The 142,470-nt window shown below is 43.6% G+C and overlaps 6 protein-coding genes, 1 long non-coding RNA gene, 1 other non-coding gene and 3 pseudogenes across 19 annotated transcripts; 6 read left to right on the top strand and 5 right to left on the bottom strand.

Moving 5' to 3' along the window:
• The first annotated feature begins 2,121 nt into the window (after positions 1 to 2,121).
• Positions 2,122 to 8,048, top strand: LOC113927978 (annotated as a pseudogene).
• Positions 8,049 to 14,008: 5,960 nt separating this feature from the next.
• On the bottom strand, positions 14,009 to 24,097 carry LOC113927977 (HLA class II histocompatibility antigen, DP beta 1 chain). Its single transcript, XM_027604082.2, is given in 6 exon segments — positions 14,009 to 14,022; positions 14,077 to 14,187; positions 14,707 to 14,988; positions 15,958 to 16,011; positions 16,014 to 16,220; positions 23,998 to 24,097. Coding segments are annotated over 6 exon segments (768 nt in total).
• Positions 24,098 to 26,948: 2,851 nt separating this feature from the next.
• Positions 26,949 to 37,966, top strand: LOC113927976 (HLA class II histocompatibility antigen, DP alpha 1 chain). The gene is given in 6 exon segments (XM_035728344.1): positions 26,949 to 27,048; positions 30,504 to 30,749; positions 31,131 to 31,412; positions 31,633 to 31,754; positions 31,757 to 31,832; positions 37,950 to 37,966. Coding segments are annotated over 6 exon segments (843 nt in total).
• Positions 37,967 to 40,728: 2,762 nt separating this feature from the next.
• Positions 40,729 to 55,449, bottom strand: LOC113926222. 3 transcript variants are annotated; one of them, XR_003521233.2, is made up of 4 exons: positions 54,948 to 55,449; positions 45,700 to 45,830; positions 44,732 to 44,828; positions 40,729 to 41,561 (listed from the first exon to the last, which is right to left on the bottom strand). It is a non-coding gene; the product is annotated as an uncharacterized LOC113926222 (long non-coding RNA). The 3 variants fall into 3 exon arrangements; XR_003521232.2 differs by lacking the exon at positions 40,729 to 41,561 and adding an exon at positions 42,530 to 43,149 and having other exon boundaries at positions 54,948 to 55,446; XR_003521231.2 differs by lacking the exons at positions 40,729 to 41,561; positions 44,732 to 44,828 and having other exon boundaries at positions 45,539 to 45,830; positions 54,948 to 55,444.
• LOC113928181 lies at positions 51,552 to 51,679 on the bottom strand. The gene has a single exon (XR_003521857.1).
• Positions 55,450 to 59,505: 4,056 nt separating the features above from the next.
• LOC113927975 lies at positions 59,506 to 69,767 on the top strand (annotated as a pseudogene).
• Positions 69,768 to 69,980: 213 nt separating this feature from the next.
• On the top strand, positions 69,981 to 74,885 carry LOC113926241 (HLA class II histocompatibility antigen, DO alpha chain). The gene is made up of 5 exons (XM_027600899.2): positions 69,981 to 70,115; positions 71,311 to 71,559; positions 72,000 to 72,281; positions 72,365 to 72,500; positions 72,740 to 74,885. Exons 1-5 carry the CDS (start codon positions 70,034 to 70,036, stop codon positions 72,741 to 72,743), a joined length of 753 nt encoding a protein of 250 aa, XP_027456700.1. The 5' UTR covers positions 69,981 to 70,033; the 3' UTR covers positions 72,744 to 74,885.
• A 2,824-nt stretch (positions 74,886 to 77,709) lies between these two features.
• LOC113927974 lies at positions 77,710 to 79,046 on the bottom strand (annotated as a pseudogene).
• Positions 79,047 to 93,992: 14,946 nt separating this feature from the next.
• On the bottom strand, positions 93,993 to 105,941 carry BRD2 (bromodomain containing 2). 10 transcript variants are annotated; one of them, XM_027601628.2, is made up of 14 exons: positions 104,931 to 105,062; positions 103,930 to 104,002; positions 101,635 to 102,957; positions 99,742 to 100,045; positions 98,992 to 99,129; positions 98,363 to 98,501; positions 98,065 to 98,279; positions 97,593 to 97,967; positions 96,958 to 97,086; positions 96,512 to 96,763; positions 96,128 to 96,393; positions 95,208 to 95,512; positions 94,858 to 94,980; positions 93,993 to 94,748 (listed from the first exon to the last, which is right to left on the bottom strand). In XM_027601628.2, exons 3-14 carry the CDS (start codon positions 101,661 to 101,663, stop codon positions 94,612 to 94,614), a joined length of 2,412 nt encoding a protein of 803 aa, XP_027457429.1. In that variant the 5' UTR covers positions 101,664 to 102,957; positions 103,930 to 104,002; positions 104,931 to 105,062; the 3' UTR covers positions 93,993 to 94,611. The 10 variants fall into 10 exon arrangements, with proteins under 10 accessions (XP_027457429.1, XP_027457430.1, XP_027457435.1 ...); XM_027601629.2 differs by lacking the exon at positions 104,931 to 105,062 and adding an exon at positions 104,134 to 104,831; XM_027601634.2 differs by lacking the exon at positions 103,930 to 104,002 and having other exon boundaries at positions 104,931 to 105,084.
• Positions 105,942 to 120,109: 14,168 nt separating this feature from the next.
• LOC113927833 (HLA class II histocompatibility antigen, DM alpha chain) lies at positions 120,110 to 123,957 on the top strand. Its single transcript, XM_027604013.1, has 5 exons — positions 120,110 to 120,280; positions 121,780 to 122,064; positions 122,686 to 122,964; positions 123,198 to 123,326; positions 123,689 to 123,957. Exons 1-5 carry the CDS (start codon positions 120,193 to 120,195, stop codon positions 123,691 to 123,693), a joined length of 786 nt encoding a protein of 261 aa, XP_027459814.1. The 5' UTR covers positions 120,110 to 120,192; the 3' UTR covers positions 123,694 to 123,957.
• A 2,191-nt stretch (positions 123,958 to 126,148) lies between these two features.
• LOC113927388 (HLA class II histocompatibility antigen, DM beta chain) lies at positions 126,149 to 133,890 on the top strand. Its single transcript, XM_027603198.2, has 6 exons — positions 126,149 to 128,976; positions 129,625 to 129,906; positions 131,176 to 131,460; positions 132,855 to 132,971; positions 133,131 to 133,166; positions 133,536 to 133,890. The coding sequence occupies exons 1-6, from the start codon at positions 128,922 to 128,924 to the stop codon at positions 133,550 to 133,552; spliced, it is 792 nt and encodes a 263-aa protein (XP_027458999.2). The 5' UTR covers positions 126,149 to 128,921; the 3' UTR covers positions 133,553 to 133,890.
• Positions 133,891 to 142,470: the final 8,580 nt, after the last annotated feature.

The raw sequence follows: 142,470 nt of genomic DNA on the forward strand, positions 1-142,470 counted from the left end.
TGTTAAAAAACCCTGCTTTTTCTCATTTGCTTTATCTGGTTTCTATGTGATGCCTATCATCTATTTTTAGAACTTTCTTTAATGGAAAATTTCAAATATACAAACAGAGAGAGAATGGTAAAATGAATCTTCTGCTATCCATCAGCCATGAGTTGATAAAAATTTTCAACTCATAGCCAATCTTGTTTCATTTCTACCTCACTGACTCCTTCCTCCTCATCTGGATTTTTAAAAAATATTTTATTTTATTATGTTAAGTTAGTCACCATACATTACATCATTAGTTTTTGATGTAGTGTTCCATGATTCATCGTTTGCGTATTATAACACCCAGTGCTCCATGCGGTACGTGCCCTCCTTAATACCCATCACCGTGCTAACCCGTCCCCCCACCCCCTCCCCTCTAAAACCCTCAGTTTGTTTCTCAGGGTCCATAGTCTCTCATGGTTCGTCTCCCCCTCCGATTCCCCCCCCGATTCCTCCCCTTCATTTTTCCCTTCCTACTATCTTCTTCTCCTTCCCTTATTTTTTTAAAACATATAATGTATTATTTATTTCAGAGGTACAGGTCTGTGATTCATCAGTCTTACACAATTCACAGCACTCACCATAGCACATACCCTCCCCAATGTCTCTCACCCAGCCACCCCCTCCCTCCCACCTCCTCCACTCCAGCAACCCTCAGTTTGTTTCCTGAGATTAAGAGTCTCTTATGGTTTGTCTCCCTCTCTGGTTTCATCTTGTTTCATTTTTCCCTCCCTTCCCCATGCTCCTCTGTCTTGTTTCTCGAATTCCTCATATCAGTGAGATCATATGATACTTGTCTTTCTCTGATTGACTTATTTCGCTTAGCATAATACCCTCTAGTTCCATCCACATCGTTGCAAATGGCAAGATTGCGGGGGTGTTTTTTGATGGCTGCATAATATTCCATTGTGTGTGTGTGTGTGTGTGTGTGTGTGTGTGTGTGTGTACGTGTACACACACACCACGTCTTCTTTAGTCATCTGGATTATTTTGAATCTGTCCCAGATATCTTATGATTCCATCTGTGAACTTTTCAGTAGGTAGCACTGTGATAAGGACTCACAAATATGAGCACGATTCTATTGTCACATCTAAAAATTAATAATCATTCCTATCATCGAATATCCACTCAGTGTTCAGATGTCCTAGATTGTGTGTATGTGTGTGTTTGTTCAAATCATGATCCAAATGGAGCAAATAAGACTCTTTGAAATCTTCAAAAACATATTTCCTGGGGCACCTGGGTGGCTCAACCGGTTAAGCATCTGACTCTTCATCTTAACGCAGGTCTTGATCTCAGGGTCATGAGTTCAAGCCCTGCACTGGGCTCCACGCTGCGCATGGAGCCTACTTAAAATAAAACCAAACCAAACCTTATTTCCTTAATTTTTGTTTACTTTTTTTATTATGGAAAAATTTAAACATATGAAGCAGCTTAGTTTTTTTCTGTTTTTAAAAGAATTAATAAGTATTACTTTTCTCAGTTTTCATTTTGAATACTATAAATATCCATAACATAAGACATACAAGGAAAGCCTTTTGGGTTCTCAATAATTGTTAAGAGTCAAGAGAGTCCTGAGTTGAGGGAGGAAACATTGCAAATCACTAATTTAAAAGAACTCTTAAAAATTATTCATGCCCTCTCCACACTCTCAGAGATGTGGATTCAGTTCATCTGGCATGGGGCCTAGACAAAGGTACTTTTATAGAAGTTCCCCGGGGTGATTTCAAAGTGCAACCTGGGTTGCGAACCTCTGCTCAGAGACCGTAGGAAATAAGAAGAGGGACAGAGTAAGAAAGGCAACCAAATGCCCTAGGTCTGAAAGGGCCTCCTGGGACCTGCTGCATCCAGGAGACCTGCTTGCAAGAGTCGGCGCAGAACACCCAAATACCAGTGGCTAAAAACAAGTAGGAATTAATTTTTCTCATATAACAAGAAATTTGAAGAAGACAGCGGGTGGTGTTGGTTTGACCCTTATCGATGTTATCGGAGCCCAGACTGTATCTTTGTACTCCACCATCTCACAACGTCACCCTTCTTTCCGTGTACGTGTCCCCTCGTGTCCCCAAAGTGGCTGCTACAAACTCGCTATCATGTCAACAGTCAAGATGGAAGAAGTAAGTCATAGTGACAGCCGCATCAGTTCCTTTAGCAAACAACAGCTTTTGGGCCACACAGCCGTCCTTACTCTCAAGGAAGTCTGGGAAAGGGAAAGAAGGGTCAGGATGAGTGTGGGGTAGGGTCAGCCAAACCACCGTGTCTGCCGCACACTAGCAGGACCGGTATGTGGGAAGTCAATATCCAGCTTCCTTCCCTGGGCAGGCCTTGTGCAGCTGAACAATGGTGTTAATTTTAGACGGAGTTAGCCATTAAGTCAGCAAAGTATGGCACCACGGGGTGAGTTCTGACATTTTCTTTGGCTAAACTACAAGCACATTATTATTATTATTATTATTATAGCTGCTGTTCTGTTTCTGTCACTGTCAAATGTGACATTCATCAACTAAGAAAAGTTGCGTTAGAAATATCTGACACCATTTAGCTGCAAACATGCCCAATACCGCATCGTTGTGTCTTTATTTATTTATTTTTTATTTTTTTAAGATTTTATTTATTTATTTGACAGAGACACAGCAAGAGAGGGAACACAAGCAGCGGGAGCAGGAGAGGAAGAAGCAGGCTTCCCCCCCCCCCCCCCCCCCCCCCCCCCCGAGCAGGGAGCCCGATGCGAGGCTTGATCCCAGGACCATGGGATCATGACCTGAAGACAGATGCCTAATGACTGAGCCACCCAGGCGCCCCTTGTTGTGTCTTTAAAGAGCAACTTTATGGTATTGCAAGTATTTTGGAGATACCAAGGCTCATATCTGGCCCGTGTTGATGCAACATGGGAAATTGAAAAGTGTAACTGCCACTGAGTTATGATATTGATTTATTACTACAAAGAAGTCTCTGTCAGGTCCTTTCTGAAATCATTAGAGATGGCCCCACACTCACCACGTGCCCAGTGCCTGGGGTCCTTCCCCATACTGTTTCTGGGGCTCACAGAACCTCACTTGCTCCTTACTGACAAGCACCATGGAGGTGTGTGATGTTGGACAAGGCACCATGAAAGGTGTGATTACCAAGAAGATAAACAGCTTGTGAGCCGAGCTGTTAGTGAAAGCCCTGTGCCAGGACTGGAAGAAACCAGTCCGTCATTTTACCGTGTCTGATGCTTGAGGGTGGTGCACACACTGGGAGCTCCATTTTATATTTTGGTGAGCCTACTCTTGCTACGTTTTGGCTGAGAAGCAGAGATGCCATCATATTACATAGGATTAGGTTGAGCTGGGAGAAGCAGAAAATCCTGAGAGCAACAGTGGCTTAACCAAGACAGACGTTTTTCTTTCTCATGTAGAACCCCAGGGCTGGTACGGTGTTTAACAGTCAGGGTTCAGTTTCCTTCTATCTTGTTCCACCAACCTCAACATGGCTCTTCCCGCTCAGCTCCAATATGACCTGCTTGAGTTCCAGCTTTCATGTCTCCATTCCAATCAGCAGAAAGGGGCAAGAGGGAAGAAGGACCCATCTCCCTTTTTATAAGGGCACTTTCTGGAAGTTGCACACAGCAGTTCTGCATACAGCTCATTGGACAGACTTTATGTGTGGCTGTATATAGCTGGAGAGGAAGATGGGAAACCAGTACTTATTCTGGAAATCCATGTGCCCTTGTGAAATGGAAAATCCTATTAAGGAATCAGGGATTATGGATATTGGGGAACAATTAATGTTTTCTGCCATGCCATGTCTCTAAACAATTTCTTGAGTAAGATCCAGAAGTGGGGGATTGTGCAGTGGCTTTTATCAATAAAACAGTCTCATAATTCCCATAAAAATCATTTGTTTAAAAACGTGTTTTTTGCCTTAATGGGGGGAGTAGTTCCAATGTAATCTACTCATCGGTGCTGGCCGAAAGGCCAACAGTTTGAGGCAAAGCATTAAGCAGAAGATTAAAAACAAATAGACTGTCTATTTTGTTTCGCTGACAAACCTCCCGCTAGGGATTTCTTGAAGTTTTTGGAGGCTGTTTTGGAGGCACCTAGAGCTGCACGCTTTCCTCCATGACTCCGCCATGAGTTACCTCTATTGATATGCCTGTCTCTGAGTATCTGAGAAGGTCATTGGCCTTATTGGAGTATCAGTAGAATAGCTACAATATGCATCCTTTCAAGATGATTTTAATTTGTTAGCAATGCCAGCCAGTTGAATTCTCAGGGACGTAGGCCATATAGTTATGTATGTCTTACTTAAATCATTAAACTCCAGTGATCTGTGTACCTTTTTGGCCTCTAAAACAGTATTATCCAATAGAACTTTCTGGAATGATGGAAATATTCTACATCTGCGCAATCCAATATGGTGGCCACTAGCCCCAGATGGCTACTGAGCACTTGAAATGTGGTTAGCGCCCCTAAGGAAATTTATTTTTAATTGTATTTAATTTTTATTAATCTAAATAGCCATATGTAACTAGTGGCTAATGTATTAGCACAGCTCACAGGCATCTTGCTGTTTAAGGACCGTCTAAATTTGGATCCATTTTTACTAATTGGTGAAGAGATCCAAGTTTTATATGGATGTGGGATATGCAGTTTTCAGAATTCAAAAATACTAGTTGATTTTTATTCCCCTTTCTTGGGTAGGGAGTTTGAAGGGCAAAGGCTTTTGCCTGATCTTGGGAAGAATTTTTCTTCCCAAAAGTTTACTGAAATTTTAATCATAAAATCAATAAGGGAAGACAGAGTTTTCGGGTGCAGTACTTTTTAAAAAACCAGTATTACTGAGATATAATTTACACACAGTAAAATTTATCCTCCTTAGCTGAATTGTTCTAGGAGTTTTGACAGACATGCATTGTGTAATCACCACAATGATCAAGATAGAGGATATCCCCTCCCCCCCAGAAAAAGTTCCTCACAGGCACAATTGTTTTCAAGTGACCCCTGGTTAATGTGTCATTAGTATAATGAACAATTTTAATACTTGAATTGGATTTAGGTCATCTGTTTATTTTATCTTTTTTTTAATTTAAATTTTAGTTAGTTAATATACAGTGCAATATTGGTTTCTGGAGTAGAATTCAGTGATTCATCACTTACATATAACACCCAGTGCCCAACACAATGAGTGCCCTCCTTAATACCCATCACCCATTAGGTCATCTGTTTAAATTCTTTTTTATTGGATTATGCCTCAGGGTGGAAGAATTTACTGTGGTGATATAGTCCATGTGGCTTGTTGGGGCAGCCGAGTGAAAGCAAACTGTGGCGGTGAACATAATTTATTAGTATTAAAAAGAATACACCAGCCAGACGGATTCATGTATGCTAATCAAGGATCGATTTAGTAAGATCTTTTACTCAGGAAATGATAATCAGGTACAGTGCTAACCACATTTTATATACATATTTTTTACAACTAGATGAGTTAAATATATGTACTTTAGACAGTCCCTGGCACTTAGTAAGCACTACTTAAGGATTAGCTAATCTTTCTAATCTTGCTGTAACTTCTAAGATCCACCTATATTTTTTTTAATTATTGTGTTTTTTTGGATTTTTTAAAATTAACATATAATGTATTATTTGTTTCAGTCCACCTACCTTTTGACTGTCAACGAGTTCTACTGGTGGGATGGGTATCTCCAAGTTCTCTGACTATTTTATCATAATCGTTATTTTACATATTCTCCTAGAGACTTGACACTTTCATATTATTATTATTATTATTGTTATTATTATTTTGTGGGGAAGTGGAATTCCAGAGGTTCAAAGTGGTAGCTTTTCCAATTTCCAGAATTGCATTAGTAAATTCAAATAACATACCCAGGGACAGGTGAAATCACCACTGAAACTTTTTTGGTTTTCTGTAAACTCCTTTAATGTCATCTCAACTGCTATCACCTTAGATACTTTCTCTTCCACATCCCCAATATTCAAAATAGCCCTCTTATTAGATTAGGTTTTCCTGATTAAAAGTTGCTGGTGATCCTGTACCCCAAGGTTCCTAGAATTCTGGGATATTTTCCTTGGTCCAAAGTGTTTTAATAGAGTCTAGGGTGTCTCCAGATAGGTCTACCGTTGCAACAGGTCCGGAAGGACAGACCTTGGGGCTATGTGTGCTGTTCTACGAGAGGATCTCGCTTGATCTTTAGGGCAAAACTCTTTAAACTCACATGGCGAATACAGGAGGTGTGCTGAAGTGCCCCCTTTCTGTATGTACCAGGAAAAATGTGTTCGTAAAGTTTATGAGCTCTTTGTCTTTGTGATTTCCTTTGGCTTGGTTCCCAGAACTTTTCAATTGCGCGAGTTGGAAGTTTGCCAAGATTATTTCTATGGTTGAAGGGTCTGTATGTGGTAGATTTGGACTGTTGGTGCTTCCTTAACTTCTTTTGTAATTTTATTAACTTGCTAGTGGGCCTGTTACGTTTCTGAGATTCGGATATCCTCAAATCTAATGAGCTGTGACCAGACAAGACACTTTATTTCCATCTTTCCTTGCTTGTCTAATTCTTTTTCACTTTTCAGTTCTCTAGCAGTTTCACCTGCAGATGGTTCTGCCTCCACTGAAAGCTACTAAGAGAGGGACTACATGTTTTTAGAGAAAGATTGTAAACTCTTCTCTGCCTGCCCAGTATGGTAGCTACTAGTTACAGGTGGCTATGATAACTTTAAATTTAAATAATTTAAAATTAAATGAAGATTTCAACTCCTTAGTTGCATGAGCCATTAGCATTTTCAATGCTCAAAAGTATATGTGGCTAGTGGCTACTTTATCCGACAGCTCAGACACAGAACATTTCCACCATAGCAGAAAGTTCTATTGGATAGCACTGCTCTAGATGTTTCCTGATGCTCACATTCACTTTCCAGGTACTAGCACTCTCTAGTTATGTAGGCCTTCTTTCCAAAGTTGATGTTGAAGGGTCTCTGCTGTCAGTATGTTTTCTTTATATTCAGCTATGTAAAAATATAATTAGGGTTTGTTTAGTGACAGAGCAATGAGTAGCATATTTTCCCGGCTGTTGCTGAAGGCATAGCCAAACCACAGAAGCCCTGGCGCTGCCAAAGCCTCTACATTTGTCCATATTTATTTTGGCTTTTGTATGCCTAACTCTTTCTCTAACTTTTTTTGTTAAAAATGTTGGAGTATTCCCAAACGGACAAATTGCCTCACTGCTTGTTCCAAGTGTAGATTCCACTCTTTGCCACAAGGTGGTGATGGGATCCTACTTAATATTCTTGACTTCAACGAAAATTTAAAATTCAGATCCTTGCAATACTGCTTCCTCAAAAAACTGAGAACGTTTCTCATGAGGATTAACAATACCCTACAATTTCAATTCCCACAGTTGTTCAATAACAAAGGAAAGGATAACCCCCCCGGAAGTGAGCGTAGCTGGGGCGACAAGGCGACTGTGGGGTGGGGGGCGGGTCTGCACCGAGCACCTGGATTCACCTCCTCCATTTCCAACCTGGAAGAAGCTTACACCGAGTCCCTGGAGACTGAAAAGCTGTTACAATGCCCCTGCGATATAAACCACCAGATCAGGGCCTGCAGGTTTCCTTATCATCTTATCGAGTACAGAAAGAATCATCCTGATGTCTCAAATTAGTTGCTTGTCCCTTCAGTGCTCGCCACCAGGGATCTTGGGCCGAAATCAGTCATCATATCCCAAGCTGTGATGATAAAAGTTGTACTGAGCAGGATGTTGTGAACCAAATCAGGAACCTTGGACAGGAGACTCTGGCGGAAGCACATGGCAGTGCATCCTTGCGATGAAGACTGGGATAAAGATCTGTGGGAACAGACCAGCACCCCATTTGTCTGGGCCACAGCCAACTACTGTGGCAACAACAGCCCTGCGGACAACAGAGTGACGGGTATGGAACAGGCGAGTAACCCGGCTTCAGGCATGCGCGTTCCCAAGGCTCTGCCATATACTCTGCCAAAGAAAAACAATGGAAATGCACAGTAACTGAGTATCTATCTCATCAAATGGCAGGCCCTTGAAGACTTTGCTTCTTCCTGCTACCAGTGGGTTCTTCATTTTTTTCCCTCTTAATTGTAGAAAGATAAACTGTGACTTTCAAACTGACAAGTACCTTTCTTTTTTCCGCCCCCCGCACCCCGCTTTGAGTTCTCACTCGTTTAATACAAGAAAGAACCTTTGGTGCCTGGCTGGCTCGGTTGGTAGTTCCTGGCTGGCTCAGCAGGTGGAGCACGGGACCCTTGATCTCAGGGTTGTGAGTTCAAGTCCCACGTTGGGTGTGGAGTCTGATAAAACAATTTTTTTCTTTCTTAAAGAGAGAACCCTTAAACTCAGAAGAACTGTTTCAAATAAAGCATCAATGTCGATTTAAAAAAAGAGGAAAGGATGAAGTACTAAGTAATTTATGTGTTATGAAAAAGAAATTTCCCTATTATGTTTCCACATGGCAATCCTCTACTCTCAAGAGGGCAAGCTTCAAAACGGGACTCAATGGTTAGAATTCTGAGTTAACTCACAGCTTTCTGACTGTCATCTGATGACACCATGTTAGGAGGAATTCTTGACCAAACAGAAAATCAGGGCGACCCTCTTCTCCTTATCAAACCCTAAATTAATGTATTGGTTCTGCTTTATAAGGATGCTAAGGTAACAGGCAAAATTTTTTTTAATCAAAAAACGTTTTAATTTGAATTTTATCTAGAAAAATTAAAGTAAGATTTTCTATTTAATGGTTTATATTATAACTGAAACTGAATACAAATTTTCACCACAAAGAGTTTAATAATAATTGGTGTGCAGTTGCAATTCTAACATAAATTATTGGGGGAAGAGGCATGTTTGATAAATTAGGTGACAGCAAAATATAACCTCTGTTACATTTCATTTAATTTTTGCAGAACAAGTACAAATAGGGTCATTTTTGCAAAAATATTAGGAAACTTCATCAGTGTTCCCAAGAGCCTCTCCTAATCCTTTGATACTCAAATAATAATCTTTGGAAGTACCCTCAGTATCATCATTCCTGAGTTTCTTTCAGATTCTAATTTGTCAGTGTCTTTGCCTGGTATCCTGGCAGTTCATCCATCACTTGAACTGACTTCAAGAAAGCCTAAATGTTTTGCAAGATTTCTATCCTTCTCCACCTAGCAACTGTTTTGCATGGTACTTGCATTGTACTGTAATATAAGTACCCAAAAATAATGGAAAGACTGACATCAACAGGTATTATTGAATGATGACGGGTGTCTGAATAGGGACTAATTTTATACACGGTCATTTAACAAGGAATTGTAAGACTTTATTTTTAAGTAATCTTTACACCCAACATGGGGCTCGAACTCACCACCCCGAGATCAAGAGTAGCAGGCTCCACTGACCGAGACAGCCGAGCACCCCAACAAAGAATATTTTTATTCCAGGACAGTTCTTGTTTCCTCACCAAATCTAGTAACTGCAGAACTCCTATCATAACTGCAAACCTCTACTGAGTGTGCTAGGCATTGTTCGAGTAATTTTAATGTATTAACTCATGTATTCCTCTCCACAACCCTCTGATATAGGTACAATGATTATCACCTCCTCTTAAAGACTGAGAAGCACACACAGAGCAGTGAGGGAACTTCCCCAAGGCCACACCACCTTGGGGTGTGATGGCAGATATGGAATATACGCCCAAGCACACTGTTCCAGAGCCCACCTTTCATTCAATAAACTGTCTCTCGGTAATATTATGAATTCCCCCAAAATAAGACCCCCCTGACCCGTATCTAGGACAGAAGTTCTCACACTTCAGGAAACGTTAAGAATCACCTGTGGCGCTTATGAAACATACAGGTTCAATGACACTCCTTTGGTTCTGATTCAATGGGTCTGGGAAACACCTGACCTCCCCACTGTTACCCCAAGGTCATCCTGACAGAAAAGGCCACACTCAAGGACTGATCTAAACTCCCTATTTCCTATCCTGCCTCTTCCTGCTCAAACAGAGCCAAAGCCAAGGGCTCTGGGTTTTCCTGTCCCAAGCAGTGGAAGAAGCAGTGGAAGACTGCCTCCCTCTCCTGCAGAGTTCCACACACCAGCTTTGACTTCAAATGGTAATTCCAGTTCTTTCAAGGCATCTTTCTTTAAGGGCAAGTTTTCCAACTCAACAGCACCTTTCAGAAGCGCAACAGACAGCTGATCAGTGTTCAGGTTATTGACGTATTTTCCCAGATAGGTATTGAGAACCCAGGCTACAAGACCTTCCAACATGACTATATCCTCAAGATAAGGTGTTTAAAATTCATGGATCATTCTTTACTTCTCTCTCTCGTGGTCATAGAAGAATCTGTCTGTGTCCCGGGTCGCCCGCCTAACCCGGCACTGTGCGACGCTTCCTCTCCAGGCAAAATGTTTTTAAACTAAGTTCCTTTTAATTATGACTCAAGATAATATTAAATGAACTCTTAGGCATATAAATGCTGGTTTATCAGTCCTCTGCCGACAAGGCTTGTTTGTTTCTTATCAAAATCCGAAATAGTGAAGTCTCTCTCATTTTAAGCAGTGCAGGCAATGAGAAGCTCATTCATAGTCAGACTTCTTGGATGTGAAATTCTTTGGGCACTAAGTGGATTGCCTCTCTCTTTTTTCCAAGGTGTTGGACAGTGGACATAGGAATTGCAACTTAACTTTCTCATTCGGGGCCCTGAAAAGGGGGCTACTATACTCTCTACTAGAAATATCACAGGCTAGAAAGCATGTGTAATTTCTCATGGCATTGAACAAAAACCAAAAACGTCAAAGAACAGAATACTTTCCTCTGCATCCTTTGTTTGTACTTCAGCTTTTCAAAAACTGTTAAATCCAAGGGCACCTGGCTGGCTCAGTCAGTGGAATGAGCAGCTCTTGGTCTCGGGGTTGTGAGTTCGAGTCCCCTGTTGGACATAGGGATTACTTTTAAAAAACCTGCTTAAATGCTAATAGGATTCATAAAACATTTGTAATAATAATTTCACATAATAATAATAATGAAACCTAATTATATGAATTTAGCTCTATGTCTTCTACAATAACCCATGTTTCCAGAAACCTAGGCTTTAAGGGTGTTTTCTGTATCAATATGTCTTTCTTTGATAAAAATGGATACTCATATTATTTTGAAAATTGTCAGCAAAATGGATGGTTTGCCCCTGTGTGGAAAAGAAGTAACAGCAAGTCTGACCACCACCTTTTTGGCCTGCTTACAAAGTTGGCCCCTGCCTGGCATCTGGGAGCTTGGATTTTGAAAGGGTTCCCACCATTCTCAGACCTGATAAGAATGTGCCTAAATTGTACCTAAACTGTACAAATATATGGTTTATGCTGAACACCTGCTTTCCTTCTGCAAGTCTGGAATTTTGGTATGTGCTAGACAGATGGTGCCTACGTGACCAGACCCCAGCAAAAATCCAGAGAGCTGAGCTTTCCTGGCAGACAATATTTCACACGTGTGATCAAAACTCAGGGCTGGAGGAATTAAGTGCGTCCTGTGGCTCCAATGGAGAGAGGACTTTGGGAAGCTTGCCCCTGGTTTTTCCAGGCTTTGCCCCATGTGCCTTTTCCCTTGACTGACTTTGCTTTGTAAACCTTTGCCATAATAAATCACAGCCGTGAATACAACTATATGAGTACAACTATATGATTCCTTCTAGTGAATCACCTAATCTTGGTGGTCTTGGAGACTTCCGACACAGCCCCTTATTTGATCACAAGATGGTTATCTTGTGGTATTTAAAATAACAAAAAACTAACTTAAAGTTATAGTTTATGATGATATTTGGTCAAATTGGTTTTAGGTAGTCACATGCAAGAAGGTCAGTTAAGAAAGGAAAGCTCTTGGGGCGCCTGGGTTGCTCAGTCATTAAGCATCTGCCTTCGGCTCAGGTCATGATCCCAGGGTCCTGGGATTGAGCCCCGCATCGGGCTCCCTGCTTGACGGGGGGCCAGCTTCTCCCTCTCCCTCTGCCCCTGCTTGTGTTCCCTCTCTCACTGTGTCTTTCTCTGTCAAATAAATAAATAAAATCTTAAAAAAAAAAAAAGAAAGGGAAGCTCTTTAAACTTGGTTAAGGCCCTGTCGTTTTTGAAAAATGATGCTAATCTATAAATGTTACAGGCATTAGAAGTTTTCCTGATTACTGTTATATGAAATTTGGGCTTAGGTGGCATGCCATACCATGCAATGATGGAAACAAATATGATTTCTGTCTTGGTCTGAAACATTAATTAAAAAGATTTATAAAGATTTATAAAAATCATAATAAATTGTATTCTAAAAGCAGACCCATGTCTGAAAATTCTGGTATACACATATCTTTGACCCTTTTGGAAATAGAGATATACTTCCGACTGAATGACTCAGAAGGGAAGGAATTTCGGGTGATCTGATAAACAGAGAGTCATGGGGTAAGTCTGTTTATATACCTTGATGTTAATAGTATAAAAAGAGAACTATAATATTAACATATTATACCTGTTATTTACAGTTCTGATCTTCTGTTGATTTTGATACTTGGAAACCATATTCTTAATGATTGACATGCTTTATCAGTCCTGTATGAATGCCAATGCCAAAATCCAGGCTCAGCATCTGTTCTACCATGGATTTCTAAGAGTAATGGTTCCCCCCTCACTGGTAAGAATGCAGCATGAACTTGGTCATCTATGATAAAGTAAAGCAAATTTTAGGACGTCCACTACCAGTTGGTTCAATAGGGAGAACTGATTACCATCAAGTTTATTTCTCCATGCCTGGGTAAAACAACAGTGACTTGGCCGGTGATCACCAAACCCTTCAAACATAAGCATGGCCACATGACCATCTCCTTCCTCCCAAAAAGAAAGAACAACAACATCTGATTTAGATGGTTTATGTTCCTCAGAAAAGGTCACTCTATAGACTGGAAGAACTTGAGAAAGAGGACGTACATTGAATTAAAATGCAGAGACTCAGAAACTGACATCAGGGGGCACAATTTAGCCGTAATGTCCTTTCTGGAAGTGGGAGGTTGCTGGACAACAGGCGTATCAGAACCACTTGTTCCAAGGCTATGTGTGATGTTTGAGATCAGTTCAGGAGCCCTGTGAAGAAGAAGAAGAATTTATTTATTTTTATCTATTTTTAAAGATTTTATTTATTTGAGAGAGAGAACATGAGCAGTTGGGGGGTGGGAGAGAAACAGAGGGAGAGGGAGAAGCAAGTTCCCCACTGAGCAGGGACCCCGATGTGGGGCTCGATCCCAGGACCTGAGCTGAAGGCAGACGCTTAACCTACTGAGCCACCCACGCACCCCAGGAGACAAAAACATTAGAGAGGCTGAACGTTGGCCTGATGAAAAATAGAAGAGAGTTTCTGGAGTTCCCTTCAGCAATGGGGCAAAGTCATGCTCTGTGGCCACACCCACTTAAAGAGGAAAACGGGATCAAGAGTTGGGGGCAATTGGCTCAACTTGAAAGAAAGGAGCAGCCTCTGAGAGTTTCTCCTATTCTCAGGACACTTCCTGTGATCTATCCTGAACACAGCATACTCATTGAATGCTCCCAATCTCATGTTGCAGTGAAATGAATTACATCCCGATAAGGAAGAAGGGAGCAGAAATACCACCTGTTGGCTGAGGTCCCTGTCATCCTGAAATGGAAGTAAAAAGGAAGATGGATTCAGTCATTGAGAGAGTAAGGAGCAACAACATCTTGGAAAATTATCAAACATTTCCACCGCAGTCCCATGTCACTGGGAATGAAAGCGAGGCCCACTCTGTAGGTCTGAGTTCCCAGGCTGAAAAGGACACCTTGCCAAAGAGGGTAACTAGCAGTCTGGGGTATCTTAATGGGCCAGATCTCGGGCTAGGCAACTTCCTGCCCACAGGGCTGTCTTTGCCTCATCAGAGTCTGATTTCAGTGGCCTCTTTTTGCTCTGTTGTTTTGCTTTTCTGTCACAACTTCATCCCTGAAAAATAGCGAGACAGTGGACAGTATCAACCACTTTCCAGAAGTTTCTTACCTCGCTGGCTTCTTCTACAAAGGAGAATGAAGCTTGCTCCAAGGGCGATGCCTAGCACAAAGCCTCCGACTCCAGCCAGCATCTTGCTCCAGGCAGAATCAGACTGTGCCTCTGGGAAGAACAGAAGTCAGGGTGAGTCTCCCCTCCCCCTGCCGCCACCCCAGGGCCCTGTCTGACAGGCACCTGATCTAATCTACCACAGAGAGAAAAGGAAGGGGATGGGGTCAAGCTTGGAACCACTATGGAGAAAGAGTAGATGTGAAAAGCACTCTAAAGTTTTGGGCCGCAGAGTGATGGCTTCCACAGGAGGCAAATGTTGGTTTTAGGTCAGCCCATTAGGTCCAAGCTTAAGGGACTGAAGGGAGACTGAAGGGAGAGGTGTTTCCATGTCTGAGGGCCAGTCATGAAGGTGATGGCATTTCTGAGGTTTTTTTTGACAAGGGGAGATTCTTTAGACTTCCCCCAGGGCAGGATAAATGTGTTCGAGGATTGCCAGACCGTCACTGCTCCCAGCCGAGACCACAGTTAGGTTGATGAGGAACATGGGGTAGTGTCATGTAGTGTCGTGTAGTGACACAAGACAAAATGAGCAGACCTCAGAGCCTGGAGGGTCATCAGGGAGTAACTCACTCCACTCCACGGTGACAGGAGTGTCTAGGCTGGGGTGCTCCACTTGGCAGGCGTAGACGTCTCCCTGCCGGGGAGTCATTTCCAGCATCACCAGGATCTAGAAGGTCCAGTCTCCATTATGCATCGAGTTGGTGGATAAAACCCCAGCTGTTTCCTCCTGTCCATTCAAGAACCAGCAGACTTGAATGTGGCCTGGGTAGAAATCTGACACATGGCAAACAAGCAGGTTGTGGTGCTGCAGGTGCCCCTTCTTGGAGGGAGAGACATGCACTTGAGGCTGGACTAGGAGGGGAAAAGACTCTTTGTTATGACAACTGAGACAGCCAAAGTAGTACATTTAGTGATTTTCTTACCAAACTGACTTCTCAGATGTTAAAGACAAATCCTATCACCTATTAAGCTATTTAGAGGCAGGAGATGGGGAACACAGTAGGAAAAACAGAATAAAACATTCAAATGTTCTAAGAATGACCTTGTCATACCCAATAATGAAAGAGCAAAGAACAGGAGAGGGTCAGAGTTGGTGCTCTAGAACACTTCTGCCACAAATGTAGGTGACAGTGACTAATATTCTTTGAGCAGAAGTGTTGGACCAGCTATGAACCTACCTGAATTTACATTTTCTCATCTTGTTTAAAAGGATGTATAATCCTGCCAGATATTATCTTGGAATCAGAATATAGTCAGCCAATAGATTTCCTTTGATCTAGCAGTCTGATATTCTCCTTTAAAAAAGAGGAGAAGATGGGATGCCTGGGTGGCTCAGTTGGTTAAGCATCCGCCCTAGGCTCAGGTCATGATCCCAGGGTCCTGGGATCCAGTCCCACATTGGACTCCTTGCTGGGTGGGGAGCCTGCTTCTCCCTCTGCCTGCCGCTCCCCCTGCTTATGACCGAACTCTTTCTCTCTGAGAAATAATAAATAAATAAATAGATAGATAGATAGATACATAAATAAATAAATAAATAAAATAATAAATAGGAGAAGAAATGAAGTAGCTTGATTTGTTCTTCATTTTAACCTATCTCCTGGCTTCCTCTACCGGGGCGGGGGCGGGGGGTGAAGTTTGTCGCCAGATCCAAAAACCCAATGCTCCTGGCTCTTTCCTGTTTGAGGAGCAGGGAGTCCAGCCCCTTGAGTCGCTGGTCTGGCCCCTGGGCTCCGCGCGGGCTCCAGGACCGGGCGGCCGCTCCCGCCTCTACTGCCCAAGTCCACCCGGTGCAGAGCGTCCGCTTTAGACCCGCCCTGTCACGTGGGCGCTTCAGCGTGAAACCCTCGTCGAGGTCGAAGTTGTGCTTGCACAGGAGTCCCCGGCGTTCCGTCTCAGAGCCAGGAACTCCCTCTGAATGTTCCAGTTCTTGGCCGTGATGCCGCCCAGCTCGGACACGGCGGCGAACAGCCCCACGGCGCTGTCGGACTGGACGAGCCGCTCTCGGTTGTAGGTGCATTGTTCCAGGAAGCGGTGCGTCCCGTTGAACTTGAGGCAGGTACTCCGCCTCTCGTAGACGTGAAGCTCTGTGGGGAGTAAACTAGGAGGTGAATATAAGAATGTATAGAAGTGGGGGGGCGGCCCTGGGTGGCTCAGTCGTTAAGCGTCTGCTTTTGGTTCAGGCCCTGATCCCAGGCTCCTGGGATCGAGCCCCGAATCACGCTCTTTGTTCACCAAGGAGTCGTCTTCTCCCTCTACCTCTAGCCTACCCCTCCCCCTGCTCATGTGCCTTCTCTCTCTCTCTCTCTCTGCCAACTAAATAAAATCTTAAAAAAAAATGTATAGGAGAACATAATAATGAGTATGGGGGTGAGGAAGCATTTCTTAAGCAAACATAAATCACAAGGCAAAAAGATAATGAATTACATTAGAATTCAGTGCTTCTGTTATGCAAAGGACACCACTAAGAATTAATAGACGGAATAGAAATACACTCACAATGTCTAAAATTGACATGGGATCAGTATCTAAAATATATAAGCAATTCCTAAAAAACAAGCAAAATAAAGGACAGTGATAGAGCAGTGGGTAAAGAGTGGGAATGGGAATTTATAGGAGAGGAAACTTGCAAGGCAGCGGGCAGCTCACCAGTGGAAAGAAAATTCAGAATGAAATGAGACTGAGATCTATTAGACTCAAGCATCATATGGAGTGTAGTGCCCCCACCCCCATTGTCAGAATAGCACCCAGAGGACACTTGGTCAAACTGAAGAGATGTATGCCATATGACCCAGCACTCCCACAACTTGTTAGACATCAAAAATGTTCACACTCAGGTCCATAAAGGGACAGGTAGGGGCTGCTGTTGACTGTGGCATTATTTGTGACACTAAAGAATTGGCGGGAATCAGTTGGTGTGATCATCCCTGGGACAGCAAACACCTAAAAACTGTTGTGGATGTACACCGTGGAATATTTTTTTAAAGATGTTATTTATTTATTTATTTAGAGAGAAAGCATGAACAGGGGGAAGGGCAGAGAGGGAAGGAGACAGAATCCCAAGCAGACTCCCCACTGAGCATGGAGCTGGCATGGGGCTCGATCTCAGTACCCTGAGATCATGACCTGAGCTGAACTCAAGAGTTGGATGCTCAACTGACTGAGCTACCCAGGTGCCCCTGGACCATGGAATATTATGTAACCATTAGATGAAACCAAATGGTTGTACACTTTATAACATTGTGTAGGAATGTTAAACATATAGGCACCGAGAAATACGTATCTTGAAAGAATGCATAGGAACAAAATTATTTAGGAAACCCATTACAAAAATGGGTGGGTGCATTTTCTGTGTGTTTTAGAATCTTATCACAATGGTCACATTAGGGACATGCAGACAATATGATTTTTCCCCATGTCCTGTTCTGTTTTTTACACTTGAGCATTTTAAGGCAAGTTACTCTTCTATTCATATTTGTATACAGGACCTAACCTAAGCCTTCCTAAATACTTTCTGGCTTTATTGACATATATTTGATAATAAAAAATCATATATATTTAAGGTGTAAAACCTGATGGTCTGATATACGTATACATTGTGAAATATTCACAAGCCAATTAACATATTCATCATCTCATATAGTTACCAATTGCCTTTTTTTATCTTTTTTTTGTGGTGAGAACACCTAAGATGTACCCTCTTAAATTTCAAGTACACAATACAATATTGTCAACTATGGTCACTTTGCTGTACACAGTTCTCCAGAATTTATCCATAACTGAACGTAGTACTCCTTGAAAAATGTCCCCCCGTTTTCATCTCCCTCAGCCCCTGGTAACCACTTCTATGAATTTAACTATTTTAGATTTCACATATAAGTAAGATCATGCAGTATTTGTCTTTCTACATCTGCCTCGTTTCACTGAACATAATGTCCTACAGGTTTATCCATGTTGCAAATGTCAGGATTTCCTTCTTTTTAAAGGCTGAAGAGTATTACATTGTGTATATATGCCATATTTTCTTTATTCATTCATCTGTCCTTGGACATTTAGGCTGTGTCCATATACTGGTTTTGAGAATAATACTGAAAAGAATATGGAAGTGGAGGTATCTCTTCAAAATCCAGATTTCATTTCTTTTGGATATATACCCAGAAGTGAGATTGCTGAATCATATGGTAGTCCTATTTTTAATTTTTTGAGGAACCTCCATACCGTTTTCCATAGAAGCTGCACCAACTTACATCCCCACAGCAGTGTATCGGGTTCTCTTTTCTCCATATCTTAGTATCATTAATCTTCCATCTTTTGATACTAGCCATTCTAATAGGTTAAGATGATATCTCATTGTGGTGTTAATTTGCATTAGTAAAGTTGATAATTAGTAAAGTTAATTAGTAAATTAATTAGTAAAGTTGAGCACTTTTTCATATACATATTGACCAACTGAGAAATGTCTATTCAGGTCCTTTGCTGTTTTTTTAATCAGGTTTTTTGTTTGTTTTTTCTATTGAGTTACATGAGCTCCTGTATTTTGAATATTAACCTCTTATCAGACACATCGTTTGCAAATATTTTCTCCCATTCCATAGGTTGCCTTTTCAGTATGTTAATTGTTTCCCAAAAACCTTTTATTTGTCAGTTTTTGCTTGTTGCCTGTGTTTTTGATGTCATATCCAAAAACATCATTGCTCAGACCAATGTCAAGAAAGTTTTCCTCTATGTTTTCTTCTAGGAGTTTTATAATTTCAGATTCTACATTTAAGTCTTTAATCAATTTTGAGTTGATTTTTATATACGGTATGAGATAAGGGCCCTATTTTATTATTCTGCATGTGGATATCCAGTTTTCTCAGTATCATCTATTGAAGACAATCTTTATGTTCTTGGCATACTCTTGTTGCATATAAGTTGAATGTAGATATGTGGATTTATTTCTGGGCCCTCTATTATATTCCACGGTTCTCTGTATGTCTGTATTTATGCCAGTATCATACTGTTTTGATCACTGTAGCGTTGTAATATATTTTGAAATTGGGAAATGTGATCCTTTGTTCTTCTTGCTCAAGACCATTTTGATCATTCAGGGTCTTTTCCATATGAATTTTAGAGTTGTCTTGTTCAATTTCTGTAAAGAATACCACTGGGGCTTTGTAAGGGATGGCATGGAAACTGTACGTAACTTTGGGTAGTATGAACATTCTTCTAGTCCATGAATGTGGATGTCTGTTTATTTATCTGTGTCTTCTTTGATTTCTTTAACAATGTTTTATAATTTCCAGAGTACAAGTCTTTGGTTAAGTTTATTCTTAAGTATTTTATATTTTTTGTTGCTATTGTGACTGTGATTGTTTTCTTAACTTCTATTTGGATAGTTCATTGTCTTTGTATAGAAGGGTGATTGATGTTTGTATTTTGATTTCATATCCTGCAACTTTACTGGATTTGTTGATAAGTTCTTACTTTATTTTATTTTTTTGCTGATAAGTTCTAAAAGTTTTTTTGTTGTTGTTGAGTCTTAAGGGTTTTCTGTCTATATGAGCATGTCATCCACAAACAGGGATAATTCTACTTCTTCTTTTCTGATTTGGATATCTTTTATGTCTTTTCCTTGTCTAATTGCTCTGGGTAGGACTTCCATAATTATGTTGAAAAGAAGAGGCAAGAGTGGGCATTCTTGGCTTGAACCAGATCTTGGAAAGCTCTCAGTTTTTCCCCATTGGTAAGATAGGCTGTGGTTTTTCATATATGACCTTTATTGTGTTGAGTTTAAGGTCCCTCTATACTTTTGTTGAGAGTTTAATCATGAATGGATGTCGAACTTTCTCAAGTGCCCTTTCTGTGTCTGTTGAGGTGATCAAGTATTGTTAATGTGGTGTATCACATTGATTGATTTGCTTATGTTCAAATATCCTTGCATCCCAGGGATAAATCCCACTTAGTCATGGTGTATAATTCCTTTTAATACACTGTTGAATTTGGTTTGCTTGTATTCTTTTGAGAATCTTGAATATATATTCACTATGGGTATTGGCCTGCAGTTTTCTTTTCTAGGGTTGTCTTTGTCTGGTTTTGTTGTCAGGGTAATGTTAGCCAACAAAGAATTGATTATAAATTACTGGCTGCCTGGAATCTAATTGGGGGTCCACAATTGTCTGTTGAAGGAGTCTTTAAATTGCAGCTTCTCTGTGTGACTTAAAGTTTATCAGAAATGGAAAATCCAGAATGAATTTATCACACGACTCCCCAGACCACAGAAATGAGGGCAGTGCTGCACAGTGGCAGAAATAAAGGATGTTTGAAGAATATGTCAACACAAGGCTCACCCTGTCATTTCAGGGTTGAGCTCAGGGAGCCCAAGCTCCAGCTGAAGCTCCTTCCCCTGCTCAGGAGCCTTTCTGAGTGGCTGTCAAGGGGCCTTAATGGACCATCCTAACAGTAGGAGGAGGGTGTGAGGGGATCTGACCATCATCTCTGTGACTGCAGAGATGACAAGAGTTGATTTGGGTGGTCTTGTCAGAGTCCTTGTCCTTTCTCAGGGCTCCACGTGCCCCAACTTGAAGTCGCTCAACTGGTTGCTCAGGCAGGGAGGGAGCCACCACACAAACCTCAGGGAGCCCTATACAACTTGTAGCTTGCAAGGGCTGTGCTGCAGCAGCACTTCATTTCTCTCCGATCTCCCAAGCCTGTCTTCTTGCTCCGTGCTCTGCCCCTCAGCCTCGGAGCCCCTGGCCCCATCCAGTTTGGAGTCTGTGCTATCTGTCTTCTACCAGCCCTGCCTATTCTACTCCCCCACATCCAACTCCATTTCCTGTTCCTCTAAGAGGTTTCTCCACCTGTTTTTCAATTAGGACACAGTTCTGTTAGTTCTGAATAGTGGTTTCAATTTTTTCCTCTTTTAAAATAGTTGACTTTTAAAAAAAATTTTGATGTAGTTCCAATAGTTTATTTTTGCTTTAATTTCCCTTGCCTCAGAAGACATCTAGAAAAACGTTGCTATGATTGTTGGTGGGAATGCAAACTGGTGCAGCCACTGTGGAAAACACTATGGAGGTTCCTCAAAAAGTTAAAAATAGAAATATCCTATGATCTAATAATCACACTACTGGCTATTTACCCAAAAAATATGAAAACACAAATTCAAAAGGATATATGCACCCCTGTGTTTAATGCAGCATTATTTATAGTAGCCAAATTATGGAAGCAGCCCAAATGTCCTTCAATAGATGAATGGATAAAGAAGATGTGATTTATATACGATGGAATGTTATTCGGTAATAAAAAAGAATGAAATATTGCCATTTGCAATAACATAGATGGAGCTAGAGAGTATAACGCTAAGAAAAATAAGTCAGTCAGACAAAGACAAATACCATATGATTTCACTCATATGTGGAATTTAAGAAATAAAACAAATGAACAAAGGATAAAAAGGGACAAACCAATAAACAAACTCTTATCTATAGAGAACAAAATGGTGGTTACCAGAGGGCAGGTGGGTGGGGGGGATGGGTGAAATAGGTGAAGAGGATTAAGAGTACATTTATCTTGATGAGCACTGAGTAATGTATAGAATTGTGGAGTCACTATATTGTACACCCAAAATAATATAACACTGCATGTTAACTACTGGGATTAAAAACTTAAAAACAAAAAGTAAAGTAATTGACTTTTTTTCATAATGAAATCTTATTTTCAAAGCAGACAAATGTCACACAAAGGTCTCTCAAAACTCTTTCTTATGTGCACTTGAGAAATATTACAGACTTTCTAAAACTCTTGAAAACATCTGAATTTTCTAGAGTAGAACTTGAAAACTTCAGGTGTAAAATACATCATCTTTCTAGACTAGGACATATTAAGAATGTGTAATTACCATTGGATATAGGGAAGGTAATGTGGACAGAGCAATAAGGATGTCCGCAGACCAGCTGTTTGGCTTTGGGCAAGTAAAGCAACTTGTTAGAGTCTCAACTTTTTCATCTGTAAAAAAGGATGTTATTATCATTATTATTTACCTTGAAGGACTACTGTTAAAATTAAATAAAATGATATAAGTAAAACCTAGAGCATAGTGTCTGGCCCTGGTCATTGGAGGTTAGAGCCCTTCCCCTTCTCAAGCTATGATGGCTTAGATTATGTGGAGACAAAGAGAAACACAAAGGACAGTGCCCTAGTTTGTTCAGAATGGCTCAAATGGAGCTGCCCTTTGAGGCACAACATTAATGCTTGAAAAGGAGCTTTTATTAACTTAATACTGATAATTTCTTTCTTTCCACCTCTTCTTTCACTTGGGAAAGGGAAATAGAAGAAGTGGAATAAACAAAAGATTAAATCCCCAGGTGTCTTCTGCCTCCCAGGTGTGTGATAGGATAGAGTCCCAGGGCTTAAATGCCAGAATGGTAAATGTCATGAACAAAGGGTGTTTCACGCGGCTGTTGGAGCTACAGTTCTGTTTCATCCATGAGTTGGATACTTCCTTTCTCCAGTTTTCTTCAAGGCTCAATAGTCTCTAGTATTTTCTCAACAACTTCAGCATCTCCCCTTTTGTCTCTTTTTATTTTTGCTCTGTTAAAAGTTGAAGAAATCCTGAGGAGTTGGAGGCATAAGAAGTTGGAGGAATGTGCCCAACCCATTGGGTCCAAGTTTTCAAGGACTCACATTTCACTCAGAACTCAGTAATGAGTTCCTCAGCATCAAAACTGTGCAGAGAGCTCCTGGTCCACCTGCTTGCTCCCTACAGTAGTCTCTCTCACAAGGCAATGAGACTCTATTCATGCCTCTTAAATCTGAACCCACTGGCTTCATCTCGCCCACCCCTCCCACCACCCACCACACTGCTCGCTATTCACCCCAAAGGAGACCCCAGCTCTGATTTCCAATGTACTCATATCAGCACCACTGCCCCTGGACCCCAGAACAGCATTGCTTCTCCTGTCACCTCCTGTGGGACACTATCCCATCTCACCAGCTACTTCCACAGTTCCTCTGGCTGTCTAGGACCATCACTCTCCATTTCTTCTCTCATGGCAGGCACGAGCACACGGCTGAGCTGCCCTGTCTAACTCTCTGCCCTTCTGAGGCAGAAATGTCTGAAATTTTCCCTTCCCCCTATCTGAGAAATGGGTACATTGGGATGGAGTTTGAGCAGATGAATTTGGGAGTTTCAAATGCTATTATCACTGGAAATTGAGGAAGGGACCTGAGAGTACCTGATCCTCAGGAGGAATTGGGGCTGGCCTTATGGATGGGGATGAGGAGGCTGGGAAATTTTAACGTAAACTAATTCACCATTCTATCACTAATGGTTTCTTGGTGGTGAACTGGAACTAGAAGAGGCCATTTCCTGTTTTTCACTTCTTCTCTGGTCCTGTCCCGATGTGCCCTGATCCGATTCCTAATGTGAGAGACAGTCAGCTGCAACTGGTATCCTGTCGGCCTTAACCACAGCTTGTCGTCACCCTCCTCTGCTGCTCTGGCCATCACTGGTCATGGAATGAGGGTTTCTGCCTGATTCTGTGGAAGGGACCCCTACCTGGAGCACTGATTCTACAGAGTGATCTTCAGATCTTGGACAATGCAGACTAACCATAATTTCCCCCTTTCTGATCTTTGATGTTAAAATGTCATTTTGATGACCCTTTTGTGAGAACTTTGCCCCTCCAAAATCACTCCAGGCCACAAAAGACCATTGTCCCCATCACACATACACCCTGATCTCTTTTTCTCTCTGCTGAGAATAGCAGCCCCTGCACGATGTCAGAGCCCTGAAGCCTTTCTCAGGGAGTGAACCCACATGGAAAGCCCCCTAAGGTCATTCCCCTGAGCTGGTTCCTCCAAGAGGGGCAGCTCTGCACTTACCTGGGGTGTCTCTGCTCTGAACCAAAGGGGAGCTTAGCATCACCAAGGACATCATGAGAGCGGCCATCCCTGGGACCCCAGTGATCCTCGGGACCACCATCCTGGAACCTGGGAAAGGATGGGGGCTGAGAGACTTGCAGTCAGAGGAGCTCTCACTCAATGGGCCCCAATCCTAAAATATCAGAGAAGATGAGCTTGGGCAGCCTTCCTTATCCCCGGATGTGACCAGATTCTGAAAAAGGAACCACTAAGCAGAAATTGTTACCAGACCGAAGTTTGGTGTAAAACATATGATTCTTTAAGGTGTAAGATTCACTGGACAGTATAAGGAAAGGGATCTTCATTTTGAGCAACTGGGTGAGTCATAAGTCTTGATTGTTTTATATACTTTCCTCCCTAGGAACAGATCCTAGGGAATGTCATTCCTTCTCCATGGTGAACGCCATCCCCCTTGCACAGACATGTTCTGGGACAGAGCAAGTCCTAAACAGTGTGTTAATGACTTGGGGGCATTAGACTGTCCATCCCAGAACTCAGAATTAGCCCTGGGAGCCGTACAAGCGGTCATGCAAAATATGCGGTGTATATCTTTTCCTCTCAGCGGTTCTGTAGCTCTTAGAAGAAGAAAGGATATGGACTAAGGGTCTCTGTGTTTCAATACCAGATAAGGCATGGAAGTAGGTGTACAACTTTACACAAATTACTTGTCTTTTCTGGGCCACCATTTCTTCATTTTTGAAATGGGGATGGTAGCACCTGCATATCAATAATTCTTGAGGGTGAAATGGGAGCACCCTGTAAAACGCTTTAGAAACTTACAGATCTGAGAGTTTTGAGTAGATCAATGAAGTTATCAGGGACCATCCTTTTTTTTTTTTTTTTTTTTTTTGCAATTCAACATACGTATATATTTTTGGTAACTTTTAAACACCAAATAGTCCCAACCACAATACAGATGGTTCCTGAAATGAGGTAAATATACTCCCCCAGAACACACAACCTAAGGAAGACAACAAAACAAATACAATTTACAACAAATATATTAAGTACTCATATAAAATGTTGATGAATTGAATAAAAACATATAAAAATATTTAATTTAGGTTTTCTATTAGGTATAAAGATGCATTATAGAGAAGTGGTCAGGCATAGGTTTAGAAAGCCCCTTTATACTACTTCCAGAATTTTTTTTTAAACCACTGTGGCTTATTTCCTTTCATGTAGAATGGAGATTATTATGTCATTGGTTTTGGGAAATCTAATTGGGATGATACTCAGAATTTGTGAATCTCTTAAAACAAAGCCTTGCACACAGTAAGGGATCAAGAAATGTTAATTATTATAATGCAGGACACTTTATCCAATACAATGTATTATTTAATCCAATAATATAAATTCTATAATTTTAACAATAAACACACACAGAGGAATTTCTGCAGTTCCCCATCCCTTTGGTGTAGTTCCAAACCCCTCTGTAATAAAATAGCATATCAGCAAAAGATCTACCATTAGACTTAATGTGAACTGATTAGGGAAATTGACCTTAACGGTAAGATTTAGAGGCGCCTGGCTGGCTCAGTTGATAGGGCATGTGACTCTTGATCTCAGGGTCCAGAGTTCAAGCCCCATGTCAGGCATGGAGCCTACTTAAAAAACAACAACAACAAACAGTGAGATGTAAATAAAGATACCTTATATCACCAAATTCTGTAGAAGAAGAAATAAAAGAACAATAATTAGAAATGAAACAATTAGGCATTTTTTGCCTTCTGTTTATCTGCCTGGGAACATCAAAGAATTCCTGTAAAATTATCAAAGGTATAAAATGGTAAATATAATATCATTTGATAACAAATGAATTACTATAGGATACTAAGAATCAACATGAAGGGGCCCCTGGGTGGCTCAGGCAGTTAAGGGTCTGACTCTTGATTTTGCCTCAGGTCGTGAGATTGAGCCCCAAGTCAGGCTCCACCCTCAGAGGGGAGTCTGCTTGAGTTTCTCTCCCTCTGCCCCTCCCTCCACTCAAGTGCACGTGCTCTCTCTCTCAAATAAAGAAATAAATAAATCTTTAAAAAAAGGAATCGATGCAGAGAAAGACAATTATCATATGGTTTCACTCATATGTGGAGTATAAGGAAGAGCACAGAGGACCATACGGGAAGGGAGAGAACATGAACGGTAAGAAATCAGAGAGGGAGACAAACCATGAGGGACTCTGGACTCTGGGAAACAAACTCAGGGTTGCAGAAGGGAGGGGGCGGGGGGATGTGGTAACTGGGTGATGGGCATTAAGGAGGGCACGTGTTGTGATGAGCACTCGGTGTTACACGCAACTAATGAATCACTGAACACTTCATCAAAAACTAAAGATGTACTATGTGTGGGGCTAATCGAACTTAATAAAAAAAAAAGGAGTCGACATGAAGTTTTGAAAAGTTATCCATTCATAAAGGTCACTACCCATAAAAAACACAAAATCAACTTCAATGACATATTTCAAAACAATCTCATTAAGAGGAAGATGATTTGATTTGATCTTTTTATTTTAAGTAGGCTCCACACCCAACATGGGGCTTGAACTCATGACTCTGAGATTAAGAGTTGCACACTCCACCTGACTGAACCAGACAGGAGAGGAGGAAGATGGTTATGATGTCTCTATTGTGGTTTTCTTCCTCTTATTCTCAGATCCCACATAGATTGGGACTTTCTGGGCCACCTTGGTCCTGACAGCTCTCCCACCCCCTCTCCCAGTGGTTCTATCAGTTTCTTTCCCAACCAGAGATACCCCTTCTGACATTTGCTGGTTGGCTGAGCCCCATTGAGCAGTTTCACCTCCACCCCTTCTCCTTCCGCCAGATAGGGAAATAAGTCCTGGACTCAGAGCTCCTCCCTGCCCTGCTCTGCCTCATTCTTTCCTCACTGTCCGCCTCCAGCGGCCACGGCAGATGCACCTGGAGGACATAAGGAGCCGGACTCAAGTCATGATCCTGGGAGCCATCGCCCTGGCTGCCCTGCTGAGCCCCCATGGAACTGGGGCCGTGAGGGGCGAGTGCTCGGGTGGGCCAGAGAAGGTGGGAACTATAAGGAGATTTGTAGCCCACAGGTTCTGTTTTCTCTTCCATTTCTCTTCTTTCTTCTTTTTCTCCCATGTGAGGTCTTTTGCTTTTTGTCTTTCTGACAACAGGAAAAAGCACTGTTTATCAAACACTGACCAAGTGCCAAATCTCATTTCATTTTCACAGCAGTCTTTTCAGAAGGGTGTTTATTACTCTCATTCTAGAAATGAAAAGACTGAGACCTGAAGCGATGTCTCCTGAACCCCATGTCACTGCGCCATGGCTCTGCCTCCTCTGGAGTGTGTCTCTCTCTGTCGCTCTTAAATTTCAGAAGTAAACTTCTTGAAATTGGAGTCTGAAATGCCTGTTTTTTACTTTCTTCTGCTTCATTCAGTCCTCAGCCCGCTGCGTTCTCCCTTTTGTCTCCTCACATCTCTGCTGATGCTCTCAGTGTGGCCACTAGCAGCCTCCTTACAACCAGAACCAGTGGTCACTTCTCTGTATATCTTACTTGTGTCACTAGTAATATTTGCAACGTGACCACTTCCTCCTTTCTGGAATTTTTCTCTTGTTCTTTGTCTTTGGGGAGCACACATCCTCCTTCTTTTCTTCCTACTCGTTAGTCCTCTCCTTTTCCGCCTCTTTCTCAAAAAATTTATTTAAGTGATGTTTACACCCAGCATGGGGCTCGAGCTCACAACCTGGAGATCAAGAGTCACCTGTTCTTCTGACTGAGCCAATCAGGTGCCCCCAGCATCCTTTCTTAAATGTCCGTGTTTGTCAGGATGCAGGACCACACACTCTGACCCTGCTACGATGACTTTGTACAGTTCTTGGGTGACCCAATCCAAGCTTATAACTTCGTGTACCATGTGGACTCCTAGTGTACATCACTAGCCCAGTCTAGCCTGAGATCCACCCATTATTTCAACTGCCCTCAAGTCAACTCCAATTTGTCCCCCAGAAATTCAAACTTGTTATGTCCTCAAAAGAACATTTTATTTTCTCTCACTTCCTTGTCCTTCATTACTTTTCCTGTCACTGACACCACAATTCTCCACGTTGCCTGGGTATTCTGGACTCCTTCATATCCCTACTTCCACCATGGCACTTAATGATTCCTGTGGCTTCTCATCTCTTCACTGCCATTCCAATCCATCCTCCCTTCTCCTTACCCTGTGTTATGGCCCCATCTACACCCTCATCACTTGCCACTTGCTTGCTGAAGAGTCCTACTGGTCTCGCTTGCAAATGAGCCGCTTCCAATCTATCTTCCCTACAGCTGCCACCTTCAAGTACAAATCTTATCCTCTTGATTAAGATCCTTCAATGATCTCCCTGGGGCTGTGGATCAAATTCAAACACTTGCAATTAGCACATAAGGCAGGTCCCAGTGTAGCCCCTCCACACCCTTTGAGCTTCAGTCGTATCCAAGGACTCTTGAGTCCTCCAAGAAGTCCCATGCCTCTCTGCTCCTGTGTCTCCTCTTAGAGACACCACTTCCCTCTATTTCTGCTTTTCTACCTCACATAGAGATGATCTCTAGGAAGCCTTACTTCAATCTCATTTTAATGCTCTCCTTTTGCTCCCAAATAGCATCTGAATACACCTTGTGATAACACAGCAGTGATGAAACCACATATATACTAATCGTCTTTTCTTTGTCTTTCTCGATTTCAAGTAGCTTGAGGATAAGGACCATGTCTTCTGAGTTACATCCTTAAGTGCCTGGAGAATGAAGGTTCACAATAAAGGCTTTTTTGACTGAATGAAAATGAACATCTGTAAGAGTGTAATTTGCTTCACAATGCATAGGCCTTTAGTTTTAAGAAATTGCAAAAACAATAAAAATGAGATGTCCTAAGGTGAACAAACGGTGTCCATGTAGCCAGGTCTGTACTGTTTTTTTTCTTTTTTTCTTTCATCTTTTTTTCTGTAGGTGAGTGATTTCCCCCAAGCATTCATGTGAGACAATGAATCCTGTCACTAGAAGTGTCCCAGGAGAGGATTAGTTCTCCACGCATTGGAGCTGCAGGGCGAATCTTTGATTCGGGAGTTGGACCAGTGGGCCCCAGAGTGTCACTTCCTCTTAGTTCCTTTCCTTTTCTCAGCCCCAAACTCTCATTTTTATTGTTTTACTGTAATACTAATAGCTTTTTTCTGTTGTCAATCTTTCTTTCTCTCTCTTTCTTTCTCTCTCTCCCCCCTCCCTTTCTTTCTTTCTTTCTCTCCTTCTTTCTTTTGGAAAAAGTAGACTTTTAATAACTGCTTTTATTACCAGGTTAAGTCATGCAGTTACAAAGTAGTTAGAAATTTCTGAAAGGATTTTTTAAAAATTTAATTTAATTTAATCTTTTTAAAAAGATTTTATTTATTTATTTGACAGAGAGAGACATACAGTGAGAGAGGGAACACAAGCAAGGGGAGTGGGAAAAGGAGAAGGAGGCTTCCACGGAGCAGGGAGCCCAATGCGGGGCTTGATCCCAGGACGCTGGGATCATGACCTAAGCTGAAGGGAGCAGCTTAACGACTGAGCCACCCAGGCACCCAGGATGGTTTTTTTTTTTTAAAGCTCATTCTTACATAAACAATATCTAGTACTTCATTGGGACACCGCTGTTCAAACTTTCGCTGCTTCTTACACATCAGGTAAAACTAAGATGCTATCCCATAGGTGTTTCAAATCCAACAACCTTTATTTCCAGGGGAAATTACCTTTAAAAGCATGAAGTCCACAAGAAAATTTGTGAATGTTGTGTAAATGATAACACTTCAAAATTTGATTTGCCTTAAATGAAGGTGTTGTGGACAAAATTACATAATCTACCATTTTTATTCTAAAGTTAAAAAAGTAACTAAAAGTCTATAAAATGGCACCAAGAATCACCTTTTCATTTCCTTCACAATTTAAAAGCTTTTCCACTCTGAAAGATTTTTATTCCATTCTCCCCTCTCCCCCACCTCACTCTGTGGCTTTATCACTAATTTTATATGTCTGGTCCTACAGGGATTCTGAGATATTATGTGTGTGGGTGGGGAGATGATTCAATCTTCCTTCTACCAGGAGCTGTGCTACCCTGGGCCAGTTACTTAACCTCTGTGGGCATGTCCCTAATATGCAAAAGAATGCTTTATGTGGGGGTGTGAAGATGCAAAGAATAAATTGAACACATAGTAAGTTCTCCATAAATATTACCTTATTATTGTGTTCAGTGTGATTGTTACTGTGCTGGAGTGATGGATGCTTAAGTTTTTAGGAACAAGGGAAACAAGCTGAATTCTCAGTAAGTCATTTCTTTCATAGTTTCTTCCCATTTCTCTTCTTTCATTTTGCATTTCTCATTTTCTATGTTATTCATTCATGTTATTACTGTTTGCTTCCTGTGTTCTGTTTACTTTCCTACATAATCACCTGTTCTCCAATCTCCCTTCTTCTTCATGCAGTGGGCCACGTGTCAATGTATGCCGAGTTTGTCCAGACACACAGACCCTCTGGGGAGTACATATTTGAGTTTGATGAGGATGAGCAGTTCTATGTGGACCTGGATAAGAAGGAGACTCTCTGGCATCTGCCAGAGTTTATTCATGCCTTTGACTATGATGCTTGGAGGGGTATTGCTGACATCGTCGTGGCAAAGAAGAACCTGAATACCCTGATCCAACGGTCGAACCACACCAGGGCCACAAATGGTACTGCTTGCTCTTGCTTATTTCTCTACCATCCAACTGTGGAGATGGGAGAGCCCCTCTGCTGCATAGAGAATGGGAGACTCAGATGTCCACTCATGAATGAACCTCTCCTCATGAGTGAGCAATATTCAGTCCACAGAGCTGGGTACTTAGGCCATCAAAAGAGTCATTCTCTTATTCAAGAACAAGGTTGGGCTGGGGGAGGCCAGTCAGGAGCATGACAAGCCATGACTTTGATCTAGAAGCCATGGGTGGGGGTGGGGGCAAAGTGTCAGCATGAGAGAGATGTCCCCTAACCTGGAGAATATAGGGGTTAGGATGGTGGAGACCTTTGAGATTCAGCCAAAGGTAGCAGACTTATCAGGTCCTGTCCCTTCTCAGAGCCACCTGAGGTGACTGTGTTTCCCAAGGAGCCTGTGGAGCTGGGACAGCCCAACACCCTCATCTGTCATGTGGACAAGTTCTTCCCACCTGTGCTCAATGTCACATGGCTGCGCAATGGGCAGATGGTCACCGAAGGTATAGCTGAGACCATCTTCCTGCCCAGCACAGAATTCAGATTCCACAAGTTCCACTACCTAACCTTCCTTCCCATGGCTGAAGGCGTCTATAACTGCAAGGTGGAGCACTGGGGCCTGGACCAGCCGCTCCTTCAGCACTGGGGTATGGAGCCCCGGCACTTTGCCAGCACTGTCCTGACACCATCTTTATTTCCAGGATCCATCTTTCTGCAGCACCTGCTTTCCTTAATCTCGTGTGTCTTATAGTCACTTTATCCAAACTTCACCGGTGATCTCACGCTTCCTAACTCTTCATACTCCTACACCTGAGGCCAGCTCCTGCTCTCTGTGCCTTCTAACTCTGTCTTTCCTTGGTGCCCCAGAGGCCCAGGAGCCAATCCAGGTGCCTGAGACGAAGGACGGTGTGGTCTGTGTCCTGGGCCTGGTGGCAGGTGTGGTGGGCATCATCACTGGCATCATTGTCCTGAAGACCAGGCGGCCCAACAGCATGCCTGGGTGCAGGGGCTCCTGAGTCATCCCAGAGCTGGTACCAGGGACATGGTACAAAAGAGGAGGCAGCCCGGTATGGGTGGCGGATGGGAAGGAGAAACACTTCAACAGGGGTTCTTTGAGCACTTTGTATTGCAGAATCACTGACTAGAGGAAAACAATACCATGATAAAGAACATCAGTTGAGTTGCTTACTACTTACCAGGCACTATTCTATATGCTTCATATGTATTCACTTACTTATGTCTGGAGGTTGGTACCATTGTTTCCCATCACACAGAGGGGGAAGCAGACATGAAGAGGGGTGAAGGAGCCTGTCCAAGGTCACACAGCCTGAAGGTACAGAGTCTGGATTTGAACTCAGGCCTTGGGGCTCCAGAGGCTCAGTCTTATCCAGTGTGTATATTATATATATCATCTGCAGTCATTTTATCTCTCCCTGACAATCTTCATAACCTTGATTTTCTTCTGTTGTCATAGTGATGTCTGTGAACCTCCAATACTGTGTTAAACATTTGTAATTATAAAGGACATCCTACCTTTTGCATAATCTCAAAGGGAATGCATTTAATTTCTCCATAAATATATTTTCTATAGATTTTTTGCTAATAATATTTACATGTGGTAAAACTGATCACATTGTTTATGCACTTATTGAGTTGAATTCAGTTGAAATTAATACGAATGTTCTTATTTGGTCTACTGATTTTTTTTTTTTATCATATTATTGATTTTCTGACTTTGTGACTTCACGGCATCCCTAGGTGTTTTGTGTGGTCTCAGCCTATCCATGGTGATGCGAACAGCTAGGAATGCCTGGGGGCACTCACCTGGGTCACTACTACTTGTGGGGAGTCCCTACAGACATTTCCCAGACAGGCCCTTGTGGTTCTTATGACTGCAAGACACTCCCCAGCAACAACCATCAGGGAACTTCGAAAAAACCAAGATTTATTAGCTTATTACTCACAAGTCCTGGAGGGTACATGGCCTGCCCAGAGCCACACAGTGAGGTTGTGGGGGGTGGGAGAGACCTGGGGATCTGCCATTATTGGGGTTGAGGAAGGGGTGCCTTCCTCTGCAGTCACAGGGTCACTCTTTATTGGTGAATTTAAAATGTAGGAACTGGAATTAAAGTGCAGGAAGGGAAAAGCAGGGTCACTCAAGCAGTCCGTTATTGTTATCTAGGTCACCCAGGGCTTTCTAAAAGGGGAATTTCATGGGGGGGGTGGGGGGAGGGCAGCTGGGCTCTTTATTCTTTATCTAGTTGTATATCAGGCAATATGTGTCTTTTCGATGGATATCTTTGAGATGGATGCCTTGGCAATCAAAAGCTTAATGTCAGGCACTTACATTACAATAAAATAAACTAATAGTCATGCACTTACACTATCCTAGTACAAATCTTATTTGATCGAAATGAATCATGCTTGTAATATATTGTTGGATTCAGTGACATGGCTGACATTAATCCATAATTTTCTTCTCCTGTACTATCCTTAGCTGGCTCTGAAGATAAAGATGCACCAGCCCTATAAGATGATTCAGAAAGCTTTTGTTCCTTTCTGTGTTCTAGAATGACATGTATAAGAGAAGAACGATTTGTTTTTGAAATGTCCTAGCTGCCATGTTAGGACAAGGGCTGTTGGGAAGGTGTTCTTTGCTTTCCCAAGCTGGTGTCTTTGATGCTCATGACTCTATTTCAGGTTTCTATTACTTCCTGTAGTTTTGACCTTTTAATCTTTCTAGAAACGTATCCATCTAATCTAAATTTTCAGATTTATTGGCATAGAGTTGATCATAACAAACTTTTTTTCATTTAAAAATGTCTATGTAGGGCGCCTGGGTGGCTCAGTTGGTTAAGCGACTGCCTTCGGCTCAGGTCATGATCCTGGAGTCCCGGGATTGAGTCCCACATCGGGCTCCCTGCTCAGCAGGGAGTCTGCTTCTCCCTCTGACCCTGTTCCCTCTTGTACTCTCTGTCTCTCATTCTCTCTCTCAAATAAATAAATAAATAAAAACTTAAAAAAAAATAAAAATGTCTGTGTATATAGCCCTTTTTCCCTTTCATTCTGAATCTCCTACATTTTCTTTAACGGTTTTGCCAGATGGGTCTGTCAGTCTTTTTAAACTTTCCATTGAATCAAACTTTCATTTTGTTTATCTTCCCTATTTTTTGTTCTCTAGTTCACTGAATTCTGTCCTTGTCTTTACTATTTACATTTTTTTCTTTTGCTGTTTTTCTACTTTTCCATTCTCTTAATGGAAATGATTAGCACATTTGTTTTCAGGCTTCCTTTCCTAATATATTTGTTTAAAAGCTAGACGTTTCTTTCTAGGCACTACTTTTGATATACAGGTTTTCACCGACTATGAAGTGTTCCGTCATTTATATTTTAATTCCTATGGTTATTTAATTGCATATTTGGGGTATATGGAGTTCATTTGTTTATTCTTTTTCATCAATTTAGAATTCAATTGCATTATGGCCAAAAGAACATATGTGATATTAATTTGAACACACTGAGGCTTTCTTTGTGGCTTAATAAATGTTGTTTTCAGAAATGTGCCATGTATGCTTGAAAACAATGTGCATGTTGTTGGTTGTGGAAATCTCTATGTAGTTATTTGAGCCTTTTACTTGTATTATTAAGATCTTCTATATCTTTGTTTATTTTCTTTTTGCTTCTGCTCTTAGTTTTTGAGGATATGTTAAAATCTGTAGTTAAATTTGAAGATTTTCAATTTTTAGAGTCTTTCTCCACTTATTTCTGTCATTTGTTGCTCTTGTATTTTGAGGTTTTATTTTCAGAAGAATATATGTTCATGTTCATTATAGTTTCTTGCTCTAGTTTTTTCACTCGCCTTTAATTCTCTTTTGGCAGATGTGAGATTTGTTATGTCAGTTATCTTTGTTTACCTGCCTGAAGTGCCTTTTTCCATTATTTGGTTTTTGACCTTTAGATATTCATTTATTCTGTGTGACTTTGTTAGACTGTGTTGAAGACACAATCTGAGCTTTTCTTCTTTTTAATTGGTTGTTTAGCTCATTCAATTTATTGCAGTTACTATTATATTAAAAATTTACTATCATATTATTAAAATGTTTATTTAATATACTTTATTCTTGTTCATTTTTCTCATCTCTCATTCCTAAAGGCTAGGCCAAATTCTGTTACTATAAAAGTTGTGGTTTCTAATTATACTCATAAAATGGCTTATCTTAATGCCCTTAATTACATTGATTAAAACACTGATAAATCCCTTTTTCTTCCTGCCTCACAAAAGAGACAAGCACTTTGCAGTATTTTTCATTTTTCCCTATTATCACTACCTAGCATCTTCTTTATGTTAATATTAACTACATTTTTAGTTTTTGTTTGTTTTAAACTTTTTTCTTACTTTTTAAAAAAAGATTTTATTTATTTATTTGTGTGTGTGAGAGAGAGAGAGCACAAGCAGGGGGAGCTACAGGTAGAGGGAGAAGCAGGCTCTCCTCTGAACAGGGAGCCCGAAGCGGGGCTCGATCCTGGGACCCTGGGATCATGACCTGAGCTGAACGCAGATGCTTAACTTACGGAGCCACCCAGGTGCCCCTTAGGGGTGCTTTTTAAAAAAGTATTTTAGGGCGCCTGGGTGGCTCAGTTGGTTAAGCGACTGCCTTCGGCTCAGGTCATGATCCTGGAGTTCCAGGATCAAGTCCCGCATCAGGCTCCATGCTCAGCAGGGAGTCTGCTTCTCCCTCTGACCCTCCCTCCTCTCATGTGCTCTCTCTCTCTCTCTCATTCTCTCTCTCAAATAAATAAATAAAATCTTCAAAAAAATAAAAAAGTATTTTAGGGGCTGCCTTCAGCTCAGGTCATGATCCTAGGGTCCTTAGATCAAGCCCTGCATCAGGCTCCCTGCTCAGTGGGGACCCTGCTTCTCCCTCTGCCCCTTCCCCCACTTGTGTGCACACACTCTCTCTCTGTCTCAGATAAATAAATAAAATCTCTTAAAAACTTTTAAAAGGCATTTCAAAAGTGGTTTTTTGAATAGCAAAGCATCTGAGGTTGAAATGTTTGAGAATATTCATGTTGTATTAAAATGACCATGTGTTATGGGTATACATTTTGGGATTGAAAGTTCTTTTTCTTCAATTCTATGCAAGTAACATCTCATTGTGTTCTGGCATTAAGTGCTGCTGTTGATAGGAATGATGTCTATTTGTTCTTTTCCAGATGGATCTGCTCTTGTTCTTTTACAGGTGGAACTGCTCTCTCTGCAAGTGTTGAGAATTTTTTTTTCTTTGAAGTTCTTACAGTCTTCTTATAATGTATCTAAATATGTGTGCTTTTTAAAGAGATGTGTTTTTAAAAAATCTATTTTTTGGGGCGCCTGGGTGGCTCAGTCAGTTAAGCGGCTGCCTTCGGCCCAGATCATGATCCCAGGGTCCTGGGATCGAGTCCCGCGTCGGGCTCCCTGCTGAGCGGGGAGCCTGCTTATCCCTCTCCCTCTACCTGCCGCTCCCCCTGCTTGTGCTCTCTCTCTCTCTAATAAAAAATAAAAAAATCTTAAAAAAAATCTATTTGTCATCAATGTACCATGTCAAACTAAGTTATATCATCTTCCTATAAAGCCTAGAAATCTGTTCTTTTTTTCAGACACTTCATCTCCGTTTACGATTTTCCCCACTTTCTAGGTGTCTGATTATCAAGATGTCAGGAAGTCAGTTTTGATCCTTCATGTCTCACAGCTTTTCTTTTATATTTCCTATTGTTTAATCTTTCACACTGCCCTTCAGAGCATTTCTTAGTCCAACCTCTTGTTTATTAATTATTCTTCAGTTGCAGAAGTCCCACCAGTTATTTCATCTAAATATTCTTTATTCCAACCATTATTAAAACTCAATATTTCTGCTTGATAATTGGTTTCTTGTTTTTTCCTCAAATTACCAATATCCTTCTTTACCTCTCTTTTTAAACCCTTTTACTGTGAACTAGCAGACATACGTAAAAATGCACAAAACATTAATGTACAGCCAGTGATTATCAAGAGAACACTCACGTAACTAGTACCTAGGTCAGGGAATAGAACATTGCCAACACCCCAGAGGCCCTCTTTAGGCCAGTAGATAATTTGTAAACCTTTTACGAGCTAGAAGCTTCTTTTATCCACAAGGCCTAGTATAGTTCCTTATACAAAATAAGTCCTCAATACATGTGTCTGGTCTGATATAAGTGAGTGATATATTATTTATTTAATGTCTACTTATTGATTACTTTCTACCTCCAAAGATTCCAACTCTTTTGAAGTTGGATACATCCATGTGATTTGCTTTGGATAATGAAGTGTAAGAAGTGACACATTATTTCCAGGAGGGATCATTTAGAGCCAGTGTATGATTCACTAGGGTCCTTCACTCTGCTTGGGAAATTATGGGAGCAGGTGTCAAAGAAGGTCTGTCATCCTGGCTCCCTGAAAAATTATAAGTAGCCGAGCTACCCTGCTGACACACTGGACATGCAGCATGAGTGAAAACTAGACATCACATGATTTGTACATCAGCACCTCCTATCTTATGTTTATTATATAAAATGCAAGGGGGCTCCTGGGTGGCTCAGTTGGTTGTGTCTGACTCTTGATCTCAGCTCAGGTCTTGATCTCTGGGTTGTGAATTCAAGCCTGCATTGGGCTCCATGCTGGGCATGGAGTCTACTTTAAAAAATGCAAGAAAGAGATGTGTTCTAAGAGACTTCAAAGAAACAGAGAGGCAGGAGAATTAGAAGAATATTTCATCACCTAAGGCATTTCAGGAACAAGGAAGTAATTAGTGATGTTAGATGTTTATAATCTGGCAACTAAGATAAATATCCAATGGGCCAGTATTGAAGGGTTATTGGCACCCCTTTAAAGAGCAGCTTCACATACTGTGCCCAAGTCCTACCTCCTTCAACTTTGATCATCGCGCTGCTGGGCCTCACTGTCTCAGGAGTTTCAGAGCACTGTGGAGAGCTGGAGAGTGAAATGACATCTCCCTAGGGTGCCCCTTGACTTCTCACTGATTCTCCTCTGGGGGCAACAACATTTGCTGGGAAGACTACCTCCCGAGGGGTCGGTGAGGAAAGAAAATGGAGGCAGGTGTGTAAAGGGATGGAGGATGCAAAGCTAAACCGGGAGTTCTAACCCCACCGTGTTTGTCCTACTGCAGGTGACAACACTTTGTGACAGAAGAGGACATAGAGGAATCCCCAGCATCAGATCTACTTCAAAGCTCCAATGCCTCTGAATTGTCTGTGCTCCTCAACACCAATGACTGATGTCCCCAAAGACCCCTCCAATTCCTGCCTGTCTGTGATCCTACTTGCACTTAGCACTCAATAAATGCTGGAATTTGATGTATGGTGACAATTTAGTCCCCACACTGGATGGTGTATAGGCCCTGGTTTCCTCTGAGACTCCTCCCTACAGAGCATTCTTTCTGAGTAATCCCAAGGATCAATAAATACTTGTGTGTGTTTGGCATTTCTGGTGCCTCCTTTGTGACTCCAGGGCCTTTCTTCGGTCTCTATATCTTCAGTTCCCTAGAAGCACATATCCTGGACCTGTAATGTGGATGTAGTTATTGCAGTTTCTGAGCCTACCAGGTGTAGAGAATGTTTGCTCTGCCCTGGGTACTTCCCTAACCTATAGCATGGGGTGGAGGGCACAAGGATTGTTGATGTCACTGTGGGGTTGATTTACTCTGAACTATTCATCTCATCTCCATCCTGCTGCTAACCTCCTTTGTTCACCCCCTTTTTATTTCACCCAGAATTCTGATCACTTCTGGACTCTGACCCCCAGGGCTCCTCTCCTCCTCCAGGCAGCAGAAAAGATCCATTTTCCAGTAGACACACTGTTTTGCAGGAGTTTCCCATGGTAAATTTGTTAAGCCTTTAGTAACTTAAGGTCTCTTTTATACCATGTCATACTGTACTCTATCCACTAGTCCTCTACCTGCCCCATCCTGCCAGGCTTTACTTTATTCCCCCTCCCCCACATCTTTTCAGGGGCATCTGCAACCATCTTTGCAGATCCCAGTATGTTAGCTGGCTTACTGATGTCTGAATCTCAATTGTCAATTAAGGTCATGTTTCCCACAGGGTCCCTGGGCCTGGAGCAAAGTGTAGGCATATGGATATGTATCTGTTTCCGATGGAGAATTTTAACATAAACTGCTCACCATTCTATTATACATGGTCTTGGTGGTAAATTGGAACTAGAAATTAAGAGGTGTTATGAGGCTTTGATACAGAAAACTAGAAGTTATAATATTAAATTACGCATAAGGGGCAGCTTAAGGAGATGCCTCTTCCTGTTTCTCACTTCCTCTCCGGCCCTATCCTAATGTGTTGGATGTGGGAGTTCTGGACATGGAGGATGTGGGGGTATGGTCAGCTGCCCCACAGGGCCTAGCATAGTTCCTTATAATCAGAATGCAAAAAATATTAACTATTTCACTTTTAATTATTATACTTTTTATTTCTTCTTGCAGTTTTTATCTTTTTATACAAGATTTCTCTAATATTTTACCTTAACCATAGCTTATCCTCATCACTCTCCTCTGCTACTCTGGCCATCACTGGTTCCTCACTGGTTCCAGTGAGGGCTCCTGCCTGGTTCTGTGGAAGGAGCCCCTACCTGGAGCACTGGCTCTACAGAGTGATCTTCAGATCTTGGACAATGCAGACTAACCATAATTTCCCCTTTCTGATCTTTGATGGATGTTAAAATGTCATTTTGATGACCCCTTTGTGAGAAACTGGTCCTTCCAAAATCATTCCAGACCACCAGGTACCATTGTTCCCATCACACGCACACCCTGATCTCCTCACTCTGCTGAGAATAGCAGCCCCCGCATGATGTCAGAGCCCCAAAGTCTTTCTCAGGGAGTAAGCCCACATGGAAAGCCCCCTAAGGTCATTCCCCTGAGCTGGATCCTCCAGGAGGAGCAGCTCTGCACTTACCTGGGGTGTCTCTGCTCTGAACCAAAGGGGAGCTTAGCATCAACCAAGGACATCATGAGAGCGGCCATCCCTGGGACCCCAGTGATCCTCGGGACCACCATCCTGGAGCCTGGGAAAGGATGGGGGCTGAGAGACTTGCAGTCAGAACAGCTCTCACTAAATGGGCCCCACTCCTAAAATATATTAATATATTATTAATATATTAATTTATATACTATATGCTATAATATTAAAATATTAGAGATGATGAACTTGGGCAGCCTTCCTTAACCCCTGGGTGTGGCCAGATTCTGAAAAAGGGAACCAATAAGCAGGAATTGTCATTCACTAGACAGAAGTTTGGTATAAAGCACATAATTCTTTAAGGTGTAAGATTCATTGAAGACAGTATAAGGGAAGGGATCCTCATTTTGAGCAACTGGGTGAGTCATAAGGTTTGATTGCTTATGTGTTTTCCTCCCTAGGAACAGATCCCAACGAATGTCATTCCCACTCCATGGTGAACGCCATCTCCCTTGCACAGGCATGTTCTGGGATAGAGCAGTCCTAAGCAGTGTGTTGAAGATCTAGGGGGATTAGACTCCCTACCTTTAAACTCTGGGGTCCATCCTTTCTTTGCATTTCAATATTTTGGCAGGGGGCAGAATTTGTAAACACCAAATGATCCCTTGCTAATTTATAGGTGGTTCTGATATGTGTTTCTGATTTTTTTTTTAACCCACTATGACTAGTTTCCTCTCATGTAGAATGGAGATTATTATGGAGCCTATGTCATTGGTTTATTGGGAAATCTAATTGGGATAATACTCAGTATTTGTAAGTCTCTTAAAACAGAGCTGGCGCATAGTAAGGAATCAAGAAATGTTCATTATTATACTGCAAGGCTAATTAAAAACAGAAAAACAGTTGAATAAATACAAAACACAATTAATTTTAACAATATAAGTTCTATCACTTTGTTAATAAGTATCAGGGGCTTTTACTACAGTTCTACACAAATTTATGAAAAGACATCAAATTTATATATAAAAAAAGAATTTATAAAGCAAAGTTAATTTTACACTAAGTGGTAAAATATTAGAGAAATCTCGTATAAAAAGATAAAAACTGCAAGAAGAAATAAAAAGAATAATTAGAAGTGAAATAGTTAATATTTTTTGCATTCTGATTATATGTCTGGAAATTTTTGATTAAATATTATCAGATTCCTCCAAAATTATCAAAGGAATGAAAGGGTAAAATATAACATTACTTAATAACAATCAAGGGAATTCTTATATGATACAAAAAATCAACATGAAATTATGAAGAAAATTATCCATTCACAAAAGTTACTACAAATAAAAAATGTTCCAGGATCAATTTCAAAGACGTATTTCCAATCAATCCCATTAAAAAGAAGGTGATTATCATGTCTCCATTTTTGTTCTCTTCCTCTTATCCCTGAACCCCACATAGGTTGGGACTTTCTCAGCCGCGTCGTTTCTCGCCTCTTTCCCAGACACTAAGATGCTCCTTCTGACATTTTCTGGTTGGCTGAGCCCCGCTGAGCTGTTTCACCTCCACCCCTTCTCCCTCCACCAGATAGGGAAATAAGTCCTGGATTCAGAGCTCCTCTGAATCCTGCTCTGCTCTGCCTCATTCTCTCCCCACTGTCTGCCTCATTCTCTCCTGCTCTGCCTCATTCTCTCCCCACTGTCTGCCTCATTCTCTCCTGCTCTGCCTCATTCTCTCCCCACTGTCTGCCTCATTGTCTCCTGCTCTGCCTCATTCTCTCCCCACTGTCTGCCTCACGGCAGCCACTGCAGATGTACCTGGAAGACATAAGGAAAAGAAAAAAAACCTTTGAGTTATGAGGGTTAAATGAAGCAATGCACACACATAACAGGTTATGGGAGTCACGGTTTATTCGCCATGCTCAGCGCCTCTCTTCCTGGGCTCCCTCACTTAATCATCCCATCCTTTCTGCAGACCCCAGCTATGCTTACTCCTGGCTTAGTAACACCCAAGTCTGCACCCTCAGCCTCTCTTGGAAACGAAGGCAGCTGGTCCCACGCAAGGCCAGATGGGAGGGGTGCAGTGGGCGGGGAGCAAGCAGAGGGAAGAACAGGGGGCGGGGCCGGGGGCGGGGCCAGGGGACGAACAAGATGCCGGGGCTGCTTGTAAGGAGAGAGGAGGCACCACCTCCGTGCGTCAGAGATCTTCTGAGCGCTCAGTATGTGACTCAGGAGGTAATAATTCATAGTTTATGCAAAAAGGACCACTTAGAACTTATCTCAACTTTCAGGATAATTTCATATGAAACAGAAAACCCAAAATCATTTTGGATTGTAAAAGCAGACCTAAGTTTAAAAAAGAGAACTGCATCTACTGCTTTGAGCATTTTAACACTGTGTGAATTACGAGGACAGGAGGCCTGGATGGTCTGATGACTACAGACTTAAAGGATAAACCTGTATCTTCTATAACTTGTTGCATTAAAAAGGCTAAGCCTTGTTTGGTCAAGGACTATTTATCATGGTATGCAAAACAAAGGGCTTAAGTTTATTACATTATATTTCCAATTTTAAATTCTGATCTTAACTTGATTTCTTTTTAAAAAAGATTTATTTATTTACTTTAGGGGGAGGGGCAGAGGGAGAAGGAGAGAGAGACTCCTCAAGCAGACATCCCACTGAGCGGGGAGCCTGATGCAGGGCTCCATCCCAGGACTGAGATTGTGACCTGAGCCAAAATCAAGAGTCAGACGCTCAATCAGCTGAGCCACCCAGGCACCCCTTAATTTGATTTCTTAACGGTAATGGTAAAACACGCTCTTTTTAAGTTATATGTTGAATCAGTGCTGTGTGAATATAGGTCATATAACACAAAATTCACCATCTGCTCATCCTTGAATAACTAAGAATGGTCCCAGACCTACAGGGATAAAAGTAGCAAACACAAATCACTATCTTTGGGACAGCCCAAAGATAGAGGGTGAATTCAGAGGAGGTCCATGTCCAATCTGCCACCTTTCCCAAGAGTTAGGATATCCCCTTTTCATGCTTTCCTTCTTGCCTGTGTATACACAACAATGAACCTCTTCATGAACTCCTATTGTTTACAAAAATCCTCAAACAAAAGCAATGGCAGAGATGACTTGGTGCATATTCTTAAGAGAAAACAGACAATAACATTGACCTTTTATTATTTATGGAACTATAAGAAGGGAACTTGGATAGGGGCCCTGAGAGAAAGTGTGCATGGAATCAAAGAACAACTATAGAAACTAGTTTCAGTTACTTAGTAGTAACATCCTCTTGGGAGGCTGAAGTCTGTCCCAGAACCAGCCTCTAGGACTGAGGAAAGATAGAAAAATGCTTGTTCCGGGGCACACGGAGGTCTTTGGGTCAGATCAGGAACCTGCAGAGGTAAAAGGAAAAGTTATCTCAGGTTGCTGATTTCTCTTCCTTTAAGGCTCAGGAAAGAAAAATTTGGTGACAGACTGAGTCTCAGCCTGATGAAAAATAAGAATTTTTCTGGGCTTCCTTCATCAGTGGAATAAAGTAACGCTCGTTTTCCACACTTGCTAACCGGCTGAAGTTTAAAGAGAGGCTCAGGCCTGAGACCCTCTCCCAGTAGATGATTTAGAGTCACGGTGCAATGAAAGGACTTTCTGCGGGGCACCTGGGTGGCTCAGTCGTTAAGCGTCTGCCTTTGGCTCAGGTCATGATCCCAGGGTCCTGGGATTGAGTCCCGCATCGGGCTCCCTCCTGAGGGGGGAGCTTGCTTCTCCCTCTCCCACTCCCCCTGCTTGTGTTCCTGCTCTTGCTATCTCTCTCTGTCAAATAAGTAAATAAAATCTTTAAAATAAATAAATAAGTAAATAAATAAATAAAATCTTAAAAAAAAAAGAAAGAAAGAAAGGACTTTCTGCAACCCACCCCCCAAGAAAAACAAAGCAGGAATATTACTTGGTTTTCAAGATTGTCGTTATGTGAAAATGAAAGGAGAAAAGGAATGTCTTCAGCCATTAAAAGCATCTTAGACAATTAGATAAACTTTCCAATCTCATTTCCATTGCCATGGTCTGATCCCTGGGAAGTAAGGCAGGGGCTGGTTGAAGACTAATCCATACTAAATGAACTCAGGCATGACCTGAGTATCTGCAGCCCCCATGCGTCTGGTTGAGATAAGATTCCAGCCTGGGAATTTCTCTCTCCCTCGAGGCTGTTTTTGCTCCCTGACAATCTGATTTCAGTGGCCTCCAGGATTCTCTGGCATTGCTTTTCTGTGTCAGTTCCTTATCATGGAAGATGGGTGAGTAAGGGGAAAGCAAACCTCAGCCACCTCTCAGGTTTTCTTACCTTTCTTGCTCCTCATTCGCACTAAGATGCCCACTACAAGGAAGATGAGCCCCAGCACAAAGCTTGAGATTCCAGCCAGCGTTCCTCTGGGCAGAATCAGTGTGCCTCCGGGAAACACAGACTGGAGTCAGTCTCACCTCTACCTGCTGCATCCCCCTCAGGTACTATCTGAGATTCTGGGACCTGATGTAGAACTCCAATATGAAGGCTATGACAGATACATACCTTGGAGAAGGAGGAAATTTAGAAAGGACCCCCAAGTTCTGGAAATTAGGCTGTGACTTCAAAAAGGACACACATGCTAATTCTGGTAGCTGCCTCTCAAAATAACTCACTAAGCTAAAAGACCGAAGGCAGAGAACAGTTCCCATGTGTGAGGGTAATTCGGGAAGGCATCTGAGTTTCCTAGGTTTTCTGACAAGAGCAGAGACCTATGAATCCTTAGCATCCCCTAGGTCAGGGTGGCCAAGTCTCTGCTGCCCCAGCTCTGAACTATTCTCAGGGACTTCTCTAGGAAAAAGATGGGGGTAGAAATGACCCCAGTGTATAGACACATGACAAGATGAGTGGACCCCAGAGCTAGAACATCCCCTGTTCTCAGAATTTGGAGTCTACATGGTTATCAGGGAATAACTCACTCCACTCCACAGTGACAGGACCATCCAGGCTGGGGTGCTCCACTTGGCAGGTCCAGCCATCTCCCTGCTGAAGGGTCATTGCCAGCATCACCAGGATCTGGAAGATCCAGTCTTTATTATGGATCAGGTTGGTGGACATAACCCTAGCTGTTTTCCTCCTGTCCACTCAGGAACCAGTGGGGTTGAATGTGGCCTGGATAGAAATCTGTCACATAGTATACAAGAAGGCTGAGGTGCTGTAGGGGCCATTCTTCAAAGGGGAGGTGTTCGCTTTAGGCTTGACTAAGAATTGTAAAAAGGAAAAAGAGCTAATGGCATATGAGATTATTATTTCTTAGACATTTTTGTTATAGAGTTGATTTCTAGATGTTTAAAATATAAATGATATAATTAGGCTAGGAGATATGGGTGGTACTGAACAGATGGAAATAAACCTTCAAATGGAATATTCATGACCTTGAATTATATAATAAGGATTGAGAAGAATGGGAGAGAGACAACGCAGTACTTTGTGGCACATTTAGCAGAAATTTTAACTGTAAAAAAAAAAGAAATTTTAACTGTAAGTCAGTGAGTAATAGCCTTTGGACAAAGAATATATAACCAGCTGTGAAATGACCTATGTTTTCAATGTTTATCTTGATTAAAAGGATGAAAAATTTGCTCAAATAATTTCTTAAAATTAAATATACAGACAATAGCATTCTCTTGTTATATGAATCTAATAACTTTTTTTTAAATGAAGGAAATTAAGCAAGTTTGATATGGCTTATTCTTTAAATAATTTAAATATTTTTTCTACAAAAGTCCAACAAAATCTTCATATTTATAGTGCTATCCCCAAACCCAGTATTCTGAGCCCCTACATGCTTCATCAGTAGGCATACTAGTCCTTTAAGTTCCTCTTCTGCAATATGTCTTCTCAGGCTCCTTGAAGAATCCCCAAAACAGTCAGATGTTATCTGTACCTCCACATTTCTCTGCTTGATGGCCCCTTTCCTTCTTCTTCATCTTCTGTGCTGCTCATAGGTCAATTTCCAAGTGCAGTTTCTTCTTTTGGATAGCTCCCTCCAGAGGGCAGAAAGTGTCCATTGTGTCCCTAGAGAAAATTCAGAGCAGTTTCCCAAAACAGCTTCTAGCTCCTTAATAATTTAGTTCTTCCTTTTCTACTTTGTGCACAAATACTCTAGGGTGCAGCTGGGTCAGGTAAAGGTACAGTAACTATACCCATGACCATTGTTCCCTGTTATATTTTTGCCTTGTGCATACCAGGAGAGTGAGAAAATATCACAAAAAACTAAACTGAATGGGTGTGCAAGCACTTCCTATAGCTCCTCTCCCTGGCTCAGCACAGAGTGAGCAGGTGATAAAACCCAGCTCCCAGCTTCTCCCTGGAAGGAATTAGACTGTGCATCTAGCACCCTGACTTTTCTAGCTGTTGACTGAGGGTCTGGCTTCTAACTAGCCTGTCCATAGGAGAGGGCCTGGAATTTGCTAGTCTCCTGGGGACAACAGAGAACAAGTGGTGGTTTTGAATAGGTTTATGGGTTCTTCTTATGGCTCCTTCTCCCTCAGTTCACTTCAGTGATAAAGCCCAGCATCCAGCTTCTCCCTGGAAGGAGTTGGACTACACATCTAGCCCCCCAACTTTTCCAGGTGCTACTGGAGAGACTGGCTTCCAATTCACCAGTCTTTGAGAACCGACAGGGATTGAAATTCACTAGGCCCCTGGGAACTACAGAGAGCAAAGCAATGGTCTAAAAGTATGTGGTCTGAACAAGAATGCAGGTATTTGTCACAGCTCTTCTCCTTGGCTCCCAGATTGTCCCTGAGGAAAGAAGGAATTGGATCACATATGCAGCACCCAACTTTTTCAGCTGCTACTCAAGGAGCTGGCTTCTATCTCACCTGTCTCGGGGCACTGACAGGACTTTCAGACTCTAGATTCCTGGTGGCTGCTAAGTACACAGACAATGGTTTGGAAACACATACAGAGATCTGAAAGACACCCATAATCTTTGGTTGGGATGATTGGTAAGGGTCTTCTCCTGTATGAGGCCAGTCCATGAAGACTAGGAGATGTGGCTGTTTTGTCTAATGCACAGACACCAACACAGAGTCAAGGAAAATGAAGAAGCAGGGAACTATGTTCCAAACAAAAAAATAACATAAATTTCTTAAAATCAATCCTAATGAAATAGAAATGTGATTTACCCAACAATCAAAATCAAAGTAAAATCTTGGGTAAAATCATTTACCCAAGAATTCAAAATAATTATCATTAAGATGCTCACTGAAGTTAGGAGAGCAATGCATGAACAAAGTGAGAATTTCAACAAAGAGTTAGAAAAATTTTAAAGTACCAAACAGAAATCATAAAGTTGAAGAATACAATAACTGAACTGAAAAATTCAACAGAGGTGTTCAACAGCAGACTAGATCAAGTAGAAGAAAGTATTAGTGAAATTGAAAACGAGTCACTGGAAGTCATCCAGTCAGAGGAACCAAAAGAAAAAAGAATGAAAAGAGTGAAGATAGCTTAAGGGACTGGGGACATCATCAAATTGACCAATATAAACATGATGGGAGTCTCAGAGGAAGAAGAGAGAGAGAGAGAAAGGGGCAGAATGCTTATTCAAAGAAATAATGTTGAAAACTTCTCAAATCTGGGGAAGCCTAAAGATCCAAGGAGCCTAAAGAATATTAAAGGAGATGTACCCAAAGAAACCCACACTGAAGCGCATTATAATTAAATTATCAAAGTCAAAGACAAAGGGAGAATTTTGAAAGCAGCAGGAAAAAAGCAACTTGTCACATACTAGGAAACCCCAATAAAACTATCAGTAGATTTTTCAGCAGAAACATTGCAGGCCAAAAGAGTGGGATGATATATATAAAGTGCTGAAAGAAAACAAATCCTGCCAACCAAGAATGCTATATTCAGCAAAAACTGTCCTTCAAAAATGAAGGGAAGATAAAGACTTTCTCAGACAAACTAAGGGAGTCCATCACCACTAAGACCTGCCTTATAGGAAATGTTAGAACGAGGTGAAATGAAAGGATGCTAACAGCAAAATGATAACTTAAGAAAGTAAGAAACACATTAGTAAAGGTGAAAATATAGACAAATATGGAATGCTGTATCACTGTAACATTGATGAGCAGATCATTTTTAAATCTAGTGAAAAAAAGACAAAAGCACTAAAGTAACTATAACTAAAATCATATTAATGGATATACAATATAAATAGATGTAAATTGTGACATCAGTAACATATATGGGGGTAGGGGAGAGGTAAAAGTGTAGAGTTCTTGTATGCAAGTCACGTTAAGTTGTTATCAGCTTAAAAGAGAGTGTTATAGCTAGAAGGTATTTATATAAGCCCCACTATAACTACAAAGAAAATACCTATAGAAGCTACACAAAAGAAAAAGAACTAAAGCCTATCAATACAAAAAAAAAAAAAAAAAACCCACACAAAGGAAGACAGAGAAAAAGAGGGACAAAGAACTATAAGACAAACAGAAAACGGTTAACAAAATGGTAATATTAAATCCTTCTCAATCAATAATTACTGTAGATGTAAATCGTTTAACTCCCCAATCAAAAGACATAGAGTGACTGAATGGATAAAAAATCCAAGATCCAACTATATGCTGTCTATTAGAAAATTACTTTATTACTTTTTCTTAAAATTTTAATTCAATTAGCCAACTTATAGTACATTTTCAGTTTCAGATATAGTGTTTAATAATTTATCAATTGCATATAACACCCAGTGCTCATCGTATCACATGCCCTCCTAAATGCTCATCACCCAATTACCCCATCTCCCCACCCACCTCCCCTCCAGCAACCCTCAGTTTGTTTCCTGGAGTTAAGAGTCTTTCATGTTGGGGTGCCTGGGTGGCTCAGATGGTTAAGCGTCTGCCTTCAGCTCAGGTCATGATCCCAGAGTCCTGGGATCGGGTCCCACATTGGGCTCCCTGCTCCTTGGGAGCCTGCTTCTCCCTCTGCCTCTCTCTCTCTCTCTCTCTCTCTCTGTCTCTCATAAATAAATAAATAAAATCTTTTAAAAAAAAAAGAGTCTCTCATATTTTTTCTCCCTCTGATGACTTCCCATTCTGTTTTCCCTCCCTTCCCCTACAGTCCTCTGCCCTGTTTCTTATATTTCACATGAGTGAAACCGTATGATAATTGTCTTTCTCTGATTGACTTATTTCACTCAGCATAATACCCTCCAGTTCTATCCACATCAAGAAACTTACTTTAGAGACGCCTGGGTGGCTCATTTGGTTAAGCGGCTGCCTTTGACTCAGGTCATGATCCCAGGGTCAGAATATACATTTGTGTTATACAGAAATGTATAACAAAATGGAATCAAGAAGAAATAGAAAGCCTGAACAGACCAATAACAAATAAGAAAATTGAAGGAATAATTAAAAACCTTCCAACAAAGAAAAGCCCAGGACCAGATGGCTTAATGGATGAATTCTACCAAACATTCAAAGAAGAATTAAAACCAATCCATCTAAAACTCTTCCAAAAAATAGAGGGAACACTTCCAAACCATTTATGAGTCCAGCAACACCCTAATACCAAAAGCTAGACAAAGATAACACAAGAAAAGAAAACCACAGACCAATATCCCTAATGAACACAGATGCTAAAATACTCAGTAGAATATTAGCAGACCAATTCAACAGCACATTAAAAGGATTATATATCATGACCAAGTGGGATTTATCTGTGGGATGAAAAGATGGCTCAATAATGGCAAAATCAATTAATGTGACACATCATATTAACAGAATGAAAGATAAACATGAGCATCTCACGATAGATGAATAGACACAGAAAAAGCATTCGACAACATCCATTTGGGATAAACACTATCAGCAAAATAGATATAGAGGAACTTACCTCAACACAATAAAGGCCATATATTAAAAGCCCACAGCTAACATAATGAATGAAGAAAACCTGAAAGCTTTTCTTCTAAGGTCTGGTACAAGGCAAGGATGCCCACTCTTGCCACTTCTATTCAACATAGTACTGGAAATCCTAGCCAGAGCAATTAGACAAGAAAAAGAAATGAAAGGCATTCAAAACAGAAAGGAAGAAATAAATTTATCTGTTTTCAGATGACATGATCATATATGTAGAAAACTCCAAAGACTCAACAACAACAAAACTATTAGAACTAATAAATGAATCCAGTAAAGTAGTAGGAAACAAAATCAATGTGTGAAAATCAGTGATGTTTCTATACACTAAAAATGAACTCTCTGAAAAGAAAATTAAGGAAACAATCCTAATCACATAGCAACAAAAAGACTAAAATACTTAGGAATAAACTTAACCAAAGAGATGAAAAATTTGTCCACTGAAAATTCTAAAACATTGATGAAGGAAATCCACGCAGACACAGATAAAAGAAAAGACCTCAATGTTCATGGATTGGAAGGATGGATTGGTCCAGACTACTAAGGTAATTTACAGATTCAGTGCAATTCCTAAATCCCAATGGAATTCTTTATAGAAATCGAAAAAAAATCTTTTTTTTTTAAATTTTATTTATTTATTTGATGGAGAGCACAAGCAGGGGGAGCAGCAGAGAGAGAGGGAGAAGCAGACTCCTGGATGAGCAGGATCATGGCCTGGGCCAAAGGCAGACAATTAACCGACTGAGCCACCCAGGTACCCCTAGAAAAAATAATCTTAATTACATGAAACACAGAAGACCCCAAATAGACAAAACAATCTTGAGCAATAAGAACAAAGCTGGAGGCATCACATTTCCTTTTTTTTTTCCCACAGAAAGTGATTTATTGCTTTTAGAATGAAATAAAATGCTTTCAGAACTTTTATTAGTTAAGAAAAACTGTTAGAGGGGCGCCTGGGTGGCTCAGTTAGTTAAGCAACTGCCTTCGGCTCAGGTCATGATCCTGGAGTCCCGGGATCGAGTCCCACATCGGGCTCCCTGCTCAGCAGGGAGTCTGCTTCTCCCTCTGACCCTCTTCCCTCTTGTGCTCTCTATCTCTCATTCTCTGTCAAATAAATAAATAAAATCTTTAAAAAAAAAAGAAAAAAGAAAAACTGTTAGAACTTGAAAACTTTTCTAAAACATTACTTTGTCAGCTGATGAAGTAGGCACTTCAACACAGAAAACTTCCCATTTGCAACTGTGTGGAGCCCAAGCTGTCCAATTAGATGCAGCTAACTGCTTAGAAGTGGGGCTTGCACTTCGGCCAGTGTACTGTCAGGTCTAACCTCTTTGCTCTGATGCCTGTGGTGCTCCTTCTTCTCCAGCACCCACTCACAGCTCTTCTTCACCACCCCACGCCTCACAATCCTGTACGGAACTCTGTGTAGGAGACAGCCCTGAGTGGGTAGATGGAGTGGCCTGGCAACACCCAAGCTAATCACACAGGGAAAAATGGTGATCCTCCCTGAGTTAGGTGGCCTTGGATGCCCCTTCTACACAGAAGTCCCCACTTTTGGATACCCTCTCCTCTTCCAGTGATATCCCCCAAGAGCCAAAGAAGTTGTTCAGTAGGAGAGCAAGAGGTGAGAGGCCCCACTCCCTCACAGGCATCTTTGTGGTAGATGACTATCTGTTTAGGTGTTTGTTAGGTGTTGCCTATGGGGTAGGCAGGGGGCCAAGTTACTTTTGGGGCAACACAGGCCAGGATCAGCTCATGAGAGCCTGGCACTAACTAAGGAGAGCCAGAGGCCCCATGTTGTCACTTCAGCCCCTACTCTGGCTGTAGGGCTAGCATGCCTGGTGTAGACCAAGTGGGAGTTTCCAGCAACTCCAGATGTCTGAGGCAGGAAAACAAGGCTGCCAGCCTGTGGCAACCCTGACAATGACCCTCAAGGGCTGATCTTGGCCTCCAGCCCTGGCTAAGAGAAAAGGGACCCTCCAGCCCCATGGGAGAGAGGCCTTGCCTAATTTCAAAATACATTACAATCAAAACAGTATGGTACTGGTGAAAAAACAGACATATAGGAAAATGGAACAGAATAGAGGGCCCAGAACTAAATCAGTGCATCTATGCATCTATCTATGGTCAGTTGGTCTTCAACAAGAGTTTCAAAAACACTCAATGGGGAAAGGAGAGTCTCTTCAATAAATATTGTTGGGAAAATTGGATATCTATATGCAGAAGAATGAAACTGGGCCCTTGTCTCGCACCATATGCAAAAATCAACTCAAAATAGATTAAAGACTTAAACGTAAGACTTGAAACCATAAAATCCTAGAAGAAAACATAGGGGGAAATCTCCTTGACATATGAGGAGAGATATCATCTCATACCTGTTAGGATGGCTATTATCAAAAGACAAAAATTAGTGTTGCTGAGGATGTGGAGAAAAGGCAATCCTTGTACACTGGTAGTAGGAATGTAAATTGGTACAGCCATTATGGAAAACAGTATGGAGGGTCCTCAAAAAATTAAAAATAGAACTACCATATGATCCAGCAAACCCACTTCTGAGTATATATATCCATGGTATATATGTATGAATACATATATAATAGATACATAATATATTGTATATATATTAAAATGTTATATATTATACAGAATACACATGCTAATTAGCTATATAGCAAACATTATGCTAAGTAAAATAAGGCAGACACAGAAAGACAAATACTGCATGATCTCACATGTGGAATCTAAGATAGTTAAACTCATAGAGGCAGAGAGTAGAATGGTGGTAACTAGGGGCTAGGGGGAAGTAGGAATGGGGAGCTATTGGTCAAAGGGTAGAAATCTTCGATTATCCAAGATGAATACGTTCTGGAGATCTTAGGTACAGCGTGGTGATATAGTTAACAATGTTGTATTGCATACTTGAAATTTGTTGAGGGTAGATCTCAAGTGTTCTCAACATACACACACACAAAGACTCTGGCTACCCTGTGAAGTGATGGATATGTTAATTACCTTGATTGTGCGATCATTTCACAATGTATACATATATCAAAGCATCAAGTGGAACACCTTAAATATATATAATTAATATATATAATTCCTATTTGTCAATTATACCTCAACAAGATGGAAGAAGTCTTCAGGATCTGCCAACTCTTACCTGGCTACATGGGAATCAGTAGGGAGCTAATGAAAAATACAGATTTCCAGACCTCAACACCCACTCAGGATCTGAATCTCTGGGCAGCAGTGATTCTGCAGAATCTGTGCTTTAGGGAAGATTTCTAGGAGATTCTGGTGAGCAGGACTTGGGACCTGGTGGCCTAGAAGATAAACCCAAACTCCTTGGGCTGGCATGCAGCACTCTCTGCTATCTGCTATCCAGCAGCTGATCACTGCTAGAGAAAATGATGCCATTTAGCAGATCTGTGACCCTACAAAATCTTGTATAAGGCCCCCAACAATTTACCATTCCCACGACTTGTCTTTGGGCATTTCTCTCACCTAATTACCTCAGCAATTTGCCTTTTAAACGATGTTACTCTCTTAATTCCTATCCAATTTGTCCACCATCTCATTCTTAGCAGACGACCTTGCCTTCCACTTTCCCAACGAAAGAGGAAACAAAAGCTGTCACACACATACACAGCCTGTCCCTTCTCCCACCCTTCATCTTTTCCTTTGTCTCTGTGACAAGAGTCCTTGTTTTTGTTCACAGCTCACTCCTCCACCCCTCACTGCTATTGTCTCTGGTCTCCTCAAGTTGGTGTACCCAGTCTCCTCCTCTGTACAAGTTGACAGAAAGAAGCCTTGAACAGTCTTCTTGACTCAGCGCACATCTCAGCTCTCTCTTCCCTTCATACTCAGACTTCCTAAAAGAACAGCACAACTCAGCTCAAACACTACTCTACCAGCGATGGGAAATCAAGACAAGTCAAATGCCATCTCAGCCCCCAAGGATCTTAGGCTCCACACTCATCCTCACCTCCCTTACTTCTCAGCCCGTCCTGGTCCTACTCCTGCTCCCCGTCCTGGAACCAGCCTGCTCTCCCCATGTCTCCCTGATTTCCAAACCCACACTTCAACCTGCCTTTCCTTCATCTTCTGAAGTCATTGCTACCATTGGTTTAGGTCACCTTCTTTTTTTTTTTTTAAGATTTTATTTATTTATTTGAGAGAGCGAGAATGAGAGAGAGAGAGAGCACATGAGCGGGGGGAGGGTCAGAGGGAGAAGCAGACTCCCCGCTGAGCAGGGAGCCCGATGCGGGACTCGATCCCAGGACTCCAGGATCATGACCTGAGCCGAAGGCAGTCGCTTAACCAACTGAGCCACCCAGGCGCCCTAGGTCACCTTCTTAACCTCAGTTTCTGGAACAATTCTCTGTCCATTTCTCCTAATACCTGCTCTTCACTTTCAGGTTTCCTTCCCAGGCTCTTTCTCTATTAGCCAACATCACAACTGCCCAGGTTCCTGAGGTGCAGTCCTTTGCTCTCGTCTCCCGGGATCCGCTCTCCTAAATGATCTCAGCGCCTTCTCATGGGCTCCAGACATTTATAGTAACCGGCCACCTGTTGTCCCACAGACATCTCAGACCCATCTTCCCCACCAGCGTTTCTTCCTACATCGCCCGGAGGCGGTGCTGTGCTGGGAGGCTCTGTCGGCACCTCTCTGTCCCACGGGCCACGCCTGCACCCCTGCCTCCTGGGCTCCCCACGCCCCCACGGCCAACCAGGTGCTGGCCTGCGTGCTCCCGGCGACCTCTCCTCTCCTCGGGGGCTCAGCCCCTTCTGGTCCTGCCCTCGCCCTCCCCCGCCCCTCAACCCCAGCCCCAGCCCCAGCTTCCCCTTCCTGCCCCCCGCCCCCCGCCGACAAGCCCCGCCCACACGCCCAGCCCAGCGCGCGTGGCCACGCCCCCGCCCGGCCTCCCGCCAACGCTCCCCGCCCCTCGGCCGCGCGCCCTCTTCCCGACCCGCGTCGGCCTTTTTCCGGCGTGGCCACCGCCCCAGCTCGGTCAGCGGCATGTCTTTCCCGGTCCCCGCGGAAGTGCGCGCTCTCCTTTCCCGTTTACGATGTGCCTGTCCACCAGGCGCCGCGCCCCGGGAGACAGCCGGTGCCCTCAGCGTCCCCGCGGCAGGAAAGGGGAGCGGCGGCGCTGAGCCGGGGGGAGGCGGGGGGGGGAGGTGGTGCCGCCCGACTCCCACTCCCCGCTCGCCCGCCTCGGTCCGCGCGGTCCCGGGGGCGGAGCAGGGCAGCCGCGACCGTCGTTACCTGCTCACTCGCCTCGCCCTTCCCTTGCTTCCAGCTCCTGCCGGTCCTTAAACCCGCGCCACCACCCGCCGGCTGGGAGAGCTAACCTGGAGCCCCCGGGGTCCTAGTGCCGCCCAGATAGCGCAGCTTCGTATTGGGGAGCTTTCGTGGGCTCTCTCGCATTTATTGAGAGATAGAGCCTATTAAAATCAAAACCGAACGGAGACTAGCCTTGAAAATTCTAAGCAGAGTAACCAGTATGATCATACAAACAAAGCATAATTTAGCTTATTTTGCAAGGCTAAGTTGACCTAGATCATTTCTTGTTTGAGCTTCTGGAAATGATAAGCAAAACTTGAACTGGTTCCCATGGATGATATGAAGGGACCACTGAAAAATCTCATTGCAGCCAATCCGTGAAGAATAAACAGTCACTGCTTTCTCACGGCACAAGTAGCTTTATAAAGATATACCCTGGGCCTCATTCCGTGCTCTGGTTCCAGAGCTCCCGGTTTGCAAACTATTTTTGGTGTGTGCACAATAAATTTTTACTAATTACTTTAGTGGTTCATTGGTTTTTACTTTAGCTATTTTGAACCTTTGACAGTATATTTAATGGGCATGGTTCTAGCTATTCTCAAAACGTTTCACCTCAGGGCTGGATTTTTAAAAACTATCTTTTCAGGGGCGCCTCGGTGGCTCAGTCGTTGGGCGTCTGCCTTCGGCTGAGGTCATGATCCCAGGGTCCTGGGATCGAGCCGAGCCCCACATCGGGCTCCCTGCTGGGAGGGAGGCCTGCTTCTCTCTCTCCCACTCCCCCTGCTTGTGTACCTGCTCTCTCTCTCTGTCAAATAAACAAAATCTTTAAAAAATAAATAAAAACTATCTTTTCAAATTGTGAGTTAGGTGACCTTGGTCACAGAACCTTTCTAGGCCTTGGTGTTCTCACCTATGAAAGGAGAGGATTTAACTAAATGATTTGTGAACATTAAACAGTAGGCCTTTCACAGGGAAAAGAAAAAGGTAAATAAACATGCATACATATATATGAATATATAAAATGTGACTCAATGCTAAGGGGTGATTCAGTGATCTTTAGAGAGGGGTGGTCATATTAAGGGGAAAGCAATCAATTCTGCTGGCAGCTGGAAGAGGAGGGGGACATGAAGCCTTCAGGCGGAGGTGATATTTCATGGGTCCAGGGAGGGGCAGAATCTCACTAGTGGGGAAAGGCCTCAGGTGGAGGCATGGTAGGGACAGAAAGAGTTGGGAAAATGGAGAGTGGTGCTGTTCTCTCTGACTCCTTTCCTGCTGTTGGACAGTCTTGGCTCATGTGTCATCTCCTCCAGGAAGCCTTCCCTTATTTCTTTGTCTTTTCCACAGTTAGGTTCTCTCTCTTCTGTTTCTAGTATTACATCTTAAATATACCTCAGTTTTGTTGTGTTGCATGCTGGAAATATAGAAATAAATTTCATAAAGCTTTCTTAAAGCCTGGTGTAAGTTAAAATATCTTTTCACCTTTCAAGCATTGCCATAGAGAAACTTGACCTCAGGAGGTGTGGAATGTATCTTGATTGATCAATGAAAATTACCTCAACCTCCAGATAGAACATTTAACCTAAATACCAGCAGAATATATTTAAAAATATGATGCATTAATTTAAAAAAAATAGCATTTAGAGACAACAGAAGACAAGCTGGAACATTCACAAATTTGTGGAAATTAAATAAAACACTCAAACAACTAATGGATCAAAAAAGAATCACAAGGGAAATTAGAAAATACTTCAATGAGTGAAAACTAATGCACAACACACAGGACAGCATACCAGCAGTAAGGGCTGCGCTAAGGGGCAAATTTATATCTGTAAACACATTAAAAAGGCAGAAAGGGGACAGCTGGGCGGCTCAGTTGGTTAAATAGCACCGCTGCCTTCAGATCAGGTCATGATCCCAGCGTCCTGGGATCGAGCCCTGCATCGGGCTCCTTGCTCAGCGGGGATCCTGCTTCTCCCTCTGCTTGCCGCACCCCCCCCCCCCCCGCTTGTGCTCTCTCACTCTGACTAATAAATAAATAAAATCTTAAAAAAAAAAAAAAGGAAAAAGACCTTGGGACACCCTGGTGGTTCATTTGGTTAAGTGTCTGCCTTAGGCTCACGTTATGATCCTGGAATCCTGGGATCGAGTCTTGCATGGGGCTCCCTGCTCAGCAGGGAGTCTACTTCTCCCTCTGACTCTCCCCCCTATCATGCCCTCTCTCTCATTCTCTCTCTTTCAAATAAATAAATAAAATCTTAAAAAAAAAAAGAAAAAGACCTCAAACCAATCACATACTTCACAACCTGAGGAACTAGCAAAAGAACAAACAACCCAAAGCTGGCAGATGGAAGGAAATAATAAAGATTAAAACAGAGATAAATAAAATAGGGAAGAGAAAAATATACTGAAAATAAATAAACCCAAAAGTTGCTTCTTCAAAAAGATTAACAAAATTGAGAAACCATTATATGGATTGACTGAAAAAAAGAGAGAGAAGATTCAAATTGCTAGTTAGAAATGAATGGGGGTGGGGGTTGCCTGGGTGGCTCAGTCGGTTAAGCATCTGCCTTCTGCTCAGGTCATGATCTCAGGGTCCTGGAATCCAGCCCCTCGTAGGGCTCCCTGCTCAGTGAGGAGTCTGCTTCTTCCTCTCCTTCTGCCCCTCCCTCACCCTCCTCCACCGCATGCTTGCTCATTACTCTCTCTCTCTCAAATAAATAAATAAAATCTTAAAAAAAAGAGAGAATGAATTAGGGACATTTCTACTGATTCCATAGAAATAAAAAGGATTAAAAGACAGTACCATGAACAATTGGATAATTAACTAATTGGATAACCTAGATGGAATGGATAAATACCTAGAAACAGAACACCTACCTAGACTGAACCAACAAGAAATAGAAAATCGGAGTAGACCTATAACTAGTAAGGTTAAATCAGTAATTAAAAAAAAAACTTTGGACAAGGAAAAGCCCTGGAGTTGATGGTTTCACTGGTGAATTCTACTAAACGTTAAAGAACTAATACCAATACTCCTCAAACTCAAAGAACTGAAAAGGAGGGGAATACATCCTAACTTCTTCTATGACACTATTGTTGTCTGATACCAAAGCCAAACAAAGACACTACCAGAAGAGAAAACTACAGGCCAATATCCCTTATGAATATTGATGCAAAAATCCTCATCAAAATACTAGCAAACTGAATCCAGGAGCATATCAAAAGAATGCACACCAAGTAGGATTTATTCTTGGTATGTAACCATGGTTCAACATATGAAAATTAATGTTATATGTGACACTAACAGAATGGGCGAAAAAACCCAATGTTCCACTTCAATTGATGCAAAAAAGCATTTGACAAAATTTTGACACTCTTTTGTGGTGAAAACACTCAACAAACTAGGAGTAGAAGGAAACGACCCCAACATAATAAAAGACATTTTCATTTATATGAAAATCACACAGCTAATAGCATAATCAGTGATGAGAGACAGAAAGCTTTTCCTGTAATTTCAGCAACAAGGTAAGGATGCCTGCTTTAGCTGCTACTCAAAATAGCACTAGAAATTCTAGCCAGAACAATTAAACAAACTAAGGGGAAAAAAAGGACATCCAAATTGGAAAGACTAAAATTATCTCTGTTCAAAGATGCATGATTTTATAAGTACAACACCCTAAAATTCCCCCCAAAACAATAAATAAATGAATTTCACAAAGTAGCAAGGTACAAAATCCACACAAATCCAGTTGTGTTTCTAATGCAAATCAAAACCACAATGAGATATTGCCTCACACCTGTCAGAAGAGCTAGTATCAAAAAGATAAGAAATAATAGGCATTGGCGAGGATGTAAAGAAAAGGGAACCCTGCACACTATTGGCAGGAATGTGAACTGGTGCAGCCACTATGGAAAATAGTATGGAGGTTCCCCAGAAAATTAAAAACAGAAATACCATACAATCTAGCAATTCCACTTCTGGGTATTCACCCGAAGAAAATGAAAACACTAATTCAAAAAAAGATATATACAACCCGATGTTTATTGCAGTATTATTTACAATAGCCAAGATATTGAAGCAACCTAAGCCCATTGACTGATGAATGGATAAAGAAAATGTGGTATATACATAAAATGGAATATTACTCAGCTATAAAAAAGAATGAAATCTTGCCATTTGCAGCAACATGGATGGACCTAGAGGATATTATGCTAAGTGAAATAATTTACACAGAGAAAGACAAATACCATATAATTTCATCTATATGTGGAGTCTAAAAAACAAAACAAATGAATGAGCAAAACAGAAACAGACTCATAAATACAGAGCACAAACTGGTGGTTGCCAGAGGGGAAGTGGGTGAGGGGATGGGTGAAATAGATGGAAGGGAATTAAGAGGTACAAACTTCTAGTAATAAAATAAGTAAGTCATGGGGAGGTAAACTACAGCATAGGGAATATAGTCGATATTGCAATAACTGTATGGTGACAGACTTATCATGCTGGTCATTTACTGATGTATATAAACGTTGAATCACTATGTTGTACAGCTGAAATGAATACAATATTGTAAATATATATATATACTATACTTCAATAAAAAATCAGTTGTGTTTATATACACTAACAATGAACAATCCAACAAATAAAACAATTCTATTAACAATAGCATCAAAAAGAATAAAATTCTTAGGAATTAACCTAACCAAGGAGGTGAATGTTGTATGCACTGAAAACCAAAAAGACATTGCTGAGCCTTTTGCGGCCATTGCTGAAGTGCCAGCAGCCAAAATGAAGTTCAATCTTTGTGACTTCTCACCAGAGCAAGAATTATAAAAGGCATCTCAATGCACCTTCCCGCGTTCTCAAGAAAATTATGTCTTCCCCTCTTTCCAAAGAGCTGAGACGGAAGTACAACATTTGATCCATGCCCATCTGAAAGGATGATGAAGTACAGGTTGTGTGAGGACACTACAAAGGCAAGCAGATTGGCAAAGTTGTCCAGGTTTACAGAAGGAATATGTCATCTACATTGAGCGAGTACAGCAAGAGAAGGCGAATGGCACAACTGTCCATGTGGGCATTCACCCTAGCAAGGTGGGTATCACTAGACCACAAAAGATGGCCAAAAGATCCTTGAACATAAGGCCAAATCTCGCCAAGTAGGAAAGGAAAAGGGCAAATATAAGGAAGAAACAATTGAGACGATGCAGGAATTAAGTAATCTTATATATGATTGTTCTATCCTATGCGGGAAAAAGATAAAAAAAACATTGCTGAAAGAAGTTAAAGAAGATGTAAATAAATGGAAAGACATTCCATGTTCATGGATTGGAGGACTTATTATTATTAAAATGTCAATATTATCCAGAGCAATCTACAGACTCAGTGCAATCCTTATCAAAATCCTAATTTTTTTTTTGCAGGAATAGAATTATACATCCTGAAATTCATATGGAATCTCAAGGGGTCCCCAAATGCCAAAACAATCTTAAAAAAGAGGAAAAGAGTTGGAGGTGTCACACTTACTCATTTCAAAACTTACCACAAAGCTATAGTAATCGAAACAGTATGGAACTGTCATAAAGACAGACACTAAGACCAATGGAATAAAATAGAGAACCCCCAAATAAACTCTTGCCTATATAGTCAATGATTTTCAACAAGATTGGCAAGATCATTCAATGGGAGAAAGGACAGACTTTTCAACAAAGGGTGCTGGGAAAAAGCCACCCACATGCAAAAGGATGGTGTTGGACTCTTACCATATACAAAATTAACTCAAAATGGATCAAAGATTTAAAGATAGAAACTAAAACTATAAAAGATTACTATTTTAAATACATAGTGCTGGAAGCTGCTTTCATGTTCTAGAAATGTAATTGATCTCAAGGAGAAAATTGACCTTTGATTTAGGAAAACATATTAACGTGCTTTTTCATTATGAGAGAAATACTCAAAGTTAGTAGGGGCAGGTGGAAGTCACATGTCTCTGTGAAACAAATAGGGATAATATTTTATTATAAAATTTTAATGTACTGAAGGTCTTAATATTTTCTTTTTCACACATCTTTGAATGTGATCTTATGCCTATTCATCCAGAGATACTCATTGTCTTTTTTTACGTTTTATTAATTTATTTTTTTATTTTTATTATGTTAATCACCATACATTACATCATTAGTTTTTGATGTAGCGATCCATGATTCATTGTTTGCATATAACACCCAGTGCTCCTTGCAACATGTGCCCTCCTTAAAACCCATCACCAGGCTAGCCCATCCCTATACCCCCCTCTCCTCTGAAACCCTCAGTTTGTTTCCCGGATTCCGTAGTCTCTCATGGTTCATCTTTCCCTCCGATATCCCCCCCCACTTTAGTTTTCCCTTCCTTTTCCTAATGTCCTTCTGTTGTTCCTTATGTTCCACATATAAGTGAAACCATATGATAATTGTCTTTCTCTGCTTGGCTTATTTCACTTAGCATAATCCCCTCCAGTTCCATCCATGGTGATTCAAATGGTGGGTATTCATCCTTTCTGATGGCTGAGTAATATTTCATTGTATATATGGACCACATCTTCTTTATCCATTCATCTGTTGAAGGGCATCTCTGCTCCTTCCACCACTGTGGACATTGGGGTGCATGTGCCCCTTCTTTTCACTACATCTGTATCTTTGGGGTAAATACCCAGTAGTGCAATTGCTGTGTCAGAGGGTAGCTCTACTTTTAACTTTTTGAGGAACCTCCACACTGTTTTCCAGAGTGGCTATAGCAACTTGCATTCCCACCAACAGTGTAAGAGGGTTCCACTTTCTCCACATCTTCTCCAACATTTGTTGTTTCCTGCCTAGTTAATTTTTGCCATTCTGACTGGTGTGAGGTGGTATCTCAATGTGGTTTTGATTTGAATTTCCCTAATGGCTAATGATGTTGAACATTTTTTCATATGTCTGTTAGCCATTGGTATGTCTTCTTTGGAGAGAGATACTCATTGTCTTGGGGAACATGTGGATTTTTATCACAGAACTTCAAAGAGAAACAATTCCAAAACAGAATATTGACAGATAGAGCAAAGTCATAGTCTTGAAAGTCAGACATTGGTAAGAGAAAAAGAGGTTTCTGAAATTCTTGGTTTTAGAATTTCAGGTTTGGCTTGGTTTTTAGAGTATCTTGCTGAGTGTGCATTTTAGGCTGGGACCATCTTCTTTTGTAGGTGAGTATTAACTGGCCAGTTCTGGGGTTCTGAGATCTTAAAAACATCAAAACTCTCCTTTTTCATCCTTCTACTACCTCTACAGAGGTCTAGAACCTATAGGATCCTGTGTGGTTGTTTGGACCTACCCATACATGTTCTAGAATTCCAGGGACTGCCTTGTCCCTACTTTGTTAAAGACATTGTCTCTGGTTACTTTTCTTTGCTATCCCAATTGATCTGTTTTTGTGGGGACACTTGGGGCAATTAAAAAACTCTACAGCCATTATCATCTTCTTGTATTCATAACATTTGTCAAACTGATCATTACTTTAAAAGCTAATATGAAGACAAAAGGAAAACTAATTAACTAAAATTAAAAAAAACTTCAAATGTTGTAAAACCACTTAATTCAATATATAAAGTGACAAAAACTTTATAAAGAATCAAGTTTTTGATAAATTAATAAAATAAGAAAACTGTGATTTGGTGAATTAATTTCTGATTGGTTGGCCATTTGGTGAGTTTATTTTTATTTTTATATTATAAAAATTTTTAAAGATTTTATTTTTAAGTAATCTCTACACCCAACATGGGGCTCAAACTTACAACCCTGAGATCAAGTGTCAGATGCTCTACCAACTGAGCCAGCCAGGTGCCCCTGTGAATTGATTTTTAGAGAGTTGATTTTCAGTAAATTGATTTTCAAGGTAGTCATGGAGGGTAGAATTGGCCTGGATTCAAGGGCCACACAAGCCCAGGATCAGGTGGCACATACATCAAGATCTAAGGGATATGCAGCAAGAGCCACACTGTGCTGGGGCCCATCAGTGGGGAAGGTGGCCGAGCTCTGTTGCCTTTGCCAAGGAGAATTGATCACCAATTAGACTAGCCACAGAAACTTTGATAATGGAGGGAGAGAGGGCAGAGGCCAATGATCAATGTGATACTGAAAGTACAGAACCATCAGAAAAGAGAAAAATGCCACCCAGACACAGCTTCCCACAGTCATAATGTTATACAAACTTACCTTCTGTTCCAGGATGTCATTCGAGAAAGAGGGAAGGAGAAGGGGAAAGAGGAGAAACCCTGAAAGACTTGGCCTTTCCCAAAGGAGAGATGAATCTTTTCCAAAATATCTCTTTTAAATGTGAAGAGTTGCATCTATACCTTTAAAAGCCTGGTTTGGGGTTTTCCTACCATCATTTGGAATTGTTGCTCCAGAGTATAATGAGACCAGTCATATATATATATTTAAAAAGTTACTTTTTTCACATATGAGTTTTAATTTTTATATTTCAAACTACAGATATAAAGGAAGAGTGATTTTAGTATATGTGCTGCTAAAGTGAGAACAAAGAGTGATTTTAGCTTAAAATTTTTAATTTGTTCCCAGGAGATAAGAGGTCTGGGATTTAGAGAAGTCAGAATATGGGAGGAGAAAGTTCTAGGGGAAGCAAGCAGCTTCCAGCAACATGACAGAAGTTCAGAGCCTGAAAACATGGCCAATAAGACACCTGCTATGAGAGCAGCCTCAGAGTGGCTGAAACAGTGTGCCCGGAGTGGGAGGTTGGAGCAAGAGATTATCAAGCACCTGGCATATGGAAACACAAGTTTGTATCACTTCTCTGTCCAGGAAATTCTGAAGAGAGAACTAGACCACTTGAATTCATGAAATTATCTGGGTTGGAACTATTTAATTAATTACTAAGTAAGGATCACCCCAGAAAGTTGAAGACCATATGAACATTCATATTGCACAGTAATATAATGGCTTTGATTCTTCTTTCTTTTCACATCATAATTAGCTGTTTATAGACCTCCTGATAAATTGAAAGATCTGGGATGGCAGGAACCATAATTGTGGTCCCAGAGCCTAGCACAGTGCCTGAAGCAAAATAGACTAAAAGTAGTTAAATACGTATATACATACAGAAAATAGATCTAAGGTCCAGAATTGAAACAGTGAAAGGTAAGATCGCCCTCTGGTGGAATGTTTAGGTGGTCACAGGCCCACCCCCCAAACCCGGGCCCCGCCCCTGGCAAGCCGACTGCTAAATTGAAGAATCAAAGAAAAGGATTGAATGGTTAATTGGTAGCCAACCAAGAGCAACCAGAGCAGAACTGTCCAATAGAAATGTAATGAGAGTTACATATTCAATATCAAATTTTCTAGTAGCCACTTTAAAAAAGTAATGAGTCCACAATAGCCAAACTGTGGAAAGAGCCAAGATGTCCATCGACAGATGAATGGATAAAGAAGATGTGGTATATATACACAATGGAATATTACGCAGCCATCAAAAGGAATGAGATCTTGCCATTCGCAACGACGTGGATGGAACTGGAGGGTGTTATGCTGAGTGAAATCAGTCAATCAGAGAAAGACATGGTTATCATATGACCTCACTGATATGAGGAATTCTTAATCTCAGGAAACAAACTGAGGGTTGCTGGAGTGGTGGGGGGGTGGGAGGGATGGGGTGGCTGGGTGATAGACATTGGGGAGGGTATGTGCTATGGTGAGCGCTGTGAATTGTGCAAGACTGTTGACTCACAGATCTGTACTTCTGAAACAAATAATGCAATATATGTTAAAAAAAAAAAGAAGATAGCAAGAGGGGAAGAGTGAAGGGGAGTAAATCGGAGGGGGAGACGAACCAGGAGAGACGATGGACTCTGAAAAACAAACTGAGGGTTCTAGAGGGCAGAGGGGTGGGGGGATGGGTTAGCCTGGTGATGGGTATTAAAGAGGGCACGTTCTGCGTGGAGCACTGGGTGTTATGCACAAACAATGAATCATGGAACACAGCATCAAAAACTAATGATGTAATGTATGGTGATTAACATAACAAAAAAATTTAAAGAAAAAAATAAAAAAGTAATAAACAGTGAAATTAATAATATATTTTAAAAACTCAACATACCCAAAATATTACCAATTAACCATCAATCAATATAAAAACTATTAAGATTATATATATTTGTATATATAATTTTAAATATATATAATACATATATTTTTTACAAAGTCTTCGAAATCTAGTGGTTTTCTACTTACAGTATATCTCAGGACTGGCCATATTACAAGTGGTCAATGGCCACCTGTGGCAGGTGGTGACTGTATTGGACGGCCCGGTCCTAGGAGGAAGGGGCCTTGTCCTGTTCTTTTCTGTGTCCCCAGGACATAGTAGGTGTTTCATAAATATGTGTTGAATGAATAATATGTCCTAACATCTACCTCAACTTATGCTCCAGAGAACATGGTGGATACAACTACATTTATCTCAAAGTCAGTGTTTTAGACAATTTAGAGTAACTGAATTTATGTCATATTCAAAGAGCAGGCACTTGACTCAACAATCTGTTGAGCCCGTACTTATTTTCAGTATTTGTTTCCAGGACTGGAATGTCTCTCCCTAGAACCACTGGTATTCACTTCATTGATTTTTTTTTTTTTTTAGATTTATTTATTTATTTGAGAGAGAGAAAGAGGGAGAGAGCGCTCAAAGGCACACGCGGGAGTGGCGGGGAGGGGCGGGGGAGGGGCAGGGGGAGTGGTGAGGGGTGGGGGAGGGAGAGAGTCCCAAGCAAACTCAGCACTGAGCACAGAGCCCAATGCGGGGCTCTATCTCACCACCCTGAGATCAGACCTGAGTGGAAACCAAGAGTCAGAGGCTTAACTGACTGCGCTGCTCGGGCGCCCCCACTTCATTGATTTTTATTTGTTATCATCTATTTATTTATTTGAAAAGTGTTTATTTAATACTGTGCTAGCATCCGGAGGAGAGATGGGATCACATAACAAAGAGTCAATGAACTACGACCCCTTAGTATTTCTATATAGGGGGGATGTAGTTCATACATAAATGTTATAGGGAAATAACGGACAGACCTGCTTCCTGTCAGGATAAATTAACATGTGTTCTTGGTTCCCAACTGAAAAACCACCCAGGAGAAGCGTGGAGGGAAACTCCGGGGGATTCCCTAGAGACTGTCAGTTGTTTTAGCGTGGCTTGCTCGCTGTGAGATTTATTAAAGGTAGTCTGCTCTTGCTTCTCCCTGGTGTTGCCCTTGACCAATTATTGCCTGCCCCATAATGCAAAAAACAGGGGCAAGATCCTGATTGCTCATGCAGCGGTAGAGGGTTGGGGAGAAAGTCTAGGTTGAAATCCCTGCTGGAGCGGGGAGGGTAGAGAACAATAGGATGCACCTGAGGCTGGGGTCATTCACTCTTCCACACTCCGTCTACCCTGGGGCTGACTCAGAGAGAGGCCCGGCCCCTCCCGGGGCTCCGTAGCCCAAAACCCTGACCTGAGCTGTCACCAGTAAGGTGACACCAAAACGGTGGTAACTGGTTTTGTGCTGTCCTAGAACTTGGGCCCTTCCCTCTCTTTATACTGACGTAGATGGGCACCCAAAGGCCAAAATTATAACTCCCTCCCTTTGGGGAATTGCACACCTTGAAAGAAAAACAAAAAATAGGTCCATATGTGTCCTTAAAGAAGTATCAGAAAGTATAGAATAGCCTCTTAAAATGAGCATGAAAAATGCATTAAAAAATAAGAAAAGCTATTATAATATGAAAAAAGATAAGGAATACAGAGAAAGCTATATAGAAGTTCTAGGCATGAAAAAATATGAAAGTCAAAATAAAAATCCCACTAATGGGAATAAATAATGGGAGAGATACAACAGAAAAACAAATGAGTCAGTGGGAGGACTACACTGAAGAACTCTCCTAGAGTAAAAGATATAAGAAGGAAGAAGTTGAAATAGAGAAGTCAAAAGAGACTGGGGAGAGAAATGCCCGAATAGGGATAATAGGAATTTCACAAAGAGAAAAAAAATTAAAACAGAGTGGAGAAAAGATTTACAGAAATAAAGAGGTGAATTCCCAGAATGAAAATATACAGGGGATCCATAATGTCCTATAGCAAGAGAAGGAAAAACCCATTTTAGATACAATATTTACAAATTGTAAATTTAGATACAAATTTAAATGTAAATTTACATAAAAATTTAGATACAAATTTCGAAGATCAAAGGCAATGAGAAAATTCTAAGATTCCAGAGAGAGAGACTGATAACAGATTTTCTAACTACAACACTGGATGCAATAAGACATTTGGATGATATTCTTGAAAATATTAAAGAGAAAAAATCCTTGGCGGGGTGGGGCCGCAGGCACTCCCTGGAGCCCGAGGCCACCACACCTGAGCCCAGCGAGAACACCAAGGGCAGGGCTCTTTTTAATTTTATTCTAGCCCTTTACTCCCAGGAATTTTAGATGTTGAAAACATTCCCTATGCGTAGGATTCGATATTGTGTGGTTCATTAGACTTTGTTGTGGCTGGCCTTGGACATTTTTTGTTAACTAGCGGAATGAGATCATGTGATATTGGAGTCAGAGGATTTATCTTGGTGACTTGAAGATGCTGGTTCCACTGTGGGTATAATTATGCAAAGCTAAGATGCCAGGAAAGAATTGCCAGAAAAGGAATTAAAAATCAGATTTTACATGAAAGCACCCACCTTGATCCTGAAAGAAAACAAACCAAGGGCAACAGCGGCAATTGAACAGGCGTCAAGCACAGAAAACCCAAATACCACTCAGTGTGTGTTAGTTGTAGAAAAGAAAGAAAGAAGGAAAGAAAGAAGGAAGGAAAGAAAGAAAGAAAGAAAGAAAGAAAGAAAGAAGGAAGGAAGGAAAGAAGGAAGGAAGATAAAACATTTAAACTTAGAATTTATTTATTTATTAAATATTTTATGTATCTATTTGAGAGAGAGGGAGATTAGGGGGAGGAGCAGAGGGGGAGGGAATGAGAATCTCAAGCAGGCTCCGTGCTGAGTGTGGGCACGATGCAGGCAGGGCTCAATCCCAGGACTGTGAGATCATGACCTGAGCTGAAAAGCAAGAATTGGACACTTAACCGACTGAGCCACCCAGGAGTCCCTAAACATAGAAATTAATACATAACTAAACATTATTCAAAAGTGACGCTATAACAGAAATATTCTCAAGTATACAAAGCTTCAGAAGATTTGCTACAAAATACTCAACACATTTTTGGAAGAAGTATTCCAATAAGAGAAAAAAATGTCAGGAGGTGCCAAAAAGGAGGAGAAGTAAAGTTGATCAAACACCTTGGTGAAGAAGAGAGGAAGTATATGAATAATTTGAAAGCACGCCAAAGTTCTTACCTGGTTAGAGGGAAGATCGGTAACATATAGACAACACTTTTTTTTTTTTAAGACGATGAAGGAAAGGAAACTTAAAAAACAGAAATATTGAAATAAATAAAATATTAGAAACAAGTTCAAATATGTCAATAATCACAATAAGTAGAGCTGGGATGGGGCAAAGATAGTGCTGTGTGCTCACCAGACCACTACATCTTCCTGAACACACACCTAAAATACATTTTTCCGGCCCTGTTGTACTCAGGCAGCATCATTGTTTAATTCCTGTGGATGGAATGTGGGTAGAAATGGCATGTGGTTTCTGGTCCAAAGCTGTAAGATCTTCTTAAGAACCTTCCGCAGGCTCTCTCTTGTCTGCAAGGCTGGTAGCATAGTTCTTTTCAGTTGCAGTGGTGCTCACTTAGGGAGTGTGCTACTAACCCAGGTCTCCTGGTCCTACCCTTGAAAAGGCTACTTTAACTCAGGTCAGGATGGAACCGAGGAATCTGTATTTTTTTAAATTAAATTAATTAATTAATTTTTTAAGAAAGGGAGAGAAGTGGGAGGGGCAGAGGGAGAGAGAGAGAATCTCCAGCAGGCTCTGCACTCAGCATGACTCAAGGCTTGATCTCGTGACCCTGCGATCATGACTGGAGCCAAAATCAGGTCAGATGCTTAACCGACTGAGCCACCCAGGTGCCCCAGGAATCTGTATTTTTAACAAACTCCCCAGGTGATTCTTCTGTGTAGCCAGGTTTAAAACCATCAATTCAGATGATGTCCTACTTCCCTTCCAAGCTGAAAATCATTTATTTCATGATCTTTCAGAAATTGTTTTCAGATATTTGGTTAGATTTTCCTTATCTGGAGAGATGGTTAGCTTTATATATATTTTTCATATTGGACCAAATTCTGCCCATGCCTCCCATTGGCTGAGCCCAACCAGAAGCCGGAGGGAAAGGAGATGCTGTCCACATGGGTTAGCCTGCAAGGAGCATGGAGAAGGGTGCCCAGGGGGCCTGGAGGGACAAATAGATATTATCCAGCACCCTCTGCCCTCCTTAGAACAGTCCGCTAAGGCTCCTTACAGTTCTTCCTTATTCTAAACATCTCTGACAATTACACATTTTTTTCTCACACAATGAAATAAAGTAATATTTTCCAAAGTGATTTAAAGGTTTAAAGGATTTTAATTCTACTGTGTATCCACGATCTCCTTTTTAAAGTTTCTCAGTACAGTTTATATTATTTTTTGGCTCCAAATTTGTCTGTAGAAACTTACAGGGAGACTGGGATTCTCTCCACCACAGATCAAAATAGAGGCTTTGTTTGAGCTTAGTTGTGTGGTTCTCTGATGGCCTTTTCTCTCCCTTCAGGGGAACTCTTCTTGGAGTTTGTAGTAATGGTTGATTTAAGCCCCTGACACCTCCCACACGGAAACCTCCTTTTGACTCTCCTGTGGGACCAGGCCTCCCTGGTGCAATGAGGGCCCAGGGCATCCTAACACCGTCTACCTAGGCTCCTTACTACTTTACCCGGCAACAGCTACGTAAACTCAGAGAATGTCTCTGATTGGCTGAATACAGCAGGGGTCTTCCCCCATCCCAGAGTCGGTTTCCTTCCTCTTTCCTTTACCTTCAAAGGCGGGCGGCCCCACACCCAGAATTACTCGGTTAAAGCACCAGGGCAATGGTCCTCAGTGGGGGGCTAGTCCTGGGACTCCACACCTTGATGAGCCTCCTGAGCCCCCACGAAACTGGGGCCATCAAGGGTGAGTGCGGAGGGGGATTGGGTGAGGAGAGATTTAGGGTTACACGAGAGACAGTAGAGAACATAGATTGTTCTTCTCTGCTTCATGGGCAACTTCCTTTACTAAGAGAGCCCCATTCTCTCTCACGTCTATCACGTCCATTGCGGACCTAAAATATACAAGTGCAGCCTTGGCCAGCCATGCCGGCTACAGATTCAAACTCTTTCAGGTTCAGGTGCCTCCTCAACTCATTCCTTCTTTCTGAGACCCAAACCTCCATCCTCCTGCTGCCCAGCACAGTGATTTCTCTGCCACTTCCTGGCTTGGAGTGTGCCCATTCAAGTCCAGTTTTATTGCGGTATTTACCACCATGTGGATAGTTAACTGTTCATCTGTCTTTAGCCTGCTCTAGACATGAGCTTCTTGTGTGAGGGATCTAGAACGGGTTTATCTGTATTTCCCTGGGGCCTGGCATGGTGCTGGGCACATAGTAGTCCCTTAATGGCTGTTGAACTTATAATTTCATAGAATTCGAAAGGTCACTTACCAATTAAAGTCTAACCCAAATTTCCAAAAAAATGAGCCTCAGTTATGAAAAGAGACACATTTGATCATAATCTGAGGTGAAAGAATTGGGGCATAAACTTGACTTGAACTTTGGGCTCCTTTTCCAGTGCTCTCTGCCATACCTCAGGCTGCCTTTCCTATCTGCTTGGTCTCTGTCACAGATCTTAATGCTTACTTCTGTCAGCCGTCACCTATCCTCCCCTCGTGCCCACCTACACTGTGTCTCTGTGCCCCAGGTTCCACTTATGCTCCCGTCCTTAATCATCTTCCCCCATCCCAGCCCCTCATACCACTCATCTCACACACAGGACCTCAGAGCACAGCTAGAGCTGATGATCATGGCTACCACTTAACTTTGGGGATCCCAAGCATGATTTTAGGCAGCCTCTCTTCTTCCTGACCTGGTATACCAGATTGCACTCATGTCTCTGTTCCTGCCAGTGTAGGGCCTGTGCCTGTTTCCCTCTGTCCTCTCCCTTCTACCCCCCAGCAACCCTTCCACTGTCCAAGGACCAGCTCAACAAGTCAACTCTGTCCCCACGGAGAACCCAGGATGGGGCATAGGCTCAGAGATTCAACATATCACATGCTTTCGATGAGATTGATACATTTTCTTTTCTGTCTCTGATCCTGAACTCACCCAATACAGCTGATCACATGGGCTCCTATGGACCAGCCTTCTACCAATCCTATGGTGCCTCGGGTCAGTTTGCCCATGAATTTGATGGGGAACAGCTGTTCTCTGTGGAACTGAAGAAGAGGGAGGCCGTGTGGCGTTTGCCTGAGTTTGGCAACTTGGCCCACTTCGACCCACAGAATGGACTGGCCAGCATCGCGGTGATCAAAGCCCATCTGGATGTCTTGGTGGAACGCTCCAACCGCACCAGAGCCACCACCGGTACCCTCCTCTCCTCACTCCCTCCCCTGTGTTAGGCAGGAGGGGCCCAGAGAAGCTTCTTCCCACCTCACAGGCCTCCATCTACTCTGGCACACCTTTCTCTCAGCCTCTGTGACCATTGTATTCAGCCCCTTTCTTTTCCAGGAGGCTCAAGATCTTCCCAGACCCCTTCAGCACCCTCTTCCTCCTCTTCCCTCTTGAGGACTGGCCCTTCCACCTTGATGCCCCCTCACGGACCTGTCAGATACAGGAGCCCCTGGTGCCCCCACTCCCCCTGTCAGCCTCTTCATCTGCCCCCTCCCCCTGCCCCCGCCTGTTACATCCCAGAGCATCCCCCGCCTGCAAATGGCTAGATAGAAGGAAACGTCCCACAATCCCAGTCCTAATCAGGCCCAGCTGCAGGGATGAGCCTTTGGGATTCAGGGCCTCATTCTTCCTAGTGCCTCCGAGAGTGACTGTACTCCCCAAGTTTCGAGTGGAGCTGGGCCAGCCCAACGTCCTCATCTGCATTGTGGACAACATCTTCCCTCCTGTGATCAATATCACCTGGCTGCGCAACGGTCAAATAATCAGCGAGGGGGTGGCCCAGACCAGCTTCTATTCCCAGCCTGACCATCTGTTCCGCAAGTTCTGCTACCTGACCTTCGTGCCCTCTGCAGACGACATGTATGACTGCAAGGTGGAGCACTGGGGCCTGGATGAGCCGCTCCTCAAGCACTGGGGTAGGAGCCTCTCCCCAACTCACTCTCCACAGACCCATGTTTCCTTTCACTGGACCTCCCTGACCCTTTCTCTCTCCCCCAAGAGCCCCAGGTGCCTATCCCAGTGCCAGACACCACCGAGACTCTGATCTGTGCTGTCGGCCTGGCTCTCGGCCTGGTGGGCTTCCTTGTGGGCACCATCCTCATCATCAGAGGCACATGCTTGTCCAGAGCCCGCAGGTACAGAGGCCCCAGGCATCTGGGGGCAGGAGAGTGGGTGGCTCTGAACAGGATGGGGTGGAGGATCATTCTTTGGGGAGCACTGGGGTCAGGGAAGGGTGACATAGACAAGTAGCAGGCAGAGAATAGAAGAGCAGAGGTGATGAGGGGGTGAGGTTTTGGGAAGGTGGGCGATCAGAGATAGGATCCCAGCAATGTGAGCTTGAACAACCTTGTTCATATGCTTTTTACCACTTTAGGTAATGAACCTTCTAAGAAAGAAAGATTGTGGGAGACGCTGTATGGATTCATGGCAAGTTTCTGACAGCCCTTGCATACTCAGTGCCTCAGTCTACTAAGTATATCCCTACTGCGCTGACTTTGGATGGGATCAAACCCTGTGCTATAGGTCTCCTCTTTTAGACCTGGTACTCATCGCAGGACTTGCGGGGCAGCAACTAGCTCCCCTTCTCACCCCCAACACACACTTTTCTTGCTCTACCCAAAGCTCTGGCTAGCAGCAGTAAATGGTGTTTGTACTGTATCCTTCCTATAAGGTCCTGGCCAATTTTCCCAGGGTGTGAGGGATGCTAGGAACCTAGAAGAGGGGATTCCAGGTGATGACCATTGAGCAGGACCATTTCATACTGGGGACTGGCAGCCATCGTCAGGCCAATTCAGTTATGTCTTGTTCCATTTGAGTCATCCATTGTGTGTTAGTTGTGAATGGGCCATTTCACAAGGACTTCTTGAAATTTACTTACTGAATTCAGATTTGCCCCCAAAGGAGTTTTCAAGAGCGGAAACGTTCGTGGGAATTCTGCTCTTGTCCCGATTTACTCTGTAATGAAGAAGCCATACATATCCAGCCATGATTTACAATGTCATCTCCTTTTTCTACATCCCCTAGAGTCCCAGGCATGACAAAGAGAGGTCCAAGGCTTAGATAAGAGGCTTATTTCCTGGGACGCCCGGGTGGCTCAGTAGGTTGAACATCTGCCTTTGGCTTGGGTCATGATCCCGGGGTCCTGGGATTGAGTCCTGCATCTGGCTCCTTGCTTCACGGAGAGCCTGCTTCTCCCTCTACCTGCCTCTCCCCCCACTTGTGCGTGCTCTCTCTCTCTCTCTCTGTGTCTCTCTCTCTGACAAATAAATAAAATTAAAAAAAATCTCAAAAAAAAAAAAAAAAGAGAGGGTTACTTCCTTAACCTGGGGTCAGTCGTATCAGTAGAAGACCTGGTCACAGTTTTAGAGAGAGTTCAGGTGGATATCTCTTAGTGGTTTCCAAACTGAAATGTACATGAGAATCACTTGGGAGCCTTTAAAAAAGTACAGGCTTCACCCAGATCTACTGAATTAGAACCTTGAGGGGTGGGGAGAGTGGTAGCAGTCTGCAATTTTTAACGAGCTCCAGATGATGCTGACGCAGCCATCCTGGACTTAGACTATGGTCTGATAACTGGGACCCACTGACAGAGCCTGATGCTATTGGAAGAAGGGGGATCCCTGAGGTTGGAGGTGGTCCAGGAAGGCTTTCTGGAGAACCTGGGTCTTTTAGGCATAAAAGTTGAGGAAGATACAAGTAAGTAGGGGCAAAATGGGATTTGGCACTGTGAGAATTTGGTCCTAGAGAAGAAGGAAACCAAGAGATCATGAAGACACTGTAGATTTCCCAAGGGAGAATAAGTTGAAAGAATGGCCAGAGGACCCTGTTGGAAGTGGGGGAGGATTGTCCTAGTCAAGGCTTTTGTTTGCCAGTAACAGAAACCCTCTTAAGATGATCACAGATATAAGGAGAGGATATTTACAATAAAGACATAGGAGTGGTGCCCTGAACCCAAGGGTGGGTTTTAGCCAAGCCTTACAGGGAACAGAATGCAGAACTGAAAAGCCAGTAGAATCTAGAACAGCATTTCTTGCTCTCTCTCTGGGCCATATGGCCTGTGTTGTCCCTCTGCATGTTAGCTGCATTAACCATATTATTCTGCCTCTGAGGACTATCCTTTTCAGCTAACACGTCCACCTGCAGCTCCCGATTTTGTGATCACCTCAGCTCTACCCACCACCAACACTATTTCCCAATCACAATTTTAAATTCTTGGAAAAACAAATGAATGCCCAAACTTGGGGCAGGTGTCCATCCCAGTCTGATGTACCATGACCAGAGGCACAAGATCCACGGTACAAACTCCTCTGAGGAGAGGGGTTGGATCATTCTCAGAGAAAGAAGAATGGGTTCATTCTCAGAAGACACCTCAAGCTATGTTTGTCCCCAATATGCCCTGATCTCTGCTGATCTTTTGCTTAAAAGTTAACTTGATCATCCTTGGAAAAGATCCTTCTCTGATCTCTGTCCTAATGTTAAATAAGGTCATTAAAAGTGTTTTCTTTTGACCAGAAGTGGTTTTTTTTTCACTATGCATATATTACGCAGAAGTCACTGGAACTTCTAGGAACAATTCAAAATCTTTTAGATTTATGTATCTACCTTCAAAATCACATTTTTCTTCTAGTTTCAAGCAAGCAGTCTCCCATTTAAAAAATTGTCCTCCTATATTCTTTTCTTTTTTTAAACTTTATTTAATTTTTTAGTTAACATACAATGCAATACTGGTTTCTGGAATAGAATTCAGTGATTCATCACTTACATACAACACCCAGTGCTCATCACAAGTGCCCTCCTTAATACTCATCACCCATCTAGTCCATCCCCCACGAACCTCCCTCCATCAACCCTCAGTTTGTTCTCTATCATTAAGAGTCACTTAGGTGGGCACCTGGATGGCTCAGTTGGTTAAGCGTCTGCCTTGTGTTAATTTTAGCCATTCTGACAGGTGTGAGCTGGTATCTCATCATGGTTTTGATTTGTATTCCCCTGATGATGAGTGATGTTGAGTATCTTTTCATGTATCTGTTAGTCATTTGGGTGTCTTTGGAAAAGTGTCTATTCATGTCTTCTGCCCATTTCTTAACTGGGTTCTTTATTTTTTGGGTGTTGAGTTTGGTAAATTCTTTATAGATTTTGGATATTAAGCCTTTATCAGATACGTTGTTTGCAAATATCTTCTCCCATTTTGCCTTTTAGTTTTGTTGATTGTTTCCTTTGCTGTGCAGAAGCTTTTTATCTTGATGAAGTCCCATTAGTTCATTTTTGCTTTTGTTTCCCTTGCCTCCAGTGACTTGTCTAATAAGTTGCTATGGCCAAGTTTGAAGAGGTTGTTGCTGCCTGTGTTCTCCTCTAGGATTTTGATGGTTTCCTATCTCACATTTAGGTCTTTCATCCACTTTGAGTCTACTTTAGTGTATAGTGTAAGTAAGTGGTCCAGTTTCATTCTTCCACATGTTGCTGTCCACTTTTCCCAACACCATTTGTTGAAGAGACTGTGTTTTTTTCCATTGGATTTTCTTTCCTTGTCAAAGATTAGTTGACCCTATAGTTGAGGGTCCATTTCTGGATTCTCTATTCTGTTCCATTGATCTATGTGTCTGTTTTTGTGCCAGTACCATATTGTCTTGATGACTACAGCTTTGTAATACAGTTTGAAATCCGGATTCGTGATGCCTCCAGTTTTGTTTTTCTTTTTCAGAATTGCTTTGGCTATTAGGGGTCTTTTGTGATTCCATACAAATTTTAGGATTGTTTGTTCTAGCTCTATGAAGAATGCCGGTGATCCTCCCATATCCTTGATCTGATCCCTTTCTGTGTCTTTTAGAATAGACATTCAATAGGTATTTTCTAACTCTCCCTCTTTGCAGGGTTCCATCTACAGATGATGAGCATATTATATCTCTCATATAACAAGAACATCAAATTTCCTCTTTGTCCTATAACTCAGCCTCCCCACTCCTGCAAGTTCCTCCAGTCACTCTCTCTGAAAGAGTATTCTGCATGGGCTGTCTCCAGATCCCTTTTGCTGATCCTCTCTCTCTCTCTTTCTTTTTCCCCCCACAACACCCTGTTCATGCTGTGTATCATAGAGTACACATACATTGTATCTTCTAACCCCAAATCTCATTTGGTAGATACTAATATCATTCCATTTTTAAATAAGAGGAAACTGAGGCTTGAACAAATTCAGTAACTTGTTCAAAGCAGCACAACTGTTAAGTGTCAAAGCAGGGAATAGAATTCAGGTCTGACTCCAAAGCCCATGCTCTTCGTGTTTTAGCAGATCAATGACCCACTGCATGGACCAGGAGGAAGCAGAACAGACATGGACATCCTCAGAATTTTCAGAAAACTAAGAGCTGAATGCAATTATTCACTTTGACTTCCTAATATTAAGAATGTCTATGTAGTGTTCCAAGGGAAGCTTGAGAAAATACTCATAGCTCTAATTTATGTTTAATGAAACAGGCCCATTGTGGTCAAGTGAATTGCTGTTCCTTTGATTCATTTATGCATCAATCCGTCCAATCAGATATAAATGGGCCCCTCTTGTTGCTTTAGGCGGGGGGTTGGGGGCAGGAGTGAAAAAGCCAGACATAGCCTCTATCTCCAAAAGCTTATCCTTAGTGAAGGAAACATACAAACCACCAGCAAAAAGGATGTTTAATGAGAAATATGAGGTCTGCACATTGTGATGAGTTCTATGAAGAAAATTACACAGAATGAAGGATCTGATAAAGAGTGCCTGAAGGAGAGGGCTGGAGTCCTACTTTAGGAGGTGACAGGGAAACTGAGATGTTATTTATGAAGACCCACAGGCAGAGATCTGAGGAATGAGTGATTCAGTAAGAAAGAAGCATGATGGTCCTAAGGGCAGAACAAACTCCTGAGCTCATAGGAGGAGAGTTTAATAATGCTACTATAGCCAGAACTTTGTTTCTTCTCTTTCACATGGCTGCAGTTTTGTTCTTTATAACTAAATGCATTATTCACCTGTTTTTTTTTTTATTTTTAACCTTTTGACCCCCTTCACTCATTTCTCCCCCACTCACCCCCCCTTCAACAACCACCAATCTGTTCCCTGTATTCATGAATTTGTGGGGTTTTTTCTTTAGATTCTACATATAAATGAAATCATATGGTATTTGTCTTTCTCTGACTTATTTCACTTCACATAATACCCCAGAGATCCATCCATATTGTCGCAAATGGCAAGATTTCAATATTTTTTTACAGCTAAGTAATTTTCCATTGTATATGTATCACAATTGATTGTTCCATTCACCCATCGATGAATTGATTGTTCCATTCACCCATCGATGGACACGCAGGTGGTTTCCATTGCTTTGCTATTATCAACAGTGCTCAATGAACATGGGGTGCACATAGCTTTTTGAATGAGTGCTTTCATTTTCCTCAGATGATATGGAACAATTTTAATTTTTAACAAAGTTATGCCATACACATAGTTTGTTGGTTTATTTATTTTGCAAATTCTTCCTATCTCCAGCTGTTGAGACAATATTTCTGAGAGCCGTGGTTACCTCTAGTGGTGAAACCAGAGCCGGCAATTAAGCAGCCAAAGCCCTACAGTCATTTAACACCGGACCGGCTCTCTTTTAAGCACGTTCTTTGTTATCCTCTTCTGGAAGTTGTAGACGTCTAGTTAGTTTGATTATCCATCACCTTCCCTAAGCCGCATCTACAACCGCCATGCTGTCTGCAGTTCCTACAATGGCTGTTATCTCTCTGGGACAGGCCATGCATGGAGTCAGCCCTGACCAGCTGCCCGTTTTGGCAAACAGCATTTTCTCAATCACAGAGCACTCTCTTTTCAGGCTGCCAACTGCACAGATTTCTTCATTTTAAATGGGTTGCGGGGGAGGTCTTTCTAAATCCCCAAAATCTAGTGGTCTTTCACTTAGAGTCAGTACATTTTTGGTAACAGAGGGTTTTTTTTAAGATTTTATTTATTTATTTATTTATTTGAGAGAGAGAGAGAGAGAGAGAGAGAGAGAGAGAGAGAGAGAGAGAGAGAAAGAACAGAGGGAGTGGGAGAGAGAGAAGCAGGCTCCCTGATGAGCAGGGAGCCCGATGCGGGGCTCGATTCCAGGACCCCGGGATCATGACCTGAGCTGAAGGCAGCCACTTAACTGACTGAGCCACCAAGGTGCCCCGGTGCCAGAGGTTTAAAGGGAGTTGACGGACTAAGGTCAAGATGTGCTGGTCTTGAAAGTGGAGTGTCTTCATTATTAACTGCTACAACAGTCCTCTCTGGAAGCGGCATAATGACACTAGCGTTTGGAACTCCTTCTTGGAATCCTTGTTCCAGGTCAGCATTTGGTGGTGCTACATTTAATTTTTTGGGAACCCTTGTTTGCTGACCAGTACGTTCGCTGTATTCCATTTTATACTGAATTCGACCGATTTCTGCAGTGTCAGCCGTAGAGGGAGAAGGAAATGCTGCCCCAACTCCCTAGACGGGTCCCGCTACTGCTTGCTATTTGGCGCTCTCTGCTTCTGTGCTTCATATCAAATCCTTTAGCTTGCCTCAGTGTGCCTGTGCTGGATTTTGTCCCCCCGGGTCCCTGGCGAGTCTGCTGCCCACCTGCTCCCCGAGAGTGCGGGTGGCCGCTCTCAGAGGCCGTTGGCCAACTGCGTGGAGGCGCCTGGGCCATAAATCATACACATAGTTTAAACAGTCAAATAGTTCTACGAGATTTCCCAAAAACATCCAGTCTCCAGCCCTCTCTCCAACTATGTCCCCACCCCCAAGAGGTGATAACTTTCAGCTGTTTTGAACCAATTCTGTTGGTATTACCTCTTGTCTCTATATAACATGTTTGTGCTGCTACATCTTTTTTTTTTTTTTAAGATTTTATTTATTTGACAGAGAGAGACACAGCAAGAGAGTGAACACAAGCAGGGGGAGAGGGAGAAGCAGGCTTCCCGCGGAGCAGGGAGCCTGATGCAGGGCTCAATCCCAGGACCCCGGGACCATGACCCGAGCTGAAGGCAGACGCTTAACGACTGAGCCACCCAGGCGCCTCTGTGTTGCTATATCTTGATTTTTCAGCTTTAGTCTCTCTTTACCTCCCGCTGTGGAAGACGAGGCTTTTCATCCTCATACTACACCCATGTCCTCTTCCCAGGGCCTCATCCTTTGGTACAGTTATATTGTCGCTCTGGCTAGGTCCGTGTTCAGTGTTTATATTCTTGTGACCACGTGAAAGCCATTTATAGCCAAACTATACAGTAAGCCACGCTCTTCCTTCCCTAGATGACTTTTGCTTTCCCTGGAGTGAGTAATTGTCCTGTTTCTCGTTGCTTGGCTTTGTTTGTGCTTATTATTAATGAATCACAAATTTCTTTAGAATACAATCAGCCCTTTTTATTGTCAGATCAAACTCTCCCAGCACCTTCTGTCTGCTCCGTTCTTCACTAGCTGCCCTCGGTGACACAGCTCTCATCCGGGATCACCCCTCACTGACCTTGTCAGGATTTACCTGTCCTCTGTGTGGCCACTTCTGTTTCTTAAATCCAGTAATTACCCTTTTGTGGTCTAATGCCTTATTTTAGACAGGTACATCCTCTTTTAGCTTCCCGAGAAAGAGTGCATACGAGGCAAATTTTTATGCTTTTCGTGTCAGAAAATGTATTTTTTTCTACTCTTACAATTGAATGAGAGCAGTTGGGAATACAATTCAAGATTCAAAATCATTTCTATCAGAATTTTGAGGTCATTTCCCCATAGTCTTTTAGCTTCTACTGTTATTATTGAGAAGCCAAAAAATATTCAGAGTCCCGAAACTTGCGTGTGATCTGTTTTTTCCTCCTGAAGCTTTTAGAATATTTTCTTTTTCTCTTCCTCCAGCTGTAAATTCTTATGGGTGCTCTAATACCTGCGGGGTGAAGAAGATCCTTCTCAAATTTTCCCTGATCTACATTTTTAACCTTATTCCTAGTAGCTCCCCTGAAAACAGTCAACGCTAAGTCACACAAAACTCTCAAGGTACGTTTTACACCTCTCTGTCTTTGCAGATACTATTTTCTGTGCTGCACCTGCCTTCCTCTAACAACCAATCAACATTTTACCTGTCCTCCCCTGAGTCCAAATTAAATGCCACCTCCGAGAAGCCTTCTTAATCCCAGGCCACAGTATTTTGCCCATTCTCTCACTAGGACCTGCAACATTCTGCCATGTGTCAGAGCTAGGGGTGTGTGTGTGTGTGTGTGTGTGTGTGTGTGTGTGTGTGTGTGTGTGTGTGTGTGTGTGTGTGTGTGTGTGTGTGTGTGTGTGTGTGTGTGTGTGTGTGTGTGTGTGTGTGTGTGTGTGTGTGTGTGTGTGTGTGTGTGTGTGTGTGTGTGTGTGTGTGTGTGTGTGTGTGTCCTCCTTTGCTGCTCCTCTACCACAAGGCAAGGCTTTGTCTCATCTTTCCAACATCTTTCCAACACCTGTCGTGTGTGTGTGTGTGTGTGTGTGTGTGTGTGTGTGTGTGTGTGTGTGTGTGTGTGTGTGTCCTCCTTTGCTGCTCCTCTACCACAAGGCAAGGCTTTGTCTCATCTTTCCAACATCTTTCCAACACCTGTCGTGTGTGTGTGTGTGTGTGTGTGTGTGTGTGTGTGTGTGTGTGTGTGTGTGTGTGTGTCCTCCTTTGCTGCTCCTCTACCACAAGGCAAGGCTTTGTCTCATCTTTCCAACATCTTTCCAACACCTGTCCTATTATCTGGAACATACTAGGCATTAAAACATCTGTAGAATTCTACTGAATTCCATTTTATTTACTGCTGATTCAACCTGTTCCCGCTGTTCTGCAGCTGGTTTTTAATAACAATGGCTACCGTTTACTGAATGTAATGTGCCAGGTCTTGTAAATGCTTTTCTTATATACTGGGTTTGAATCTTGGTCCACAAAATCTAGAAAATAGTGCAGAAAATGCACGAAGTAGTACATTTTTAAAAAATAGTCTTAAATGGGACTCAAAACCAAACCTCTCCTCCATGAAACTGGTGATAAACTCAACCTCAGTCACGATTGGGGTTTCCCTCATTCATGGTTTTTCAAAGGCACTGACACAGCGCTGGGGCATTAGACAAGCCCCTCTGTCTTCCTGCATCTGTCAGACTGGCTACCTCTAGGACACCTGGGTCTTAGCCTGCATAGATAGTCCTTTCAGAGTGGAAGCTTTGCTGTTCTGCATCAGGCAGGGGGCAGGGGAATTTTGGGTGAGGAGTGAGTCCCAGTGCTTGGGAGTGGGACTGCACAAATGCATTACATGGACACCCTTCCTTTTCCCCAGAGGCCTCCTTACCTGCTCTGGGTGCTGCCAGGGAACAGTAGTCTCTTAGGGACCCACCAACAATTGTGCCTTCCACAGTTTGGGAGAATCTCCTCTCTCTGCCTTGCTTTACTGTCTCTCAGAGGTATTCCTCTCTCTCTCTCTCTCTCCCTAGTATAATGTCTAGGACATCTGGCATAATGTCAAGCGTGCTTCAGGCTTTGGGAAATTCAAAGCTGGAAGAGGGAAGGTCTTGGAGGTGACACCTGCCATTTGCCTTATATCACAAACCTAAGTACAGAGAAAAAAAAGAAAAGCAGTATTCTGCCACCATGTATTCTTTCTTTCTTATAATCACCTTGCAAGGTTAGAGTAATTATACCCATTTTACAGAGGAGGAAACTGGGGTTGAAATTATACAACTCACCCCAAGGTCAGACATCTAGAAGGTGGCTGGGAAGGTCTGTGTGACACTGGAGCCCAAATTCCTTCTACTGCACCATCACTACTCAGGAGCTAATGGAAGCTAGCCTGTAATTAAAATTTTTCTGCTGTTATTAACACTATTGCTTTTATTATGATTATCTTTCATTTATTGGGCACTGCCAATGTGCCAAGCACTAGTCTGAACACCTTACATTTGTCAAATCCATTAGTCTGCACACTCAGCATTAAGTCCACCTGGTGTTTCTTAAACTAGTCCATGAAACTCAAGTATTCCAAAGAATGCTAATAACTGAATTAAGTAACATAAAATAAAAATAAAATACCTGAATAAAAAAATAAATAGATACAAGTAAGATTTTTCTTCTAAAATATACTTTAGGAGGGCCTGGGTGTCTCAGTCTTTAGGCAGCTGACTCTTGGTTTTTGGCTCAGGTCATGATCACAGGGTCCTGGGATTGGGCCCCAAGTCAGTCTGAGGATTCTCTGTCTCCCTCTCCTTCCGCCCCTCACCCTGCTCATGTGTGCACTCTCTCTCTAAAATAAATAAATAAATCTTAAAAAAAGTAAAAATAAAATATCCTTTAATATGTATAAAGAAATGTCAAACATGTAGTCTTTATTATAGTCATCTGCCTTTTAAGACTGATATGTCATTTTTTGTCATAAAGAAAGATTGGTAATGTATCTAGTAAGAGTGGAATAGTTGAAAAAGCTATGGCACTTCCACACAATTACTCTGAAGCTATTGGCAGAATGAGGAAGATCTCTTTGCTGGTGTGGAGGGATCTCTAGGAAGTCACAGAGAATGCAAGATACAAAAGAATTATATATAGTATGTACTACCTTTGGGGTAAGAAAGAGGGGAGATATATATTTGCAAAAAGCCATACTGGAAGAATAAACCAGAAATTGATAAAAACGGGGTCAGGGGTGGAGAATAGAATTGAAGGAATGGGTTTGAGAACACAGGGATAAAAATGAATATCGACTTTTGAAACATATAAATGCTCTGCAATTTTTATAAAAATTAAACAAAAAAACACCCTAAAATTTAAAACAAACAGAAACAACTAAACTACACGGAGAAGAGAATTTAACTAATATTAGAAGACAGTACTGTATGTTCTTAGTGGAACCAAGACTTTTAATGTACAAAAAGAAATAAAAAAGTAGCTGAATTAAAACACTAATATTAGGGTGCCTGGGTGGCTCAGTTGGTTAAGCATTTGCCTTCGGCTCAGGTCATGATCTCAGAGTCCTGGGATCAAGCCCTACGTCAGGCTCTCTGTTCAGCAGGAAGTCTGCTTCTCCCTCTCCCACTGTGCTCTCTCAAATAAATAAAATCTTTTTAAAAAGTTAAAAAAAAAACACTAAAATTAAATTTTAATTGGAAATGAATTTTAGGGGCACCTGGGTGGCTCAGTCGGTTAGATGTCTGCCTTTGGTTCAAGTCATGATTCCAGGATCTTGGGAAGGAGCCCCAAGTTGGGCTCCCTGCTCAGCGGGGAGTCTGCTTCTCCCTCTCCCCCTGCCCCTCCCCCTGCTCATGTGCTCTCTCTGTCAAATTAGAAAAAAATGTCAATTTTAATTAATGATTTATAAATATATATATATCTCCTAGTTCCAGTGGCTGAAAGAACCTGAAAGCGATGGTACCTCAGTAGCAAGGAACATCCCAAGTGCACAGATTGTGGTTTCTATGTGGTTTCTTATGCCCAATAAAAGGAAATGGAGCTTTTTAGAGAAGTGACTGATTTCAGGTCTGGGTTAGGGAAAATACAGAGCAAACTTGTTTCAGCAAACAAGGAAGTGTTCTAAGGCTAATAGGGGCATGTCAAAAGAAAGGAGCAGCTAGCTTGAAGGGGGCTCCCATTGGCCAAATTGGGCAATTTGAACAACAAAAAATGACTATAATCAATTTAAACACGTTGAATGTATAAAAACCCATGAATCCCTAAAAATAACCAGATAGAGATAAAACAAACAAGCAGCAGCCAACAACAAAACTTTTCTGCCATCACTGGATGTGATATTCTAATTCCTGACATGGAAAATTGGTACTTAAGGAAAACAAGAATATATCGTGACTTTTCAGAAGGAACTATGGTTCCATTGATGAGAAAATTTCTCCCTTTTACATGACTGCCAGCCAATAAATGTAGAAGAAATAATAGAATTAGAAAATCAGTGTTTTGCGACGCTGATATGATCACTGATTCAGGGGAGGCATCACTGATGTTAAAACCATTAGGAGAGGGGCGCCTGGATGGTTCAGTCAGTTAAGCATCTGACTCTTGATTTCAGCTCAGGTCATGATCTCAAGGTAGAGAGATCGAGTTCTGTGTGTCAGGCTTACACTGAGTGTGGAGACTGCTTAAGATGCTCTCTCCCTCTCCTTCTGCCCCTCCCACTCTGCTTGTGCTCTCTCTATCTAAAACAACAACAACAATAACAAAGCATTAGGAGAACAGTTGAGGGGGAAACAATGAGTCACATCCCGGCCAAGTATCATGCCCATAGGTTCTTTGCTGTTGACAAAAGGGAGAAAATCTCTCTACAGAAGAGAGAGACCTGGCTGTCACCATTTCAATTCAGTAATCAAACGTGGCCTCATCAATAACAGGATAACAAGACAGTAATCACATATGCCTCCTGAGGTGATGAAAAGTAAGGTACATGGCATCACTGTGAAGAACTATTGCCAAAAATCTTTCAACTGAATATAATCAAGTCTTAGGCCAAAGTTCTAGTTTATAGAAAATATATTGGATAGAGGAATAAGTCAAATGAAAACCATGAAGAAAGGATCATACACATTCAGAATGTGAAATATTCTACAAGACAACTGGCCTGGTCTCTTCCAAAAAGACATGTAGAAAAGGATGGGGGGTAGAGGGGTATTTGAAGAGACCTAAGAGACATTACAATTAGATTTAGTGGGTGATTCTTGGCCACATATTTAGGGAAAAACTAATATAAAGACATTTTGGAGGGAAATGGGCAAATTTGAATATGGACTGGGTAATCAATGATATTAGAAAATTATTTTGTTTTGTTCAGTATGATTATGGTACTGTGATTATGTAGCAAGACATCTTTATGCTAAAGCATTTAGAGATGAAATGCCATGAGGAATTTATTTTGAAATGGATTCAGATACCCATACAAACATACATAATTGAAACAAATATGGCAAAATCTTGACAGACGTTGAATCTAGGTTGCTCAAGTATTCTTTGTAACTTTCCCAGCTTTTCTGTATGTTTAGAATTTTCATAATAAAAAGTGTATGTGTGTGTATTTGTAATCCTATGCCATATTTGAAAATAGAAAATTAAATGAGAGGTAACTGGATTCCTGAACCCATGAGTTAATGTATGTCACCTATTGAATAACTACTCTTCTGGAATAGGTATTTTATAAATTTAAATAATTTTAATATGTTGATCTTTGGATTTAACTAAAATGAAATAAGCACGGTGTAATGCCTTTAATTTTCTGTTCCATTACATGGTTATTAAATTTGCACATAAAATTTGATCATTTCTTCTAGCAACTTTTTCATTCGTGGGTTCAAAGCACAGTCTCATTTTATCTCAGGAGTACTACAATTGCTTCATCAACATTTCGTCCTTTAAAAAAACATGTTCTGTGGTCAGAACTTACTAATAAACATTGTCTATAGTCATGTCAGGAACACCAAGAATAAATTGAACTGTAAACATATTAGAATGGTTTGTAATTTTGTACTTTTCTCCATGTTTGAGGTATTATTGCCAATCCCAATCAGAAAACAGACAAGATTAATTTAAAAAATAGTAAAAATGAAGAAGGCACAAAGTTTCCAAAATCCTACAAAGTTCTTGTAATTTTTAATCCCGGTCTATAATTTCTATCATCCTTTTTCTGTCCTTCCTACCTGGTCAGTACAAGCCCAGATACTTCCCACCCCACACTTCCCTTTCGTGGACCTGTTCACCTTGTCCCCACACTCATGTCCTTCGCCAGCCACCTCCTGGTTCCCCCAGGCCTCACCCTTCAGCAAGGTTCCAGTCTGTAAGCCAAGGCTGAAGGCATGGTTAGGAAGGAGGCAGGTATAGAGTCACCATTCAGATATTACTCAGTCCAAAGAGAGTAATTTCTACTCAGCCTGGATGCTCTCTTCCCACAGCAAAAGTTATCACTGGAAATTCCCTCACCTATACTTGTGGAGCGAGGTAGTTTCATTTTGTCTAAGTGCCTTCACACTTCCTAGTAGTTCTTTAGTTAACACTCAAATTACTTGGGCTTGGTGAAAAAATTAATTTTCTACAGCATGGAGGAAACCTGGGCAGAAGCTACATTTAAAAAGCTATAGGTATGACAAATGATAGATAGAAGTGTGTGTGTGCATGTGTGCGCGTGCACGCGTGTGCTCGTGCGTGCATGCACGCACGCGCATGTGTGTGTGTTTATCCCCAGCTTTATTCTTTAGTTCAGGTTAGTGGAGTTGATATCTGAATGTTTTTTTCTGGGTGTTTTTAAAATTTCACCTGTGAATTCTTTTCTTGCTGATATCTAGAATATAACCCAAAACTTTTGATATGGAAGAAAGAATATAAACTTGGAAATCAGCCTTATCCTGTCTCATTAGCTGATGTGGTCTTATGCCCATTAAGTTAGAGTTTCCCCATCTCAAAATAAGAACAATAATGTACGTGTGATAGAGATGTTGTGTGGACTGAAAGAGATCACTATGAGAAGTGCCCGTCAATACCCAGCGGTTAGCAAGAGCTCAGCAAGTGTCAATTGCCCCTCCCTGGCTTTCTCTCAGACTCTGCAGAATCAAGTTCTTTTCTGTTTTATTTTCTCCCTTATTTGGAAGTAGGCCTCCCCACCCACGGAACTGCTGAACCAGCCTCTCACCGCCAAGCTGCTCTCTCACTTGCTCGCTCAGTGTTCTCTCTGCACTCAATGTTTTCTTCTGGCCAGATCATCGGTAAAATCACTGTGAGGCTCTGCAGGGTCTATTTGCAAGACCAAAGGCAGTGATGGAAAAACAGGAGACTACTGGGGAATCAGGCTGAGGGGCGGGAGATGGATTCAAGAACAGTAAATCAGTGGGTTCGGTCGCTGTGGTTAGAATGAGGCCTATAAGGGGATCTTAGAATGAGGTCTTTAAGGGGGAAGTCTAAGCAGAAGCTCGTGGCCCGTGGCAGCACAAGGTCGCTGACTAGACCCCAGGGAACTGGGGGCCAAGTAAGGAGAACTCTTTATGGCAGGCAGCAGGTAAACCAGAAACCCGATACCGAAACCAAAGGGCATAGAAGGATTGAGTAGCACTTGTTCTTTCTCAAAACAATAGAACAAAATGTGGTAACCATGGATCTGGGAGAACAACCATCATTCTGTGTCCCATTAAAGAGCATGAATTTCCCTCTGATAGGGATGGAGGACTTCTTGGCCCCCTCTTAGTAACTTTTCAGCTTTCGTTTCCCTGGAGTTAGAGTTAAAAGCATACGTGCAAACTTAGAAAACCTTAAAAGCTTGTTTTGTTTTTGTTATCATTTTTTTGAGAGAAAGAAGGAAAGGGATGGGCAAAACTGTCTCCTTTTTGTAGCAACTCTGGGTGAGAAACAGAGACTAGGCAGGAGGATAGGTCATAACCATTTGTGGAGGAACTCTCAGTTGTCTCTACCACCTGCCTCGATGGGGAAGCCAGTTCCAACATACACACTGCAGAAGTGGAAAGTGTTCCCTGATTGAGCCATATTACATTCTCACGGTCTCAGAAATCATAGCAGCAGCTCTGAGGTCTGACAGTTGAACTGATGGAAGAGTACTTTAGTAACACTCTTCTTTCAAACCAACACCTGGCAAAAATTCTCATCCCTGCAGAATAGCTTCCTTTTCTTCTCCAACCTCAAATCAAACATTAGCTTACCTGATGAGAATAGCAATGTCCTTGTTTGGTAAACACACGAGGAATATTATGTATTAAGTTTTGCTAGTTCCTCTTGCACAATTTGCTACTCTTATCTTGGCCGCCTTAGGTTAATGTGAGGCCTCACTGCAAGTGATAGGGAGGGAGGGCTCCTGGCACAGTGGGGGTAGGGCAGGGCACGAGGGGAGAAGCTGGTTAATGGAGCCCTGAGACAACACAGTATAGCAGAAAGACATGGACTTTGGAACCAATGATTCAGGCCCAGTCAATATACCTCTGTGAACCTCTGCTTTCTCTTCTATTAAGTAGGCATAATAGAATCTAATGATAAAGAACTAATGTTGTGAGCATCAGGAGATGATGTATAAAGCGTAGTAAGCATAGGGCCTGGAAAATAAAAAATGCCTGGAGTATGTTAGCTCTTACTATCTCCCTGCATGGCCAAAGTGATGATGTCTCCCCTTCACTTGTCCCAATTTGCCTGAGATTCTCCCGCATTTATAGCTAAAACTTGTCAGCCCCGGATAAGCCAGGGGTGGGTGGTTACTCTACCTTTCCACGTCTTGATGCTACACCCATCCATACCTCAGCGCCCGGCTGGCCCCACAGCAGAGCTGATGAGTCTTCTGGTGGGCTCTGTGCTGAGGTACCTGGGATGGAGGCAAAGGCCAAGAGGTAGTTCAGCCATTATTTATGCTTGTTTCCCCAGGCACCAGGCAGATTAAAGTTATAAAGAACAAGACACAGTTCCTACCTCACAAAGGAGCTATAAGAGACATAAAAGTACAAGGGGGCAAAATTGAGGAGGAAGTGCTTAAGTGTGAACTGAAAAATTGAAGCTAATTGTTCATAGGGAGAGTCCTCCAAGGCGGATGAACAGAACAGCCACAACAGAGAGGTCCCTTTAACTCAATGCTAGACACTCCCGCTGGAGTCTGGAGACAGGGTTGTGGTTAGATGGGGAGGGCCTAGTGCCTAGTTGGAAGCTCAGTGAGGTCCTTTGCAAAGTGTATGTGTCACAGGGAATGGAAGGAGAGTCAGAAAGGTCTTTATAGTGGAGGGAACCAATTGTTCTTGGAGATTATGTAGGATTTGCTGATGGGGGAAAGGGGATATTCCAGGCAGAGGACAGCATGTGCCAAGGCCCAATGGTGCTAACCAGCATGGGAAAATCTGGGAAGGCCTATCTTTTGCTCTGAGTACAGAGTTCAAGGAAGGGCAAATGAGAAATATAACCTTGCAGAGGTAACAAGGGTGAGATAGAGGCCTGAAGGGTAATAAAAGCAACATGATCAGATTTCTTTCCTGAAGGATCCCTCTGGCAGCTATGGTCTAGGAGATGGATATGATGGAATGAGCCTGTGGACAGAAGGCTGGTGAGCGGAGAGTTGTGGCAGTCCAGGCTGACAGGGATACCGAGAGGAGAGAAGTGATGGAGGAAGGCACAACAGGCCTTGCCAGGTGAACAAAGAAGGGGAGAGTGAAGTGGTGGAATCTAGGCAGATCACCAGGCTCTGGCTCCAATGACTGGGGGAATGACAGTTCATTACTAATCCTGGCCGTGCTACTTATTTATTGTAGAACTGTTCCCGGGTGGCTCTGTTAGTTTCCTCGTCTATAAAGTGTGCTCGGTACCTAATTCCTGGCATTCTTGGGAGGACTTGCCTGCAAAGGCACTTGTGTCCGGCACATTAGTGAGTTCTGTTATGAGTGCTTGTTACATGAATAGATAACTCACAGAGGCACATGTGTGGGAAAAGATGGGATCATTTTTGGACAGGTGCTGAGTGCTAGGAGCTCCCGGGACATTGCCATTTGGCAGTTGAAAAGAGTCTTGTAACTTTGGAGCAAAGTCTGGACAGGGACAGATTTTATGCGTGGGAATTGCCTCCAGAATGGGTAATGTTGTGCAAATAAGGAGAAGGGTGCCGGGCACCTGGGTGGCTCAGTTGGTTAAGCGACTGCCTTCGGCTCAGGTCATGGTCCTGGAGTCCCTGGATCGAGTCCCGCATTGGGCTCCCTGCTTGGCGGGGAGTCTGCTTCTCCCTGACCCTCCCCCCTCTCATGTGCTCTCTCTCTCTCTCAAATAAATAAAATCTTTAAAAAAGAAGGATGCCAAGGAAGGTAACATGCGAGACAACATCTCATGGAAGGCTGAAGGAGGGGCTGCCTGAAAAGAGAACATGCGACGCTTCAGAGGTCAAGGGAGGTAAGGACCTCCATGTCATAAGAATTAAGCTCATATTTCAAGAGTTGAAGTATAGGGAAGTAAGAAGGAAAGAACCAAAAAATGGGAGGGTACACACAAAACTACCTGAAATAGAAAGGAGGAAGTCATGGGTAACATGCTCACCAGGTGGCGCCCAAGACCCTGAGACTCAAGTGCCTCAACTCCCGCGGGGCAGGAGAGCAGCCCTTCACTCCATCAGCCAGGTGGCATTCCTTTAGTGAACAAACTACCAATCTTCCACTACTGGAAAGCTCTGGGACTCCAAAGGATCCAGAGATATTTATGACTCTGCTCTTCCTTGGTAGAATGTATCTGCTCTTCACCTACATTGCTGCCTCTCCATTCCAAACCACTCTCCTCACTTGTAGAAACTGCTTTTTAAATGATCACTCTTCATCCCTTCTTGATGCCTCACCAACCCAACATGATCCTTCCTACTGCAATTTTTTCAAAGGATGTGTCTCCTAGCATCCCACCAGCCCACAGTATTGGAATTCTGGGGTCGTAGTTCCTGGAGCCAGATTGCTGGCTTTGAATCCCACCCACTCACTAGCTGTGCCGCAATTCAGGGCAAGTTCCTTAACCTGTCTGTGCCTCATTTCTTCATCTGTTAAATGGAGATTAGACGTACTTCACAGGACTATAACAAAGACAAAATGAGTTGTTCTCAATATACTGCTTGGCATAGTAAGTGCTCAATAAATGTGAGCTATAGTCTTTAGGACAAAAATTCAAATCCTTATCACAGCTAAATGCTCCCTGGTCTGGCTCTGCCTTTCTGGCCTTACCTGGAAGCACTCACCCTTTCACCCTTTCATTCTTGCTGCTTCAGCACCACTACATTCTGGCAGCTTACCTCCACTATTTTTTTTCTGCGGGCAATGTTCACCTCCCCCCTGCCCCTTATAGCCCAACATACTTACTTGTCCTTCTGAGATCTGTCAGAACAGATCTGAGATCTCTCAGATAAGAACCCTGGTAAAATCTTTGCCTGTTGGGGGGCTAGAAATATAATTTTTATTAAAAACTGTGATTACCTAATGTCCCCCCACCAACATGCCCCCCCCAACATAAACTATGGGGGCAGCAAGCTGTCTCAGTGCTGGAGACCAGCTAGTGAGACTTTGCAGAGCTCGAACTTATGATCCAGGAAAGGGGAAAGCAGCAAAGATGTGAGATACTGGAAGACATCACATCAGTTCCCTACCACCATTCCCACATCCCCTTCCCAGCTCTACCAGTCCCTCTCACTGCTCAGGAAGACCTCTCTCAAGGTTACTTTGGGCAAGATTCAATTAACTCCCATCAAAATAGTCCTGAGGTAATCCAAGAGCAAGGTTGGCAGGGGGTGTTACTGGGATCCACACGTTGGCATACAGTAAGGATTAAGTGTTGGGGAAGACCAAATCGTGCCTTTATCTTGGAGACCATCAGCATGGTGTAACACAAGAATTAAGAATTCAGGAGCGGGCTTCATGAGAGCAGAGCTTGTTCTCTAACTTTACCCCCACACCCCTGACTTAACAGAGCTTAGCAGTGTCTAGGTCTATTAACCTAATTTGTTAAAAATTAAAAGGCAACCCAAAGGAACTCCGTAAAATGTGACTGAATAAAAAAGCTCCCACAGGAGACAATCGAGGATATGGCACAAGGAAGAGGCAGTGGAACCCACGGTTTCAAGAGCTGGGAAGAGCTCAGGAGGGATACCCACAGGACTCCACATTTGTTACCTGCTAGTCAGGCTGGAGGCTGGTTGCTCTGGAAGACTAACTTCAACCAAGGTAGCTGTAGCACTCTGACTCCTCAAACTATTACCATGCCTAAAGGGTATGGTGTGGAGTAAAGCCGGGGCTTGGACCAGTAAATTCAACTAAGTGGAGAAGATCAAAAGACAGACTGGCCCAAACTAAAGCAAGGGTCAGGGATGACAGCAAGGACTCTACCAAAAAACTGAGTCTCAGGAAATTCATGTACACTTGAAAATGGCCTGACGTGGCAGTGGGAGGTGTAATGCAGGTCTAGAGCCACTCTTTCCATTTCATGCTGTTCTGCGGTCAAGGGGATGAGCTACTCTTGCCTTTTCTTAGAGCATTTGTCCTCAGTTTATAGTTATACTAGATTCTATAACTAACCCCCTCCCAAACTAATCCAACTCAAATTTTTTGAAATGAGATGTAATCCTGGACATAGACATGCATCTGACTGAAATTATATCATTTATTCCTTGATTTTTGTTCCACCCCCACAACAGTCTATAGGATGTCCAAGTTTTCCAGTTCTTTTAAAAAAGATTTTGAGAGTGAGAGAGAACGAGGAGGAGTGGCAGAGGCAGAAGTTAACTCCCCACTGAGCAAGGAGCCTGATGAAGGGCTTGTGCCCAGGACCCCAGGATTATGAACTGAGGCTGAAGGCAGATGCTTAACTAAGCCACCCAGGCGCCCTCCAGATCTTTTCTACCATCCTTCTCAAGAAAATCAGAGCTCGAAGTTCAAAATTCACTCCCTGAGCTCTACAATTAAGTTGGGCCAAAAGCCCAATCAGATCTCTCCTCCCTTTTCAAGCTAAGGGCTTTCCAAAAACCCTACCAAGTAGTTTTCAGCCCTGGTTGTGATTACTGTATCTCCTGAGCTTTTGACCGTGACTGCCCAGGTCCCAATTTAATGAGAATTCATAAAGACAGAATCCTGAAATTAGTCCCAATTTAATGAGAATTCATAAAGACAGAATCCTGAAATTAGTGGTTTTTTAGAAGTTTTACTGGAGCCCTAATAAGTGGTAAGGGTTGAGAATTCCTGCTACAATCCAAATTCTTGCTTCCAAAATCTTCCATCTGCAAACCCAATTCCACCCTGTACCTTCCTGTTTCTGGCAATTTTAGGGCAGAATAGAGCGTTTTCTCTACATTAACAATTACCAGCCCTTATTTCAAAGGTCGTTTTCTACAATGGTCTGATATACTAAGCTAGAATGTCTTTTGTGGCTGGTCCCCCATTCCAGCACCCACATGTCCCAGTTCCCTATACTATACAGCCCCTCTCCCCTCAGCAAGACAAGGGGTCAAATTTATGGTTAGTTTTTGTGATCTAAATTTGGCAAGAATTGGATTATATTGTTAAAAAACTGTGCAGGGCTCTGTAAATCTGGACTTTGAGGCCAAAGCTTACAAAAGGAAGCACAACTGCCTTCTCAGGTCGGATGCAGAACACAAAAAATACCTATTGTCCACCTTCCATCCTTTTCACATCTGGTTTAATAAGCATGTTCAGGAGACAATCCACACAGGAAAAACCTCAAAACCTATCTTAAGCGTCGAGTCCTAAGCTTGATTAAGGTATCGATGAGCCAGAGGGTTTAACTTTTTCTCTTAAACCAGAGCAGGGGCGCCTGGATAGCTCAGTAAGAAGTGTCCCTTGGTTTTGGCTCAGGTTGTGATCTCAGGGCTGCGAGATCGAGCCCAAGTCCGGTTCCCCGCTAAGCCTCTCCCTCTGCCCCTCCACTTGTGCTCTTAAATAAATCTAAAAACAAAACAAAACAAAAAACAAAGCAAACCATGAACCTGAAAGTTATTTTGAAGGATTCACTTTACAAAGCAGATGTACTTACTTTTTACCACCACAGCAACGGCCTACTGGTTTAAAATTAAGAAGATAATCCAACTACAAGATAACTCTTTTCTCACTTCAGGACTATTTTCCTCAAAATTTTATACTATATTCTTTTTGAAACACTACAAAGCAAATGTTATTAAGCTAACTCAAAATTTGAATAATATTTTCTTTATTTACAAGTTAGAATCAAGAGACAAAGACAATCCAGGGGACCAAATGGGGAGATGACTGATAGCCCCAGGGGCCCCAAATGGAGCAGAAGGAAAAGGGAAAACAGAGTAGAAAAAAAAAGTCAACGTAAAAAAAGAGCTCCCCCTTCTTCCCTCCCCATGGAGGCTGAGGGGACCATGGCCCCATATCCCTCCAGCCCTACCTAGCTTAAAATAAATTAGAACAAACCACCTCAAAACAGGGCCTTTACAAGTGAACAGGGCAGCTATGGCCTCAGGTAACCCCGTTATCAGGGCCTTTGCCCACTCCCACCCTGTACCCCTGCCCCAGTCATTTTGAATGGGGGCTCTATGCCCAAGAGGTCACTCTCAATGGGGCTGGGAACTCAATCTTCTTTTGTCCATTTAAGTCCCTCCTTCAGTAAATGTCCCTGCGCCCCTCCCCCCCTGCAGAGCCAGCTCTCCTACAGTGGGGGGGAGGGGGGATGAGATGAGGAAGTGTCACAGAAAGGGGGGGAAGGGGCGGGGCAGGGTGGTCTAGGGGTCCGGTCCTGCGGAGCCTCCTGCCCCATCTGGCCTGGCCCCTTAGCCTGAGTCTGAATCACTGGTGTCCGAAGAAGAGGACGATGAAGAGGAGGAGCTGGAATCGGAGCTGGAGCTGGAAGCACTGAGGCGGGACACTGCTACCTGCTGTGCTGACGATGACTCGGTTTTCTCACTTGCTGCAGAACAAGGTTGCAGTTTAAAATCATACCAATCTCATCTCCATTTGTCAAGGAAAGTCGCGAAAGGCGGATGTAATGAATTTGTAGTAGCTTACAGGGTACTCACCTTTCTTGGGGGGCTTTTTGGTGGAATTGAGCTGCCCACTGACATCCTGTAACCGCTTTTCTAGTTCCCGCTTCTTTTCCAAAGCCAGTTCCTCCTTTGTCTTTCCCACAGGTTTCTTAATGGCTAGAAAAACAAACACTTCAGCTCTCAGACTGCCACGAGCATGTAGTTTCGCTGCACCTTCCTGTTGCCGAGTTCCTTTCTTGATCGGGAAACAAGCACGTCCCCCCTGCCCTGGGAGCCGACAATCAGGAATGCATCAAACATTCCCTATTACTCTTTTCCTAAACCGTCCTCAGAACTACTTGAGGACTGCTGGATTCATGAGGGGAAGGTCATGTCATACTCACTATAGGGCTTCCGAGGTTTCTTTCGTAGACAGGAGAGAACGTAGCGCTCAAGCTCTCTAAGTGTGGATGGCTTGAGGGTTTCAAAATCAATCTCAATCTCTTCTGGGTTTGAGTCACGCAAAGAAGGCTCTCTGGCCTGGATTATGTGCACAACTCGACCAAGTTTCTCCCCAGGTAATTTGTTGATGTCTAAACTCAACTGCCGCTTTTCATCATAACTCATGGGTCTGCTTTCTTCTTCCTCCTCTGAATCATAGCCTGTAGGCAGGGCAGGTGGGGCTGTCTTCGCGGCCTTTTTGGGCAGTCTATAGGCAAAGTTTTGTCAATTAGGAAAGCATCACTAACCCCTCCCAACACATATTAATCTGAGTTTCCTGCCAGAGTAATGCTTCAGTTTTCCCATAAGGCAAATGGGTAAACCAACTGGAAATGAGATACTACCAACACTCCTCAAGAAAACAAACCTTCTCACATGCTAAGCATTTACCGTTTATTTTGTACTTTGAGAACTAGATACTAGTATACTGCCATGAGACATCTTTTTGCTCCCTAAAACACTAACCCACCCCACCACGAAAAGCAAGACAAACCATAGATTGGTGCAGAGAAGGAATAGACAAACTTGGGGACACATCTGGCTTGCCACTAGTTTCTCTGTAAATAAAGTTTTATTGGAATAGCTCTACCCATGCTTCTGTAAAGTCTCTGCTTTCGTACTACCCCACCAGAGTTGAGTAACTCACAGAGAGACTCTACAGTATGTTCTCAAATTCAGTGTTTGTTACCCAACCAATTACAGAAAACGTTTGCTGACCTCTGGTTTAGAGAAAGCTTTGCAAGAAGTGGGAGAAACCATTCTCCCCCTGGACATTATAGTAATAGCCATGTTTGTCTCTGCTTCCTAACCTCTTAGAACTTACTTGGTGCCACTTCCTCCAGAAGGTCCAAAGCCAGGGGGGCCTAGTGTAGCAGCACTGCCACCCCCACTGCCACTTGCTTTCTTGGACTTTTTGGGCTGAGATGGGCGGGGTGCCCGAGGTCCCTTGTCATCTTCATCAACCCCAGCTCGGCCTCGATGCTTCTCTGCCTTCCGTTTCTTCTTTTTCTCTTTTTTTTCTCTCTTCCGCTTTGGCTTGGATATTGGACCTTGGGACAGGGCAGCCAGTTGTTCATGTACTGCCCGAAGCTAGAGACAAAAGAATCACATATATAATGAGAAAAATAACATAGAATAAAAAATAAGAAAAAAAAATTATGGCAAAGATAAGGCATGACTTTACAAAATAAACTAAGTGACAAAATACCTGCTCCTGTAGTTCAGCCAATCTATGAGCCCTTTCTTCCTCAGAGTCAGAGCTTTCACTCTCTTCTTCTTCCTCTTCATCCTCCTCATCTTCTTCCTCTTCTTCCTCAGAAGAGCTCTCACTGCTGCTTTCCTCGCTGGAGGACTCTGAAGAGGATTTAGCCAACCCAGGTGGCAAGGCAGTAGAGACTGGTAAAGGCCCTGGTTCCAGTGGTTCATCTGGCATCTTGGCATAACGGAACTCAAATACATCCTAGGAAGAAAGACACCCTCTGAACCATGCTAGTCAACGGAGCCCCGATCACACCCAGCCACCTGGTGGTATAGTCCAGCTCCAATTTACAACCGTGCATACTGAACAGAACCTCACAATAAGGTGGTACAGCAAAAGACAAAATCTCTCCCCAGACCCATTTGTTGAATTCAAATTCCAACTGTGACACTCACCTGTAGCTTTCGTGCCATGGCCACAACATCGTGGTCTGGGGGATTGTACTTATAGCAGTTGGAGAACATAAGCCGCACATCAGCAGCAAACTCCTGTGCATCCCGGTAATCACGATTCTCCATCTTCCGCTGCAGAAGGAGGCAGCATCAGAAGCTGCACAGGCAGGAAGACGCACCTTTCCCTGCCAACCCCAGACACCGCAAGAGTAGCCCTCTCTTGAGAGCACAGTAGGGATGACCTTAAAGATCTATGCCCTGGGGTTCAGGTTTGAAGTCAAAGGAATTTGGGTGGGTTGAAGAAATATCTACGTCTAGAAAAAAAAACCATTTCTAAGTGATAGGGGTGGGTGGCCTCTGACTATCCTTCCAACCCCTTACTCCCTAACCCCGTAGTAGAACTTAAACATATATGAGTAGTATTGCTCCGAAGACAAAACTCACCATATAGTTTCAAACTCCAAGAAACACAGACTCAATTATCAAGTACTTAACCTCCTGTCCCATTACCATTTTGTAAAAATAAAATACCAAGAATCAAGATTGCCGTGTGCCCGTAAGAAGTGACTGATCCGTTTTATTGAACCCAAAGTTCCAATCACTGCCTGAGCATCCCATCTGCCCCATGCAGTGGGTACCTTGACAGTGCTGAGGTCCATGGGGTGCTTAATGATGTCATGGTAGTCATGCAGGCCAAGAGCAGAAGCGTCCACTGGTTTATAGAAAGGCCAGGCATAGGCAGCATGCTTCTTAGAGAGTAACTCTTTCAAAATGCCATTGCAATGTTTTAACTGTTCTGACAGCTTTCCTTTCTTGGAGCTCTGGTGTTGTTGCTGAGAGTCAGGCAAGTCTTTGCGTGGGGGCTTGATGGGGCGGCCACTCTCTCTACGCATAGGGGGAAGACGTGCTGCCTTGGGCTCAAGACTCCCAGGGGGGCTAGCTGGGGAACCGGGAGCCAGAATGGCTGTAGGGGTAGGTGTGGTAGTATCTGCTTTCCGCTTTACGCCTTTTTTCTGCAGAGAAAAACAAGATGAAAGCCTTTTAGGGTCCACCTCATCCAAGACCCTGCCCCCCTTCCCACTGCCCAAAAGAAATCCACAGATTCCGTACCTTGGCAAGGGGCTGGGCTGGGGGAGCTGCAGACACAGCAAGGAGTGGGGGTCCAGCAGAGTGTAAGGACTTGAGAAGGGGAGAAGAGATGACTGACGGGTGGGGAATGTTGAGGACAGTGGTAGGTATTTCAGGAGGTGGAGTATATAAGGCTGTGTGGGACACAGAAGAAACTGCAGGCACCTGATGGGCACTGGTGATGCTGCCCTGGAGTGCTGAAAAAAGGGAAGGAAAAAAAAATTAGTTCTACTATCTTCCCCATCTTGTACCCAATTAGGAAAACTACCGCTCTTCCTACCTGCCAATTTGGCCCCCTTCTTGTGGCTATTCTTAGGGATGGTCACCACAAGCTCTTGTTCCTCTTGTGGCATTGATGCCACTTTCTGTAGGAAGATCTTTTCCAACGTTTGTGCCATTAGGACAATATCATCAGTGGGCTACACAAAACACAAACAAGAAGATTCAAATGCCAGTTAATAAAAGACAAACCATTTTTCTGAGGAATTCCTAGCCCCAAATATCACCACAGCCCCTCAGACAACTTTGTCATCAAGTACTGAAAATTACCTACACTGGACCACTTATTTCCATGTCCTACCTTAACTGTCCCTCAAAATGCGGTAACGAAAAAAGTTCAAAAGTAAGGGAATGAGACTGTCAAGGAGAATACATTCTGATCTACTCAGCCCTCTAGAGATTTCTCTTGAGAAACAGGGCCACCATCCCCAACTACGTAAACGTTCTACTTAAATAACCTTTAACTCCAGATCTCTGAAGCCACATCACTGTGAGTGGTATCCTTTGGAGCTCAAATTTTCTGGATCCTACCCACTTCGAGAACACCTTCAAACATCATACCAACAAAATATCTAGCAATAACAGCAGTCTTTCTCCATCTACCAATAAACACATATTAAAAAAACTTACCTTGTTGTAGATATAACAATTGGTGAACATAGTGTTGAAATCCTGCATACACTCTGAGGCAGCCCAATAATAGTTGTTTTCCAGTCTCCTCTTAATAGTACCCATGTCCATAGGCTGTTTTATAATCTTGTGATAGTCCTAAAGAAAAAAACACTAGGATCAGAGCCACTGAAAAATAAATGCCAATTTTCCTAAACTACTGACCCCAGCAAACACACGCACATACACACCCCCTACACACCAGAATACGTAGTCCCCTACACTGCGGCCCCAATTAAACTAAAGACAAAAAAAAAAAAAAAAAAAAAGAATGGGATTCTTAACACCCGTTGGGAGGCCCCTAGTGCCGTTCTCTAACCACCCACCTCCCACCCACTCTGAAGGTTTCCCATCCTGTAACATTACCTCTGGGGCTGGCTATCCATGGGCTGCATGAGGGAGAGGAAGAAGCTAAGAATTTTGGCCACCGTGGTCCTCTCCCAACCTGGGGTGGGAATCTGTAAAATGGAGCCAGGGCACAAAAGTTAAGGAAGGACACATGGAGGGCACAATGAGAGATGCCAAGATAGCAAGCGGTTGGATCAATAATCACAAAGGACCAAGATTCCAGAAATCTGGTGGCTATCTGCCCTATAGGGGAGGGATGGGAAGTCCCTAGGGGCCGCAGCACCTATACTAAGCAGCCCACCTCCACTCACGCACATTCTTTTTCCATTCCCAATACCTCCCCACTCCAATATCCCTACTCACCGGCAGACCCAGTTTGACGGCATCCACAGGCTGCCTGAAGGGCCACGCAAACTGATGTTTCCACAGAGCCTTCATCACCACCTTGTGCAGGTATTGCAGCTGGTTGGTAACCCGTCCTGGCTTTTTGGGATTGGACACCTCCGGGGGTGGTGGATTGGCAGGGGTCAATTGTAAAGCTGGCACTGAAGCCATTGTGGGGCTCTCAAATCCCTCATACAACAGAGAGGGCTTTCGAATCCTTTTCCCTGGCGCTGCTGCCTCTGGGCCCAGCCCCAGTAACCCTGCATTCCCCTCCCCAGGGAGCCTGTGAAATGGGAAACATAATTAGACGTGGTAATTTCATGAAAGTCAGTACTGCCACTCACACTACGTACCCATAAATCCACACTTGGAAGTTATTAAGAAACAATCAAGCTTGTAAGTCAACCAGTATCCACACAATGTGTGGAGCTTTTGTTCTTGCCCCCCTCCCACTTTTTGTTTCCTTATTTTTAGTACACCTGTCCAGATCCCACCTTCTGGACTCTATAAGCTCTATCATCTGTAGTTCCCTTTAAAATGAAAGTCCCAGGATAGTTTCTCCTAAAGCATAGCAGCGTAGCATCTGAAAACCACAAGCTTTACAGGATGGAACTTAAGCAAAATGGATGGAGTAGAGAAGCTCAAGCCCCAAGCTTCTTCCCCACTAGGGGCCAGGTGGTTGCCATGGTGGTTGAGCCTGGAGGAAAGCCGGCGAAAAGAGAAACGGAACAAAATAAGGGAGCAAATTTCATAAGATGCTGATGATACACCTAAATACCCTGGGCACAAGAGAACACACCACCACCTTCCCCACAAACTCTGCTTAATTTAAAGTAAAGAATGAAACAGAAATCTAACGGAAAACCTTACCAACTTAAAAAAATTTTTAGACAAGGGGGCATTTGTCTGACTTCACCGCCAGAACAACACAGACGCCAGACCCCAGAAATTATTCGAATTCGTCTCCTTCCTCCCAAGGACTCAAAAATAAAGCCGGCCCAGTCCCCACCTCAAGGTCAGCAAGTTCCAGCCGAATAGTAATAGACCACCCTCGACCCCGCCAGAAAAATATTAACAGCTCTCACTCTAGCACCAGACTCTTAAAATCAGTGGCCCAAACTGGTTCAAACTTATATTCTCTCTGGTACTCCTCAGGACCAGGTGTTTCCAGGGCCTAAAACTACAGACACTATACGGAGATCTCATTGTTTACATCCGCAGAGCTGGACTAAAAATCCCTAACTCCACCCTCCTGCCCAGAATGAAACTCTCAAAGGTATCAAAAACCACCCTCCAAACAAAACGCACGCAAAGCCAGCACAAAACTGATTCTGTCATTGAAAGACATGCAAAGATTTAACGACCTAGGCTGGACACACGAACCCACAGGCTAAAAGTAATCCCTCTACCCTACTCTGGGAATCTCCGTAGCCAGTCTGAGGCTCTATCACCATGGCAACACTACAAGGTGCTAGATGTGGCCACGAAACACCCTAAAAGACCTATGACAGACCGCTGCTAGACACCAGACCCACCACCCGCAGGACCGGCTACCCACTCAATGTCGTCTTTTCCCATTACACTCCGCCGCCAACCCAGCTCTGTCCAACTAGATTAAGACTGGACCACGGCGGGAAAAGCAACGCATAAATTGACAACCTGTACTCCCTCCAAACGCAGTTATGTAGCCCTCTACCACCGTTCCAAAACCGTCACCCAACCCCCTCCGCGAGCCCCCGAGAGCCAACAGTCGCGTCGCGGAACAGCAACGCGCCCGAGTCGATTCTGTCCTCCCTCCGAACCCGACGCCCCACATCCCTGTGCCATAGTCCCCCAACGTCTCCTTCCCACACGCGGATCGCGGGGACTTACTTGCTGTGCGGAGTCACGTTTTGCAGCATCTTGATCACGGGGAACCGGCGCTGCCCTCAGCCGCGGAAAGTCCGGGTGGCCTCGGTTCCCCTTACCTCCCGGTCCAGCATAACCCGGGGAGTCGGGGAGGGGTGGAGGGCCGCTGCCCTTGGCCCTCCAGGCGACAACACCCCCGCCGGGCCGGCACGAACGCAATCTTCTCCGCGGCTTCTCGGAGGATTCCCAGCAGCTTGGCGCGCTCCGCGGGAGGCGGACAGCGAGAAAATGGCGGCGGCCTCAGCACAGGCGGGCGAGCGAGGGGGGACGGACTCCTCAAACACTAGGACGGCCCCCAATCCCGAACGCCGTCGTCAATACTGCCCGCTGTTGATCTGCAAGGATCCCCTCTTCCTGCTGGGACTGCCCGCAGCGGACGAGGTCCCGTTTCGATCTCGGATGGAGGCGGATGAACACGAAAAGTGGTTTAGGGAGCCGCCGCCTCCATCTTTGAAATCCTCTTGAGGGCGGAGTAGAGGGGGTGGACAGACTCCGAGAATTGGGCGGGGCCCGAAAAAGGGGAGCGTCGGGGGCTTCTATGGGGTCTGTACTGTCCGCCGGGACCGGTCATAGGCCGAGACGAAGGCCATTTCCAAACGGATGGACGTGGATTGCAATGGCGGCCCCCGACGACTCGAAGGCTCTCTAATCAGTAGGCAGAATCCTCCAGCTCGTTCTAGAGGCTGCTCCACTCCAGCGCGAAATGGCGCCGCCGAGCCCCGCGCCAGCCCTTTATATATAGGCAGGGAGGAGGAGCCTCGCCGCTCATGCGCGCCACCGTGCTCGAGATTTCCCCCACCCCCTCCGCGCGCGCACGCTCGCTCACGCGCGTGAAGAAGCAGAGTCGAAAGGGGAGGAACAGCTCTCCGCGGGAGCGTTTTCTATTGGTTGGCTGGAGCGATGACGTCATAAGCTTCATTTCCAAGGTGTCAGTCACTAGGCAGAAGAGTGCCGCATAGACCCATAGGGAACCGGCAACCCGCCACATCTCTGAGCCAATTGGCTGCGCTGTGGTTCGGCGACTCCAGGGAAAGAGAGAGGTTGGCATGGGTGCAGCACCCTCTCTCCGCCTCCCCTTCCAACAAAGTCTTCCCAGACGTCCAAGACCGGTGCGACCGGCGACTGCCAAGCTCTGGCAGGTCGTGCCATTCGTAGCTCCTCCATTGGCCACACCGACAGGACAGGAGGGGGCCGCGTGGGCGTAGCCAGCCTGGGCCCGCCAGGGTGTGGCCGCAGGACGCCTGGCGGGTTGTTGTTCTCGGCAGAGAGGCCGCTGCAGTGAGGAATCTGAAATGAGGAAGAAGACGCCATCTTAGAAGCCGCGGCCTGTTACTCTGGCAGATAACTAAGGGCTCTCGAACGTAGCCATACAGGGATGTAACGTTCCCATACTCCATAATCAAAAATAGAAGCTTGTCGCAATCTTAAAATCCTTCCCGTCTTTCCCCAGGTCAAATAATCGGAATACAAAGGCAAAACTCAGAGTCAGTGCCCTCCCAAAGGCTTACCAGTAAGACAAACCAAATCTAGGATACGTTCCCAAAACTTGCACCCAAGCACCTCTTCGATCCCTCCCTGCTCATACCTTCAATTACCTATAAAGTATCTGCCTGGTCGACAAAATCCCGGCAGCCCTAAAGTGGGAGCAAAATCTCCAAACATACCCATATTCTCTATAAAATGAAACCCATCTCCTCCCCAAACTGCATTCCGGTGTCTGGCTCAAAGCGGAAAAAACAAGTCCTGCGAGGGGCGAATCAGGGTGAACACCCTCCCCCTCCTGGCAAGCTCAGACCTTTCCCCAAGCTCCTGGCCCTCCCCCACCCCGAGGGCAGGCCTGAACGCCCCTCTTAGGGTCCCCCCGCCACGGGGGCGACAGAGCCCCCCCATCCCCCCACCAGGGTCCGGAGTCCTCCCCACGGAGCGGCTGGTCCATCGGTCAGCGCCAGGGAGGAGGGCGAGCGGAGGAGGCGGCGGCTGCAGCTCAGACTAGCCCTCCCCCTCCTTCTCTCCCCTCCTCCCCTCCCCCCGGGCCGTCCGCCTCCGAGGAGGGGCAGGAGCCATTTTGGGAGCTCAGTCTCGCCCCCTCCCCCAACCTACTAAGTCTTCCCCACAATCTTGTTACCTGAGTAGGGTTAGACTATGTATGAGTAAAGACACAGAATACAACAAGGCCAGGATCTTTCAAGGCATCTCTGGGCCCACGCCCCACCCCGCCCCTCGTCCCCTGATGGGAGAGTTAAAAGAATTATCCCCAACCTGGGCTTTAGCGGGAGGTCTCCCTCTCCATCTCCCCTTCTCTGGATACCAAGACAGAAAACAGACTGCATATCTGAGAAAGGAAATTAATGTAAATCAACGAACGTAAGAGCCCCCCCCGCCCGAAAGGCTCGTGAGGGCCTAGGTCCTAGCGCTCCAACCACCTCACCCTCCCTCCTTTCGTAGTAGCTCTTGAGCCCTAACCTCGGTTACTGCGTCTAAAATGGCCGCCAATCTCACGTCTTCTCGACCACCCGAGTCGGGCAAACCCTGCGGGGGGAAGTGCACACCGGGAAGGAAGCCTCTTCCCCTGTTACTACCGCCCTCCCCCACGCAGGGATCAGGCTTCGGCCCCAAAAGTACATGCTGGCTGGCGCGGGTGGCTGCAGCAGGGCGGGCAATGACACAGCAACTTTGCTGAGGCCTTCTCCCCTCCCCCCATCCCCTCCCCCTAGTGGCCCAGCCTCCTAAATCGGCAGTTCTCCGCCCGAGGCCTCGCAAGTTTGCAGAGGCCCATTAGGGGGCCGGCCAGGAAGAAAAATTTAGGAGGTCGCGAAAATGCTGGGTATTCGAAAGCGAAAGGGCAGCCAGACCTTACTCTGGCTTACTTTCCTGCATTCCGGAAAATCACTGCTCCCTACTCCCTCCCAAACCTCCCTTCCCCCACATGAGTCACAGGGGAGGCTAACAGCTAGTCAGGAATTTGGGAAAGTAACTCTTCCCTCCTTTCCGTTCCCTCCCCCGCAGTACACAAGGAGAGAACTGTTCAGGAATGGGGGAGGGGATGAAGAAGGCAAAAGACGCCACCCTGGAGAAACCCGAAACCCTGTGAGCTGTGAAATCATTCCAGGTCCTAAGCCTCACTCCCTCCTGTCTCAGACCACGCTTTCTACAGCCCTCCCAGCACCCACCTTGGGCTTGGTTTCTGCTCCCAAGCGAACCCCAAGCTTTCACCCTGTAAGCCCTCCCCAGCCTGGGGTAACACATGCTAAGACCCCCACCGAGGCAACGAAGGTTTGTACAGAAGGCTCCACAGGCCGTGTCCACGTGAATGCACACAAATTCGATAAGCGATTCGAAGCGTAACCTCCAGCATGCCATGTGATGACTGCGAGCTTCCTACCGCTGACACAAAAGCACAGAAATGCTCCTTCCAGAGTCTCTGGGGAGAAAGGGAGTGGGCGCCCGGGAACAATCTCAGTTCACAACCTGGGTTGCCCACTCACATCCAAGAGTAGGAAATACAAACACCACTCCCACTCCTCAGCCCACTGGGTCACCCCTCCCTCCGGCCGCCAAAAGGAAACCTCACCTGGCTCCGGACTCCTCTACCCCCAGGGGACGAATGGAATGGGGGACACACCGCCCCCACGCCCCTTTGCCCTCCAATTGGTATGGAGGCATGAGGTTGGCCATTCCCCTCCCCCATCTGAGGGGCCCTCTCCCGCTCGCCCCCCCTCCACGCTCCCATTGGCTGTAAACTGTTTGAAGGACAAACCCTCCCACCCTCAGGTTCTTCTCTGAACCCCAAGAATTTCGCCCCCCCCGGACTCCCCACCATTGGTTAAGCATTCAAATGACTAGCAACATCCCCGCCCCCCCAAGAGCCCCTTCTCACCTGGAACCTGGAATCTTCCGGGGGGGAAGCCAACGTTCCCCTCGGCTTGGTGAGGGGGGAGGGGGAAGAGGATGTAATCCGGGGTGTCACCCCCCCGGGAAACTGAAGCTGTGTTGGGGGAGGGGGCGTAACCCCCAGCCCCTCCCTTCCCGAGCGAGCTGGGGGGGTGGGGAGATCGTCGGGGCCGCGCCGCCACGTCAGCAACACCCAGATTGGCTGACCCGGGTCACGTGCCAGCCGCCCCCTCCCCCCCTCCACGAGGACCAGTTTTCCGAAGGTTTCTGGGGGTCGTGCAAGCGGCCAAGGAGAGCGCATGGCCCTAGCCTATCTCCAGAGACCCAGGGCGCTCTAATGCCGCTGCTTCTCCATAGCCCCGGCTTCCTATCCCGCTGTCGTCGACCCTGTCCCCCCCACTAGCCTCTCCGTACGGGTTCAGCATGGCTGCCGCTGCCCAAGAACGTACACTGCGCAAGCGCAAGGGTGCGATCAGTTGGGGGAGGGGAAAGGAGCGCCGGAGCCCGCGGGGAGAGCAGCAGAGCGCATGCGTCTGCAGGCACCGCCGCTCCCTCGCCAGTCCTGGGAGCGCGCGCAGTGGGTGGGACGGAAGCGGGCGCGGCGCGCAGATCTCTTGCCTTAGCGGCACCTCCCTTAGTACCAGCCGCTGTGCCGGGCGCCCCGGGGCGGCCTGGTTTAGTTCTCTTCATTCAGGTGTAGAGTGCCGCTTAGTTCGTCCTGGACAGTCCGGCGGAAACGCGCCCCACCAAGTTGTTGGCAGTGAAGGAGCGTGGGGCCTGGACCCGGAGATGTGAGGGCTTGCAGGGTGGGGTCGTTCCCCGGGCCTAATGTAGTTCGACCAGGCGAAAGGGAGTTTATCACCTTGGTGCCTCCAGCGGGAAATGAGCTGCGGACTGCCGATGTGGGCGTTTTGTTCGGCATCTTTGTCTTAGCCAGCTTTACAGCCTCTTTATTTCTCCTGAACCTACCCAGACTTCGTCGCTTCACCGAGGCCTCTCAGCCTCGACTCCTTGCCTTCCCCAAAACTTAACAGCCTTCTGGTCACTTTCACTTTTTTACTGAACTCATGCTCTACCATTTCAGTTAAAACTCCTACTTTTTCCTAAGGCTTTGCCTTCTATTGTCTCAATGTTGAATAAATCCCATGAAAACCTAAGGATATTATGGTGATTCTTTTGCCACCTAAAGCAAACCTTTTACTTGTTTACTTGCCAGTAATCTCTCCCTTGACCCTCAGTGTATGGGTTCAAATCTTCACTCTAGTCCGTAACCCTTATTCCCCACCAATAGAGCAGAACAGAAGAGCCAACCTGCGGGAGAACTCGCGATTTTCCGTCTCTCTCCTATGAACTGGGCCTTGTCTGTAATCCTTAAGTATTGTACGGGAAGTCCTCTGTTCGGTTTAAGGAAATTCCTTTTCTTTAGACCTGGTCAACCTTATCTATTACTCTAAAGCTATCCTCCATTTCGTTCCAATTGGCATTTTTAACTTCTTTCCTCTACTGGTTTGCCAGCCTCAAAAAAAGGGGAAAGAAAACCTTACCAATAACTGTCCACTTGTAGACTCTATTTACCTCTGAGCTACCCTGCAGAATCAAGACCTGAAAATACCTGAATTTTCCTCTCTCAGCCCCATTCCCACTCTTCAGCCCACTTCTTCCATTATTGGAAACTGTTCTGGCAGATGTCACCAAGGACCTCCTAATTGGCAAAGTCAGGATGAACTTTTCAGTTCTCACCTTACTTGACCTCTGAAACATTTGATATTTGGTCACACTTCCTGAAATTCTCTACACCCATGATTTCTGTGGCCAGTCTCACCTGTTTCTTTTACTTGTCCAACTGTTCCTCTCTAATCTCCTTCATGGACTCTTCTTTAGCCTCTTCCAATAGGTTGATGTTTGCCAGGGTTTTGCCTCAGTTTGCTTCTAGTTCTGTTTATCTTATCTAAGTAATCTTACCCAATGGCTCCAAGCCTCTCAAATGTGTATCTTTACAGAGAGTTCAGAAGACTCTCCTGAGCTAAACTTGCTACTGAATATTACTGTTTGGATAACCCTTAGGCACTTCAAGTTCAAAATTGTTGCAATCTGTGCAAGCTAGATTTGCTTCTGTATCAACCTGGCTAATTGCAGCTATTCAGTCATAAAGCCTGGAATCTGGGAGCCCATTCTCAATTTCTTCCCCCCCCAACATTATATCCACAAGACTTACCATTTTGCCTCTAAAGTATTTACTGAATCACATTCTGTCATAGTCCTGTCATCTGAGCTACATCAACAGCTTCCTAACTCATCTTCCTATCTCTAAAGCTGTACTGTCCAATACAGTGGCCACTAGGCACATGTTGCTATTTAAATTAACACTAAATTCCTCAGTTCCTCAGCTGCACTAGTCACATTTCAAGTACTCATTAGCCACATGTGGCTAGTGGCTATCATAATGGACAGCAGGAATGATAGAACATTTCTGTTATTGCAGAAAGTTCTATTGAACAGTACTGCTTTAGATTTTCTTCTCTGCCTCTGCCACAATAGTGCCAGGAGTGAGCTTTCCAAAATGCAGCTCTGGCCATATGCTACTGTTTAAACCCTGTATTAATTCCTCATTGCCTGTGTGATAAAGTCCAAATACCTATGCTTACCAGAAAGTCCTGTCTGATTCACCAGTTTTGTGTCTAGCCACTTCCCCTTGGGCCCTATACTCCAGCCATAATGAACTGTTCCCCAGACCATTTTGGTTTATGCCTCTGTATTTTACACATACTGTTCTTTTACGCGGGATAAGCTTTTCTCCAATACATCTAAGCCCCAAATCCATCATCTAAAAAGCCTACTCTTGCCTCCCAAATTGAGCTGACTGCTCATTCCTTGGTGTCCCTTCCTCTTATGATTACACCTTTCATAGTGAATGGCATTTATGTGATTACATGTTTCTTTCCCTTACTAGACTTTGATCTTGAGAACAGGGTCATATTGTATTCTTTTTAAAATAAAGTATCCACAGGGCACCTGGGTGGCTCAGTTGGTTAAGCAACTGCCTTCGGCTCAGGTCATGATCCTGGAGTCCCAGGATCGAGTCCTGCATCGGGCTCCCTGCTCAGCAGGGAGTCTGCTTCTCCCTCTGACCCTCTTCCCTCTCGTGCTCTCTATCTCTCATTCTCTCTCTCTCAAATAAATAAATAAAATCTTTAAAAAAAAAGTATCCACAGCTCTTGGCACAGTAACTGGCCAATGTGAGGTGCTCACAAAGTGAACAAATGTTGAAGGAAATTGATTCTTAAATATGTGATTTAGATGAAATTGTAATGTGTATGTTTATGGGGCATCATTCGTAGTATTGGGGAAATAATCATTGTAAGTCATAATCATTGCTGTCAAGTACATAATTGAGATTGGAATGGTGTGAGGAAAGACAGAAGCAGAACAGCACAGACCATGTTCTAGAAAGCAGTGCAGTCCAATCTGGCCAGAATAGAATATAAGCTATAAGAGGTAAGACAGGAGGAGAGAAGACTAGAAGATAAATTTATCTGAGGCAGTGCTGTAAAAGATTTCCAGTGCCATTAAGTTTGGACCAGGTGGGGAGTCACTTGAGAAATGACTTGATCAATGTTATGTCGTTGGCTAAGAACCCTATCTTCATATTCCCAGTAGCTAGCACTATACCTGTTAATAAACACCAGATACAAATGTCAGGGCTTGAAAGGAGATGAGACCAGTGATAGCCCACATTTATTGGGTACTTGAAATGTGTTAGGCCCTGTTATAAGTACTTCACATGTATTTTTTTTCTTTTTAAAAATTTATTTATTTATTTATTTATTTATTTATTTATTTATTTATTTATTTAGAGTGCTTGAGCAGGGGGAAGGGTAGAGGGAGAGGAAGACAGGGAATTCCAAGCAGGCTCCATGCTGAGTGTGGAGCCTGATGGAGGGCTCGATCTCACGACCCTGAGATCATGACCTGAACCGAAACCAAGAGTCCAAAGCTTAACCAGCTGAGCCACCCAGGTGCCCCAGTGCATTACATGAACTAACCTTTTTTTTTAAGATTTTATTTATTTATTTGAGAGAGAGAATGAGAGAGAGAGAGAGCACATGAGGGGGGGAAGGTCAGAGGGAGAAGCAGACTCCCTGCCGAGCAGGGAGCCCGATGCGGGACTCTATCCTGGAACTCCAGGATCATGACCTGAGCCGAAGGAAGTTGCTTAACCAACTGAGCCACCCAGGCTCCCTGTACTAACTTTTTTAACTCGTATAACCTTATAAAGTAGATACTATTATTATCACCCCCATTTTTCAAATGAAGCAACTGAAGCAACGGATGTTAAATAATTTACTTGTGGTCAAATTTTAGTAAGTGATCCGAACTGGGAGGTGAACCCAGGCAGTCTACCCATGAATGGTCTGTTTTTCTGGTTGCTAGACACAGCAGGTAGTTTAAAATCTAGGACTGAAGTTGGAGAAAAAAAGATTAGGAGAGGTAGATTTGGGAGTCCTCTTTGAATTGGTGTTTGAATTAGTCATGCAGGTGGGTGAGATTTATAAGGAAGGAAGTATAAAACAATTTAGTTATGAGTCAAGGATTGAGCTTTGGGTTAGATCCTCATACAGGGAACAGAATAGGAAGTGGAACCACTGGAAGAGCATCAAACAAGAAGGAAAAGCAAAATGACAAAATATGAAGATGACAGAACAAGTGAGGTCCCCAGTGAGGACTTCATGTTTGTTGAATAAATGACTAATGCCATGGACTTCTTTGGCAGTCTGGTGGAGCCTTAGGACCTTGTCTGACAATACTATTTGAAAATGCATAAATGAAATAATTATCAGAATGTTTAAAGAAATGTGTGATGACCCAGTAATATGTGCTTCCATATTAATGTAATATATGTAGTTCTTAAGTAACAAATAAAATGACTTATTGACAGGTCTAACAACTCATTAATTATAGAGACATTTTGAGATGTCTGTATGTGATATGAAAATATTAATTGATTATTTCTATTGATGACAACATTACAGGTACTGCTAGTACTACAAAGATTTATTTGCTACCTTTCCTAAGATTAAATTTCAGTTAGATGTTATTGAAAATAAAAGTGACTTAAAAAAATTCCATCAAGGGGTGCCTGAGTGGCTCAGTCGTTAACGTCTGCCTTCGGCTCAGGTTATGATCCCAGGGTCCTGGGATCGAGCTCCACATCAGGCTCCCTGCTTGGTGGAGAGCCTGCTTCTCCCTCTCCCACTCCCCCTGCTTGGGTTCCCTCTCTCACTGTCTCTCTCTGTCAAATAAATAAATAAAAATCTTTAAAAAAAATTCCATCCAAGTTCATAGACCCCTGAATTTTGTGGCATGTGAACTGCAGGTTAAGAACCTTGTTCTGATTCAATGAGGAAGTGGGATTCTGCAGACAGGTATAAGGGAACAAAGGGGGAAAACTCACGGGTTGGTAATTGGGGGTCATGACTGATGTTGGAGAACAGTTTCTGTAATCTGGGGTTAGAATACAGAGTCTAGGGAAACTGAAAACCCAGGCCAAGTAATCCAGACTGAATATAATAGAAAGAAGGGAGCTATTTAAGTTTTCTGAGAGGGGAAGTGAGAGCTACCTTTATAGGGAGATATATTTGGCAACAGTGTGCACCATGGATTGCCTTTGGGGAGACTGGAGGTAAGTCAGCTAGGAATCTTAGCATGCATCTACACGTGAGACGAAAAGGAATAAAGTAGTCACAGTCTCAAGACTACGCTTAGAAGAGGGCCCAAGCCTCCCCGTCCATAAGATCCCATGTGGTCTTGCTTCTGCCTACCTCTGGCCTCATCTGCTCTCTTCTACTCGCTGATTATGCTCCAGCCACGCTGATCTTCTTTCACTTCCTTGAAGGAGCCAGTCTTTTGCCTGTCTTAGTGGCTTACGCATGCTGTTCCCTCCACAGGAGCATTCTTTCTGCTCATCCTAACTCCTACTCACCCTTCAGATCCTATCTCACCATCACTAGGTTCCCCACTCCAGTTGATCTTACTGATCTCAGTGCTTTTTCTTCATAGTACCTTTTACAATTTGCTTTTATAGGTTTGTTTGTATACTAGTTTAATGTCTCTATTTTCACTGGATTATAAGTTTGATGATAATAGATGTCTGGTGTTCAGCATCCTGCCAGGCACATACAGGGTGGTCAACACATATTTGCCAAATAAATAAATAAACAAACAAACAAACCGACCTCTTTGAGCCACAGTTTTCTTGTTTATATATGGAATAAAAAATTCCAACCTTGTAGTTGACAGAATTGCTACATGCTAATAAGGTAGCCAAAAGAAAGAATGAACATGGATGTGAAGAGATATATTAAGACGGGAATGAGGGTAAATGGGAGGTGGATGACTAGCTTTGCTCTCTGAAATAGGAGGTGGAAGGGAGTAGGAAGAAAGTGGCAGCTGGCAAAGAGCTTGGGAAGGACCTAGAATGGAGTGGAAAGAGGGTGGGTCACACAGGGAAGGCAGGGGCGATGAAAGTATTTGCAGAGTAGCCCATAGGCATGCCTGTAAGACCTACTGTTGAAGTATCTGTGTTAGATGGGATTATCTATCATTCATCTAATAATTGAAGGCTCTTCAGTGTCGGTTTCAACATCTTCAGTAACAGCACACTCATCCAGTGAGTAGCCACTGTTGGTGGGCCTTCTTGGTGGATGCTAAGAAAGTAAAAAAGAGAGACTAGGGCATGGTTCCTTAAGGATCCTGCAGTGAGGATGAGGTGACTATGAAGCACATATATAAATCGAGTAATACAAGAAAAATGATGGAAATGGCAGGCACAGGGTGCAGTGGAAGCATACAGAAGAGGCTACTAATCTCTGTTCCAGGTTCCAAGGCTTCCTGAGGGAGATGAGATTTCATCTCAAAGAACATATAGAAGTAGGTTAAATGGGATTCAGGTTGTTAAGGATCATACGAAGGAAAGCAGATTACAGACAATCGTTGGGGGCTTTTATACAAAAGTATGATGTGATCAAATATGCATAATAAAAAAATTCCTCTGACAGTATTAGAAAATAAAGCCGGAGACAGATCAAGAATAAGAAAATTGTATGGGGCACCTGGGTGGCTCAGTCGGTTAAGCGTTTGTCTTTGGCTTAGGTCATGATCACAGGGTCCTGCCTGCGTTGGGCTCCTGGCTCAGCGGGGAGTTGGCTTCACCCTCTGCCCCCGCCCCTCCCCTGTGCTCATGCTCTCTCTTGCGTGCTCTCTCTCTCAAATAAATAAATAAAATCTTTTTTTAAAAAAAAGAATAAGAAAGTTGTAGTAATCCAGGAAAATGCAAGCAAATCAATGAAGGCTTGAACCAGTGGGAATGGGAAGAAAAGAGAGGACAGATGCAAGAGATATTAACGAGGTAGAATTGATAGAAGTTGGAAAACAATTGGGTGGGAAGGTTTGAGGAAGATGAAGTTGTCAAGGTTGACTCATAGATTTGTAGCTCAGATGACTGATTCGACAGTCAAGTTACTAGCTGAGGTCTTGAATATAGGAGTTAGAACTTGTTGGGAAGGGAGGGTGATGAGTTTAGTTTTGTAAATTTTGAGACAGAGGTGCATTCAAGATAGTAATTGCTAAACTTAATTTTCTTATTAGAATTCATTGTTGAACCATCAACAGAGGTTTATGCGACATAATGTAAAATAGAAAACTCACTGGGGCACCTGGGTGGCTCAGATGGTTAAGCATCTGCCTTGGCTCAGGTCATGATCTCCAGATCCTGGGATCAAGCCTTGCATTGGGGCTCCCTGCTCAGTGGGGAATCTGCTTCTTCCTCTCCCTCTGCCTCTCCCCTCCACTCCCTCATTCTCTCTCTCTCAAATGAATAAATAAAATCCTTAAAAGAAAAGAAAACTCACCAATACTTTTGAAATGACCGCAGTTTGGAAACCATAAGATACTGCTTTTCATTTAAAACTTACATTTCTGGGTTGCTCAGTGGTTAAGTGTCTGCCTTCAGCTCAGGTCATGATCCCAGGGTCCTGGGATCGAGCCCTGCATCGGGCTCCCTGCTCAGCAGGAAGCCTGCTTCTCCCTCTCCCACTCCCCCTGCTTGTGTTCCCTTTCTCTCTGTCAAATGAGTAAATAAAACCTTTAAAAGAAAAAAAAACTTACATTTTTTAGATAATTGGGGGAAAATGAACACAGGTTGGTTTAAATGAAGTTAAACAATTGTTTTTAATTTTGTTGGTTGTGGTGATAATATTGTATTATATTAAAAGAAAAGTTATTATCTTGGAAATATAATGACAGAATTTGTTTAAAATAGCCCAGAAAAAAAAAAAAAGGATATGGAACAGAATAGATGAAACAAAAATGGAAGAGTTTTAGAAGGTTGAAAAGTATTGAAACTCATGAGAGTACAATGCGAATTTGCTGGATTCTTCTATGTATGTTTGAAATTTTTAAAAAATATTTTATTTATTTATTTTAGAGAGAGAGAGAGAGAAAGAGGGACAGTGGGGGGAGGAGCAGGGGGAGAGGGACAAGCAGACTCCATGATGAGCTCAGAGCCTGACATGGGCCTCCATCCCATGACACTGAGATCATGACCTAAGCTGAAATCAAGAGTAGGAGCTTAACTGACTGAGCCACCCAGGCACCCCTGTTTGAAATTTTTCATAGTAAAATTTAAAATAAAACTTCTTTTGGGGCTCCTGGGTGGCTCAGATGGTTAAGTGTCTGCCTCAGGTCATGATCCCAGGGGCCTGGGATGGAGCCCCGCATCAGGCTCCCTGCTCCGCGGGAAGCCTGCTTCTCCCCCTCCCTCTGCCACTCCCCTTGCTTGTGTTCCCTCTCTCACTGTGTCTCTCTCTGTCAAATAAATAAATAAAATCTTTAAAAAATAAAATAAAACTTCTTTTAATCATAGATCCAAAGGAAGTCAGTTAGTGGAATGTAAATATTTTTATTATTAATAAATCAACATTGAATCATATTATGAGTATGTTTTGAATTTGTGGCAAGATTTGTGACAGACCAGAGATCATCAAGTAGAAGACATATATCACCCAGGCAGTTAGTAGGGAAATGCTGCCTGAGCCTTAATACACAGATTTAACCTCATGCTTATGTCTCAGATGATCTCATGCAGTTGTCCGGGATGCCATATGCTGAAGATAGCTGTATTGGGGTGGTTTTGTTTCATGATGATTCTCCCCTCTCTGGAAATAACTCTGATACGTAGGGGTGATATTGTGCCTGGCCACAGCTAATTGATCCAGAGATACACATTAATACAAGCTGAGCCAGTCAGAATGTCTCTCCCAGTAATGTGCAACTTGAAAGATGGAGACTGGAAGTCTTTAAAGGTGAGGCATAATTAACGGCGGCTCAACCCTTGCTGCTAAGGCCCCTGAGGCTCCCCTTCCTGAGGCTAGCTTATTCTACTCTTCCTTTGGTTTCATGAACTAGCTCAGTATCCTTCCAGTAAATGGCCATTTTAAAAGTTAAGTTAGCCAGAATTGGTTTCTACTGCCTACATCTCAAAGAACTTTATTCAATATGATGAATGGTTACATAATAAAATTATTATGTAAATGTATTTGGTATCTTATTACCTCTGTGAGGAAATAAATTTAAAAATAGAACATTGCTACTATCAAATTTACATTTGAAAAAATTTCTTGAGGGATATTTTTGTGGAGAATACAGTTTGAGAACTGCTGTGGAGGTCAAGTGGAGAGGCCTAAAGGCAGTTGGGTATCTCGGTGGTATGGAACTCAGGGCGAGATCTGAGCTCAAGGGGTAAATTTGGAAGACATCAGCAAATAGGTGGCAGCTGAAGGCATGCCATCCAGGACAAATGTAGTGTAAGAAGAGAAGAGATTGAGGACAAAACTCCAGGGAACACCAACTCTTAAGAAAGGAGTCCACAAAGAAGACCGAGAAGAGAACACCAGAGAAGTGGGAGGAAAGACTAGGAAAGAGTGCCATTCAGGATACCAAAAAATACGCCGTTTTAGGAAGGAGGGTGTGGTCAACGGTGTCAAATGTTGCAAAGAGCCCATTTGATTTAACTACACAAAAATGTTGGCGAACAGTCTCATGGTTGAGAGTTATGGATTAAACGGCAAGTATAAAAGTAGAAATATGGGAACCCATACCTTTTTCAGGAAATTTGTCCTTCTAGGAAAAATAAATGGGGCAGTACTAGAAAGGGATGGGAGAGCCGTGTTAGAAAGCCATGGCCCTACTGGATTTACAGGAGGCATTATTTTCAGGGACATTCCTATCTAATGACCGAAATAAACGGTGAGTTACTGGGATACAGAACCGGTTGCCTTGCTCCTCTCATGCACAATTACCACTTCCCCAAACGAATTAGACACTCTTTTTGAGAGATTTGTTACAGAACTTGTTGGAGAGTTCGGACAGGAAGAATTGCGTAGAGGGAAGGGTAGTCATAACTGTTTGAACTCGTTACTATTTATACTGGGAGAGAAAAGAGTTGATCCAGAGATACACATTAATACAAGCTGAGCCAATCAGAATGTCTCTCCCAGTAATGTGAAACTTGAAAGATGGAGGCTGGAGGTCTTTAAAGGTGAGGCATAATTAAAGGCGGCTCAACCCTTGCTGCTAAGGCCCCTGAGGCTCTTTTCAACTACACCTCGCCAGAGTCTTGAGGATAGGTGGTTATATATCTGCCCACCCTGATCTTGTCCACACGTAATCTGTGGAGAACTTGGACCCTTTTGTCTCTTTCCTCCCACCCAGAGTAGTTGCCGTGTCTGCTACCTGTTCCTAGCCTTCCCACCCCCCAGTCTTCTTCCTCCTGTTTCCCCTCAGACCTCCTTCCAAACAATCTGTCCCATCTGGGCCACAATGTATTCATTAACTCATTGCCACCTCCAAGGGGGATTGGAGCACTTCTTTGGTTTATTTTGAGTCCCCCATCCCAATTCTGACCACACACAGAGAACGGTGTTCAGAAAACTATGGTATGGAGCAAAATCCAGCCCACCACCTTTTATGTGACTTGAGAACTAAGAAAAATGGTTACATATTTAAATGGTTGGAAGGAAAGCAAAAGAAGAATGATGTCATAAAAATGATACGAAATTTACACTTCAGTGTCCATAAGTAAAAAAGAAGGGTAAGAACAAAACTCCAGGGAACACCACCATTTAAAGAGTAACTGAAAGGAAGTGGTCCACGAAGGAGACTGAGAAGGTGATGCCCAGGAAGTGGGAGGAAAAGCAGGGAGGAAACCAGTGTAGCCATGCTCTTTCATTGACATGTTGCCTGTGGCTGTTTTTGGGCCTCAGCTGAGTGGAGAAGACAGAGATGAGTGGCCCACAAAGCCTAAAGTGGTTACTATCTGGTCCTTTACAGAAGTTTGCCCATCCCTGGTTTAGACTCCAGGTGCCTGTGTGCTCTATGTCTCCCCCTATAGTCCTGGTGATGTCATAAACTTCCTTTCTGCTTCCCTCCAAGGGCCTGAGTCTTCCCACTGCAGGAACTGCTGATGGGTTAGTCCACAAAGAGTGGGACATTGGGAGAATGTTGTTTTTTGGAATGTAACACAATGATTTCCAAATCCTACCCCAGCCTTGGCACTCTGCCTGTCCCCACCACACACACTCGCATGTGTGTTCACACATTAGTGTTTCAGAATATCCAGGAGGTCATGGGGTTATTTTTTGGGTTTGGCTATTATTGCTGCTGTTATTTATTTTTCAAAAAGGAGTATGGATTTTGAAAGTCTGAGAAATACTGAGGGACCATATCCACATAGATTAATTTCTAAGATTACTTAATTGCCACATTAGATGTTTCTCACTGCCTCTTCCCCCACCCCTTCTGTCTTTCTCTCTTTTTCTTCTCTATTAGACTTCCAGCATATACAGTGACAGTTTCTTCCTCACCTCCCACTTGCTTCTTAGCCCACCACAATCTGGAGTCAACTCCCACTACAACACTGAAACTGCTCTCAATACATTTGTCAACCATTTCATAATTACCAAATCTAAGGACACTTCTATTCCTTCCTTGACTTCTGGGAAGCATTTTATAATGCTGACCGTGTCCTTCTTTATACAACACCTCTGCTTCTCTGAATCTGCTTCTTCCTTGTTCTTCTCTTAGCTCTCATATTCATCAGGATGCCCCTGGTGTCACTAGATTCCTACAAATTAGTCCATGTCTGTGTACTGGTTATTTTCTGGTGTCAGTACCCCACTCGCCCTCCTATACTGTGTTCTGGACTGCTCGGCCTAGGCATCTGTAATGTATGCACTTCCCAGGCTTCCTAGCCAGTTGACTTCCTGTTAGATTCTCTCAGTAGGAGGCACTGGCAGGAGATAAGAAGGCAGAGAAACCGAGAAGCTTCCTGCTTTAGTTTCCAACAGAGTGGCAGTTGCTGGTAGATATGGCAGCAGCAAGAATGGGTGATTCTGGACTCCAGCCTCCCAGGTAGAGACAGCACCTTCTCAGTGATCCAGGCTTGAAGAAGTTGGAAACTTCAGCAGATCCAGAACCAGCTATGATGGTGTCTGTCCCAGGGCAACAGCAGCTGTAGGCAGGGATTCCGTATCAGGAACAATAGGAGCTTCTGATTTCTAGGTATTCCTCTTTCCTATTTTGCCTCCAGACACATGCTTTTTCCTTTTGCACTTCTTGCCCTTTTAATACTGCTGTCACCAATTTTCTATATTAAATTCCCTCAGTCTGGAAGACCTAGAGTGGTTCTATCTTCCCGACTAGATCCTGGATGATAAGTGGTAAGAGGTTAGGGTTGGAACCCATGCCGACTTATGTCCTTGTGTCACTTCCTGCTCCGTCTGCATAGTCTACTTGCAGTCTATCCACTGCTTCTGCTTCAACATTTGTGCTGAGGACTCCCAAATTGAGTTTTTTCAGCTCCTACCTGAGATCCATACCCATATACCTCAAGTCTCCTGCTTGGCTCTTCCACTGGCATCTCAAATTCAACATGTACAACGCTACTCATTCTCTTCTTCATCAGATCTGCTTCTATGGCATTCTTCTCTATTTCAACATAGTCTGTTACTGACCACCCATCCAGCCACCCAATCTAGAAATCTTAGGGTTAGCCTTGACCCCTCCACTGGGCTAATCAGTAGCCAAGCCCTTTAGATTCTACCTCCTAATTATCTCAATATTCTATTCCCTCCATCTCCTCTGTTCATGACTTAATTTAGGCTCTTATCATTTCTCACCTAAAGTATTGCTATATTGCTAAAAAAGAGTCGTGTGTGGGTGTGTGCAACTTTTTATTTTGATGCAATATACTATAGACTCTGACCAGCAGTTTTAGCTCAATTTTCCAAGCTCCAGTCCATCATTTGAAATGTCAGACCAATTTTTCTAAAATTCAAAATAATTGTGTCACTCCTCAGTTTTAATATCTCTAAAAGCCAGACCCTCTTTGTGGTATAACATGGCCTATGTGATCTGGCTCTTGCTTAAATTTCTAGCTCATCTTGACACTCCCCCACACCCCACTACCAAACAGGGACACAATCAGTAGCCTCCACACCATTCACATGCAACCACATAGAGGTCTCCAAGGGAAGGAGCTCTGAATGCCTTTGACCTTCACATATTCGCCTACCCCTTGCCCTAGAATGCTTTTCTCTTCCTTCATGTTCTGCTGGTCAAATTGTTTTTTTTTTTCAAGATTCTTAGAAGGCTCGATTATGTTCCACCTCATTAAGTTACTACTTTCAAAACACTTGGCACATTCTTTTTATTTTTATTTTTTTAAAGATTTTATTTATTTATTTGAGAGAGAGAGAGAAAGATTGAGAGAGAGAGATCATGAGCAGGGGGGAAGTGTAGAGGGAGAAGCAGACTCCTTGCTGAGCAGGGAGCTGGACAGGGGACTAGATCCCGGGACCCTGGGATCGTGACCAGAGCGAAAGGCAGGCACTTAACCAACTGAGCCACCCAGGTGCCCTGACTTGGCACAGTCTTGTTTGAATACATTACATTGTTGTGTAATGATTTATTCACCCAACCCCCCACTAGACTTTAAGCTCTTTGAAGGCAGGAATACCCTTTATTCATCTTTGTATTTCTAGCTCTGGACCCAATACTAGCACTTATTAAATTTTCCATGTATTTCTGCAGAACGAATTAGAGCTAATGCCTGATGGATACCTCTCAGAGAGAGAGAGGAGGGAGGGCTGGAAGGAGGAGGAGGAGGGGTCTGAAGAGCCCTGGGAGTTTGGCGTGGGAAGAGGAGCTTCCCCAATTGCCGCCTTCTGCAGGAGGTTGTGCCGCTCTGAAGAGCCCATTACCTAGGTTACAGGCGGAAGCTGAAAGCTTGATACTAAAGAGGCATCCCCAGCAGGAGGCAGACATCCCTCCATTGTCTTCCCAGCCCAGTTACACACCCGACTCCCGTCGGGTGAAAGAGCCAAGTCTTGAGAAGGTTGCCGGCCCCGCGTCTCTCCCCAGCTACTGATGATGTTGAACCCTACACTGCCGTGATTGGTTTAGCCAAATGATAAGGGCAACTATTGGAAGTAGCGGGCGGAACAGAATCTGGGGAAGCAGTTTGGGGCCCGGGGTCCACTGGCTAGTAGCTCTTAGCCCACGGTGTGGTGTGAAGATATGGATCATGAGCAGAGGCGGGGAGCTGCACTGCTAAGGCTGTTACACCTCCTGTGGTTGCTGCCCTACTCCCGGACCGCCCCTGAAGGTATGACAATCCCTCTCGTTTACTCCAATCCTGACCGCTTAGAGCCGGGGGAGCCACTCAGAGCATTTGAAGTCTTCTTTGCATTTGAAGCCCTGTGCTTTGTAAGTGGCGCGGGAAGTATTATGAAGTAGTGGCAACAATAGCAGAATTGGGAAAGAGATCAACTATGGATGAATGGCAATGTCAGAGGTGCTTTGTATGTTCCACTTAAGACAATCTCTTGAAACAGAGATTGTAAAATATCCATTTTACAGATGGAAAAAAATGAGACTCAGACTCTAACGTGGTCAAACTCACACAGTTGGAAGGGGGGCAGAGCTGGGATTTGAGCAAAGCAAATATTATTTCACTGTCCTATTTAGTCGTCTACTCTGCACTCCGTCATCAGCTCATCTTTTGGTTCTTGAAAAGTCTCTTAACTTTATTGGTCCTTAGTTTCCTTCTTTGTAAAGGACGGGGCAGAATGGAAGAATAATCTGGAAGATCCCTCTTCCTCTAAATATCTATTACTCTAGGTATTGAGTAGTGGGTAGAAAGTTTCACGCTACTGTGTGTGTGTGGGGGGGAGATTCTTGCCAGAAATTTCAAAGAATAGAGATTATTTCCTGCAACTTTGGGTCCCCCAGTCCTGTCATTGCAGGGGCTGGAGGGTTGAGGGAGGTGAAGACGTTTTCAGAGAGGTCTGGTGCTAATGAAGTGGCTGAAGAGAAGCCTGGAGATTGTTTTTTTTCAGCTTACCATGCTGTCTGGGGGTAAGATGCACAGTGTCATTTGTGGCTTGGGGAGGCCATGACCATTCCTTTACCCTCCCTTCTAAGACTGGGGAACCCACCCAAGGCCTTCAACGTCAGTACAGTGGCCTTCTGTGGATTAGACGATGATATCTTTTTTGGGAAGGATGCAGCCCTGTGCCAGGATGCATGGCTTGGGGAGCAGAGTTCAGCCCCGAGATTTCAACTTCCAATGACTTCCTTGGCCAGATGCCTCTGTGCAGCATACAAACACGCAACCAACACTGGGACTCTGAATCTGTCACTTTAGACAGTAGACCTTTTTTACGTTTTACAACTTTATTTTTTTTTTTTAAAGATTTTATTTATTTATTTGACAGAGAGAGACACAGCGAGAGAGGGAACACAAGCAGGGGGAAAGGGAGAGGGAGACGCAGGCTTCCCGCCGAGCAGGGAGCCCGATGCGGGGCTCGATCCCAGGACCCTGGGACAATGATCCGAGCCGAAGGCAGATGCTTAACGACTGAGCCACCCAGGCGCCCCATGTTTTACAACTTTAGACAGTGGGCCTTTTTATGGGCAGGGGAAGTTTGGAGAGATCCTGTAATATCTTCTTCACCCCATTGGGAGAGAGAGCCTAAGTAACAGACACAAGAAGGGGTTACACCCGAAGCCTACCCCCTCTGCCTGAAGCAGGCCTTGCTGTTTTCTAAGCTAAAGGGGAGGAGGAGAGTCCCCTCTCCCTGACTCACCCTATCTCCTCTGCAGCTCCTACCGCAGCGTGGCGGGATGAACTGCAAAACCACACGTTCCTGCACACAATATACTGCCAGAACTGGAGTCCCAGCATCAGCCTCTCGGAAGCCTATGATGGGGACCAGCTTTTCTCCTTTGACTTTTCCCAGAACACCCGAGTGCCTCGCCTGCCTGAATTCGCTGACTGGGCTCAGAAGCCTGGAGATAATTCCACGATTTTCTTTGACAAAGAGTTCTGCCAAGCTATAATCCAGAAAATAGGACCCAAACTCGAAGGGCAAATCCCTGTGTCTAGAGGTCAGGGGTGTTTCTGGGGGTGCGGGGAGGGGCTGCATCCTTAACCTCCTCAACCTGTGCCCTGAATTATTCCCTTTCACACCAGCCCCCTCATCTAATGCCTTCTGGGTCTCGCCTTACCAGCTATGGTCTGCACTCTGTTTTTGTTGTGGGGCAAAGACGTGTGCCTAGGACATAGTAGGTGTTCAGAGCTATTTATTGAACTTGATGAATGCAACAGGGACCAATTGATGCCTACTGAATATTAATTAGAGCTTGTGTTGCTATGCGCAGTAGGATGGAAGGGGAGAAAGGAAGTATCCAAAGATGTGTCTGTGTTTCAATAAGCAGACAGCGTGTGATTAGATGCCCGTGTGAAGTCTAGACAGGAAGCCCTGCAGGAAGTCAGGGTGGAGGGTCCCAGAGTAGCCTGGGTCTGGCTCTGCCTCTAGATCCAGGTCTCGTTCTTGCCTAGAGGAAGACCTCCCGCCAAGCCCCAGCTCCTCCCTCATCTCTTCTCCCAAAACCCGTCCCCACGGACACTGTCTCTGCCCTCCCCTCTGTATGCCACGCCCCTTCCAAACTGAGGGGTACCATCTAGACTAGTTACTTCTTTCCCTCACACCTCAATCTTCCCACCAGGGTTTCCTATTGTTGACATGTTCACGCTGAAGCCCCTGGAGTTTGGCAAGCCCAACACCCTGGTCTGTTTTGTCAGTAATCTCTTCCCACCCACGTTGACGGTGAATTGGCAGCATCACTCCGACCCTGTGGAAGGAATCAGGCCCACTTTTGTGTCCGCAGTTGATGAACTCAGCTTCCAGGCCTTTTCTTACTTAAACTTCACACCAGCACCCTCTGACCTATTCTCCTGCGTTGTGACTCATGAGATTGACAACTACACGGCAGTTGCCTATTGGGGTGAGAACTTTCTCCTTGGAAGCCTGCTTCCTTTTGGGGGCAAAAAAGGATGGACCCATGGAAGGGCCTTCTTTTTCTACTTGGACTTTGTTGAAGTCCATTCCCACCCTGAGCAACTTTAATTTTTCATGCCTCAGTTTCTCCTGTTTCATCCCAGACACCCATGTAATTCCCCCCGAGTGGGGGGCTCACCGACCAAGTCTCCAGGCTGACCTGCTCCCCCTTTTCTCCAGTGCCCCATAATGCGCTGCCCTCTGACCTTCTGGAGAATGTGCTGTGTGGTGTGGCCTTTGGCTTGGGTGTGCTGGGCATCATTGTTGGCTTAGTCCTAATCATGTACTTCCGAAAGCCTTGCTCAGGTGGTAAGTTAGAGCGTCTGGAGTGGGTGGGTGAACCATGGGAGCCACATACAGCGAGGCGCCGTGGGGGCATGCCCAGGGTCATCCTGCGGCATGGGGAGGCCTTTGGGTGGGGAGACCTGAGTCAGGTACCATGAACATCCTCCCGGTTGGGGTCCCAGTTATACACGCACACAGCTATCAGATCACAGGCATGGCTTTGAGTGGGAGAGGAGTGATATGGGGAGCTGCAGGAGGGGTGCTTGGAGATGACTTGGGGCCAAGGAGAGATCAACTTCTCTAGGATATGCCGCAGGCAGGGAGGGGCCTTTGGGGAGGAGGGGGGGGTCCCCCGATGGCTTCCCTCCATCCTTCTCTCTCCTCAGATTGATTCTCCCCGACCAGAGTCTGGTGCCAGCAGTGTCGATCATGAATGCAGCGGGAGATGAGGTTTCCCACATCCAGCCCAAGATCTCTCCTTCTCCGAGCAGGAGTCCCTGGGATGGCCCGGGGGGTGTGCACGTGCGCGTTTGTACAGGTTTCTCAGCTGGGGGCTCTGCTGTCCCCGGGCTTGCACCCAGGGGAACCCAGAGTGGCTTTCCTATCACGACCACATTCCTTCCCACTTTAGGGCAATAAATCTTATTTCTTAATAGTGCATGGGTTGTCATTTCAAATCCAACACATAACCTGAACATGGCTTGCCCTTGTTAGGGAGGGAAATGGGGAAACCCCTAACTCCTCCCCGACTCCTGTTCCCTGGTCTCAGCACCATATGATAATCAGTTTGTGCAAAACACTTGAAAAATGAGGGCAGAGCTACTTTCTGATAATCTGCTCACAAAATGGTGGAGGAAGCTGATTGTAGATTTTTTTTTTCATTTTACTGGTTGTGAAAATATTTATGGCTAGTAGAGGCTGCCTTGAGAAATATGTAACATTTCATAAGACAAATTCATTTTTTATAAAGATTTATTTATTTTACATAATATTAGATGATATTTCACTATGCTTTCTTCCATTTGTGTTATTGTTTTCCTTTCACATTTAGATCTTTATTGATTGGAATTTTTCCATATGATGGGAATAAGGATACAACTTTCTTTTCCTCCAAATAGTAAATTGATCTTCTTAATATCATTTACTAAATATTCCATTTATTCCCAGGGATTTTATACCAAGTTTCCCTATATGCATGGATTTGTCTCTGAATTGTTCAGTCCATTGGTTTGTCAGTTCCTGTATCAGTATCATATTGTTTTAATTATTATGGCTTTTCATATGTTTTATTATTTGGCAGGGCTGGTTTTCATTTCATCACTCACCTCTCCCAAAACCCAAAGTCCCATTTTGCTCTTCTTTATCAAAATTGTTTGATACTCATGGATTTGATTTCCGTGCACATTTTAGAATCACTTTAACAAGTTCTCCCCAAGCCCTGCTATGATTTGGTTAGGACAGCATTTAGGTTAGTGATATGGGGACAAATTGACTTCCTTGTTATGTTAGGAGCCCCATCCATGAATATGTCTCTTCACTTTCTGAGGTGTTCATTTATGTACTTTATAAAGTTTTCCCTCTTATTCATAAAGTTCTTATACTTTTTAATGTTAATTTCTAAACATGCTATGGTTTTTATTACTATTATAAATGGCTAGCAATGTTCAATTATTTTCTGATTATTAGGAGCATAGAATTTAGAATCATAAATCCTCAGTTCAAGTCCTGGTTCTATTACTTAGTGTCTGGGTAAGTCTGGACAGTTGCTAACCTCCCTCTGCCTCCATTTTCTCATAGTTAAGATGGAGATAATAACATCATTCAAGAGTTGTGGTGGCAAATCAGGTAGAATATCCCCTAGCCGTGCAAGTCATTTGGTTGCAGGATGGAAGGATGATGGGCTAGTTACTGCACCTGTAACCCCAAGATCGGGGTCTGGAGCAGTGAATCCTGTAGAGAAGAGGGAGTGGGGCGACAGAGGTGAGGTGGGGGTGGGGAGGAATAAGGTTGGACAGACTGGGAAGTAACGTGATCCCGGCAGGGTGCAGGTGTGTGTAGTTTTGAGGAGACATTGAAGGAAGTCACAAATGTGGTCTCATACTACGGGTTTTAGATTGCAGGTGATTGCAATTGAAATTGCAAAAGATTGTTGAACAATTTTTGAGTTTATAAAATTGAGACTTGAGTTGAAACCATCTGTTCAGAAGAGGAACTTGAGAGCTTACAGGGAGCACCAGAAGGAAGTACCTAGAAGCGATTTATTATTATGGCAGTGCTCTCAGGAAGAGCGTGAGACCACATTTGCGACTTCCTTCAGTGCGTGATGCCAGGGATGCTATTGTAGCTCCTTTTTGTTTAGCCAATCCGGGCTCCTGGTAGACCCCCAACAGCACCTCAGAACATTGCGGAGCTTGCTGCGCTCTACGCCAGGACTGCAATGCCAGGGGCCTTCCTCTCCTGAACACGACTTCAGCCCAGCAGTCGGGGCTCACCTCCAGTAGCCCTCTGGGAGAGGGTTAATCTATAAGATTAACTTAATTATATGATTAAGATTATAATCATATAATCTTCTAAGATTATATGAGAAAGCATGGAAAGGGCCTACCTAGTAGAGCATCAGTTCCACCTTCCCATCCACCCTGTTCATGCCCTCAATGATTTCTCTTTTCTCTAAAGATTTTATTTATTTGATAGAGAGAGACACGGTGAGAGAGGGAACACAAGCAGGGGGAGTGGGAGAGGGAGAAGCAGGCTTCCCGCTAAGCAAGGAGCCCAATGCGGGGCTCGATGGGTGGCTCGATGTGGAGCTTGATGCGGGGCTCGATGCGGGGCTCGATGCGGGGCTCGATGCGGGGCTCGATGCGGGGCTCGATCCCAGGACCCTGAGATCATGACCTGAGCCGAAGGCAGACACTTAACGACTGAGCCACCCAGGCGCCCCTGATTTGTCTTTTCTCTTTCAACCACCCTGGCCTTATCGCTCACTTGCTTTACCATAAACTCTTCTCTTCACAGATGTCTGTTCTCACTCCCCAACTGACCTAAAGCGAATGACGTGGGAACAGAGTCCACGTCTCCTCGCTGGGCATTGCCTGTAATGCTCTGCACAGAAACGCCGCGGTCCGTCCACCCGTGGCGCCGTGGACAGCCCCGAGAAAGGAGAGAACCCGCTCTCAGGGCTTGGGCAGCGCGGGTAAAAGAAAGACAGCACGTGGGAACGAGGCTGCCTCACTCCTACGCTCCTGGCGGTCCTGGCACTACAGAAATGGCTGTGCAGTCACAATGGACAGGGCACTTGAAACGGTCTTTGGGGTTGATGGGCGGTGGGGGACAGACCTAGGTCTGAAAATTAGGAGGAAAGGGGAAAGGAAGAAAGCTCTTGGCTGAGCACGGGCCTCTGAATTTTCGGTCCTGCCTTATTCTAAAAAGCACCCTCAGTCTTCTCCTTAATAGAGAAGTGAAATCTTCTGCATTTCCTGCTGCTCCCTCCCGGAAGGTTTCACATCTCCTTTGGCTGCCCGAGCAGAGACCAGACAGGGAACTCCGTGTGGCCTCGGCTGGCTGGCGGGCACCGCCCCCGCGCGGGCACGGGACCTCACCGCCGCCGTTCCTGCTCCCGCCAGCGCGAGCCTTGTAGACGGGGAGAAGGATCCTGGCTCCCGCGAGGTCAGGCTCACCGCCCACCTGGGCCGAGGAGGAAGAACGTCAGGGGGAAGTGCGCGTGCCAGTGGGGAAGAGTTCACATGGTTTTGAAACTGTCAAAAGAGAAAGCAAGGAGACGCTGGTTCTAAGAACAGAAGGAATTCTGAGAACAGGGAAACAAAGACTTGGATGGTCCAGTGGCTTTTCCCTTTATCTGCCTCTCAGTGGGGGGCACCACTGGCTACTTTTATGTGGGTCATCTCAGCCCCAGGATGTAGTGAGTGTGTGGGCTTGCTCGTGCGCGTGCACCAGTGTGTGTCTGTGTGTGAATCTTTGGAGCTGTTTTCAAAAACTGTAAAAAGAGGACGCTGAACAAATCTTTTAAGATTATATGGATAGCGTGGAAAGGGTCTACCTAGTATAGTATCAGTTCCAAAGTAGAAGCTCTACAAACTTTGGACTCACCACCCCCATTTTCTGTCCATTCCCGCTCACCTGATGGCTCATTAGAGGAGGTGGGATGTAGAAACATCTTATAATGAAGGTGGGGTTGAGAGCGGGGGTTGCTGGGAAACACAACTTCAGTTAATCTCAATTAGTTACACAAGTCTTTTGTTTCTGATATTCATCTTTCTGTTCATTTTTGGTACATGCTTCTTTTCTCTTCATAAGTATCGACTCTCCGGGGATTGGGGGCTTTGGGGGAGGACAGGTAAGTGTGGTGTCAAGGGGCTCTCTCCTAATCCTCTCTCATTTAGCTCACTACTAAATCAAATCCAAAAGCTTGCAGAAACTAATGCGGGGAGACGCAGCCCTGCGGCCACTGGGAACAGAGAGAAGCCAATTTCAGGTTTTAAATTTGTGATGGAAAAAGCCACCAACTGTATAGTTCACAATGGGATAGGAGAATGAATTGCCATTTAAAACCTGCCTTTTCCAGGGGAAGTAAAGGAGGGAAGCTTTATCTTATTTTTTCTAGTGGCATCATAGTGCAGGGACCTGCTCTGGGACAGATAGGACCAGTGGGAGAAACACACAGGAGAGTGTTGAGTTTGGGGGAGACAGGCGAGCTTTGGGAACTGGTCCATTACCAGCTATTTATCAAGGGTTTAAGTGGCATTGTCCTGCGGTCTACCTTGAGACGGCTCAGAGTAGTTGAGGGTAGGATTTCCTAGCTCCAAAAAAGCAGGAAGGACGAAATGCAGCTCTGCAAGAAGCAATGGAATCCCAGGGAGAGATTTTCTAGTCTCTGTCTCTGACCTCTAAAGTGGAACTGCTTCCCTTATTCTGCAGTCGCGCTTTGAGGCCAGATAACCCTGCACTCTCCCTGTGCCTCCTTCCATCTTAACATCCCTGTCTCTGCCACCTGCTCCAGAAGGGCCTTTCAGCTCCCGCCTCCATCTCCCTGGTGACAGGACAGACCAAGGGTTACGCAATATCTTTCTAAGTAACCTCCCTCTAAGGGACAAGAGAAGTTACCTAGTCTCAGTCTTGGAAGGATATTGAAGGGAAACAGTTAAACCAGTGGGCAGCCCAGGCTACATATGTTCTGGGAATATTGGGATTATTCTCTCCAGTGATCTAAGGAAATCCACCTACAGACTGCTCTTTCCCACAGGGAAAGAGTTAAAAGACATGGTTGTTTAAAGCCTAGGGCAGGATAAGATTTACCTGGTAACTGATGATGCTGGGCTGAAGCACTTAGTGATTTGCCTCCGTATTTGTCCCCGCCCATCTAAGCAATCTGACAACTGTTAGTTTGGGACCCGTTTAGAAGAGCTTGTAGGAACAGGCTAGGGGCTGGGTGGCTCCAGACCACTCCTTTAGTGGGGACCAAGGAGCTGGGGTTATACTCCATTCCTCTCAGGGTCTGGACATCATCTACCCAGGCTGGGGTTGCAGGAGCAGGCGAGGACCAGGGCCCCTGGAAGAATTGGTCCAGGGGACTGAATTCCTGGCGTGTCCCCAGAGCAGAGCATGACCACACTCCTGGCATTGCTGCTGGGCCTCAGCCTGGGCTCCATCGTAGCAGGTAAGGGTTTCTGGCCTGGGACCCTCCCTCCCTTCCTCTGCTCCTTTGGAGCAAGGGAGTCCCTTGGATCTGGACACCGCAGACGAGTTTGTCTCCCTGGTATACGCTCCGGTAGTACTTTGTACCTTTGTATCTTTGTAGCAATTTTAAGATAATTGAACTGTATAATTATTTGTGTAATGTGTATCTTTTGCTGGAGTGTAGGCAACGGCAATATCTGTCTTGTTTACTGCTGCATCCTCAGCTCCTAGCACAGTGCCTGGCCTATATGTGGGTGTGCTTCATAAATATATGTGGAGTGAATATTTAATAATACATCCAGCCAACAAAGCTGGCTCTTTCCCTTGACCCCTTTTCTCTCTCAATAATTTGCCTTACTGAGGTCTTGTCCTGGGTAAATTGTTGTGTTTAAACTAGCAAATAATTCCTGTTTCCATACTTAGTCTCATAAAGAGGAAACAGCATCTAAAAACTTTTCTGCTGCTACCATCTGTTCCCTTAATCGGTGCTCTCAGACACTTCAGTACACGAGCTTGGTCTGTAGATGCTGCCTGAGGCAGGAAAGCTACACCCCACTCACTGGGTGTAACTGGGGCTTGGGCTCCCTGCGGAGGTCTTTGAGCTGCCCCCTTTCTCTGGTTCCTGTAGGTGGCTTTATAGCCCATGTGGAAAGCACCTGTCTGTTGGATGATGATGGGACTCCAAAGGATTTCACATATTGTGTCTCCTTCAACAAGGATTTGCTGACGTGCTGGGATCCAGAGGAGGCCAAAATGGCCCCTTGTGAATTTGGCACACTGAATGTTTTGGCCAAGTACCTCTCAGAATTCCTCAACCAACAGGAATCCCTGCTCCAGCGCTTGTCTAATGGGCTTCAGGACTGTGCCACACATACCCAGTCTTTCTGGGAATCACTGACCCACCGGACACGTAAGAAGAGAGGGGCACAAAGGGACTATCGGGAAGCACAGTTAGGAGAGGTGAGGCCAGGGAGAATCCCTCAGTCCCTCCATAGGCAAGAGGTTGGAGATTTGGGCAGGAAAGAAGCAAAAAAATGTGTGGACCTGGAATGTAGAAAGAGTGAGTGTGGACCCTCAAAGGGTTGTTGATGGGGGTGGAACAGGAACAAAGAAGGGGAGGTGATGTTTGAGGCCAATGGGGTAAGAGAGTAAGCAGGCTTTCCATCTATTCAGGCCATCTCAGGATGCAGAGTCAAGTTCAACCAGGAGTGTGTCAGAATAACCAGAATGCCTTTTCCCAAAGTGCTCATGCCTCTTTATCATAGGTCTGGGATGGGCCCAGGCATGGGAATATTTAGAAAGCCTCCCAGGGGATTTCAATGTGCTTTCTTGCCGCAAAGTCCTTGCACTGAGAATGACTTGAGATTGGTAAAAAAAAACAAACACAAAAAAACAAAACATGGAGATCTCCATAAGACAGAGTAATATGTCTTAAGACGTTATTTTGAACCACTTTTCTCAGAATTGCCTGGGGAAGGTGCTTGTTAAAAATATAAGCCCTTGATCGCCACTGCAGATCCTCTCAGTGAAAATATTTGGGGATGCAATCTAGGGAACCTGCATTTTAACACAATTTCTTGGATTTTTTTATTTAAGATTTTGTTTGAAAAGCACCAAGGTGGAGGTAAGTAGGAGGGTCACCTAGGAGAATAAGCTAATAGAGAATGGCGATATTAACAATCTCATTATTTCAGATTACGTTAATCCAAATTTAAGAGAGTTAGATCTGAGTTAGGCTCGTTTCCTTAAACTATCCAAGGGAAAAATGTTGCTTGATTCAGCCACTTAGTTTGTTAAATTAGATTTGAGGGCAGACATTTTTTCCTACCTTTACAAACCCCAACCTACAACTCTTGACAACTCTTAGCTTGTATACTTGAAGTAAATACAACGACTTCTGAAACAGCTTGCAGTTCAGACCTGGCTTCTACTTAATGTGATCAACCGTAATTTTGGAATAGGAAAGAAGGGAAAGAGCGGTGAAGGAATGGGAGGAAATAAAGAGCAAAACAGGAGTAAGTCTAACTCCTCTTTCTCAAAGGGATGTATGGAGGCACGGAGTGGGGGTGGGGAGGGTTGGTTGGCAAAGGCCACGAAGAGTTGAAGCTGGCAAGAAACCAGGTTGGAGAAAAAGCCAGAATGGTGCCATCTTTCATGACCACGTTTTCCTCTTATGCAGGGCCACCAACTGTGCAAGTAGCCAAAACCACTCCTTTTAACACGAAGGAGCGTGTGATGCTGGCCTGCTACGTGTGGGGCTTCTATCCAGCTGATGTGACCATCTCGTGGTGGAAGAACGGGCAGCCTGTCCCTCCTCACAGTAGTGCCCCTAAGATGGCCCAGCCCAATGGAGACTGGACATATCAGACCGTCTCCTATTTAGCTATAACCCCCTCTTATGGGGACACCTACACCTGTGTGGTGGAGCACATCGGGGCTCCTGAGCCCGTCTCTGAGGACTGGAGTAAGTGCACGGCGGGTGGGAGGAATTAGGGTTGAAGCAGAGAGCTCCTGCGAGTGGGTGGTTGAAAAGGAACAGCAACGTCTTGGCACAGGGAGTGACGTGTGGACAGATCCACGGAATATGGCAGGGAGGAAGATGCTGAGAATGAGCAGCCAGCCTGGAGGACCTGGTGGAGGGTTGATGACCAGAGATGGGGCAATGGGTGGTTGATGTTGTGTGTCTGAGAGTGGCAGGGGAGCAGAACAGCTATCCTGAAAAGAGGATGTGGTTTGGTAACCATGTTTTCACAACAACCAAAATTTGTGATGCAACATTTTAGGATCCTCAGATTTCAACTATTCTGTTGTCTGGTCAGGAACGGGAATTGAAGGAATAAAAAAGGTTTCAGAAGAAACGGGACTTTCTCTTGGTGTGGGGGCAGTACTGAATTTGGGCCACTCTGTCGGGGAAGAAAAAGCCTGGCTGACAAACACTTTGGTTTACATGCTTGGGGGCTAATGAACAAGGAACCAATGACCACTATTTGAACCCCAGGATTGGAAGTAGTTAAATGTACCAAGAGATTTGGTACACAGATTTGGGGAAAGAGAAGAGGGAACAATGAGGAAGAGGAGGAGAATCTATGAAGGGCTAGGCAACAGAATCCCAGACTGGCTGCTGAGACTGGGCTCCCCCTCTGGGGAGTGCTGTCTTATTGGGCAGCTGAGAAAGGTATGAAGAGCAGAGAGAGGAACCCACAGGCGCACGGGAACTCTCCTGGGAAAATCTCCTCCCCAGCATGCACCAGAGCTTCCTTTGGTGATGGAATGTTCATTTTAGCATGGCGGAAGGAATCCAGGTGGGGTGGGATTCAGAGTACGATGGGTTTCAGGAAGTGGGAGCTATGGAGTGGGTTGGAGACAGGTTCTGGAAATCTGGATGTAGACAGGAGGAGATACCTCAGTAGTCAGACAACACATGGATTGGGATCATTGAGAGTTAAGAAAGGTGGAAGGACATTTTAATAGACAAATAGGTAGAGCACATAAGGGAGTAAACATTGTCACTATGGGGTAAATGGAGAGGGGAATGAGAAATCCTTTATTCTTTGGTGAGGTCACCTTCAGGGTGAAGGAAGGAAAAAAGATGCCTTGAGAGCCCCACTGTATTAGAGAGGACCTAGAAGCTAGGGTGCTAACTCTTGTGAGGGGGTCCCCCAGGGCTACTCTAGGAGTAGAGAGCTACGGGATGGGGATTTTTGAGGAAAGTCTGTCTCCTTGGGTGTAGGTTGGTGTGCGCTAGGCCCTTGGCATTGGGATAAAGCACCTTTGAACCTGCTAGGTGGAGGTCACACTAAATTATGTTGCTCTGGCAATGAGCGACAGATCGGTTCTAGTAAGTTTCTATTTTTGCAGCACATGGGCTGTCCCCAATGCAGATAGTGAAGGTTTCCGTGTCTGCAGCGACTCTGGGCCTGGGCTTCATCATTTTCTCTCTTGGTTTGCTCAGCTGGCGGAGAGCTGGCTCGTCTGGTGAGTGCCGCCCCTGACCTCCTGTTGCCAATCTCACTCCCAATTTCTGTTCACTTTCTTTTCGTGACTGGTTTTCCCATTGCTACCTCATTTGCTGTGAGTAACACCAGATACTTTTATCTATAGACTGTCCTCTAATCAGATATTTTCTTCTCCTAGGCTACATTTTCCTCCCTGGGGACAGTTATCCAGAAGGTAACATCTCTGTTGGTCTGTTTGCCTTCTGGTCCTTTGGAGGGGTGTGAGATCTCGGGAGTCAGTGTTGGGCTCGGCTAATGGTGCTTATAGTGGGGGTGAGGGTCCACCAGGATGTAGCCAAGAGCATAATTTAAACTGCCATTGTTGGGATTAGGAGCAGGAAAGAGGAGCACCTACACACCCTTCTTCTATCCAGTGGAGCATCTATGGGGAGATGACTGAAAGTGGCTTTGTAGTATTAGTCCTTGGTGGTCTAGAATTTTTGATATCACTGTATTAAGGGCTCTGGCATGGATGGTTATAGAAACAGAGGATGGGGTCAAGTTGGTTTGAAGCCTTATTATTTCCTTTTTATTTCTTTTGCAGGTCAACACGTCAATTAGAGGCGGAGTCCTACACCTTCTACCTCAAGTGTGAAGATTCAGACTCTTAGTGATGCTGCTGTGTTCCCCCACCATCCTCAGACCCTACAAATTTTCTTGGATCCTATGGTTTCTCCATCCAGATCTTTGAACTTCCCAGCTGACCCCATGTACACCTTAGCAAGTTGGGGGAACTCATTCCTGGGAATATTCTGTAATCAAGTTGTTGTCCAAGGCTATATTTCTGGGTCAAATATCATCTGGGGAGGGAGGTTAAAGGCCTTTCTGGAGGCCACACTGTGCCACAGGGGCCAATGAATTGCTGGCAGTCATCTCTGAGGAATAAACTCTGGTCTAAATACTGTTTTTCTATGCTTTTTCCTGAGGCCCTGGGGAGGGACCATGAGCAGAGTTATGGTTGGGATTACTTCTCTCCTACTTGAGTGGAGGAGTCAGCACGTCCTCCTGATTATTCCCTCTAGACATGACAGAATTGGGGGCAGTTTTCTGATCTATAATTCATAAGAAGAAATTAAACTATGGTTGAATGGAGTCACAGAATCAGGAAGAGGTAGGGAATTGACAGATTACTTACTTCATAAGGGGTCTTAGGAGGATTGAGTGAGTTCATACTTGCAGATGGCTAAGAACATTGCTGGCACATGCTGAGCCCATAAGAGAGATGTTAGTTATTACTTGTTACTCAACTTTCTGGGCCAGGCATTGGACCAGGTACTTTACATGCATTATTTCATTGATCCTCATCACAACCCTGATGCAGATCCTCAGATAGGACTCAGGGGGCAGAGCTTAATTTCAAATGGGAGTTCTGGGCAGTTACTTCTTCCAAACCCTAAGTGGGGAAGAGCTCAAGTGCTTATTATGACCTAGGTGCTGGGCTAAGTGCTTTGTATTTGTATCTTATTTACTTCTTACAATAATCCCAGGAGGAAAAGATTGTCTCCTTCCATGTCATGGGTGAAGAAAGCAAGATTCAGAGTGGGAATAACTTGTCCAAGATCAAAGAACAAATTTTCTATAGGATGTTTGTCTACCATCTACGTAAGTAGATGGCTTTATCCAGAGGATCCTCATGCTGGGGAGCACACCCTCTTCAGAGCCACACTTTCATTCCCTTTTACCCCCAACCCAAGGGCCATCCACTGTTGGGGTACAGATTTCTCACTGTAGAAGGGAGGTGCATTTTGTTTCCGGTGAGGGGCGACACCTGCTGGACACACAAAACTGGGCAGTGGCATAGTTTTTGGAATTAGAGTTGGGACACTAGACTTCGGGCAAGGAAAAGAAACCAGAAGTGAAGACAAGTACTGAAGCAGCTTAGCCTAACGGGATATTGTGGAGGGAGAACAAGGGCTACGGATGCATATTTGCATGTGTGTGTCTACGTGGGAATACATAAGGCCAGAATCTGATGAGCTGGAGGAAGAGGCAGAAGACAGACTGCAGAGCCTTCTTGTGTGCTGCTTTCCATGAATGTGTGTGTTTCGGGGTGGGTGTGAGGGGTGGTCATGGGGGCTAGAACCCTTCATCCTTGGACTGTTTCTGTGCTGATGGGAGCCTACAGAGGAATGGGGGAAGCACTGGTCTTACGGACGTGATGTCCAAAGTAGGTGCTCAGGGTTTGTCCAACCAGTGAATTGGTCTCTTACACATTCATGGTTTCCCCAAGAAGGATCCTTGTGATCAGGGCATTTGTTCTGGAAGGAGTTTCCTGGAGAAGTCAATGGGAGGGGAAAGTGCTCATGAATTTAAAACGGTTATTCTCTGAGCAAGGCCATATAAGGTCGGAAGAGGGAAAGTGCTGTGCGCTGTGCTAATTGGCAAATGTAGGCTCAGAAATTAATGTCTAGAAGTTTTATCAGTTTTATATATTTTTTTGCATTTATATATAGCATTTAATGAATAAGCTTGTGTATCATGTAAATAATCTTCCACCTCTGCCTGACTTAATTTAAAAACTTGCTGTTTAAAGTCTTAATGTTGTTTCATTTTCGTTTTTCCATTCATGATTTTTGTTTTTGTTTGGTTGACAAAGCAAATTCCTTCTGAAGTGCTAGTCTGGTCTGGGGGTAGGGCTTTGGGTGGTGTCTCTGCCTGGCTGATTTTGAGGAAGCTGCACATCCAAAAGGTCTGGGTCTGGCCACAGCAGTGGGAATCAAAGTGACAAGACCCCCAGGGGAAGGAAGGAGAGAGTCAGCTAATTGGATAGCTTCCAGTCCTCCTCTGGAGATTCCTGGCAGGCTTTTCTCTGCCCTAACTTTGTGTGTTTTTGTTTTAAAGGGAAGGCTGTCCCTTTCCAGATAAGGCATAGGAAAAAGTGCCACGTAGGTCTCCTGGGATCCAGGAAGCCAGATTAGGGAGAAAAGAGAGGAAATACAGGTCCTTACATGGGGTGATGAGATGTGCTTGGATGGAAAGAAGTGAGGTAATGGTGGGCCAGCTCCAGGACTGTGTGAGGAGAGTAGAATGTTAAACATAATCAAAGGCCAAAAAGGGGTGTGTGTGTGGGGGGGGGGCGGGGAAAGGCAGTTAGGCTTTTGGGTTATATCTAATCCAGGTGGTACAACACATGGTCTCTCCTTTCAATGTTTTGCTCATTTTAAAAGCTGAACTTGGAGCTGGAATCGACTTTAAAGGTCATCTAGTCCAACTGTCCACCCATAAAAGGGCTGGGTCTGTGTTCACAAGGGCATGCACGATGCAGGGAGTCCCTTCAACCCTTGGGGCAGATACCAATACTTTAGAAAACTGTGTTGACCTCAAGTTTGAGGTTCTTCTTTTGATATGATTTCAATTATGTATGAGGTCTATAAAAACCCCCAACAAATGAATAAACAAACAAAAAGCTGAATCAGACCTATAAACAAAAGAGAACAAATTTACGGTTGCCAGAGGGAAGGGGGCGGAGGGTTGGGCAACATGGGTGAAGGGGAGTGGGAGACACAGGCTTCCAGTTACGGAACGAATGAGTCACAGGAATAAAAGGCACAACGTGAGGAATATAGTCAATGATATGGTAATAGCGTTGTGTGGTGACAGATGGGAGCTACGCTTGTGGTGAGGACAGCATAAAGTAGAGAGAAGTTGAATCACTAGGTTGTACACCTGAAACTAATGTAACACTGTGTGTCAACTATACTCAGATTAAAAAAAAAAAAAGACAATGGGAATAAAACTCAAATACACCATGGGAGGGTGTATCCTCAGCGCTTTTTTCCCTGAGTGACAACATGCTCCTGTGTTCCAGCTTCTCTGTTTCCTTACTCATGTACACAGTCATGTGAAAAGACCAGAAAAAGCTTGGTATTTAATCTCCACGTTTATTTAGGAAAATTACTTTTGCCAGGCCAGTCCCCAGGGGCTGCAGAGAGTGGGAAGACCCCAAACCCAAAAAGATTGCTCCCCGAGGCGGGGGGACTCACCGGTTCTCCTGACCCTTCCTCTCCCATGTTTCCACAAATGAGTTTCCAAGAGCCCTTGGCCAGACTGGCCAGATGCAGGGAATGAAGAAAGAAATGACTTCCATTGTCCCAGGGCCTCAACAGAAAACAGATGACACACTCAAAACAGGATAGTTCAAGGGGAGAGTCTATTTACAAGGAAGTATTTCCAAAGAAGTAGGTGGGGGATAGCCCCGTGTAACCTGGGGGTAGCAGCAGCTGACTTGTGACTACCCCGAGGTCCCAAGAGGCAAGGGACTGGAGGGGTTATCAGAATTCAGAAGGAGCCAGTCCTACAGTGTCACTAGCTTGCCCGCAACAGTGCCCTTCAGTCAAGGGACACAGCCAGTCTAAAGTGACCTTGTGAGGGAACCAAAGGAGTAAAGACCCTGACCTTGAGCTCCGCCTCCCTCTGTTCTCAGAGCAAGGCTGAAAGGCAGGGCAAGCCAAGGAGCTCAGGAACCTGTGATGTCCTACAGGCCAGCACTTGGGACAAAACCCAGGGTGGAGAAATGTGGGTCTAGAAGGACAGATGTAGGACAGTTGGTGAATTCACAACACGAAAGAAAGAAACCAAAGTTGGGCCAGTGGTAGTGGTGGTGGGGGTGGAAAGATGCAAAACTTGGGCTTCCTTTGGCCTGGGGTGGGGACAAGACCTCAGTAATAACAGAAGACTGTCATTTCCTGTTCAGGGACCTGAGAGAATACTCCTTTCTGGTCTCCCCTGCTCTAGCCCAAGGCTTATGTAACTCTTTGTGGATCTTTATTTTTTCCAGACATATTGTACTGTAAGTTTTTTTGAGTTCCTCAGAATTAAAGCTGAACCTTGCCTGAGGTTATACTGCGCTTATTGAGCAGTCTGGGGATAACTGACTTCTTTTTACTATTAAGTCATCCCATGCAAAAAACAGAGGGTATTTCTCCATCTAGTCGAATCATCTTCTTTGTTCTTTATTATGCTTTTTGAAATTCACTTTTTCATCGTGGTCCTGTGCATGCTCAGTTAATTCTTTGACATTTTACAGACTTTGTTGTCATTATGATTGATTATCTTATTGTAATTTTATTTTCAAATCAGTTATTTCTGGTGTAGAGAAGAGTAACCAATATTTAAACAAATGGAGTAAAAAAAGAACATTTACCATCTTAACCCTTTGGAAGTGTATATTTCAGTAACATTAAGTACCTTCACACTGCTGTGCAGCAAATCTCCCAAACTTTCTCATTATGCAAAACTGAATTTCAGTACCCATTAAACAACAACTCCCCATTTCCCTTTCTCTTCAGCCCTGGTCACCACCATATTACTTTCTGTTTCTATGAATTTGACTATGTTAGTTACTTGATGTAAGTGCAATCATACAATATTTGTCATTTTGTGACTGCCTTATTTCACTTAGCATAACGTCCTTAAAGTTTATCCATGTTGTAGCATGGATCAGGATTTCCTTCCCTTTTTAAGGCCAAATACTGTTCCATTGTATGGATATCCCACATCTTGTTTATGCATTCATCCATCGATGGACATTTGGGTGGCTTCCACCTCTTGGCTTTTGTGAATAATGCTTCTGTGAACGTGGGTGTGCAAATATCTGTTCAAGTACCTGCTTTTTTTTCCCTTGATATTAGCCAACCTAATGGGTGTGAAGTGATATTTCATTGTGGTTTTGATTTGCATTTCTCTAATGATTAGTGATGTTGAACATCTTTTTATATGCTGGTCAGCCATTTGCATATCACCTTTAGAGAAATCCTATTCACGTCATTTGCCCATTTTTAAATTACTTTTGTGTGTGGTTTTATTTGTTGCTGCTGCTGAGTTGTAGGAGTCCTTTATATGTTCTGACTATTAACACCTTATAATATATGTAATTTGCAAATATTAGAAGTTTACCAATTTTTGTAGGTTGGTCATATATGGGACAATCTTGCTGGATTCTCTTGCTGGTTTCAGTGGTTTGTTTGTTGTTGGTATCCTCCTCTCTCCAGGTAGATAATGACACTATCAGCAAACTCTGAGAGTATTCTTTTAAATCCTTAAAACTCTTAATTAGTTTTCTTTTTCATAGCATTGACCAGGACCTCTAGGGCTATGCTAGATAGTAGCAGTGACAATGAGGATCATTGTTAAAGGAAATGCAACTAAATGTCCTCCATTAATTACAGTGTTTGCTCTAGGTTTTTAAAAAAATTAAACTTGTTATTTGAGATAATTGTAGATTCACATGCAGTAGTAAAAAAAAATAGTACAAACAGATCCCACGTACCTTTTACCCTGTTTCCCTTGGTGATGACATCTTGCAAAGTTATGGTACACTATCACAACCAGGATATGCCGATACAGTTAAAATATAGAACATTTCTATCATCACAAGGATCCCTTGTATTGTGCTTTTATAGCCACATCCACTTCCCTATTGCCCCACGTCCTCCTTAACCCCTGGCAGTTGTTAATCTGTTCTCTGTTTCTGTATTTTGTCATTTCAAAAATGTTTTATATGGTATATAACTTTTTGGGATTGGCCTTTTTCTCTCAGCATATTTCTCTGTAGATTACACAAGGTGGTTACATATATACAGTTTCTTATTGCTGAGTTGTATTCCATGGTACGGCTATCGCAGTTAGTTGAAGGTTATTTGGACTGTTTCCAGTATTTAGGTAATATGAATAAATCTGCTCTAAACATTTACGTATAGGTTTTTGTGTGGACATAAGTCTTCAGTTCTCTAAGATAAATGCCCAGGAGTGTAACTGCTGAATTGCACAGTAGTTGCATGTTTAGTTTTAAAGAAACTATCAAACTGTTTCCGCAAGTGGCCGCACCCGCAATGTATGAGCGATCCAGTTTTTCCACATCCCCACTAGCATTTGGCATTGCCACTGTTTTTCATTTAAGGCATTTTAACATGTGGATGGCTGTTTCTTTCTTTCTTTCTTTCTTTCTTTCTTTCTTTCTTTCTTTCTTTCTTTCTTTCTTTCTTTCTTTCTTTCTTTCTTTCTTTCTTTCTTTCTTTCTTTCTTTCTTTCTTTTCCTTTTTTAAAGATTTATTTATTCATTTGTCAGAGAGAGAGAGAGAGAAAACACAAGCAGGGGGAGCAGCAGAGGGAGAAGCAGGCTTCCCACTCAGCAGGGAGCCCGATGTGGGGCTTGATCCCAGGATTCTGGGATCATGATCCAAGCCGAAGGCAGACGCTTAACTGACTGAGCCACCCAGGCGTCTCTATCTCATTGTTGTTCTAATTTGCATTTCCCTAATGGCTATTATTGAACATCATTTCATTTGCTTACTTGCCATTTGTATACCCTACTCTGTGAAATGTCTCTTCATTTCTTCTATTTTCTAATTAGAGTGTTTGCTTTTACTTTTGAGTTTTCAGAGTTTGTTGTATATTCTAGATACTGGTGAGGTCCAATTTATTAATATTTCCTTTTATGAATCATGCTTTTGTTGTCAACTCTAAGAATTTTTTGCCTAGCTCTGCATCCTGAAGATTTCCTCTAATTTTTAAAAAAATTATCTTTTACATTTAAGTCCATAATCCATCTTAGGTTGAGCAGCTGCTGCTTCTGGCTCTCCTTCTCCACTCTGTTTACCTTTTCTTTTCTTGCATTATTTACCAGATAGAACCTCCAACACCATGTTGAATAAGAGTGGTGAGAATGGGTATCTTACCTTGTCCCTGGTCTTACAGGAAAAGCATTCAGTCTTTCACCATTAAGTTTAATGTTAGCTCTAGGCCCTTTTCTTTTTTCTCTTTCTTTCTTTTCTTTTATTTTTTTTAAAGATTTTGTTTATTTATTTGACAGAGAGAGACACAGCGAGAGAGAGAACACAAGCAGGGGGAGCGGGAGAGGGAGAAGCAGACTTCCCGCCAAGCAGGGAGCCTGATGTGGGGCTCGATCCCAGGACCCTGGAATCGACCTGAGCCGAAGGCAGACGCTCAACGACTGAGCCACCCAGGCACCCCTTTTCTCTTTCTTTAAAACAAGTTGAGAATGTTCCCTTTATTCCCATTTTTCTGAGTTTTTGTTATGAATGGGTATTAAATTTAATCAAATGCTTTTCCTGCATTGGTTGATTATGTGTGTTGATTTGATCATTTTGCTTCATTAGGCTGATAATATGGTAGAATACACTGATTGATTTTTGAATATTAAACCAGCTTCACATCCCTGGGAAAACCTCAATGGTTGGAGTGTGTACTGTTTTTTTTTTTTTAATATATTGCCGAATCATATTTGCTAATAATTTTTTAAGGATTTTTGTGCTTATTATGATGCAGGATATAGGTATGTAGTTTTCTTTTTCATTTGGTTTTGATATTAGAGTAATATTGGTTTCATAAAATGAACTGGGAAGTGTTTCCCTCCTCTTCTGCAACAGAGTGTGTAGAATTGGTGTTAATTCTTCTTTAAATGTTTGGTAGAATTCTCCAGTGAAGCCATCTGGGCCCAGAGTTTCCCTTTTGGGAATTTAAATTTCAAATTCCAAATTCAACATCTTAGTAGTTCCATAGGGCTATTTAAATTACCTGTTTCATATTGGGTGAGTTGTAACAGTTTGTCTTTTTTGAGGAACTGGTCCATTTTGTTTACATTCTCAAATTTATGTTTATAGAGTTGTTTGTAGTATTCCCTTATTATCTTTTTGATGTCTGCAGGGTCTGTCTTGATACTCCCTGTTTCATTACTGATGTCAGCGATTTCTGTCCTCTTTGTCAGTCTTGCTAGAGTTTCATCAATTTGTTGATTTTTTTCTTTTTTTAAAAAATATTTATTTATTTGACAGTGAGAGAGGAACACAAGCAGGGGGAGTGGGAGAGGGAGAAGCAGGCTTCCCGCTGAGCTGGGAGCCCGATGCGGGACTTGATCCCAGGACCCTGGGATCATGACCTGAGCCGAAGGCAGACGCTTAACTGACTGAGCCACCCAGGCACCCTTTCCTTTTTTTTTTTTTTTTTAATGTATGCTTTTCATGCTATAAATTCCCCTCGCAGCACTGCTTTAACTATGTTCCCTAGGCTTTGATATATTGTATTTTAATTTTTATTCAAGTCAATGTATCTTTTAGTTCCCATGAGACTTACTGTTTGACCCAGGGATTATTTTTAAATGATTGCTTATTTTTCAAGTGTTTGAAGATTTTTCCTGTCATCTTTCTGTTACTGATTTCTAGTTTAATTTTATTGCAGTCAGAGAACATACTCTGTATGATTTCAATTCTTTTAAATTTATTGACATTTATTTTATGGCCCCAGATATATCCATCTTGATATATATTCCTTGGGCACTTGAAAAGAATGTGTATTAGGCTGTTGTTAGGTGGAGTGTTTTATAAATGTGAGTTAGACCCTATTGGTCGATAGTATTGCTGAGTTCTTTATCCTTGGTGATACTCTGTTTAATTATTCTATTACTTGTTGAGAGGGTTATGTTGAAGTCTCCAACTATAATTGTGGATTTTTTTTTTTTTGAG

This window comes from Zalophus californianus, chromosome 7 (genome assembly GCF_009762305.2).
Source record: "Zalophus californianus isolate mZalCal1 chromosome 7, mZalCal1.pri.v2, whole genome shotgun sequence".
NCBI classification, from domain to species: Eukaryota; Metazoa; Chordata; class Mammalia; order Carnivora; family Otariidae; genus Zalophus; species Zalophus californianus.

Excerpts from the sequence above, each read along its gene's own strand:
- LOC113926241 (XM_027600899.2), top strand. The coding sequence starts at position 70,034 with ATGGTCCTCAGTGGGGGGCTAGTCCTGGGACTCCACACCTTGATGAGC. Across the intron at positions 71,560-71,999 it reads CCGCACCAGAGCCACCACCG|TGCCTCCGAGAGTGACTGTA; the intron begins GTACCCTCCTCT and ends CATTCTTCCTAG. Across the intron at positions 72,282-72,364 it reads GCCGCTCCTCAAGCACTGGG|AGCCCCAGGTGCCTATCCCA; the intron begins GTAGGAGCCTCT and ends CTCTCCCCCAAG.
- BRD2 (XM_027601634.2), bottom strand. The coding sequence starts at position 101,663 with ATGCTGCAAAACGTGACTCCGCACAGCAA. Across the intron at positions 100,046-101,634 it reads AACGTGACTCCGCACAGCAA|GCTCCCTGGGGAGGGGAATG; the intron begins GTAAGTCCCCGC and ends CCCATTTCACAG. Across the intron at positions 94,981-95,207 it reads GAAACCTCGGAAGCCCTATA|CCATTAAGAAACCTGTGGGA; the intron begins GTGAGTATGACA and ends TTGTTTTTCTAG.
- LOC113927833 (XM_027604013.1), top strand. The coding sequence starts at position 120,193 with ATGGATCATGAGCAGAGGCGGGGAGCTGCACTGCTAAGGCTGTTACAC. Across the intron at positions 122,065-122,685 it reads GCAAATCCCTGTGTCTAGAG|GGTTTCCTATTGTTGACATG; the intron begins GTCAGGGGTGTT and ends TCTTCCCACCAG. Across the intron at positions 122,965-123,197 it reads CACGGCAGTTGCCTATTGGG|TGCCCCATAATGCGCTGCCC; the intron begins GTGAGAACTTTC and ends CCTTTTCTCCAG.
- LOC113927388 (XM_027603198.2), top strand. The coding sequence starts at position 128,922 with ATGACCACACTCCTGGCATTGCTGCTGGGCCTCAGCCTGGGCTCCATC. Across the intron at positions 131,461-132,854 it reads GCCCGTCTCTGAGGACTGGA|CACATGGGCTGTCCCCAATG; the intron begins GTAAGTGCACGG and ends CTATTTTTGCAG. Across the intron at positions 132,972-133,130 it reads GCGGAGAGCTGGCTCGTCTG|GCTACATTTTCCTCCCTGGG; the intron begins GTGAGTGCCGCC and ends TTCTTCTCCTAG.